Source organism: Xiphophorus hellerii, chromosome 11 (assembly GCF_003331165.1).
Source record: "Xiphophorus hellerii strain 12219 chromosome 11, Xiphophorus_hellerii-4.1, whole genome shotgun sequence".
Classification (NCBI taxonomy): domain Eukaryota; kingdom Metazoa; phylum Chordata; class Actinopteri; order Cyprinodontiformes; family Poeciliidae; genus Xiphophorus; species Xiphophorus hellerii.
Genome location: NC_045682.1, coordinates 17226163 through 17369427, shown reverse-complemented (window position 1 = coordinate 17369427; position 143265 = coordinate 17226163). Strand labels below are relative to the sequence as shown.

General features: G+C 39.4%; 9 protein-coding genes across 11 annotated transcripts in view; 8 read left to right on the top strand and 1 right to left on the bottom strand.

The window, feature by feature from the left end:
- flrt1a (fibronectin leucine rich transmembrane protein 1a) overlaps positions 1–32716 on the top strand; it is a 59191-nt gene extending 26475 nt beyond the window's left edge. The window contains exons 2-3 of the mRNA XM_032577263.1: positions 14142–14433; positions 28448–32716. Coding sequence (XP_032433154.1) covers positions 28534–30591 — 2058 coding nt within the window. The 5' untranslated portion in view covers positions 14142–14433; positions 28448–28533 and the 3' untranslated portion in view covers positions 30592–32716. The remainder of the gene's footprint in view (positions 1–14141; positions 14434–28447) is intronic.
- A 15807-nt stretch (positions 32717–48523) lies between these two features.
- On the top strand, positions 48524–54166 carry zfpl1 (zinc finger protein-like 1). Of its 2 annotated transcripts, none has more exons than XM_032577104.1 (8): positions 48524–48703; positions 50414–50573; positions 50667–50778; positions 50892–51085; positions 51355–51430; positions 52193–52378; positions 52450–52570; positions 52674–54166. In XM_032577104.1, exons 2-8 carry the CDS (start codon positions 50472–50474, stop codon positions 52858–52860), a joined length of 978 nt encoding a protein of 325 aa, XP_032432995.1. In that variant the 5' UTR covers positions 48524–48703; positions 50414–50471; the 3' UTR covers positions 52861–54166. The 2 variants fall into 2 exon arrangements, with proteins under 2 accessions (XP_032432995.1, XP_032432996.1); XM_032577105.1 differs by having other exon boundaries at positions 48525–48703; positions 50461–50573.
- Positions 54167–56603: 2437 nt separating this feature from the next.
- LOC116728826 (cell wall protein RBR3-like) lies at positions 56604–62964 on the top strand. Its single transcript, XM_032577143.1, has 5 exons — positions 56604–57886; positions 58182–58365; positions 59974–60760; positions 60909–61193; positions 61288–62964. The coding sequence occupies exons 2-5, from the start codon at positions 58241–58243 to the stop codon at positions 62962–62964; spliced, it is 2874 nt and encodes a 957-aa protein (XP_032433034.1). The 5' UTR covers positions 56604–57886; positions 58182–58240.
- A 965-nt stretch (positions 62965–63929) lies between these two features.
- LOC116728981 (uncharacterized) lies at positions 63930–67534 on the top strand. The gene is made up of 5 exons (XM_032577350.1): positions 63930–64044; positions 64389–64550; positions 65032–65098; positions 65204–65308; positions 65982–67534. Exons 1-5 carry the CDS (start codon positions 63968–63970, stop codon positions 66825–66827), a joined length of 1257 nt encoding a protein of 418 aa, XP_032433241.1. The 5' UTR covers positions 63930–63967; the 3' UTR covers positions 66828–67534.
- Positions 67535–68203: 669 nt separating this feature from the next.
- rom1a (retinal outer segment membrane protein 1a) lies at positions 68204–72423 on the top strand. The gene is made up of 5 exons (XM_032575649.1): positions 68204–68295; positions 68523–68765; positions 70647–71077; positions 71167–71413; positions 71619–72423. Exons 2-5 carry the CDS (start codon positions 68616–68618, stop codon positions 71829–71831), a joined length of 1041 nt encoding a protein of 346 aa, XP_032431540.1. The 5' UTR covers positions 68204–68295; positions 68523–68615; the 3' UTR covers positions 71832–72423.
- A 1377-nt stretch (positions 72424–73800) lies between these two features.
- Positions 73801–84135, top strand: frmd8 (FERM domain containing 8). The gene is made up of 11 exons (XM_032576131.1): positions 73801–74063; positions 75717–75807; positions 75962–76129; positions 76232–76333; positions 78210–78268; positions 78401–78567; positions 79252–79467; positions 79541–79664; positions 79779–79928; positions 80831–81050; positions 81122–84135. The coding sequence occupies exons 2-11, from the start codon at positions 75717–75719 to the stop codon at positions 81229–81231; spliced, it is 1407 nt and encodes a 468-aa protein (XP_032432022.1). The 5' UTR covers positions 73801–74063; the 3' UTR covers positions 81232–84135.
- Positions 84136–85045: 910 nt separating this feature from the next.
- Positions 85046–93777, top strand: vps51 (VPS51 subunit of GARP complex). The gene is made up of 11 exons (XM_032576130.1): positions 85046–85216; positions 85482–85611; positions 86338–86484; positions 86578–86797; positions 87670–88570; positions 89155–89370; positions 89490–89573; positions 89664–89798; positions 89878–89999; positions 91157–91244; positions 93005–93777. The coding sequence occupies exons 1-11, from the start codon at positions 85046–85048 to the stop codon at positions 93263–93265; spliced, it is 2475 nt and encodes an 824-aa protein (XP_032432021.1). The 3' UTR covers positions 93266–93777.
- A 213-nt stretch (positions 93778–93990) lies between these two features.
- On the top strand, positions 93991–104608 carry tm7sf2 (transmembrane 7 superfamily member 2). 2 transcript variants are annotated; one of them, XM_032575527.1, is made up of 11 exons: positions 93991–94096; positions 94798–94877; positions 96180–96376; positions 97064–97118; positions 97406–97600; positions 98603–98706; positions 99839–99958; positions 100646–100814; positions 100892–100972; positions 101200–101322; positions 104261–104608. In XM_032575527.1, the coding sequence occupies exons 2-11, from the start codon at positions 94808–94810 to the stop codon at positions 104419–104421; spliced, it is 1275 nt and encodes a 424-aa protein (XP_032431418.1). In that variant the 5' UTR covers positions 93991–94096; positions 94798–94807; the 3' UTR covers positions 104422–104608. The 2 variants fall into 2 exon arrangements, with proteins under 2 accessions (XP_032431418.1, XP_032431417.1); XM_032575526.1 differs by having other exon boundaries at positions 93998–94096; positions 94659–94877.
- A 12732-nt stretch (positions 104609–117340) lies between these two features.
- Positions 117341–131755, bottom strand: cnih2 (cornichon family AMPA receptor auxiliary protein 2). Its single transcript, XM_032576661.1, has 6 exons — positions 130188–131755; positions 127439–127507; positions 123594–123641; positions 121787–121899; positions 121571–121714; positions 117341–120850 (listed from the first exon to the last, which is right to left on the bottom strand). The coding sequence occupies exons 1-6, from the start codon at positions 130266–130268 to the stop codon at positions 120823–120825; spliced, it is 483 nt and encodes a 160-aa protein (XP_032432552.1). The 5' UTR covers positions 130269–131755; the 3' UTR covers positions 117341–120822.
- Between the last annotated feature and the right edge of the window lie 11510 nt (positions 131756–143265).

The window sequence follows — 143265 nt, the reverse complement described above, 5'->3', positions numbered from 1 at the left end:
ATGAGACTTTTAAAACTGCGCAAGTTTTATAAATATTGGCTGAAGAGGGATGCAAGCAAACGCACGCCACACTTTTTAGATTTCTGTTCTTAAAAACGACTTTGTCTTCTTTTTTCCACATGAAATCCTAATAACATACAATATTGTTTTCTACCGATAAAAATGTGGGGGAAAAAAAATCAACAAATTTCTTACACTTTTTAGGCGCGTTGTATGAGAGTGTTAGCGATGATCTGTTTCTATGTAGCGTGTGCTAACATGTCCAACGCCTTCCGATGATGAACAGTCGCTCAAACCTGCCTGGGCGAACCGCGTCCCGCTCGTGTCGTTTATGGATGCCGGAGCACATAAAACAATATGCTAATGAACCTGCAAATGTCATTTCAGTTTGTTAAGATGCTGCCTCTGGGAATGCTATTTGTGTAAACCAATCAGTGTGAAAAGTTATTCTTTAAATATTACTCAACAAATTACATTGCTTTATGCTGCTATAAACTAAATTGTTATTTCTTGCTGCTCATTCCAGCAGCTGCACCTGGTAGACACAATGTGGAAAATACCAAGAGAAAAACAGCGGCATGAACCTTTGGATGCACACATTCATCAGACTCGGAGCAGCATTATCATCACTTTTGTTGACTCACTGTTTTAATTGCTTTCTAATTCCTCTCTGGAGTACTTATGTTTTTCTTGTATTTTTTTTCCCCTATCACGACAAACTTCATTGTATTTTATTATGAGTTTATGGAAAAGAGAAACGCAAAAGTAACATATTTCTGTAGTGGAAGTAAAATTGTTGGCGGTTTTCAAATTAACCACCAACAATATTTAATATTTTGCTCCCATCCATTTTCTGTTCACCCTTTTGTCCCTAATGGGGTCGGGAGGGGTGCTAGTGCCTATCTCCAGCTAACGTTCCGGGCGAGAGGCGGGGTACACCCTGGACAGGTCGCCAGTCTGCCGCAGGGCAACACAGAGACAAACATGACAAACAACCATGCACACACACACTCACACCTAGGGAGAATTTAGAGAGACCAATTAACCTGACAGTCATGTTTTTGGACTGTGGGAGGAAGCCGGAGTACCCAGAGAGAACCCACGCATGCACAGGGAGAACATGCAAACTCCATGCAGAAAGACCCCGGCCGGGAATCGAACTGCAACCCAACAGTGCTACCAACTGCGCCACTGTGCAGCCCTATTTTGCTCCCTTAACTCTCTTTTGACACTCCCGAATAAAATCTTCCACAACAAGCCATCTAATCACTGCAAAGATTACACATGTTTGTAATTCCATCTTAAACATATGTTGTGAGAAAGAAGTGAAAAGCTGGACGAATTTAGTCAAAGTGAGTGTTTTAAAATCATCAAAGTGAAAAGGTTAAAGGGCGTGAATGCTTGTTTTGAAGCCCTTTGAGCTTTAATATATAAGTAGGGACGTGCATCTGCATCGACCTGCAGGCTCAGGATTGATGGTGTTCACTGATGCGCCGCTGGCCGTCGGGCACTTTGAAAATCCACATGAAGCAGCTGTAGAAATGATGACAGAATAATTCAGACCTGATCTGATTCAACATGTGATTCAGCGTGATGTGCTACTGGAACAACTCGTAGACGTTGCTAATTAGAATTGTTTTATTTTAAGAGACAAAATGTCAAAATAAAAGATGTATAGACATAAACTGTACTTATAATGATTTTTTTTTTTCCTGCTGTCTCTCTCCACTTGGACTGCTGACTAGGTGTCTGAAATTTGAGTGGTTTGAAAACCTTCAGCAAGCCCAGCACTGCAGTATTTACAGAACAAAATATACAGTGTGTCCTAAAAAAACCGCAAATATTTCTGCTTCTTCTACAAGTACTACAACTTCTACAGCTAAAAATAACACGTAAATATTACAATAGCTTCTGTTTTCTCCATGCAACATCCATTTTGTAGCCATGTGCTCTTTCATAGCAGTTAATTCTTTTTTGTAGTTATTCAATTCAATGTATCACGTAGCTACTCAAATTTTATGTATAATTCAATTTAAGTGTATTTGTTTTTCACCCTCTTTCCTGCTATTTTCTTTCTCATCCCAATTTTGGCCAGTTATGAAATATGATTGATTCTAATTCCTCATCAAACTAAAAATAACTCTTAAAACCTCCTTCTGGTAGATAGTATTTATTTCAGTCACATTTCTCTGCAGTACACTAATAACATACCAAAGCTTGGCGTCATCTTTAACCAGCTAATGTCATTTAAATCCAACATTAAACAGGTTTCTATGAGTTCTGTCTTTCACCTGCGCAGCACTGATAAAATTAGACATAAGCTAGTTCTTTGATTTGTTAGACTGGATTATTTTGATTCTTTACAACCAGGAAAGTTAAAAAAAAAAAATCTATACAAGTGTTTTGATAAACAAGCAAAACACTTGGAAACAACTTTTTACTACGGTCTTTTTTTTAAAAAAACAGAATGGATTTTATAGATTAACCTTTAGATTGAAGTTACCAGGTCATTCTGAATATATATATACAAATAATATCTTAGTTCTAGGGTTGTGAAGATTTGCAAGAAATCACAACTTCAGGGGGGAAGAGTAAAACAAAGTCTTTTTTACAACATTTTCAACGATTGATCATTATAATACGATTAGTCGTTCTTTGCAAACTGTCTTTTTTATGCATGTTTCATTTTGCTGCAGTGTAAGTAAAGAGGAAAAATAAAAAAACTACAACAGGCTGACACTTTGCACCAACCGAGCAGCAGCGTAGAGCAACCCTCTGCATGAGACCTCAGCTATCATTCCTGTTCGTACGTCTGTCAATAGCGACAGTTCGAACCACAGGAATAGTAAGACCAAACATGCACATGGTTTTGAAACCCTGACTTAGAAAAACCAAGGAATGCCTTGAACAACTTATTCATACGGGGTAAGGAACCTGACGGCGTAGTGCTGTCGCATGTTGCTGTGTTTGATCACGAGGAGTTTTGAGTGGGCAGAAAAAAAAAATGCAATTGTTCAGCGTTACGTGGAGCTCGGGGGAGTTTGGTGGCTGAAATGGCAGTATGTTCATGACTTAAAGGTTGGTGGTCAAGAGTATTAGACAGGAGTGACCGTGTCGGCTTCATTCATAGGCAACGGCCCCATCGTCCCCTATGGTCACTGGCAACATTAGTTGCTGTTCTGTTAGTGAAGTGGCTGCTCTCATTAAAATCATTGGAGCCGGGCTGCAACGATGAACCCACATTATCTTCTAATAAACACCTTGCATGTACCGATCTCTTACTCTGGAGCAAACTGTATTTAGAATTCAAAGTATTTTCTTAAGGTAATCATTAACTACATTAGGAACAGTGAGGATGCCACACTGTGTGTACAAGACTCTATAAAACAGTCTTAATTTTCAATTGTGCTAAAATGTTGCTCTCTAAGACAGAGACCTGAACGAACCGCTGACATGCCTCAGTAGATGAGTTTCCTTTCTGTAAATTTTGTACTCCTCACTGATACCGAAAACGCAGAAATTTGAATCGTCTTCTCTCGCACTGACGTGCTGCTTGCATGACATTTTAAAACTTGTTTGTTCACTTGCCTGCAAACTAATCTGAAAATACTGATCATGTTTTTCAGCCGGGCTGAAACTGATGGCGGAGAAATCTCCAACGTTTATAGGATTGTGACAAAGAGACGTGGCAAGGTAGCATCATGCTAGCTAGCATGGCGTAATCGTCTTGTGTAAATACACATTCACGGATAATTGTGGCAGTGTGAACATAGGCATAGTGACAAGAGTCGTGAAGACAATGTGCTGAGTTATCTAAAATCTTCACTGTTTCACATAGGATTTTAATTGGATTCATAGAGACACTCTGCTTCAGCTTGAACTACTTTAGCAAGCCATACATCCTGCGACTCTAAAGTCTGGACAAGATATTTAGAAATGATTGGAACATAGAAATGATGTTGATAAAAAACAGTTAAATGTCCTACTGCTATTACCTACCAAAGGCTTCTAGGACCGGGCCATGGCAGAACGTCTGGCTGAAATAAATACTGACAATAAAATGACATTCATAAAGTGTCGCTACACTTTAAAGAATCTCTGGGAAAATGTCAAAGTTAATCCACGTATTTGGGGAAACTGCTTCTAATCAGCTGCCGAACAGCCAATCATGCTGGCTCGGCTCATTACTGTCAAAGGCAGAGAGCATGAAAAACATGCATGGCAGATTTAGTGACCCGGCTCCAGCCCTTCGGGATTCGTGCAGGTTTCTTACGGTAAGGGAAACAATTCATTGCTGTGAAATTCATCCGTGGGTAACTTTTAATTAACGTCCAAGCGTGCGGACATTTAAACCGGCAGCCTCCGTCTGCTAACCTCTCCCGAGTGCCTACTCTCTCTGCGCCTTCCTTTCCTCTGCCTCCAGTTTCCTTCGTGCTCTTAAAAGTGGGATCGGTCTGTTTACTCATCCACTTGCGCCTACCAGACTCCATTTTCACAGCTTCTGTTTTCCTCTCCACTCTATATTCCCTCCATGTTTACATTAGGCTCCACCAGCAAGGCCTCGTTGCTGCCAGCCTTACTGTATGTGTCTTGGTGAAAGCTGTAGCCTGTGTTTTATCATTTTATTCCAGCTGTACATTTTTACTCCATTTCTGCTAGATCCTCCTCCTTGCTTCGACAAATACAAGACTGACACTGAGAGAAAAGAGAGGGCAGTGGTGCTATTAGAAGGGCTCAAAATGGAGTCGACATGAGCAAACTGGACGGTCATTGTGGGCTTTTAATGTGGGGGGAAAAAAAGTCTGCTTAATGGGGAGGAAAAAAAGGAGTTTGATGGATTGATTCAGAGTGAAATTAAAGAGGACAAGAAGGAGAATCATATAGAGTAAATTGAGCATTACACACCGCATCACAGTGTCTCCTAATTAAGCGTGTAAAAGCTTTCTTATTAGGTCTGAGACTGGCCTTAGTTAACAAGGAAAGCCAGAATGCGCTCTCAGATGTCAGTGAGAGAGGACAAGCAGGAAAGGCGCGTAACGACTGGCAAAGAGTGGGGACAACTTCAAGGTCCGAGCCGAGTGTTTGCGCGAGATGATCTGCCACGGCGCGTTTTGTCTCATCTTTGTCGCCCCCGGCGGCGCGGCTCTCCACCACCTGCCCGTCAGTGAATACGCATAATGTGCGGCTGCGTTGAGAGTCTGATCACATCGCGGCGTATCTGTTTGCATGAGAGCAGTGTGTGTGAGGGCGTCGGATCACTTCAGCTTCAAGTCCTGCACCTTGGTTGTCCACGCATAGTGAGCCACTGTTAGGTGGAAGCTATTTGTAAATTCGTCTAAGTTTTGTAGTTTTGTCCATGTGGATGGTACGGAAATACAGATCTGAACAACTGGAGTATAAAACTGTACCTCTAGGTCAGGGGTCAGAGGTGTCGAACTCATTTTCATTTTGGGCCATATCAAAAGTCTGATTGTCCTTAACGGGCCGGTTGTGCCAGAATGTATTGATAAAATGCATTCAATTGCTAAAAATATCAATAAATGTTTGTTCCAGCATTCAGTAAGTGTTTCTTAAATTTAAATAATATTGAACATCTTTTCACACTGATCAGTCCATCTAGGATTTTGCGATTGTTTTTTTGCAATCAAAGTCATAGATTTTGTGGTGCTAATTTCAGAATATTTGTAAGGAATTTTTATGCTAATTTTTGTGCTAATGTACCATGTTAAACGTGACTTTTTACAAATTGCCGTATCAATCACGGACTATAACTTGGCATCGAGGAAGGCCGAGGCAGCAGTCACTTAAACTCAATGTTTCTGGCCAATTTTGAGACCAATTTGCTGTAAAAATCTGGAAAAAAAAAAAAAAAAAAAGTGAGAATCTGTAGATTTAGTGTGAACTTTGAGTGAGTTTTGCAGATTTGTTGAAAAACTGGGCCACAAGAAAAGCTACTGCAGGCCACGTTTGGTCCTCAGGCCCTGAGTTTGACACGTGCTGTAGATCTTTAACACATTTTGTCACGTTGTAATCACAAGCTTTAATATATTTTATATATTTCAATTAGGGGTGTCCCGGTGGAACTTTTTTACTTCTGATTAAATATAGATATTGCAGCTTTGACTGTTTGGCCAACACCAAATAAGATAATTATTATCTTATTAACCCGATAAGATAATAATGTAATACTTTTATTACTGATTGTTATAAAAGGCTTGATCAAGAGACATTACTCACACTGGACTATATTTCAGGGTATCAAGTTAGCATCACATTTTGAGATTTTCTAATGTAAAAAACATTTTGAAAAGTTTCCTTTTGCTTCACGGTTATGTGCATTCTTATGTTGGGCTGTCACAAAAAATCCCTATAAATTATAACAAAATAAAACAACAAACATTTCCAAGCACTCTGTGGATAACTTTAGCTCCTATATGACAGGATGAAAGTTTCCAGAGCGTGATATGAGCTCCTGCATTAATTGGGTTCTTTACTATTCTGAAAACATTCATTAACTTCTCATCCATGCTTTCAACAGCGAGTCGAACGTTGAATTATATGCTTAATTTTTGTCCCACAATTATTGCGCAGAATCGTGTGTTGCTCTAATTTAAAGCATCAGTGTCTCTTAATACGGCAGGAAATAAGGGTTTTTATGTCAAGGTACATCAGCTTAATGATGTTCAGCGAACAGAGCCAGTGCATACATGTTACTGTTTGTCTTTATGGCAAGCAGTAAAAAAATTATCAGAGGTTTAAATATTTTTGTCTCCAGTGGATTAAACCATGTTCTTTGACCAGAAAGCCTCGTCCTATTGATCTAAAGGTCATGTTTTACCTTGACGTCAAATATTTGAATGTTTAGTGTGAGAGCGAGCAAAGCTAGCTGTTTTTACCTGCACCTAGCATCTATATGCTAAGCTAAACATGCACCGCTGGCTGTGCTCTAATTGTTTGTAAGAAAAAGATGAGTTGCCGGATTCATCCTGCGCTCACTTGTCTCCCAGAATGTTTTTTCCATGTCCACAACCGAGAAAAAGTTGGATTTTTTGTAGCTGAAAATCTGGAAAGGCCAGTTTGAGAGGGAATCTATCACCACTTCGACACCTTTTTTGGAAACTTTGTACTACCTTGTTGTTGTAGTTAAAATAAATGTGCCAGTAATTAACAGCAGAGGTGTATTGGGACAAATATTGTGACTTAGAAAAAACAAAACTGAGTTTGTGTTTTTATTAAGGTGCTTTTGTTCTGACCAGCATTTCTGCAAGTTACAGTAGCAGTTTACATCGCTTATGGTAATATTTATGTTTATATTTAAGACGTTGGATGGAGTAGCTTGTCAACATGTCTGGCTGACAACCACAGCCAGGCATGCAGTGATTGTCTGAAACGCAGTGAAAGTGAAGGGAAGCAGCATGTTTTACCACTGGAAGTTCAAGTGCACCAAGTAAAAGTAACTCAGTCGTACTCCAAGAACACGATCCACGTCTGTTGTTTGGCTCTAAAAAATTCGATTCAAGCTAACGTGCTGGGTGGACTTGAAACACAATTGTTGGATTACAGTATGTCAATCAATCAATCAATTAATCAATCAAATTTTATTTGTATAGCACATTTCAGCAGCAAGGCATCTCAAAGTGCTTTACATCATATCAAACACAGAAACACAATGTAACTGAATCAACATATATCCACTTTCTCATTTATTTGGCTCAGACATTCAGAAAAAATAAATTGTTTGACAAAGGATATAACTTAGTTTTCCTCAGAAAACTCACCATCCTTTTTTTCCCGTGCCAGTAACTAGCAGAACATTCATTTAAACTTTTATGAGAGCATTTTCCTAAAGAGACCAATTAATTTCCTTGTTTAAAAGAGTTAGCACTTTAGCTCTGCTGTTGCAAACACCATGCCACCCATACATGGTAGTGATGACTCCATTTCAGGAAACCTCTGCCTTTTTGGGTTAAAAAGAAGTTGTGTTTGAGAATTACTTACTGAAAGAGCGACTGTGTTTGAGTTTTCTTTCACACTTTTGAGATTATTGCGTTAAGCCACAAGAAGTCCTTCATGTAGCCATCAGATTATACAACTTCAAACTCGGAGTGCCTTTAAGTCTATATATTTGTTTATATGTTGACATATTTCCATATGCATGTTATTTTAAATTTAGATCATATTTACATTACTTATAATGTCACACTTACACATAGATTATTTTTGTGATCAATTTTACATCGCTTATGATTATATTTACGTTTATATTTAAGACACTGGATGGAGTAGCTTGTCAATAAATAAGCAATTTCACCTTTGGGATAAATCAAGTATATTCTATTCTACTCTATTCACTGACTTTAAAATGTGGTGAATTCATTTCATTAATTTCTGTAGCCAAAATCAAAATGCAGTAATGATTACAATTATGAAATTCAGTATTTTTAAATCAACATTCCCTTCAAATTGGACTGGCCCTTTTCACTCCCAGCTTGAAAACATGTGAAATACTGTAGTTGTACGTTTAAGCTGATTTCAGCTGTTGTGTTGCAGCTATTTCAGGTCGCTCAGCCACATCGGAGTTGCGGCAGTCCAGATGGGAGACAAAGAGTATTTGTGGACCTGAGTCAGCAGATTTCACGCGCAGCAGATCTGCAACAGCAGCAGAAGCAGCTGGTTGTCTGAGATCAACCTGAGCGCGGCTCCTGGAAGGGAGAAAGCGCGCCCGCGTCGCCGTGATTGACGGCTCTTGTTAAGGGGGCAGGATTTCTGAGGGGAGAGCAGCGGTTCGGTCTTGTCAAGGTCAATCGGGGAGGTGTTTGGCGGGCGTCCAATTGGAGATATCAACTCGAAAATTGACGATACGCAACCCCACCTGTGTGTCAGAGCTGGGTATCTAGAGGTCAGTTGAATTTCATCGCAATGATGGGAGGAATTATGGGACGTGGGGACGAGGCCAGATTGTCTGGACACCTCAGACGTCCTTGGAGGGGAAGATGTCAACTGTTTTCGTTAATCATGATGTTGCTTACTTCAAATCTCTCGCTGTGACGGGTTTAAATAATTTTCTTATTCAATCAGAGAGACCTGCGGAGAGAAATTAAGCGAATAAACTGAACCTCGCCGCTTGTTCTGATTGGAGGTCTCCGCTGCGCCTGTCTGCTCCTGGGAATTGCGGCAGATTCCCATGTTGCCGTGGTAATCAAGCAGTTGTCCGTACAGATCACGCCCGGCACAAGATTAATATGAGCTCCTCACAAATAAAGCTTTCCCCCTGTGTGCGAGCTTGACTCACCTTGGTGTGCCGCTGCGCCACACTGGCACTGAAAACTGTTTAATCACAGCTCATCCATATAACCGATGATGTACTGGCCTTAAATCATCGGCGAAACGCGCTCTGCCCAGAAAGCAGGGATCAGGAAGCTCCGGGTTCAGCGACAGCATTTATTTATTTTATTTATTTTTTTCATTTCTAACACTGAACGCAGGTTTTTCATTTGCACCTAACATCTGTGTGAAGTATTCATCTGCTTCAAAGGTTGTCCGACCGAGCGGCGCGGCGCGGCTCCCTGGGTGGGCGTGACACAGTTGCAGAGACATGAAACAAACATGTGGTTTAGATGGGACATCGGGAAGGCCTGCATGTTGGAGTCAGCAGCGGGACATGAGACAGTAACACACATTTTTCAGAAGTAAGAAGCTGCAGTGCTTCTCAGACTGTCCGATATTAAGGAATTTCATAGTAATTTTATAGGACAGGCCAACATAAAGCAGTGGCTTAATTGTGACCTGTACGTTTTTGTCACCCAAAAAAAGCTGAAAAGTGCGGTGTACATTTTTTACCCACCTTTGCCCTGAACGTTCTCTTGATTTTCAGAATCCACGTAATCGTTTTTAGGTTGGAGAATCTGTTGCTTTTTGTCATTCACTAACAAAATTTGGTGTTTTTGAAAGATTAGCAAGAAGAAAGCGATTGTGAAAGAATACAACAAAACAAACAAACAAAAAAAGCTGCTCTGGTCAGATGAGAACAAACATGATCTTTTTGTTTGAGAAAGTAACAGTGCACACCTTTCCAAGTCAAAACAGGGTCTTTTTTTTTTTTTTTTAGATATTTGCAGGGAAGCCAGACAGATTTTAGAGGAACATGGATGAATGAATGGAGATAAACACAGAGCAATGATGGTATTTGTTAGAGGGTGGAAAATCGGGATAGAGGTTCCCCTTCCAGCGGGATCACGACCCCAAACATACAACCAGAGCTAAAATGGAACGGTTCATATCAAAGCATATTTATGTGCTGCAGCGGCCCAGTCAAAGTCCATACCTAAATCAAACTGAGAATGTGTTGTAAGACTTAAAAAACGTTGGAGCTTGATGTGCAAAGCACGTAGAGACAGACCCCCAAAGGTTTCCATTTCACCTGCAGCTAACGGTGAATCTGCACAGAAATACGTGAGACACTTCCTCCTCTGCTCCCCCCAAAAATGCCACTTATCTCCTGACTCACATTTAAATGTAGAAATACTTTAAGATTCATCCTGACCTCTCAGGTCTGAAGGGATTCTGATTTCCCCTGCAGCTGTCAACAAGGAAAGACATATTTTTATATGCTGGCTAAAGTCCTTTAATAAGTCTGAGCTTTTTTTTTTCCTAGGTTGTGTTTTTTCAGGCATTTCTGGTATTAATGCACCAACACCTGATGTGATTTGTACTCTACTCCTCTCTGCTCTAATAGTATTGTTTATCAATGCTCAGATAGTAGCTGTTGGGCTGGAAACCTGCAAAAACAACCTCTAAATGACTTCATTCAGCTCTTGTTCTTCTTTTTTTGTCATCGTGTTGTAAAATATTTTTATTTTCAGGTATAAATTAAGATGGGGTAGTGCTTTGCGCAGAAAATTGATTCCGACTGTCTTCAAAAGACAAATTAACAGGCTCGGAACAAAGCCGAGTTTTGCAAGAACAGCACTTAAAACACTTGGTCTAGCCATCCTGCCATAAGGACTCATTATTTATTTACACGAGGAGATGTGATGGAGCTGCACAACAGAGATTCACAGTTTTAAAACACATAAGATGACTTTCACATCTCATATTAGCACAGTTCACTTGACTGGCGTCACTAAAACAATTAGCTGACACTCAGTGGAGCTGCGAGTTTTCTGAGCTCATGAACTACATGTGGATGGCATGTTGTCACTTGCTAAAGCAGGAGGTTCTTAAAGAGATAGAGGCCAATTTTCAAGGCGTCAGATTTATATATATATTTCTTTAAGTTATTTTTGATTTATAGAGCATTTTCAAACTAGCTGAAGGTAACATAGTTATTTGATTGTGCTATAAAATGGCTTGGAAAATACACAATGCTTCCCCCACCCCTCTGCCTTTAAGCCTTCCTGTTATCTGCTTTGCCTCTCACACTCTCCAAACAGCCCAAAGGAACATCACACATTTTTTTTTGGCATGATGTAGAGAATAGTTTCTTTAAAATAGCTTCTTATATCTGTTTGCTTAATCCAACTTGATTTTAAATAAATAAATACGGAAGCAGCTGCGTTTGGGTTTGCTGTCCTCTGCAGTAGCATCTGCACTGAAGAGTTGTCATCACAACCTGGTAGAGCTCGGCATGGGGCATTTACTGATCAGAAAATGGTCCGGTTTTTGAGTTTCCGCTCAGCCGTCCAATGAGGATAGGAATTGGTAAAATTGGTAACTTTTTGTTCTTTAGTGGTTATTGTCAGATTCTGCGTCATTCAGCTGTCTGTACAGTAAATCATTTCTAACGGTCGTGGAGTGTTATCAAACTGATCAAAAGCAACCAGTCTGCTGTATTCCTCAGTAATGTCTCCCTTAACTGCACTCCATCAGGGTTTCCTGTTGAAGAACATTTGTCAAAACCTCAACACGTTCGCTTTGTAACAGGCAAACTCAGGTGTAAAAGACATCAAATCAATTGTTTGATGGAGAATTTATGAGGAAGAAAGAGAAGGCATTACTTCGGAGTTTTTTTTAGCTTAAATCATATGATCTGATGAGACAAGTGGAGTTCCTCATTGTGACTGACAGGAAGACGGCATGCTGTCTCGTGGCTTAACAACGTCAGTTTGGAGACTGACAGTCAGAGACGGGGCGGCAGCGGCGTTCAGGTGTGCTGTGTTATGTTTCACAGCGTTTTCTAGGGAAAAAAGGGTAATTTTGTAATTTATAAACTTCAGGTGCTGCATGTCCATTTTTAATCAGCTTTGTTGGAGGGTGTGTGAAAACCAGCCTCGATGATGCTAAACCTGAAAGGACAGTTCAGTAGTTTTAACGTGAGGTTCTGTTAAAAGGCCGTCCTGTTAACTCATCACTTATACTGGATGACTCTTGGTGTCTTGGCTTAGTTTGAATCCAGATTAGTTAATCCCGGAGGACAACGTTAACAGCTGGTTGGAGTGGTCTTCATAGTAGTTTATGCGAATGCTATTTTAGCTTTTTAAAAAAAAAATCTCTGATTTTTTTCATACCAATTCCGACTGTAAGCGATTTTTTTTCTCACTTCTTTTTTTTCCAAAAAAAGAAGCTACAAAAATGTTTTCAAACCGTGGCTTTTAAATCAATCCCTTCTGTGAGTTGTCGGAGCTTCAGGGACAGGCTATGATTTTTTTTAGTGTTTAATTACGATAATGTGGTCATCGTAATATGACAGATTAAAGGACATCTTAAAACTACAATAATGAGTTGTTTTAATGAGAAAAAGCTTCTGTAGTTATCAAGATAGGATTGTATTTGAAACGTAATCAATTACAAATTTATTGATGGAACCTGACTTAATGTCGTGTTTTGATTGTTGATTCTATGTTGCCTTGTGTTTCTGTGTTTGATACGATGTAAAGCACTTTGAAATGCCTTGCTGCTGAAATGTGCTATACAAATAAAATTTGATTGATTGATTGATTGATTGACAAGACCAGCTCAGTCCATGGTTCTTTCTTCAAAATACTCATTTTGCGCAATCATTTCAAAAGTCCTGCTACTGATGATAATTTGATGCTGATGTGTTAAAAGACGACATATTTCCGTATTTGTACAATCAACATTAAACTATAACCTTTACAAGATGCTCAAGATTCCTAATTTAAATTATTTTTTGTATTTTTTGTGGAGTTCTCAAAAATACTACCTCATTTTCCTAATATTCTGACTTTATTCTGATATCATTTCGACTTGATTGTTGTATGACTATATCCTTGTAATATTATAACTTTATTCTCATAATAATAATTTAAAAAATCAACTTAGCCTGGGCCTATTTGACCTGAATTCAAAGTCCAAATGAAGAAAAGCTGTAAAACACGCTTGTCAAACAAGATGGCCGCCCTGGGTGTGCTGGCATCATTCGGAAAAATCCCAGGGATTACATTGGTAAAAAAAAAATCAAGACTTTGAAAAAATAAATTCTCCAAATTTATTTGATGAAGCAAAAAAGTCGATTTATCACGCAGTCCTACTTTGAAATGCCGTAATGTTTGCACTGAACATGGATTATGTTTGGTAATTACACTGGATGTTGATGCAGGAGGCGATACGCCACCAATCACCTTCCAGTGTGAAACATACTGAGAACATGTTTCTCAGCTTTGTAAATGATGAAAATTTAAAGCTGAAAAATCAGCATTTACTTTGTGTCCTGCTTTACTTTTATATCAGATTAAATCCTTTAGTGTAAACCACTGTGATGTTTTTGAGATTGAAGACTGTAAAAGGCCGGTTTGGTTCGATCCCCTCTTAGATTAGTAGTTTGAACGTTCTTAACTGCTTCTAACCTTTTAACAAAACTTCACTTCAAAAACTCTGAACAATCCCTCTAAGAATCACTCAATTTGAGTGATTTGAGAATCAAACAATTTGAGTTCAAGCCTCTTTCCTGTTAAACTGAAGTCCCATTAATTACAAATGCACATCTGATTTAATTATAATAATCATTTCCAACCAAGACTGGATGAAAGAGTAATGAAAATAGACGTACGGTAATGACATGAGTCGTAATCCGGTTACAGTTTCATCAGAAATGTGCCATGGTGACACTTGACTGACGCCGATATTCACAAGCGATCCTTTATGATGTTTCCGTCTCTCTCTCTCTTGCTCTTTCCCCGCAGGGAGCCGATCCGGAATCAGAAGCGACAACCAATCTACATCAGAGTCCCGAAAGCTGAAAACGCAGAAGAAAGAGCAGCTCCTATAAAACAGAGAGAGAGAAAACGAGCGAGAGAGAGAGAGAGAGAGCACTCCTACACGCCGCCATCCGCCTCGGCTTCCTGGAGTTCACGGACTGTGTAAGCAGGAGCCTGGGAGGGCGGCGGCGTTCGGAGACTTTGAAGGAGTTGTGTTGGGAAGAATAGTGCAGATGGTGTGGCATCATCTCCTTCCCTGTCAACCCCACTTCAGAAAGTGAGTATGAGGATTGTTCTGTTTATTATTGGTTTCTAAGAAACAGAAATGTGCAAAATTAAAGAAGAGGAAAAACCAGAATCATTTGTTTTAATACAGATGTGACATAATGGGACGTAGTAATTTACATGGCTCGTGGCCCAGCTCAGACTTTTGATACCAGTACAGCTGAAGCAGGTTTCCAAAGTAAGCGTAACAGTTTGACAGGTAAATTGGGCTTTTTACATATCTACAATACATCATATCTGCATATAGGACAAGATATCATCAGTACAATATTTTTCATAAATAGGAGAATAATCCTTTCTTCATTCAGACTTAATATCAGTCATATTGTATAAAATGTGTTAGTCTGATTTTTTTCGATCTCTAAATCAATCTTTTTGCACCATTATTTTGGTGCTTTTCTTAAAAAAATCTGGTTTTGGTCTTTTCTTTGCATGTCCACTTAGTACTCAGTTACTTTTTGCACCAACCTGTGAAAGTGCAGGATGGATGGTGCAAGGAAATGTTCGAATCCCTCTGTCGTTTTTTAAACTAACAGCGCCCAACTGTAAGGGAAGATAATCCTTCCACGATTCAACCTACTGATCATCTCACAGCCAATCAAAGTGTTTGAAACCTGCCTGATTGATTGGTGCGTCATTAATACTCGTTTTTAGTTATGAGTTTTCCAATGTTTTTTGGCTGTTTTCATATAATGGAAGCAAAAATAATTTAACATTTCTTTCTTTGTCAAATGTTTAAACTTTGGATTACAGTTCTTAAATGGAAGGATAATTTCTTTCTGGGAATCTAATCTGGCTCACTGTAAGTTTATTAGGTTCTAACCTAATTAGGTTACTTATTTTTACTTTTTACATTAGGTTACTTACTAGGATATATTAGGTTAGATTTGTAAAGCATCTGCACTGTTCAGATAAATTTAAATCACTTTAAAAAATGCTGACTTAAAGTTTTCCATCATCCTCACGGCCGTATAATTTGATTGAAAAGCTGTAAATAATCCTTGACATGGACCAGAACAGAACTCAACCCGAACCAGAGCACCACCTTGCACTGTCAATCTTTCCCGATTTGTGGCGGCAATTAAAATCCAACCTAAATGAAGCCATTAAAAACAAACACTTACCAACTGTTAAATAGTGAGCCGTAAAGCCCGATTATCCCCCTCGTTTTTTTTTTTTTGTGGGCAGGGGGCCAAAGAAAGCGATCAGTAAAGGTTTCTCTAAAAGCTAGCACCCTTTAGAAGAACAGAACGACTTAATGTTTTTTATTCTTTTCAGACCGGCTTTGCTAGGACACCTCAGTTCTTTGATTTTAATGTACTATTAAAGTCTGAATTTAAGTCTGAACTTAACTGCTTCGTTTGAGTCATCCTAAATCAGGGATGATCTCATCCTTGGTTACCAAGTTTTTCTAAATATGACACGGTGACAGTGAGACTGATTATATTGTAGGAGTTTTGATCAGAAAATCGGAGTGAAGAAACTCTCCACTCAGTGTCTTAAGACCGGATCTCTCCCACATCCGATGCCTCATACATGAGAACCCCACTCATCCTTGGAAGTGTGCATCACATTGGATCTTGAAGTTTGGATCTATTTCTACTACGAAAAAAAAACAAACTCATATGACTTCATGATGTTCCAATTTTTTGCAAAAGTGTTTATACCCCTTCGAGGTTTTCACAGTCAACATTCAACAACCATAATATTAAAGCTGCAGTAGATAGCTTTTATAAAAATGTAATTTTTTTTTACATATTTGTTGAAAAAGTGACCATCTTGTGACAGTATGATATGAGACGGATAATCTGCAGAAAAAATCTAGCTCCTCTGCCTTCTCCCAGAGCTGCCAGTGCTAACTAAAATCAACCAGTCAGAGACAGGAGGCGGGTCTTAGCGCTGTCAATCACCCTCCATGTACCTCTGCTACTTCCCCCTTCGCCCTCTTGGTCTCTGCTACGCTGCAGCTAGCAGAGACAGGCTAGGTAGGATGGCCATCAATGATTTTCCTGTAATGGTAAGATGTTTCTCCACCGTTGGCACGTTTAGCAGCGAGTACATTGAGTTGATTGGCAGCGCTATGGCCCGCCTCCTGGATCTGATTGGTTGTTTTTGGTCAGGAGTGGTGCATATCTTCAGACAGCAGTAGTAGCTCAGGCAGGAGGTGAAGGAGACCTTTTCACAGATTATCTGTTTCTTAGCATATCATGACATGGTGATAAAAAATTGATTTAAAAAAAAAAGGATTTTTAAAGGATTTTATTTAGGGGCATCAGAGAGAAGGGAATAATTACTAATTCACATTTCACTTTTTCTAACTTTTCTTCCATCTAACAATTTTTCACTATGTTGGGTTGGTGAAATCCCAATAAAATACATTAAGCTTGATGATGGTGACATGACAAAATGTTTCTTAAGCCGCTTTCCAACCCAGCAATTTACTGTGTTTTAAAGACAACTGGAAAGCAATTCAACCAGAAATTACTTCATGTAAGTGATTTTCTGTGTTGCATTGCTGTTGTAATTTCCTTTGAGAAATACATTATTAGCCAAAGTGGATTTTAACTGGATGGCATTTTGCCAGCATTTATTACTTCTGTCAGTCCCAGGAATTGCTGCTTTGCGTTTTCACTTTCAACAAGAAGCTCAACAAAAGCTGCTCAAAGGCAAAGAGACAAACACACAGAGGGAAGTGACTGCAAAGCAAAAAAAAAAATAAATAAAAAAGATGAAAACATTTTGAAACGCAGATGCAGAGTAGAAAAAATTATGTTCATGTCAGCTGATGGGATAGGCAAAAAAGTAAAATAAAATAAACTCTCACATGATTCTGAAGTTCGGTGATGAAGCGAAAGAAAACTGAGTCTTAGTCAGCTGCTTTATTGTTCCCACAAGTCCCATACGCATGTGGATGACATATGCAAACGGGAGAGCAAGGACAAGAATAAATGTCTCCGAAGTGAAACTCGGAGCTTCCTTTTTTTTAAACCCCCTGCAGACTAAGAGTCTGTCCCCAGACGTCCCGGCTGCGTGTGATGTTCACAGGGTGTTGGTTTGTGGAACGCTGAGAGCTTAACATTTGAACTGGAATTCGGAGAGAGCAAAGCTAATCCACGTCTCAGAGACGCCACGGCATCAATTGAACCGGGAAGCAACATGAACACGTCATCCTAACGGCACATGAAAGAGATTGACCTCATGTTGGGACAAAAGAAGGACATAAATCATCGAGTTATTAAAAAGTAACATTAACAGGAAGCGTTGCACTGAAATACATCCAGTCGTGGAGCTGCGTTCGAGGGCCACACACTGCTGGTGTGGGCTGTAATCACTGAAACTAATTGTGGACTGACTTTGATGTGCGTCATATGCCACCAATGTGTGTGTGCGTTTTTTTTTTTCCTTTATCTTCATCATATGGTGTAGATCACACTTTCTGTTTTCACTTTAATTTCACATCCTGACAAACGTTCAGTTACTGTACAATAAAGTACGTACACCTCAGCTACACGGAGGATTTTCATTCCATTGAATTCATCTCCACATCACCAGATTGTTCTTCATGTGTTCCCTACTTCTGCCCATCTAGCGAGATAAAAACACTTTTATATACCTTGAATTACTTTTTTTTCCTTTTTCTTTTCTGGATAATTATAATCTAAAGGCCAATGCAGTGCAGCGATGGCTTTGGTTTTCCTAAAACAAAAAGAAAAATATATTTCTAATGGGAATAGGTCAAATGGATACTTAGCAGTGAGAACCGTCTTACTGGGGTGTTTGGGTTCAGGCTTTTTTATGTGTGTCTTTCTGCTTTAGATCATGTCCTTGCTGTTCATTTATGTTTGGTATCTTTTTACATTCAGTTCATGTGTTTGTTATTGTAAGGAGAGTCTTTAGTTTGTTATGGTGTTCTGTTTCTTAGTGTTACTCAGTCGATTCCCTTGGTTTGAAGTTTCTTCCGGTTGTAGTTTAGCTTCCTTTGAGTTGATTTCTGTCCCTCCCTGTTTCCCTGCTCTCCTTCTGCCTCACCTGTTCCATATTTCACCTGATTACCTCATCTGGCTTCTTTGTCGCTTTCCACCCTGCCTCCTTTCATCATCTCATTGTTTAATGTTGGATTCTTCCATTTACTAGCCTTGCTTCATGACTTTCTCTCTGTGGTTTCAGTGTATGTCACAGGTGTCAAACTCCAGTCCTCGAGGGCCGCTGTCCTGCAGTTTTTAGATGTGCCACAGGTACAAAACACTGGAATGAAATGGCTTAATTACTTCCTCCTTGTGTAGATCAGTTCTCCAGAGCCTTAATGACCTAATTATTCTATTCAGGTGTGGTGCAGCAGAGGCACATCTAAATGTTGTAGGACGCCGGCCCTTGAGGACTGGAGTTTGACACCCCTGGTGTAAGTTTTCATTATATTTATAATGCATTCCATTCAACCAGAGTTTTACTCTGCATTTGGGTTCCGGGGTGTCAAACTCCAGTCCTCGAGGGCCGCAGTCCTGCAACTTTTAGATGTGCCTCTGCTGCACCACCTGAATAGAATAATTAGGTCATTAGCAAGGCTCTGGATAACTGATCTACACAAGGAGGAGGCAATTAAGCCATTTCATTCCAGCGTTTTGTACCTGTGGCACATCTAAAAACTGTAGGTCTGCGGCCCTCGAGGCCTGGAGTTTGAGACCTCTGGGTTAGTTCAAACTTTCAACAAAGAACCCTGTTGTTCCTGTTTAATAATATTTGAGAGATGTGAAACGTGGCAGAACCCTCATGAGAAAAGCCTTAGTTGACTAAGTGAGACTTTTAGCTGTTTCCATTCACTTCTTCTGTTTTCCTGCAACCACTGTTACAAGTTTCCTTGACACAGCTGTTGACAGAAAAATGATAATTGGTACCTGTGTGCATCGGAGTAACAACACTGACCAAAACTAGGACAAAACATTAAAATGTCTACCTAAACACTGTCAGAATTTTTTATTTTTGTACGTCTCATATGATATTTATATGTTACTGTAATAGCTGAGGGTGTTATTTGTGCTTACATCTCTCTTCTTTACACATGACGGAAGTCCACAACTTAACACTAAAGGTTTAGAAAAATGCTTTTCATTTCTTTTTCACCCTGAAGGAAGGGCCTCGTTGTGTGACCGGCCCTCCCACAACCTCGCATTTATATCGCTACTCGTCAGGGTTGAATTCAAATCTAACCAATTAAGCTAACCAACCTCCCTCTCAGTGTCAGTGTCTCTCGCAAATAAAAGAAGAAAAAAAATCCAATCAGAGTTGTTGCTGAAGCGTGACAACCACAGGCTGACTCTTTGACTTAAAGGAGGGAGGAGATAAATTTTCCTTTTTATAGGCGCCATTTAAAACCAGAAAGTACATTTTCATAAAATCCAGAAGCTAGCTCTTCCTGAGATTAAATCGTGTTCTCTATGTAATGTTGGGACAACATTAAAACCAGAGCTGGTTAATCTAGAAGCCTTGATTAAAGCCTTGAGTGTGACCACAGTCGCAGTTCGACATCCTCTGAGCTTTATTTACCGTCTGCTCCGCCAGGCTCATTCTGGCCGCTGGTGTCCCACTGTATCAAGCTCCAAAGTGGCAGATGTCTGACTTGCTTATTTCTACCTGTGGTTGGACCAAATTTCACTTGCGGTGGCAAGAAACCGGATCTCTACTGCAGCCAAAAGCAGGGAAATAAATGCAGAGAGCCCTCCACACTTATTACTCCTCCTGGTAATGATGTGCAAAAAGCCTTAAAATGCAATTATTTTTTTGTTAGAACAGCATGATTTCATGCTAAGACTTTTTCTGCATTTGTCCAACAGTGTGAGATTTTGTTTGTCTTTTATTTTTTTTTTGTTGCATCTAGCTGGGGAACAGAGAAGCCCAACGCCGCTACTGTTCAGAGAAAATTTACTAAAACAACTTACTGTTGTTCTGTCATTAGTTCTGTTTCAAGTCGTTTGCTCTGAATTTAGATATCTAGATTCAAGCAAGTAGCTGTTTTCTTTATAGCCATTATTTAAATGATAAAGAAGAAAACCTGCATTTCTTGAATTTATCCTTGTCTTTCCCATTTTGAAGAGTGAATCAGGACATCATGGTTCCTTAAATAAAAGCTCCTCGACTCTTGAAGGAACCTCAATTTTTTACATTCAAAGATGTGTCAGGAAAATGTTTTTTATCAGAATTATTAGCTTGTTATTAGCTAGTTGTGGTATACTCTGGTGATTTAGATAACAAAAAAAAAAATCTATATTATCTTTGGGGATTATTTTCTCATGCTATGTATTTACTAATCAGAATTTTTATAAATATATTTATTTTGTGTGTTTGACAGATAAAGAGGGACAGTGAGCGGTAATAAAAAATTTATTTATTTGAAGTATTTTTTTTTCAAATTTTTGAGGGTTTTTTTTTTTTTACATTCAAACGACATACAATATCAGGAAGACATCCTAAATAAAATATAACAATGTGATGTACTTTTATTTGTTTATTTTGTTCTAGATTTTTGAAGATTACCCCATATTTTAGTCTTACAACTATTGCATTTTGTTTTTGGAAAGGCAGCAGCAGTCATAATAGAAACAATAATTCTGCCCCACGCCATGTCTGCTCACTTTGATCGTGGGGCAAAAACCGTGACATCTGCCTCCTAGAAAGTAAAAGCATCGCTTTGCACTTTGTGCCTCACAGTGTAAAAAATATCACACTTCTGCCTGAACATTAAATTTCTGTATTTCTTCTGATCAATTGTGGAGCAGCTAATGATATGGACGTTTGAAAAGGTTGCTTGGCTGCTTTAGACGACCCGTCCTGCAGGAATAGTATGAGAAAAGGTCAGGAAGAATGTGCAGAGCTCAAACATACTTATTTTGAAAACATTTCAAAAGAGCAACAAGATGAAGCACTTGAAAAGCTTTCATTTCTCAGCAATATTCTCTTCCATATAATGACAGGCGACTCAATATCTTATAAACACAAACACAGTAAACTAAGAAACTGAGGCATTTTCCTAAAAATACAATTTTTGTTATCCGAGATCATCCAACAGTTTTAAATTTCTGATACTTATAAAAGTTTTAAGCTGCATGGATCAGTTTCAGTCAGTTTAAGTCTTTGAAAACTCAAATTATCACTTGATCATTTAATTATGTTCCATAGAAAAATCAGTAAAAAGGTGAATCTGGGGATCTGAACTGCAAATATTCAAGGTCCATTTTGTTGTTTGTTTGTTGCGTTTTCAACCCACCAAAGGATCTTATCAGGAGCACTTTGGCATCACCTAGTGGTCAGAATTATTTTGAATACAGACTGATTAATCTAATTTGCGTTATGAATATCTACATTTATATTTATTGTATTCTACTATGTACCAAATTGTTGGAGACAAATTTTCTCACAATAATTCACCAACGGTTTATTCTCACACCAACCCTGCTGTTCATTAAATGACACAGTAATAGCACTTGTGAAAAATAAGTGACTTTTTTCATGTATGTCTAGCCACATATGGAGGAAAATGTTCGTATTTCAATTAAGGTTTTGCTGGGAAATTCAATGTATTTGGGTGAAGTGCAAAGCACCATAAATTCAAATTATGACGCATGATATTGAGAGGAAGAAATGAAATTGCTTGTTTATGTCACCATGACCCCAAAGTGTTTGTTGCATTGCAGAAAAAAAAACTTTCCAAATGGGACTTTTATTGATGAACCTGAGGTCAGATCCAGTTCAGCTAAGATAACCAACTCCCTTGTAACACCCTCAAGAAACCCACTGGATTACACTATCGATCAAGGCTAGCATTCAGCGCGTCGCAAACACTCAATCTCCCCCGGCAAAAAAAAAAGTCCCTCCGACTCATGATAGATCTGGTCCCAGCTTTGGTCACAGCGCCGGAGCATATTGCCGCAAGCAGGATGCCACCCTCATGTTAATGCTGAAAGGATTTAGCTGCAACCCATCTATCCTGAAGCGGGAACGGTGAGCTAAAGGAGTTTAGAGGGGAAGAGGCAGAGAGAGCGAGGAGTTGGACTGGTGGCACAGCAGAACTTATTATGGTGCTGTAGAAATGAAACACGACAAGGCGCTGTAAAGCTATATATCAAGTAGCTTTAGGGTCCTGTGAACTGAGTAGCCACCAACAAACACACAGCCCTCTAAAAAGGTGAATCTCCCAAGTGTGAATGTTGTTGGGCTCTCGGAAGACGACTGTGGGGTTTCTCTCGCCTCGCGGAGAATAACGGCAAATCCTTCCTATAGTAAATATGGAAAGGGAAATGTGTAATTACGGCCTTCACATTGTAAGGCAATTAGACGTAAACATCCAGAGTGTGTCAGAGTGCTGCCGATGTTACGAACAGGCAGCTGCGTAATGAAAGCACAGGACTATTTTTAGTCTCATTTCTTGGCTCAGGATCCAACCTTTCATGAACAGTTTCTGTGCTGTTTGATCAAGTTAATTTGTATGGAGTTGATGCTCATATACATATTTTTTTACTATTGCGTTGATTTCGTATTTGTGTTTGAAGCAAGTGCAACGATTTAGCAATGTGAAGTCACAAGTCTGTTCGGTGACGTACATGAATGGAATAAAGAAAAGAAGAAAATCTGTCTCTTCCTGTTATTTACTATACATTTGAATAAGACGGTGAGGCCATTTTAAATGTACTGGCCCATTTAAATGCAAAGTAACTGTTGACAAACATGTTAGACCTGTTACCATATTACATTATTCAAAACTCTTTCAATCTCTTGCAGAAGTAGCTGTATGTTTTCAAATTTTGCCACATTATATCCACATACTTCATTGTTTTGTATTTGTTTTTTATGTGACAGACCACCACAAACTAGCACAGGAAACTAGAAAAGGAAGGAAATCAAAGTTTTCAATGTTATTTTTTTTTTTTTTTACAAATAAACATCCTAAAAGTAGGGTGTGAATTTGTATTCTGACACCCCTAAATAAAATCCCGTGCACACACCGGCACAAAGCAGTGCATAATTGTGACGCACAAGGAGCATAATGTTTTTCACAAGTTTCTTTGAAAATATATGAAAATATAAAATTCTCAGAAGTACTGCCTGATTTGGTAATCAGTCCCATTTGAGAGAAGGCTTCATGTAAACGTCCTACAGCTGCTTCCGGGGTATTTCTCTACTAGCTTTACTGTATGTAGAGACTAACGTTTGAGTTTTAGTTTGACATGGTATCTATAGCTCAGTCGGTTTGGAGGGAGAGCGTCTCTGAAGAGTAATTTTCAGGTCTTGTCAGATTTTCCATTATATTTACAGTAGGTCAGAACGTTTTACTGGATCATTCAAACATAAACATCCGTTTTCTAAACCAATCGTAGATCTGACTGTGTGTTTGGGGTCGTCCTGCTGGAAAGCGACCAAAGTTTTAAGCTTTATTTAGCTCCATCTATCTTAACACTATCTTTTTTTTTTTTTTTTTTAAAGAAAGCTACTTCACAAGATGTTTCACTGTGTAGATGCCGGTGTGTTCAGGGCGATTTTCAGTGTCAGTTTTCTGTCGCATGGAAACTTCCATTTTGGTGTGATCCGATCAGATTCTCTCTCTTCAGCTCCTTCAGAGTTACCCCCACGTCTCTTTTCTGACTCTCTAATAAATGTTCTCCTTGTCAAAGTGTTTACCTTTGACTTGCTGATTGTGCGATACTGTTGTTTATCAAACCTCTTCACTGAATGGCTTTTTACTAGTTGGAGAACTACTTCAGGCTCTGGATTACATGTAGCTGAATCAGAGTTTAAAAGAGGCTGAACACAAACGCATATCGCACTTCTTTTGCATTTTTAACTTGTAAAATCATTTCTAAAACTGTGTTGTGATACTTTGTGCTGATCTGTCACAGGGGTCTGCAACTGCAGTCCTCCAGTACTACTGCTCTGCAATTGCCTCGTTTGCATGTCACCCAGTTTGGCAAAGGCCTGGCCAGTAACCATTCATTTGATTCAGGTGTGTTGGAGCAGAGATGCATTCAATAGTTGCAGGACCCAGTGGCACATTACAGGCATCTGCTGTATCTCATAAAATCCAGATAAAATACTTTACATATGGGGTTGTAATGTAAAGTGAAGCTTAAAGGCGATGAATAGTTTTTCAAGACATTAGCTGCAGTTTCCATTCACAGCATTGAAAGTCTGAAAATAAATTCACAGAAACACGGCAATTTGGGAAAAATCTAAAATTTTCTGATCAAATGTTTTGCCACTACCATGTGGAGGTTTTAGGGTTGTATGGAAATTCGTGTATTTTGCAAAACTGCAACGGAAACACTTTTTCTGTGATCAACAACCGGATGTTACTACTGGCAGAAAAGACAAAGAAGACGACAGGAAGTGGGAGGAGGATGGCACAGCATGTTTTTTAATGACTTATTGCATCGATAAACTTCTCCACGATTTTAATTGTGTTTCTTATTTAATAGAAATAGAGATTTTTTTTTACATCAGTGGATAATAGACAAAATGCAGCTACTGTAAGGAGCAATGACGTTCCTACAATTTGTTTGTTTACTTTCAAGATTTAGTTTAGAATCTACAGAATTAAGTGAAAATACTCTTTTGGATTTTTTTTATTTTCCTTTCATAATCCTTGTTCCATATTATAATCGCTGAAAGATAACAGGCCCATTTGACAAAGATAAACAATCCTATATTATTACAACAAATACAATCCTACAACTTCTGTGATTAAGCAAAATTACCATTTTCCTCTTTCTTTTTCTTTGTGATCGCTTCTTTCATCCCAGTCGTCACTCTGCCCATCATGTTTTGCATCATCCATTTCCCATGTCAAGCCCCTAAATCTAAAATCTAGTGCACGACCATGTCATGGAAGATAAGCTGTTGACCACAATTATCTGTTTGTTTTTTTTCTTTTCCCATAAGTGAAGTGGATTTTATGATACGTCAGGCTTTTCTCTAGCCATCTAAAACCTAGTTTTCCAGATTTCCCCAGTTCTATGCCACTATTAGAGTCTTAGTGAGGAGAGGGGATTCAGTGGTCCAGCTAAAAGCTGCTTTCGGTCACTCTCTCTCTCTGTCCCTGTCTGTTTTTTATGCAAATTGATCCAGTTCCAGTATTGGATCGGGTGTAGTCGGGTGTACAGTACTCGGCCTGAGGCGACTGGCTGTCTAGCTCACACATTACCCCACATCCCGACTTTACTCCCCACGCTCCACATGTGGGTTAATGCTTTCAATTTGATCGTCCGTGGACAGACAAACAAAAAGGTCTCTTTAGGTATTCACAAACACAAAGAGCTGCAATTTTTTTTTGGCATTCTTTTGAGCCTGAACAAAAATGAGCAAGCACAAGACCCCGAAAGAAAGAAAAGCTCAAAATGTGCGGCTGTTATTCCATGTAGCACCTGCTTAATCCAGAGAATCACAGCTCAATATGCTCTTTTAATCCCTCTGGCTCTCTGTGCCTCTTCAATCTCACACCACGTCTATCTTGTTTTTAAAGGGCTGACCCAAATACTCTAGTGTTCAAGAGACTTGCAGACGAACCTCTTGGGATTCAAAAGTCATCCATTCTTTAGCACTACCCCGACTGCCGCTCCCACACACACACACACACCCCCACACACGCACACACACCCACACACACACACACACCCACCCCCGCAAACAAATACCCCCATGAACATTTACAGCAGAAAACAGCGTACATCCGCCTTTCTGCTCGTAAACCGAGTCAATATCAAACTGCGCAAAGTAACAATCTCTGCTTTTTAAATTTTTTATTTCACTCTTCAGGTTCCACTTTAAAGAGCACCGACTCCACTCTGCTGCGTCGAGGGGACTGGAGTGGAAGTAGGCATGAAAAGGGATTAGTGGGTTGCGAGTCAATTTGAATATTTTGTGGAGTTGGGGGGGGGGAAGAGGAAGCAGCGCAGATGTGAACAAAGTACAGAAAACAGACACCAAAAACAATGTCCTAAAATGTAGTGGCAGCTGTCATTTTAGAGGAAAAACAAATTCATCGTTAATAAGTGATTGAAAGAGGAGATTTTGAAAATGCTCTCTTCCATACTATGATAGCTATTTTTCAATTTCTGATGCATAAAATTAGTTTTAACATTGCAGGGGGCACAGGGAGATTCTATTCAACTGATTTTATTTGAAACAGTAAAGCAACATATAACAGTCCTACCTCTGAAAATGTATTATTGCAGTCATAATAGTGTTACCTCTAATGGCAATCTGTTGTTACTTTAATACATATTTACATTTAGTAGTAGTTTTCAAATGTTTCCAGTTTTTGCCAAACTGATATAAGCTGGTCCAGTAGCTTCCTTACAAGCTTCGGTCCGATTCTATACAGACATGTTGCTTCTTAACTTACCAGCAGTTCTGAATCAGTGTTTCCTTAAAGGAGTTTTTATGATGATGCGTTTTTAGTTTTTTCTCTTTGATGTTGATGAGAGCTTCACAGATATGTGACCTTTACCAATTTTTCTATTTTAATTCAAGATTTTGCACATGAAATGTAGTTTTATGAATGCAGTTATTCTGGTGACTAAAAGCGGTTTTACATTCAAAGTTTTTAACATAGTAGAAAACCAGATTTAAAGCGTTCTGTGATTAATTCTAAATTATTTTAATTAGAAAGAAATAAAACAAATTACCTTTGCAATTTCTTCAGTTTTAAGTAAAAAAAAAACATATGGGAGTCTGAGATCCTCTTTATACATCAACATACCCCCATAGTAACAGCCCCAATCTCCACAAAGATTAAATGTTATCCTGCACAAACATTCAGATTTACAAATGACATGCAGTACTTATTTTTCCTTTAAATGATCCCTGATCTGCTTCGGTGCCACAACTCTCGGAGTGTTTGCTTATGTTTATTTACTGAAACGCCGATTCACGACGCGTAAAATTTTAAGGTGACTCTGCCAGCCTTTGCAGAGGCACGTTCAGCGCGATGTTTGCTGATGTGCATTTACCAAATTTGACTCCCGGCAGAGTTTGTCATTCATTTGGTTAATTATCGCTCTGTTTGACTTACACTCCTGGGAATCCTGTAATCTCTATAAGAGGCGACTCACTCTGGCAGATCACCTCGGATTTGTGGGAAAATCAATATTCGTGCTGGGCCGTGCTGAGCTGCCGTGTGGGCCTGAACGACACAAACCGAAGATGCTGGCTATTGAACACCGCGATGGGCTCAAGTTGTCACCGATAGTGTTGCAATTTACCTGTTTCTGAATCCCTGCAATCAATTCTGCGCTTTACTGTTGCGACATTTGCTCATTTAATCAGCAACAACAGCAAATCAGGGCACCAATCACGGCCTCAGTGCAGCTTATGTAAATTCCCCCTGCACAACCTGTTAATGAGGTACCAATACCTCCTGATTTGGCTGCAAATAATATCTTTGTATAACTGTCTTATTAAATTTGCCTCATGACCATCTCTGTGTAGCTTACAGTCATACTTAATAACTATAGAGCTTCTTAAGCTCATGTTAATCATTTATGCTTATTTTAAAACGTATTATTTGTGCATTTTCTTAAGGCAGGCTTTGATTTTAAGGTTGAGAATTTATCTTTCATAGCTACTCTATATGTACGTTTGGCACAATATTTGACGGTGCATATGTTTTTTAGCTTTGAATTGAAGGCAGAATGTGTTGAGAGACTGAGAATCCATGCAGGTCCACCCATGTGTGCACAACCCCCTGATGGTACGATTATTAACTGGTGAAAAGAAAAACTCAGTCTTGTTTCTTGGTGCGACATGCTTCGGCTCAGAAACGGCAACAGGAATATGTTCCTGTGTTGTAATCTTGGTATTTTTTTCTATTAAAGGGGTTGGCAACACCACAATAAAATATGCTGTTAAGTATAAATGAGCTCATTAAGCTTGATTGAAATCATCTCCGTTTTCATGTACAACAATCTTCTAATTTGCGCCTGGATCAATGTTAACTCCTGTCTTTTTTTCTCTTTCTCTCTCAGGGTGGAGGTCGCAGGATTCCTGCTCAGTGCAGCTTATTAGGAAGCAACACCATACTTGGGGAGAGACAAAAAAAAAGACAGTCTTCATGTTCCTAATAATGGCAGCTGTTTGCATGGCCAAACTGGGTGCCCAGCTCTTTGTGCTGTTCCTTTGCCTGACTATACATGCCGGCATGCTTCGGTTTGCTGCTGCTTCTATACAAGGATACTTTGGGGACATAGACATGACGTGCCCATCTGTATGCAGGTGCGATGAGGACTTTATCTATTGTAATGATCGTGGCCTGAGCTCCATCCCATCACTGCCTCCTTCTGCATCTGTCCTCTACCTTCAGAACAATCACATAAACAACCCAGGCCTCCCCACCTCCTTGGAGCGTCATCTGTCTGTACGCGTTGTATACCTCTATGATAATGAGCTGGATGAATTTCCCATGCACCTTCCTCCGTCTGTGCGAGAGCTGCATTTGCAGGACAACAATATACGCACCATCCCTCGCACCACGCTGGCTCGAATGCCCTTGTTAGAAAAACTCCACTTGGACGACAACTCCATCTCCACTGTGTCCATTGAAGATCAGGCCTTCGCCGACAACCCGCGGTTACGCTTGCTTTTTCTTTCACGCAACCATCTGTCTAGTATTCCCTCAGGACTGCCAGCTTCTTTGGAGGAACTGCGTCTGGATGACAACCGGATCTCTACTATCCCAACTCATGCTTTCCGAGGCCTCAATTCGTTAAGGTGTCTTGTTTTGGATGGGAACCTTTTGGCAAACCAACGCATTGCAGATGACACATTCTCCCGTCTCTCTAACTTGACAGAACTGTCCCTCGTGCGCAATTCCCTTCAAACCCCACCTGTCAATCTGCCCAGTGCTCATCTACAGCGACTGTCTCTACAAGACAATGCCCTGACTCACATGCCACGTGGTTCCTTGGACGGCATGCACAGGTTGCAGAGATTGGACTTATCAGGAAATAACCTAACTACGTTACCAAGGGGGCTGTTCAAAGACCTTGACAGTCTTGGCCAGCTGCTGGTGCGTGGGAATCCGTGGCACTGTGGCTGCAACCTTCGATGGCTTTATGACTGGTTGCGTGCCCGCGGCAACACCATCACCGTCAGGGGTCTCACTTGCCATGGGCCGGACAGGGTGCGAGATCTGGCTTTGATTGACCTGGGCAGTGAAATGGAGGAATGTGAAGTAGTGAGACTGACGGGGACTAAAGACAAAGGGGCTGTTGGTGGGGTTGAGAGCTCCACTACCAATGCACCTCCACAGGGTTCCCTCTTTACTCTGCGCTCAAAGAGGCCTGGCTTCGGGTTTCCCGACTCTGGCTTAGACTACACTCTTAGCAGCAGTGGTGTGGGGAAGAGCTTGGCGCTAAATGTAAAACCTCTATCTCACAACAGTATTCGTGTTACCTGGAGTGCAGCTCAGCCAAGCTCCTCTTTTAGGTTAAGCTGGCTCCGACAAGGTACTGGGAATGCCATGGAATCGATCACAGAGACGCTTGTGCGGGGTGATCGCCAAGAGTATCTGCTAACTTCCCTTCAGCCACGCTCTAGCTATATCATTTGCATGGTGCCACTGGCGGTCAGTTCAGAAAGCAAAGCCACAGTTTCTGGAGATGCTGACTCTGAAGAAGCCTTAGTTTGTGCAAAAGCAGAAACGTCAGACCCTAGCACATCGGAAGAGGAAGAGGATGAGGATTCACATCACATTACATCACTGCCTCTAGCAGGGATTATTGGCGGAGCTACCGCCACTGTATCTTTGGCTCTAATTTTTGGCATCTTCTGTTGGTACGGGCATAGAACTGGGCATTTATGTTCCCGTGACCACTACACTCGCAGTAGCTCGAGAAAAAGCAAAACCTATGATGATTACATTGAATCTGGCACGAAGAAGGATAACACGATCCTGGAGATTCGCGGCCCAGGTTTCCAGATGACACCAATGCCAGCTTGTCCGCCGATGCAACCGAAACCCCTTCGAGAGGATTACATCATTCACACCATATTCCCCTCCAATGGCACCGGCTTATACAAAGGGTCCAACCATGTTTCTAATGCTGGGCATAGCACCAACCGTGGCTATAGAGAAGGAGGAATCCCAGATATAGACTACTGCTACACATGATGTATTGTACCAGATGCTGTTCATAGTGTAATTGGTAAAACTGTATAGATGCACAATTTCCCTTGGCATGGACACTTCTGAAGCACCCCTCTGTGCCTTCTTCTTCTTCTGGTCTCCCATTCCAAATGACCTACTGTTCATTACTGAGAAGACTGAATACAATTAACTGAACTGTGTGGGAACAATTCACTGCAGGAAGCAGCAGCCAGTGCCCCAGGTGTAAATGCACAGCTGAGTGTTTCTTCACCATCTTAGTAATGGCCTGTGTATGATTCTCTCTCTCTCTCTCTCTCTTTTTTTTGTTTTTTTGCTCTTTCTCTGTGACATGGAAGAATGTATCTTTAGTGGAAAGGTCAAACCTGGCGTAGGCGAAGGTGGAGTTTCTTTTTCACACATGGCAGCTGCAGCGGTCAGCTCAAAATGGATTCATTAATGATGAAAAACAGACATTTTTGGTACTTTTTTTTTCCTTTTCCTTCTCACCAGTCACACACAGTATGTAGTCTTATTGACTCATTGTTCCAAATGCCTCAACTATATTGATGTGCCCTATCAGCTACCCAAGCAAAGGGCTTTGTAAAGCTGTGAATTGTTCTATTTTAAACAACCCAATAACCACTTGTCTTAAAGTAGGCTTGCTATTTCCTTATTCAGTAGATGGCAGGGTTACGACGGTACGAGGGCTGATCGGCTTTGGTTTTACCTCTTCAGATCATTCACCTGAGATCAGTAAGGTAGTGCTGCAGCACGTGTGTGTAGATTATTTACCATTATCATTACCAACCAGGCTGTGTTTGGATAATGCTTTGCTGTTTCTTTTTCAGTGGTTTGTTCCATGATGAAACTCTACACAGATATCTTTATTTATATTGTCCTTTATGATATGATTTGTCTCTGCTTAAACCGCTTTTTTTTTTGGTAATTTGTACCTCATGTTTGTCACAATTAATGAATTTCAGCTGTTTTCAGAATTCTGTTTTTTACTTTAAACATTGACATGAATTATCGATCGAGTCTGTTTGTACTGTTATGTCATTTTATTTAATTTTTTTAATCAAACCACCCAAAGTTTAGCATGTAAACCCTCAGATCCCCTTAGGCAACGACCTCAGCTGCTCTTTTCCAACGTGTGCTTCACCCCGTGACCTCAGTTGCAGACTTTTTGGGTTTGTAAACCGTTTCCTCCCCACCACCGTTCTGACTGAGCGGACAAGCTAATAAAGCGGAGCCTCCTGCTGGAGGAAGAACTCTTGTGAGTGACCTAGAAGACGAGGCCAAGAACTGTGAGTGGATTTGAGGAGACTCCAACCGCAACACTGTTGACCTACACTGTGGGGCGGCGGCCGAGTTGTGTGGGCGGGTGGACAGGTGGGGAATGAGGGGAGACTCATCAGTGATGGCGGTTCACTGATGTTTGTTTTAGCGACCGGAGAAAGGCCTCCGCTCATTCCACCTCTTTTATTACTGAGCAGCACTAAAAATGTAAATGTGTTAGCACTTAGCAGGGAGGAGGAATAAAAGTAACAGGGGTAAAGACACAAACCTGTGTGTATTGAGAAGGATACAGAATTGATGGCTGCTGCACAGAGGGGTTCAGAGCTGCATAAATCTGTTTGTCATACCTGGATGCGACCCTCCCCGGGTTTATTATCGTCTATCAGTTGTTTATCACTGTGTTGCTTCCAAAGGGGAAACCGTTTGTGCTTCCTTTGACTATTCCGTCCGGCAGTTTCGTACTGGTGTCAGACAATACGTCAGTGGAATGTAAAATTCACCTTGCACCCAAAATTACTGGCTTGGCTAATTTTGTTTTGGGGAATGTTGATATAGTGTAATTGTGACTTCTTTTCTTTTTTTTTTCTTCTAATTTTTTTTAGGTTTTTTTTTCCAAGTGGGTCTGTTAAAGATGCATACTTCCTCTTCATTTGTATAAATAAAATCTTGGCCACAGCCACATGAATATATATTTTTTTTCTGGTGAAAAGTATAGAAAATAATAGTGCCATAATTTTGCGTTTAAAAAAAAAAAGAAGAAGAAAAAAAGATGTAAACCTGAGATGTGTGTGGAATTTGCTTTATGAATTCATCTTCAGAGGGGATTAATAAAAGTTTTATAATCTTGTTATCACTGCAACCAGTCATTTCTCTTCACCCCTGTGGAGATAATCTTTTAGCAGCTCAGGAGGCATCGGCGCAGCAAAGACTTATATTTGAATGAACTGTCTTCACGCATAAACTTGACCCACATATTGTTTCAGTTTGAAGGAGGCCTCATGTAAAACGCACCACAGCCCGCAGCCAGACGAAACTGGCTGAGAATCTGAGACGGAGCATGCGAGCCTCTTAACAGGCCGCTGCCTAGACGTGACCTCATGGCCTTGCTCAAACCTGACGTTAACATGTGTAGACAGCACTCAGTACAGATGTGTGAATGTACCCGAGAGGCAGTAAGGAAGCACTGAGGAAGCGTCGCATACAGCTGGACTCTTTTACCGTGTCTCCATGGCGATGACAAAGGAACACCAAAATAGATTCCTAATTCACACATGATTAAAGTGTTATTTTGTAAAAAAAAAAAAAAAAATCTTTCTAACCACATGTTTCAGCCATTTCACGTGAACCATCTGGCCACTTTATAAAGGTACGTCTTGGTCGGGATCCATTTTGCATTCAGAGATTCTTTATTATTCACAGTGTAGATTTCATAAGGTGTTTGAAATCCGTGTCACACAGTGTCTGCAGCTTTGTCCGTTGCACTAGCATAATGTGCGCCCTAAAGCTGCTCAATTGGATTGACACGGTGACTGGAGGCCGCTGGAGTACAGTGAACTCACTGTCATTGTCTCATTGCCTAAATTTATTGATTGGCTGTCGTGTGATTGGATCATTTGGGGGTTTTTTGAAAAATTGACAATGTGCTGCTACTGCAATAAAAAGCAAAGTAATGTTAATGCATTCTATAGTTTCATTCCGAATGACCCTGCAAGGATAAACAACGGATGGAAGATGAATGCCTGGTTCTTTTTTCCTCTTTAATACAACTTCGGGTTCTGCCTGTCACACAGCTGATTGCCACAGAAATGCAATGTGCCGCTATTTCATTTATTTATAACCACGCTAGTGTAGTCCGCTGTTAAATTGCAATTTCTACTGGCAGCTCAAGCCCTTGGGCTGCCAATAGACATTGTTAAGACAATAAAGTTCTGCACAGAGCAGCAAATGTTAGAAGATTACTGATAGCGGAGGTTAGAGAGAGAAGTGAACGTGGCAGACTGACTCTAGTAGCATGACGCTACATTAGCAGGAACAACAACATCTTAATTACTTAGCTTGGTATCAGTTTTTAAGATAAAGAACAAAAAATTATTTATTGTATGAAAAGAAGGTTTCAATAGTTTCAACCTGACCCAAATCTTTATCCTCAGGTGAAATAAAACTGGATATAATCTTCACGAACTACAGCGCCGTAAAGACTCAAACCTGAGATAAAACTGGAAAATGTAACACCGGTGCTCGACTGACATCCCCACACGGACGAGACAAACGCCTTCTGGAGAAGACTGAACGAGTTGCACCTCATCACAGGTACAAATGTCTGGAGCGCTCAAGGTGAGGTGTTCGAGTTTAAAACGCTGTCCAAGGTGGCAGTGGTAGCATCATGCTAAGGGTGTGTTTTTCTGCCAGTGGTGGTGGTGCTTTGCACATAGTGAGTGAAGTGATGAAGAAAAATTACTACCTTTAATTTCTTTGAACTCACCATGAAATCATAAGGTAAAAGGTCAAAACGTGACGCATCAACAGGGACAGATTTACGGGAATGTGGGCCCCTGGGCTGGAGCCAGTTTTGGTGCTAAGTCTCAGTGCAGTAACAGGTAGTCCTATATAACAGTGAGTATCAATTGATGTGAGGTAGATTTAAGACATCCCCTGGCCAACAGCTCCATGTTGTTTCCAAATAAAATTTAATTTTCCAATGGTGGAATATTGTTTGTATTCATAAAAATCCCAAACTACTAATACAGCTCATCTGGTTTCGTAATGAGTTTTAGGTAAAAGTACAATGTGTGCAAAACAGCACTCACTAAAAAAAAGAAAAGTTTATTGTTCTTTGTCTAAGAAATTAAGTCCATTTTCATCTTGAGCACCTCTGAATGACATTAATTTAAATATCGCTAGGGGAGTATATTTAAGTTTCAGCCACAATGTGCAGTACAGACCAAATGTTTGTTACAGAAAACCTACATCCAGTTTATACTTGTATCCTCACTCCCTGCAAGAGGAAAAGATAAAACAAATGTCGGACATTCGACTAACATCCTGTGAAAGTGAAATATCTGATGAAGGTGACTCAGAGGAACTCTGCTGTGAACCATTTCCAAAGCTCAGAAAAAACATGGGAACTTGGAGATAGCCCATAAATCATCGTCGGGAGAAAATTTGCTTATTTTGAAAATACAAACTGATTATACACCTCCTGTTGTAGCTCTGATTTTAAAAACATCGTTTATTGTAAAAGCCTTTATTGGCACAAGAGAATAAGAAAAACAATGTATATGTGTGCGTCTTTCCTGCTGATCTTCGACTTTCCACTTCTCTTTCTTCTCCTCGAACACCTTTTGTGTTCACGCAGATGAAAAATAAGCTGGAAGACGAGACAAATTGGATGTGAGGCAGTCATTTCTTGTCTCATTACTGAGCAATTTCTCCTGCAAATCTCATTGTGCTGCCACAATTACAGACTATACAGCACTGAATGAGTCAAAACACCAAATAGGACAGAGGACAAACTGGGGACATGTATAAGAGTTTCTGCACGGACACACAGACTTGATGAGTCTTTGACGAATAGAAAAGCAGATGGGTTTCCTGGCTTTTAACTCTCAAGGGGGTTTATGTGGTTTTTTTTCTTCTTTTTTTCAAAAGTTAACAGTGAATAAGCCGGCAGTCGGATCATCTTGGTTGGGAGTCTTTCCACACTGAATGGATTTTGGAAGTAATGCTTGATCTGAGCCTTCGGGATTTGGAGTAAGAACTCCTTCGGCTGCACTGAAATCCCAGTTTCTGCCAGCGCAGAGACACACTCCATCTATGACTTTCTGGAAAGTGACCAGCAAGAATGAGAACTCAGTGAAAAAAGAAAATTGATAGAGTCCGGTATAAAGATCACGAACAACCTGTCTTTGTCTTGTTGATGCGCTGTCCTTGAAAGTCTTCGAAGAACCTAAAGATACGATAAGGAGGAGAAATCAAACGAAGCTGGAAAATTCCCTCTGCGCTGCAGTGGAGATAAAAACACAAGAGATGAAAAGAAAATAACAAAATCTGAATATCACGCTTCATTAATTGGAAATGAATTATACTCCTTGACTGCCGCTTCGTTACAAACACGGACCAGGCAGCAGCAGCCTTGGTGTCAACAAAGACAGCTGCAGATTGGGAGTCGGGCGCAATCCCTGTGGGATGCAGCTGAGCTGGTGGGAGCCCACTGGTGGGACAGAGGAATGCAGTGGACCTCAGTGTTAGATATCACAGTATGTAGCACTGAATTTGTTTCAACTTCAGCTGAGATGTGAGACTACATTGAATAAGTACTCAAACCCCTTGAATGCTTCAACATTTTGTTGTTTCAGCTGTTTGTTATAAACTATGTGTCAAACCTAAGACTCCTTTTATAGATCAAACCATTTTACATACACAAAAATATATCCACACCCACCTGGTGCTGGATTTTCTTTCCATGTCACAGTTATGTGCTTCTTTGCTTTTTTTCCCCTCCTATTTTTCTTTGAGAAACAGGTCAAGCTCACTCAGATTAAACGGAGAAGGAGTTTTAAAGTCGATATTTTCAGTTTGGATTTGAGTCTGACACATCTAGACCGTTGAAAATGTAACTCCTGCTACATGTTTATGCTCCTTCTCCTGCTGGAGGGTGAACCTCGCTGATCTCAGAGTGTAACACACTCTAAGAAAAGACTCATTAAGTTCTTTCACTTAAAGCTATAAGAACAAAGTTATTTCCATCCAGGCCATTTCATACTCTGCCAAAATGTGGATGCACAACTGTAGTTGGTGTACTAAACATGTTCACTTTGAAAGAAAACCACACACACAGAAACGAGGGGCTATGCTCAGATGATGTGCCAAGAACCAAACTTAAACCAGGGCTACAGGAACAGAATCGTGTCATTTTGTTTTTTACAGTCGTGGGAGAGAGAGCAGGCGTCTCTGTTGCTGATGAGTGAATATGGCCCTTAACTGGTTTTCTCCCAGTATTGCCCTATATTAAGCTGCATTCAAGTTACATTTCACAATATGTTGCATTTTGATCAGACCAGAGCGCCATCTTTCAATTGGTGCATCCCCACCAAGCAAGCTTTGGAGCTTGGTGCGTCCTTTGCATGACTTTCTGTATCCTTCACCTTCATAATTATGCCTTATTCTGGATTTATCTATCATAATAAAATAAAATAAAATAAATAAATAAATTAAATTCATTCATGCTTGTGGATTATAACGAGTAAAGGTCCGATGAGTGTAAACACATTTGGAAAATACATCAATTATCCAGCTTGAAATGAAGATATTCTTCCTCCCAGCCTCTGACTTTACATCTGTTAAATGATACCCTGGTATTCATAGGGCAGGATGATTTGCCCTGTGACATTTTATTACTGTACAATGATCCATACAGTAACCGTATACCAGTCTAATCCTGTTATTCTCAAGGTCTAACAGACTCTCTGTGGCAGGTTCCCAGAAACGCACTCTGCAGGTGGACCGCATTGTCTCCCCGACGCGCTCCAAACCTTGCGTTTTGTGTTCTTGCCTAATTAGTTTAATGCAGGAGGCTAAATGAAGACTTAATACACGCGTGTGGGACGGAAAGATTACATCCAAAGCCTAAATTTACTTACAGTACTATCGAAAGCAAATTTACTGCCGAGCAGATTTGCTGTAGGTAGCCAAACATCTGTTTGAAGAGGGCTATTTATTCTGAAGTGGTGGTAATCATTGTGATGTGGCTCACATTACTGAGGTGCTGCTCCAGACTGGTATAAAATTACATTTTGCGAATCAATTTAGCTCCAGCTCTTTTTTTCTCAATTAAATCAGGGGAATATCGCCAATGCATTTGTTTGAAAGGGAATAAAAAACATTTGTTCTGCGGAGGTTGCTGAATAAAACTAATACCATTAAGAAAAAGCTTATATGCAGAACTTGTGCAACTTAAACACTTTGGGTTCTGTGAGTTAAGAACAGTAGCTTTGTTTCTACAGTAATCACACTATATGCAAAAGTTAATTCTGGATATTTTCTTATTTTAATATGCAAGATATTTCATCAGCATCATCGTGACATTTCCAGAAGTTACAGGAAAGGGATTATAATATAACAAACTTAAACCCACATGACTAAAATCAAAATCTTTTGTTCCCTTTCTGGTTTTTTTCTTTCTTTTTATAAATGACAGCCTCAGGTCAACTTTGCCCTCTGTGTTACACAGATGACAAAACAAATGTTTTACAGAGAGGATGTTTTTGTTGCTGCACTGTGTGAATAAATGTGGAAGCTGTGGAACGAAAAAGTTAATAATACTGCTTCATAAAAAAAAAAAAAAAAGATGGTCTTTGTTCCAAAACACTGTAATCATTTTCTAAAGAATCTGCACCGAAAAGTTCAACACTGATCAAGTTCAGCATTTATAAATGACTTTTGTTCCTGTTAGTTTGTTCCCTGACGAAACTCAACGTGTGTAATATTTTTACACAGCTAAAAGTTTAAACTTTTATTACAAAAAAATGATAAAAAACATTTCTCATCACATTTCTTTTCTTAGATACTTCAGCAAAGTTTATGCAGTTTAAAGTCAGTTATCTTTTGTAAGTCAAAATTTGCTATTTGTAGAAATTCATAATATTAATAAATCTAGTGCTGCATTTAACAAGTGGTTTGTAGTCTATGTACGTCTACTTTTTATCAGCATCATTTATCAGATTGCTACAATCGACAGTAGCCACACAGGTACACCCACTAGAAGGAAACAAACTCACCCAGTACAACACTTTCATTCTATTGGCTGAGAGGTTGCTAGGCGACGGTGCTTTCTTTTGTTCCAGAAGCAAACAGAAAATGTTTCGTAAGTGAGCAGAGAGTCCGAGCAGAGACTATGTCTGAGTGCGAGGAGAAGTTTTGAGAAGAAAGACATGAAGTCCTGCTTTCAACAGGAAAACGTAAGCAAAAGTCTTAAAAGTTTGGAGAACAAAAGACACGAAATCCTGTTTTCAGACTGAAAATGTGTGCTCTTGGATTATGGCAGGAAAATTCCCCCATAACTACATGAGACACAAAACTAGCAGAAGTAGTAAAATTATTAATCACAAATTACAAAAAGAAATTAAAAATACCTGTGAGATTTACCAAAAATATATTTACTTGTAAATAATTATTGACAAAAGCAACTTTATAAGGTAAAAAGTTTGCTTAAAACACTGAAATAGAATGTGTCCAAGTGAGTTTTAGCATTGAATGTGTAGGTCCTTAAATAACTCATTGTCTCTTCTTCTGGATAGGGTTTCTTGATATTCATAGCCAGATTTATAGTGTTTCACAGAGGTGATGCTAAAAACAGATGTAGGATCCATATTTTGCTGTCCTGAAATGATATAGACTAGAGCTTGGGTCTGCAACTCTGGAGCCACATGCTGCTCTCCATCACTTTCACTGTAAAAAAAAAAAAAAAAAAGAACCTTACGAATAAATGTTTATATTTCAATACAATGGAATTATTATTTTTTATTTTAGAGTTTTCAAAACAAAATTAGAATAATACATACCTGTGTGTGTTATTGCTGGCCTGACTATGAAAGGCCCATTTAAGCCTTGTTCTGCCACTCTCACATGCATATATTCTTCTCACACATACAAACATTTTTTTTCTCACCCGAACAATTTTTTCCCCCTCATATAAAGATGCATCCCTTTAAAAATAAAACCCTCTCCCATTGCATATGTGCATATTTGTTACACAACTATAAATCATCTCACTCACTAACAGCAATCTTCACATCTTAAAATATGTAAAACACCTTGGAATAAATTCATTTTAATTGTAGTGGCATAATATCACCCAAAAGATGCTGCCTTTAGTTTAACTATATTAAGTAGGAGGAATAACAATCCAATATTGTAAAATAAGTTTTAATTAAATTACCCGTTCCACAATTAGGGAGTCCACTGCTGCTGTTAATATTATGCACAACTCCCTTTTGCAAAAGATAACATTTTTTAATCTTAAAAGTCCCCTCACTCATAAAAATCTCCAAAGGGAGAGATTTCTGTTTTGCTCTAATGGGAAAATAGAAAGTGTGGTTTTGCTCTCCAAATAAGATTCATAGATGTGTGTGTGTGTTTTTTTGGTTAAAATCTCAAAATAATTTTAACACGCACAGAAAATATTTGTGTGCGTGTGATAAAAAAAAAGTGGTTTCCTAATGCAGTTTACACACTCACAGCAAAAATAGTATAATATGTATAGCTCTAATTTAGTTGGTTTAGAAGTAGTATTTCATGGAAGGATAACATTTTGCAGGTTTAGACAGACAGAAAAAATGGTTTCTGTAATTGGAAAGATTCCAGATTAGACTTTGATGAGCTAAAATGAAATGATAGCTTGCAATATATTACCAATACAGGCGTTGCTGTATTATTTAGAAGCACTATTTTGTTCTATTTTACCCATTAACCATCTCAATTTAACAGTCAAACTTTGCAAACACAAGTCCAACAATGGAAAGTGATGATTCTTGTAAGCAGAGGGATTTTCCTAGCAGAAGCTAACAGGCTCTGGAGATAAATGCACAATTTTAACTTTTCAAAAAATGTTTTTCAACATCAACTTCTGTCTGTAAAAAACACATTTTAGCCAATACAATCCAACAATATGTGATGTATATGGCCAACAGGGGCATCTATTAAAAATCAAATTAGGCTTGAAGGAGGTAATACCCTGTTGTCAGTTACCTGGAGTTCACTCTTCTTTGCTTCGAGAAGTACTATTTTACGTTCTAAGCAACTAAAATACTTAATTGACTTGTGAAATTCTACATATGTTTGTAGCTCCACAAAGTAAGTCATAATGCCACAGCATCACTAATGGTTCATCTCCCTCTGCTCATACATTTAATTTATTTTCATTGACCTTTCCTTCGTTGACTTTCTGTCAGCAGACTTGGGGTCAGGCTGCATTCAGGGTTGATTCAGGTTCTGTGCGTTCTGAGTTGTGTTAGATTGGGTCTAAAACTCATTTGCATTCTGAACCTTGTATTATACTAAAGTGAGCAAGCACTCTTTCCTGCCTCCAAAAATGCTCATAGTGATAAACAGAAACACAAGCTTGACATGGCTGAAAGGGTTAGTCAACCAGCAGTAAAACCATGGATGTTATCAGGTCAGAGTCACAGGTTGGCAGAGAATGATTCAGTATCAAAACAGCAACAGCATGAAACATCTCTGACTAAGTCTGTGGCAGTAAAAGCAGGACAGGCGAACCCTACGTCTGCCTTTATGGACACAAAAAAGAAGAGAAACAAGTGTTAGCATGTTCGCGATGAGCATGTTAGCATGCTAGCTTGAGGTTTAGCTCATTTAGCTTCACAAAACGGTAGCACAGCTGAACTCTTGTATTGACCACCGGTGAAAGTGCTCTGACTGGCAGTTAGCTTTCCGTTGTGGCAAGGATTTGTTTGCTTTTCCTCAAACCCACAGCAATATCACATTCCATACACAGGTATGGAAATTATTGTTGACAATAATGCTCTTAAATTCAACTTTTATCATCTTTAACATCTCTTTTGTTCGAGTTTGGAAACAAACTTTTGTGTACAAGTTTGCATGTTTTATTGCATTTCTTTTACAATGCAATTCTTTTTACAGTATTGAGAACAAATAGCCATATGTTTTTTTTATTAAACGGTTTTATGTTTGGTTTTGTTATTGTTTGTTTCCTAACCAGGACACACGTTATAAAAAGGTGTTTTTGAAAATATGAATGAGTTTTATTTCCCCACCAGCCACAGAGATTAATTTCATAATCTCTATGACACAATGATAGTCAGAGATTCCCCAAAGATAACCTGCATTGCAACAAAGTGTCTCTTATCTTCTATTTATGCTCTTATCTATTAGCACCTGGAGTGGGACCCCCCAGCCTGTGACACACCACTCAAGGTCTCCACAGTTTCTTTATCCATCACGAGGGCCCGGATCTCCTACTGTGCAGTGTCAACGTAATTTACTGTCTTATAAAGCAGGACCCTCTGAGACTTTAATGGTGATTACGGACTATCCTGAGAACCAATAACAGCCGAGAGCTGGGATGGGGAGGGTCTGCACACCTACACTCCCTGTCATCCAGGGCACTTAGTCTTTGATTGCTTGCCTGTTGTCCTTTCAGGTGACCCTTCACAAACATGAGCCAAACATGAGGATTGTTTGGCTGATTGTTCTAAACCCACCTCACGCTCAATGTTAAACATCCCTCTGCTGTTAACATACCTGCTTTTAAATGTAAACACTGATTACCTGTCTCCCTAACAAACAAGCTGCGCTCTGTCACAGCATCTTCCATATATGGGCAAGAGGAAGAGTGCGCAGCACCATACTTCCGGGACAAGATGCCCCGGCTACATCTGAATAACTGAACAGTTGTCATTGTTAAATCTCTTAGGATTATTTATTCTTTTGGAAGCGTGTGTTATTGTGTTTAGAACAACGTTGTTCGCAAACTATGTTTTTCCAAGTCAAGCTTCAAACTGACATTAACATTTCCATAAAGGATGCATGATATATAGGCCACCTAAAGTATAGGGTGTAAATTTAATAATTACCTTTCAAACTAATTCAACAAGTTAAGATTTAACATATTTATCTTTTTTCGGAATGTTAAACTCAACTTAAAAAACAAAACTGTTATTAACTGTTCTGAATCCAAAAACAGTGAATTAGATACATTTACCTATATTTTTAAAGCAAGAGCACTTCCTTCAGAAATTCTGTGACCTACTTCTTAAAGATCTGTTCTTTTTCTCCTTTCCTTGATTAGAAAGATTTGCAAGGTTATTAGGAAACCTTGATCTAAATCAGCATTTAAAACCTTTTGTCTGGTCTAATCAGTACTCAGGACATAAACAGTAATCAGGAAATTAGCAAAGAGTGAGGCTCAGTTTGGGAGAATAAATGAACTGAAGGGTCTTCGTAATGATGCTTATTTGGCAAGACACAAAAAAGTCAGAGGCTATTTCAGCTTGTTTTATTTTATTTTTTTTAAACAATAAGCCAAAGTCATGTTAGATGCAGAAAGACGAACTGTTGGGGTTGGGGTGCAGCTGCTATGCAGAAGCCATAGTCCTCAGCTGTAGCATCTGCTATAGAAAGAACCCATAGACAAGTCATTCTTTTTCTCATTGAAGAAGAAGAGCCACTGCAACCAGCTGCAGTCCCACATTTCCACTCTTTAGTGGTCTTAGAGGGTCTTAGGAATACAGTCTAAGACCACAATGTCAATACTCACCCCTTCAGAGCTGGGTTTTTCAGTCCAGTATTTGGGGTTGGAGATAATGGAATGGACTCCCTGGATTGTTGACCTCAGTCCAACTGAACACTTGATGGACAAGCCAGAATGACCAACACAACCAGACTTACCAGCTTCCAACAAATGCTGGTTGAGGAATGAGATGCCATCCTACAGCAGCTGGTGACGGTGACTATAGGGAGGTTCCAACTTGTTGTGGTTGTGAGTAGTTCTTCCACAGACTACCTTGTCTGTTAAGTTAATCATCATTATATGTTGTTTTTATTTCAAACTTAATTTAATTTAATGTTGTTAATTGCAGCATAATTTGTTTGACAGAAGGGGATGATTTGGGGTGCAACTGCTGCAGAACCTCCAAGTGATTTTTTCTTATAAAAGTGCAGTGAAGGGAATAAATAATCTGTCCAGTGGTGCAAAATTTATTGTCAACAGTAAAGAAATGATCAACACAAATTTCCTCACTTTTTATGCTTACGTTTATTTTTGATTAACCCTAACTCTAACCCTTACACTTCTTGTAGAAGGTCCCCAAATGAGCAGCCGTCTTGTCCAACTGGTCTCCTTTCAAATGTGTTAGGTTAACATGAGAAAGACAATCATCTCCTTGTTTCCAATTTGTGTCTATTTTGGAGAGTAATCTGCTTCATCTCACTGTTACAGTTAGAAACAAAGGGGATTTATTTGTGCAACCACATGTACTGCTTCTCTGACTGCCATAGTCTGCAGTGTAATCGTGATTTTTTTTTTCCCCCAGCAAACTCTGTGGCGAGGATAATCCAGGATCTCCAGACCTCTCAGTCGTTGATAAGATTACAAGGTCTCAGATGAAATGGAGACATGAGCAAAGGTTTGAAGGCCAGGGAGGAGCCAGTCAGGACCGAGGTAATGTCACTGCCGTTTCAATGTTTATTGGGAGCGGCACACACAGATCCCCTTCAAGCATCACACACACACCCCTGCACGCCCCCGCAGGCACACACACACAAGCATTTCCCTGTATTGATCTGTCCAGAAAAAGAGTTGAGGTCAGCAGGCATATGTCTAAATTTCTTTCTCTCTGTCGCTCACACTCCATTTGTCTCTGTCTGATTCAATACTCTCCTTCCCCCCATCAGGGGGCCGTGTCTCAGGCGTACATCTGCGACTCCCTTTCCCTGACCCTCTCTCACACTCCGGAGTTTCTTTGTCTCCGTCTCTTTGCCCTTCACTTGACATCCATAAATCAATCAGACCAATTTCATCCAGAACAAAGCCTGATGGATTTGCTTCGAAGCCACCGTCCTGATAAAGTAACGGCATCCAGAGTGTAATTACCCTTTGAATTAGATGATGTGGCTATGTGACCATGGATTTGATTTAGCTTAATTTTCAGCTATCTCTCTCATACACACAACCACACACCCGCCCACACCCACACAAATAATATGCAATCCTGCGATAATGCTGTTAAAAAACCTGAGATGTGGAGCTTTTTTTTTTTTTTTTTTTAGCTTTTTCCATTAGTTAACTATTTATTTGTTGACTGGAAAGAGTTAAATACTTATTTTCATGTCACCCTTTGGTTTGAGGATAGCTGTTAGAAGTTGACAAAGTTGAGGACCTGATTGCATCTCTCGGTGCATTCACACCAACCCTGTTTAGTCCACTTTGGTCGAACTCTAGTTTGTTTGGAGATGTGTGAATGTGGAATCAAACTCTGATGTAGACCAAAAAAAGAAACTCTGGTCTGCCTAAAAGACCTGGGTGTCTGTTCGGTTGAAATGAATTCTGGTGCGGGTTTGAATGCATGTGTGAATGAAAGCAAGACCACCCCCAAAAGTAGGAGGCAGACTATATCACGGGGCATTCTGGGTAAATACAACCAAAACAATTGCGCAAGTCTAGCTTTAGAAATGGCTCATGGTCTTTTACCAAAGACAACTGCGAAAGTTTTGTTTTCATAGTGTGAGGAGGGAAGTTGCATTCATGTCTTCTTTAGAGGTTTTCATGCCGTTCTCTTCAGTGGTTCTTGACGCAGCGCCACCACAGGCGAGGAGGTGAACAGGTTTTTCAAAGAGTTTGTTTCATTTGACGCAGTGCAGTGTGAAAGCGAACAGCACCAACTGAAAATGTAACAAATATTGCAACTTTGGTCCTCGTTTGAACCAAATCTACCAGACTATCAGATGTGACAACATTCATCGAACAAGAATCCGGAAACCTCATACTGACTGTTTTTTTTTTTTTATTACACTTGGAGTGATAGGAACACTTGAATTCATTAATTTGGATGAATAGTGCTTGGTATTTTTATGCATATTTAATTGTTTCTGGGTTTTATTTTCTGTTGGATGACAACTAATTATTTTGGAGTGAATGCAAGAGTACTTGAGGGCCTTTCTGATGAGAACAAGAGCCACATCCAATCTTTGTTAAAAGGCCGTGTGAGCACAATTGACAAAAGAACGTGGATCGCTGAAAGGATTTGTTTTATGCTGGTATTGATTGTTTGTCTCATATAACAAATTGTAATGCGGGAAATGTGTTTCTATAACTCAAAATGAAAATACTTATTTTCTCAGGGCACATTTTTATTCTGTTTTGATGAGTTCACCAATGAAATTGCTCTGTTTGTTTATTTTTGGATGACTTGCTAACAGCTTTACTGATACATCGCAGCTCATTTTACCATAAAATCCCCCTTTTTTTTCTCTTAATGTACAGTAATCCAAGCGCGACATGTCAAAGTAACACATGTGAGCATGTAGAGGCTGTGCTCTGACTGCAGCATCAGGGAGGAGAATAATTAAACGAGCCATGCCTGAATCTTAACACTCTCCCTCACAGATAGAGCTGATAGCTGATCAATACCTGCCAGACTCAATCAGTCAATAACGTCCTGCAGCCTAACGCGGCTCGGCGCTCCGTCACCGTGTTCAGGCCGAGCTGCAGCACCCCGGGGGCTGATACGTCCTCCAGCGTCTCTGTCATTTGTCTTTAGATTTGCCTTCATCTGAAAGCCACGTTCCCCCTTCGTTGCCCCCACTGTCAGTGATTTATGCTCTTCCCCGCTTGTCACTGCGGGACACTACAGGTCCATGCTCCTTGGCACAAACTCATTTAGTCTCGCTCTCTGTTTTTCTCACAGAGGGCTGAGAGGGTTGACACAGGTATCCGTGTTGCTGAAACATGTTCCATCTAATGAGCTGGTGGAAGTTGTTCCCATTTGTGAGGGGAACAAATGACTCCCCCGTTCAGCCGTCTTTTGTGAAACAGTGAATTTGTTTTTCTTTGACTTTTTGCTGTGTCATGTTTTAAGCCAAATTTGACATAACACTGAATGATAAATATGCAGCACTGCTCTGTCTCCCTGCTTTGCTCTTGGTTTGTTCCTTTAATTTTTCATTTTCTCATTTTGCCCTCAATGTCTCCCTCTACAGGCAATTTAGGGGGGCAGTGAAGTGTGAAGGAAACAATTTGTTCTCATATTCAGCCACGGTCATTGACACACGCAAGCTTGCATGCAGACTTTTTGAAATTTCAGCTTTTTAAAGGAGCCGGATAAAAGCTGTTCACCTGCAGAGCTGATGAACTGATGAACCACAGGTTTTAGATGATACAGGTTGTTCGGTGGATCCTTTGTGAAAATCCTTCATGTAATTACTGATAGTTCTTATTAATTTAGTGGATTAATTGATTCAGTTTTCAAAACGAACTTGTTTCATTACTTATTCTATCAAAATGAAACTATGTTTGCTTCCTAAAGATTAATTCATACCTCCATCACGACATGTCTGTGCATATTTTATGACTGATAACATGCACTGGTATCTATTGTGTAACGTTTTGTAAAAAGTGTACATGCACGACTAATTTTTTCACAATTTGTCGTGTTATTGTCACAAACCACCAAGTATTTTTTATTCTTTTTTAAGTGCCAGACGAGCACCGAGTAGTTCTGAATTAAAGAAAAACAATACACTGCGTTAAAACTATCTTTCAACTAAAAATCTAAGAAAATTTACATTTGTATTCCAACATTCTGCTTTGACTTACGGCCATTTTTCTGGTGAGCATGACTCAGTTGTCATGTCAAGAGATTAGATGAAGAATTGAGCAGTACTCCATAGGAATGTGTGGATATTGATTGAACAAGTGGACTATTTACTAGTTAGGTGAATGAAAGGCATTGCATTTCACTGGAATTTATTTAGCGTTATTAGACTGAAAGAGAGCAAATACATTTAAATGGAGCTTTGCTATACATTTTTTTAAGGTATGTATAATTTTCTTTCCCTCTCACTGCATTAATTTGTGTGTTTCTACTTTGTCTTCCCAAAACAACTCAGTGTTTTACAACTTTTCAGACACCTTTTGATTCAGGTGCTTGATTGCCATGTTTTTATATTGGTTATTTTAAATGTATATTTTATTGTTTTTACTGTATGTTGTGTTTTATCTGTTCCTCTTTGTTTCTGTTGACTTCTAACTTTATTGTTTATTATTGTTTAAAAGAGTGTTATTTCATTTCTCTGTTGTGTTAAATTTAAAGCAATGCTTTTATTTGTTTAAGGTACAATGCATGTCATTTTCCCAGCTCATATTCCTGATATTTGAAACTTGAAATGTTGTTAAAAGGTCCATCAGATAAAATAGTGATATAGATTAGACTCCAGTCATTTTTTTTCTGTAAACCATTAATAAATAAAAGCACATTTTTAGAATTTCTTTTTTTAGACTTTTGAGAAAAACTCTGCAAAATTTTGCAAGCTTATGCACACAGACCCATAGCAAACCATTATTGATTATCTGTTTAAAAGATAACATTTTTATGGGTGGCTAAGAGATGAAAGGTTAACATTTTTATCTTCAGTGTAACAGCTGACATGTAATTGGCTTACGTCAACATTTAAAAAAAAAAAAAAACAACTTTCAAAACAGAGAAAACATTTTTTGAAAAAGAAACAACTACAAAAAGACTTAAGATCAAAAACCAAACTATTTTTTGATACCTCAGTTATTATTTACTTCGACATAAAAATCTGGGACTAAATATTGTCTTTCTTTCTAACCAGCAAAATCCCATAGTTTCCATTATTTTACCTGCCAACCTGAAGTATTAAATACCAATCAATAGAAGTAGCTAGGCTACAAGAAAATGTGATTGGTTGGATTTATATTGCTGTGCAGGTAAACCATCTAAATTACCACAGAAATAAATATAAACTTGACAAATTGTTATATATGGGAGTGTGACTTTAATCACGAACTTTACTATTTCTAAGAAACATTAAATGACTCTCTCCGCTCGGTAGGGGGCAGCATGTGTTGGTGAGGCCACCAATGAAAACCCACGAGCAGGAAGTAGAAGTCCGGAAGAGACGTGGCACATAAACACATAGAGGAAGCAGACAGCTCAGGTTTATGATGACATCCACTGTAGCAACTTTCATTGGGAATTTAGGGAGACACCTTAAATGACAGCTTTGTAGCAGCACTTGAAACAAACGACTCTTCTTTAATGTCAGCGTGACAGCTAACAAGGTGAGTTTTTACTTTGTTACTTCGTTAGCTCCTGCAGCTAGCTGGATTAGCTCGCTGAGCTAGCAGCTAACCAATGTGAGAGTCGTAAATGTGGGAGTGAAGCTGCCGGAAGATGTTTTTGTTTTTGCTGAAAAGATGTGGTACTAATATGTAAATATGCTTTTTAAACGGTTAGTTTATTTAAAAAGTCTTAAAGAGTTTGTTATAGCGGGTGGTGAGGTTGAACTTTGGTCAACATGTAGCATTACTGCGTGGTGTTTGTAACTATTGGTAACATGGGCTGGAAGTAAGATGTGTTTTGGGTGCTCTTATTAATATTCTTTTTTTTTAACATCCAACATCTTCAGCTTGTCACGTTTAAAGCATGATTAGGGCGTATATAAACAAGAAAACGACACATTAGGGATTACAATCAGCTGCAAAAATATTAAATTGTAGTTTATTAAATGTAGGTTTTTCTTCACCTGAGAAACCTTTGAACTTTGGGTAATAAACATTAAAACTGTCCCATTTTCTAAATGGTACATCCATCCTTCCACTTTCTTACAGTTTGTGGTTTTGCAGGCTCCGTTTTAAAAGCCTTTCCACTGACTTGTCTGAATTAAATAAGAATTTTCATTAGAACATTAATGTTACTTTAAATAGGATTGAAAACTCTAGAAATTTAATTTTGGGAAGGTTTGACATAAAAAACAGTTATGTTGGATCATTACATCTCTTTCACTGTGATGTAGGTGTCATAAAAAATACAATTTCCACTTGTAAGCAAGAAACTCTTGCTGGTCAGGTTTTCACAGCTGCATTGTTTCAGAGGAATAGTTCACATTCACTAATGGGGCTTTGTTAACGTTACCATAAATCTACATCTATCTATTTTATTGCTGTGGCATATTCTACCTCATTATTCGCAATATCTGTTTGCACCCCTAACAATTTCTTTACAGCAATTGAATTGTAACTGAAGCACAATTAGCTTTAATAAAGGCCAGTTTCTCCTTGAAACTCTTCAAAATGGGGAAGACGAGACACAGCTCCTATTTAGGTAGATGTTTCGATCTTTATAATTTATTTTATTATGGTTATGAATGGGGCTCCTACATAGAGCTATGTGCTATGGACAGGAAAACATTATTTCAATAAATATATCTGTATTGAACTAAGACATGGTTTCAATTTAAAAATGTAGTTTTTAAAATCTGCTGCATTTTAATACTAACTTATAGAAAACAATAACTAAGTTTTTTGTTTTTTTTTTACAGAATTAAAGACAATTTATTTAAGAACTGCAGGATTTCTTTGATTAAAAATTCATTCCACATATTGTTGTAATCTCTTCTCAGATTAAACTTGCTGCAATAAGCAGCCTATCATATGATAAATTAATTCAGGCTCGATAATTTTCATTCTGATGATATTTTTTGAAGGGCAATTTTATGAAACTTGCCTTTATAACTTTTATTGACTTTTCTCCATAAATTATTGGACTTGTTTTATTGCCTGGCTCTATTCCTAATGATTCTGAAAATGTGTAGAAAACCTATTTATATTCCATATAGGCCTGAATAAGCATACAAAAGAAAAATAAAGTATTGGGGAAATCTTTTTTTTAAATTCCAGAATCAATTCCCTATTCCATGTTTGATCCGCTCGGATATTTCTGAGCTGTTATTGACAAAAATCCATTTTTTTTTTTTCTTTTTGGTTGTCCAGCAACAAAGCAGTAGCGGATCCGCATTGTTTATTTTTCCCCAACGCAGCGCATGCGGCTATGGGTCTGTGCAAGTGTCCGAAGAGGAAGGTGACCAACCTGTTCTGCTTCGAGCATCGTGTGAACGTGTGTGAACATTGCCTTGTTTCCAACCACAACAAGGTAAATGTTGGGGGGTGAAGAGCGTCTCGTCTCAGTCTAGTTATGTTTGTTTATTTAACGTTTGCATTGACAACCTGTTCTGCTGCTCCTCAGTGCATCGTCCAGTCTTATCTGCAGTGGCTTCAGGACAGCGATTACAACCCAAACTGTGCTCTGTGCAATAATCTGCTGACCACACACGACACAGTCAGACTGATCTGCTATGGTGAGATGAGCTCTTTTTGTGCCGTTGGATCTTTATAAACCCAGAACAGCAGAAGCGGGTGAGTTTGGCGAGAGGAAAATATCAACCCCGCTTGTCTTTTTGTCGACCCGTAGATGTTTTCCACTGGGCGTGTCTGAATAACTTGGCGTCTCGGCTGCCGCTCCACACGGCCCCAGCGGGGTACCAGTGCCCCTCCTGTCAGGGCCCAGTGTTCCCACCCTCTAATCTGGCCAGCCCAGTGGCTGATGTGCTGAGAGAGCAGCTCTCATCTGTGAACTGGGCTCGAGCTGGTTTAGGGTTGCCATTGGTAACGACCTGTTGATGTTTCTTTCCTTCTTGTTTTCTGTGTTTTCTCTTTCTTTCTTGTTTTCTTCCTGTGCTGTTTTCTTCTTTTTCATTCTTCTTTGTTGTTTTCTTTTGTTTTCATGTGTTCTCATTTTTTTTGCTTTTTTCTTTCTTGTTTTCTTTCCTTTTCTTTTTTTCTTTGTCTCATTTTTTGCTTTCTTTCTTTCCTTCTGTCTCTCTTTCTTCCTCTCTCTGCATTATGTGTGATAATAAAACTCTGTCCCCTGGCAGATTGAAGAGCCCGTTGGGGTTCTTGAAGAAACAACAGCCGATGTTTCTGACTACACAGACTGGTCAACATTTGATGGTGAGTCAATTGTTCGGACACACAAAGCATCAGAAAATCATTCCTTCCCCTTGAACTTCATCACATAGTTGTCACAATGAGGCTTCAAAAAATCTTTAGAGTGAGTTTGCCTCCCATCAGTGTAAATACTCTAAACATTCATCCAGCGCTACGGTGGAATGACTTAGGGATGGCCCAGTCAAAGACCAGACCTAACTCTATTTAACAATCTTCAGGAGTTGGAAATTTATGTTCACAGATGCTCTCTATCCTAATGTAGTGTCCAGATGTTCAAAACTGGCAGATAAATAACCCAGTAGACTTTATAGCGTTATATTCACAGGTCGAGGTGCTATAGACCAGTGTTTCCCTACCCTGGTCCTCAAGCCACACTGCCCTGCATGTTTTAGGTATTTCCTTGCTTCAGTCCAGCTGATTTCAATTAATGACTGATTAACAGGCGTTTGTTGAACTACAATCAGTTGAATCAGGCACATTAAAGCAGGGAAACCTCTAAAACATGTAGGACAGTGTGCCTTGAGGACCAGGGTTGGGAAACACTGCTGTAGACTCAGGGGAACTCAATGGAAATTCACTATATTCTTCTCCAATTTAAGATTTTTTTAAATTGTGTATCACACCTTACTTTGTGTTGGTTTGTTACATAAAATAAAAATAAAAAAACATTTCAGTTTGTAGTTGTAATCTGACAAAATTTGAATACTTTTGCAAAGTTCTGCCTTTGTGATTTATGAGTCAAATTGTATTTTTTTTTTCTCACAGGACAAGAAAAAAGTGGCGTTTATTCCAGTCACTCCTATAACACTAGCCTCAGCCCGCCTGCTGCCTCACCTCCGACACAAGAAAATGTTGGCGGACTTCATAAAAATGGGGATCCAAATATGCCGGAGCATTCTGTGGTCAACTTTCCTGCTGCTTCCACCAGTGACACTATCACAATACACACAGGTAGATCCCCAGAAAGCCTTTTGGTTCCAGCTTCTGTGACTTACTAACACATGCATGTTGTCGTTCGTCAGCGTCCTCGCCGAGAAAGGTCTACGACACGCGGGACGTTCACGGCTCTGTCACGCAGATCGACTTTGACGACGACAAGTACCGGCGGCGACCGGCGCTCAGCTGGTTCGCACGAATTTTAAAGTCAGTCCTTCGAAACTCCGTTGTGGCGCTGTGAGACTAGAGAATACAACGAATGAGGGTTTTGTTTGCTCCAGTTTTGTCTTATTTCATGCATTCTTTCCAGAAATCGTACCGGTGGAAAGAAGACAGCTCTGTCCTGGAAGCAGCGTGTCTTCATGCTCCTTTTGGTGGGAGTCCTGGGATTCTTCACGCTGATCATCATCATGGCGAAACTCGGACGCGCCTCGGCCGGCTCAGACCCAAACCTAGATCCTCTTCTTAACCCCAACATCCGTGTGGGGAAAAACTGAGGAGCAGCAGCGATTTGTTGTTTGGCCTGAAAAGAAACTGATGCACAAACTGCCCACCAGAGGGAGCTCTTTACCCAACTCCTAAGAGGACGTTCCTCAGACTGTAAAGAAGCAGTTCTCCCACCGTTCGGCCGGTTCTGTTGATCCAGGTGAGACGCAGAACTTATAAAGGCGACCCTGGGGCTAGACGCAGTTACATAATTTATCCAAATGTTGTTGTTGTTTTTGGTGACGAGGGGCAATACTTTATTCAGCTAACATTTCCCTGTGATCTGTGTAAGTTCATTTCTGTTTAGATTTTATGTGGAAGCATTGCTAATGTTGAAGAAACTTCAACTGTCTGCATTACAAACTGGTTGACTCTGTCGCCATGGGACCCGGAGTCAAACTTACCCGACACATCCTACGTTCCTACGACTATAATGATCTGCATTTCCTCTGCAAATTGAGTGCTTTGCTTTCAGATTTGACATTCACACTGTATGTATATTTTCCTGGTTGTTGTTTTTTTTTTTTTTTTTTTTTTGAGTGTCCATTAAATTGGAATCCCCCTAAAATGACACGTTTTACTGCTGAATCTTTTGATTTTCTTCTGGCTCTGCTTTTAGAAGTCCATTACTGCATCTATCACCTTCGTTACGCGCTGGTGTGGAAATATGTCCGGCACATTGTCGTGCCATTGTGACTACAGATTATGCAAAGTTCCTGCCTGTAAGCAGCATATTGATGCCAACACAGGAGGGGAAGCGCGGAAGTCGATAAGATTCCACATAATGGTCGTTCTGTTCTGCTCTCATCTATTAATGCTGCTGCCAAAATTACATTTAGAGATGTTTTTTTTTTTTTTCATTAAAGCTGCAGGGATTGTAGCATGACGGAACACGTTTAAAGATTGTTTTAAAATGTTTATTTTTCTACTTTCCGTGGTAAGCAGGAGGAAACAATGATTTATTACTAAATATTCTGCCTTTCAAAAGCTTTAATGTGTTGTTACAGACCCACACTTTAACAAATGATAGAGTAACGCAAACATGAGTCAGTAGCTTAGAGAACCACTTTTTTGCTTCTTTGCAGCTGTAAGTCTTTTGTTGTATTTCTTTAATTTCTGTTGGCTTCTCTCATAATTTCACAATACACTGAAGTTGGTGGTTTCGACATGTCTAAATGTGATTTTAAAAAGTTAAATGGGTATGAAAACATTTGGCAGCTGCATTAAATCTGTAGATTTTTGGTGTTTATACCCCTCGATTGTTCTTCATTTCCCTTGATTAAGTAAAAAAAAAAAGAAAGTGGACAAATACTAAAATTTTAGGTTTTTGTCATAGAAAATGAGACTATAAAATAGTTTTACAGAAATTATGTGCCATTTATTCTGTATAATTTACCTGGAAAACAAAAAACATAACTAGGTTGCGTAACATAAAACAAACAGAAAAAATAGTTTTAATTGCATGAAATGCTTCTTTATGGCTTCTAACTGAGAAATATTCCCATTTCGCTCTAAATTCTGTACAAAATTCTTAAAACGCTCAGAACTGTCCTTTCACATACTGAAATCAAAAATATCATTTAGAGAAATTTTGGTTAACTGTACTGTATTTTACATTTAAAAGTAATACATGAAAAATTAGACACCGTTACAAATTACTTTTCACATTTTGTTCACAAATGTTTTCATGTACGTCTGTGGAAATTTAGCAGTACCAAGTTTTAATTTATTTAATATGGCAATTCCCTTTCTTAATCATTAATAAGGTGTATTATTTAAGTTTCTTAAACAAACCCAATTCCCTTGGTCCACATTTATATGTGCAACTTCTTGCGTCTCACCTCAGCCACCAAACTAATCGCTTTGCAGATGTTTGTGTTCATAAATACCTTCCAACACACATTGTGTTTGCACATGACTGTTATCTGACTCTCCCAACTTTCCATCGTGTTGGTGACGCATCACAGGTTCGCTGCATTGATTGTTAGAGGATTTGAGTCACAGCTGAATTGATGCAGAGAAAGCTACTGGCTATTTCATACATACAGCGCCTTGAAAACGTACTCACACCCCTAGAATTTCTTTTGCGCATTTTGTCCGTTTCATTGGGTTCTTATGCTAAAGTAGCATATATCATGAAAGGAAAATATTCATGGTTTTATATGTAAACATCACCCTGAACGTACCAACCTCATCACGAGACATGGTGGTGGCAGCGACATGCTGTGGGGATGCTTGTCTACAGGGAAGATGGACTGAGCTGAATTCAAGAAAATCTGTTAAAGAAAAAACTGGAGAAGGCAGCAGAGGTTCATCTGTAAACAAACACCCAGAGCATCAATAAAATGTTTAGACGTTAGATAAAATTAAAAAGACATTGACGTCCAGGTGTAACTTTACAAAATATGCAAAGGTCTAAAACAGAATGATAAGTTTTAGTAAAACACTGTATATAAATTGGAATTAAAACAAAGGTCTTGACTCGGCCTTTGTTATCGTCAAAATACATTTTTATTTTTGTTTACATCTATATAAACTGAAAAAAAGAGAATATTTGATACAAATTATACTGGTAACAAGTAACTGAATTAAGTTAATGTTTTAAGTTTGTTAAATTTGACAATTTATTTAGGTTGGTTCAAATGTCCTCTATTTTTATTCTATTTATATCTATATGTATAGATAAACATAAGTAGCAAACTGGATTTATTCAAACGTGTGAAGTGCAGCGCCCTTTGTCACATTATTGGAGTTCAATGCGGCTCTCGGTAACTGAGTTATTAGCTTGTCCATTGCATTGACATAATAGGGACATACTTATCAATAATTTGACTTTGTTGTCAACATGCCGTTGTTATTTGCACGTCTGTTACAGAGTGTATTTATTTATATGATAGCTTCAACACAAATTAATACAAGGATGAACTTAGACTAATCCTTGAGCATTAAAGCAAAGAAGAAATATATTCTAATATATTATAAGTATAGAAAATAGAAACTTCAAGAGTAACAGTGTAAAAATAGCATATTTAATTATGTTTTGTAAAAAGAAATCTGACTTTACATCAGTTATAATACAAAACTCTTTAAAAGGTACTACATTAATTTTTTTTTTCTGCTTTCTTACTTACCATCTCTTCCTGTTTGCTGTAACAAACAGTATTTGATATGTACAGACAACGGAGGGAACATTTTGTGTCATAAAATTAGGGCAAACTCAATAACGAAACAGTTTAACGCTGTTTATTTCTTCTGTTGCTATACGGCGTGAACAAAGGTACACACACGAGGACATAGATAGAGAATTAGGGTAATATGTGTCACATTCAAGAATTTATTAGAAAATTGTCTATAAAACACACTTTGCTTCCTCAAATAATTTTTAAAAAATATTTCTCAGCAGAACTGTTTTAATCCAGGCACACTGGAAGATTTAGCAGAAGGAAACACTGTTTGAGGTCAATACTCAGCATCTTAAATTGATTTAAGTTTAGACTTTGAATAGACCAATCTAAAACCATCTTTTTTTTTAACCACTGAAAGTTGATCTGTATGGCATGCTTCAATTTATTGTTCTGCTGTCTTTGACCTTTAGGTTAGCAACCGCTAGCGGCTAGCTCAGGGGTGGGCAATCCTGGTCCTCGAGGGCCGGTGTCCTGCAACTCTTGGAGGTCTCTCTGGTCCAACACACTTGAATCCAACAGCTGAATCACCTCCTAAGTGCAGTCAGGTTCTCCAGAGTTCTGCTAATGACCTCATTATTTGACTCAGGTGTGTGGAAGTAGAGATACATCTAAAAGTTGCAGGAGGCCGGCCCTCGAGGCCTGGAGTTGCCCACCCCTGGGCAAGCTGAAGCCTCTTCTTCAAGATTTTACCCGTTACAACTCCTGGTTCCATCAATACGTCTCGATGTTCATGTCAGGAAATGACAAGGCAGATCCAGATCATCACACTACCCTCACCATGTTTGATTATTAGTATGTTTGTTTTGCTTTATTTTTTTATTCTGTGTAACAAGATCTACATCTTCCCAGATGTTCTCTTCTGTCGTGTAAGTTGACAGAATATTTTTCCCAAAAACTTGGGGATCATCACAATGTTTTTTTGGTAATGTGAGACAGATTTTTTTGATCATGGCCTTAAAACTTGATCATCGATTCCACTGCTCGCCTAAAGCTTTCCTTTTGTTGAATCATGAATGTTGACCTTAAACGAGAAAAATGAGACCTGCAGAGTTTTAGATGTTGTTCCAGGGTCTTGTGTGACCTCCTGGATGAACCGTCAGATCCGCTCTTGGAGACAACTGTGAAGGTGGGTCACTGTTCCACACTTTGTCCATTTGTGGAGACTTTATTGAAGTGTAAAAACTACAGAAATTGCTAACCCTTAACAGAATAATAGATGTCAACAGCATTTCTAATCTGTTCTTTATTTTCTTCTTAGATTGGTGCATCTAAGAAGAGATTTTTTTTTTTTTTTTTGTTGTTGCCTACTTTATGTTGGCAGGTTTTATGTAAAAGATTTCTTGATTCTACAAGTGTGGCTGGTGAAATTAAACCCAGCTTTCCAAAAAACAATATTGCTTGCAGATATTTCTTCATTTAGTTGAATGATGTAATAACTGAACTGCAAACCAGCAGGTGGAAATGGCTTTTCCCTCTGGACCTGGTTCATTTGTCCTGTTTCTTTCTTGTGAACTAAAACGGCTTTTCTATTTATCATATCACCATCGTCTCATCTTAAAATTTGATTGATGACGTGTCAATAAACCTAAACACATCTGTATGAATAGCTTATGGTCATAATTTATATTGCTGTTTATATGTTGTACTCATTCATACTTTCTTTTATTGATTCCTGCAAAAGCAGTCACACGCTGTACTGTTTTTAGTGGAGTCCAGCTCAGATCAAAGCCCTTCTGTCATTGGTTGGCACAGAGATATATATTGATATGTCAGGATGGGTTTTGCTTGTGCTTGTGCAGTTAAGAGGGGGCATCACAGAGGGAACATAAGTGTAAACACCCCTGCTCTCAACGTAAGTACAGATACTGATTGTACAGTAACTTATCTTTTAGACTGTTTATCAATTTAAACATTTATTGCAGTATTCTGTTGTATTTTTAAAAAATATATATAACATTTCATCATTGCTTTCTTACAAAGCAAGTATTGGTTATGCTTCATGTCATGGTGTTTCATTGTATATCAAGCTTACATTAATTATTACATTCATATAAAATATTAAATGCACAATTTCATTATAATTCTTTGAGTTAAAAAAAAACACATGAAAACAGTATAATTTAAACTGATTGAATGTTTTATTTCAGTCCTCAGCTGCTGCCTCGCTGGATGAGGAAATATTTTAGACCAATGCAAGGGGTCTCAAATGTCTGACCATCAAGAAAAAGAACTGAAGCACAGAAAGGCTAAACAAGTGATGCAGCATCGCCACCACCAAGTCCATCACCACCATCACTACCATCACCGGTCCGATGACAACACCAGTCAAGAGTAAGTCTGTGGCTACTTCTCCCTGCTTCAGACTGCTCTCAGCGCCTTGCAAAAATCTTCATATCACTTGAACTTTTTGGTAAAACTTTATTTGAAGGGGTGCTCATGACACTGTCATAAATGTGGCATGACGCCTTTTATGAACAGGAATGAGTCCCTACGAATGTTTATGACTGTTGTCATGAAGTGTCATTCGATAAATTATGTCACTTTTAATGCAAAGTTGCTTTGAAAGTAGAATTAAAGGTCTGTTAAACGTACAAACTTAACATTATTTGGTAAATAATGACACTTTAGAACAAGGTTTTCATTTATTTTTAATGCTACTTTTAAAGCAACATTGCATTAAAAGTGACATTATTTACCAAATGACACTTCATGACAACAGTCATTAACATTCATAGGGACCTTATTCATGTTCATAAAAATTTCACATTTATGATAGTAGACAGTCAGTCTTATGAACACCCCGTCAAATAAAGTGTTACCAACTTTTTCATGTTTGTCACATTACAACTATAAACTTTATTGCATTTTATGTCACATTTAGAGATATAGTAGTAGTGCATAGTGAAAAAAAGAAGAAATTTTTTTTATATATACTAACAAATTACGGCATGCATCTGGATTGAGCCCCTTTTAAACTGACACCCATCAAGACAATCCAAGAAGAATAAAAGTTCCTTCAGAAGTCACCTAAATTGCAAAAATAGTTCATTTATGTGTAGTTCAACCTCACTATATGCAGCTGTTCTCTGACAAGTTCATAAGGAACAAGGAATTCAGCAAGGTGGTCAATTGTTTGTGTCAATTTCAAAACAAGTTAGGTCCAAAAACAGTATGTCCAAAATGAAACAGAGATGGGAGCATCTCATGCTGCAAGGATGCTTCTTTTGAGGAAGAACAGGAAACCAATCAGAGCTGATGGTGGTAAGATGAATTTAACTGAGAACTGTCCAAAAACCAGTGGTGTGAGAATGCTTTTCTTCATCAGGCATAGGGAAACTGGTCAGAATAGACAGTGGATAGAGCTAATTAAACAAAATTTGTTAGAGACTGCAAAAGAAATGAGACTGGCACAGATTCTAGTAGGTCAAGGATCCGTACAGGCAGATCTACATTAGAGAGGTTTAGATTATGTTATTCAAACTAGAATCAAAAGTTGAGATTTAAATTAAATTGAGACTTTGTGGCAAGACTTAAAAACTGCTGTTAAGAGATACTTTCCATCAAATCTAACTGAGTTTGTGGGATTTTGCAAAGAGGAATCGACAAAATTTGCAGACTCCAACTGTGCAGCGGTGGTATAGAAATACCACAAAAGATTTCCTACTGCAGCTCCAGTTAAAGGTGGTTCTACAAAGTATTGACATAGAAACACATTTTTTTCTGATTACCAGGAGTAAAAACTTTCGAAAACCATGTTTTTCCTTCCACTTTGCAATTATGTGTTATGACATGAAATATGCCCAAAAAACACCTTCATGAGATATGAATGCTAAAGTGTAATTCGTTTTTTTCTCATTTTATGTTAGAAATTTAGAGGCAAAGTTAATCTCTTATTACTGTGATTCAGATATTCTAACTATAAAATGTTTTTTTCAACAGCACCCCGTCAACAGTGGACAGCGGCGATCATCCTCCACACAACCAAAATCACGGGGAACATGAGAAGAGTCATTCTTCACACCCTCACCATGGTCATCATAGGCAAAAGCATCGTAATTTTTCTGTTTCAGAAACCTCCTTTGACTCCTCATCTTCATCGTCTTCCTCATCAACATCCTCTTCCTCTTCATCCTCTTCCTCATCATCACCTTCCTCCTTCTCCTCTTCTTCGTTTTCCTCCTCTTCAACAACATCTTCTTCCACCTCTAGTCTTTCTACTGGAAACACCAGTGACTCTTCAGATACATACACTCACAGGAAGCCTCAGCATTCCCAGTCTTTCACTGACATTTCTACAAAACATCGGTACTTTGAAGAAGAAGAAGAAGAAGAAGATGATGACACTGCCCCTTTAATAATTAAAAGAGGAAGTCAGCACAGGATATCTGTCAAGCAGAAAAAAGGCATTGAGAAATCTTCCCGCAACTGTCCTACTAGAGCAGGATTCAAAAATCAGCAAACAAGTACAAGAGGTTTAGGAAATGATGGAAGCTTCCGCAAGGCAAAATCAATGGAGGATCTCAAAGCACCCAAAAATAAAGGAGGAAATGGAAGCAATGAAGGAGATGAGCTGGAGAGGAGCAAAAGTGAAGCTAAGAAGAATTTAATGAAAGAAAAAATGCAGTTTTCTGCCTTCCTTAACGAGATTACACGGCAAGTGCTCAGCCCAATGAGACTTACCTCTCTTGGGGTCACAGATGCTCAAAGACCCTGGAGCCCAGGACAGGTCTCCACCAGATCCAGGGAGACAGACAGTAGCACTGACAAACCCAGACAGCAGAGAAGTCGTGCTGCAAGTGCAGACTCAATTAGCTCAAGCAGACACTCCCGTACTAGCAAGCATTCTAAGTCTTCTCGTCTGTCTCACTCTAAAGCTTCCCATCATCCCGGTGTCTGCTCTGACAGTCCATCTGGTCATCCAAAGCACAGACGTAGAAGCTGTCGCTCAAGATCTCCAGCTCGTGAGCATCAATCTCGATTGCCTTCTCGAAAGCACTACCACCGCCATCGTTCCAATCACCATAACAATGAAGATTGCAACAGTCCAGGTCATCACCAACATGAAAGATATGGCCATACTACTAGTCATCACCATCACCATAGACACCACAATGCACCACATTGCCATCAGTCTGGAGACAAAAATCATGAAGATAATTGTAGCCCAACTCATCATCATGAAGATCATCATAGTTCAAATCATCGCTATCACAGCCATTCAAGCTCACGGCCTACCACTCCTCATCTGCATAGACAGTCACAGTTCAACCAGTGACATTGGAGATCCTCACAGTCCAACACGTCCACATCACCATAGTGAGCACAAGGATAGGCCTCATCCCTATGAAACCCACCAGCACTACCATGTGGACTCCCATAAAGAAGCTAATCGGCATCATCATGGAGACCACCACAATCCAGGCCATCATCACCATGGAAGGCACCAAAGTCCTGGGCATCGTCATCATCATCATGGGGACCACCATGGTACAGGTCACCATCATCATGGCAACCACAATAGCCCAGGTCACCATCATCATGGCGACCATCATCATGGCGACCATCGCCATGACGACCACCACAATCCAGGTCACCATCACCATGACGACCACCACAATCCAGGTCACCATCACCATGACGACCACCACAATCCAGGTCACCATCACCATGGCGACCACCACAGTGCAGGTCACCATCATCATGGAAATCTCCATAGTGCAGGCCATCATCATCATGGAGGTCACCACAGTCCAGGCCATCATCAAGATGCAGAACGCCACCACCATGGAGATGACCACAATCCAGGCCACCATCATCATGAAGATCACCACAATCCAGGCCACCATCATCATGAAGATCACCACAGTCCAGGCCACCATCATCATGAAGATCACCACAGTCCAGGCCACCATCATCATGAAGATCACCACAGTCCAGGCCACCATCATCATGAAGATCACCACAGTCCAGGCCACCATCATCATGAAGATCACCACAATCCAGGCCATCATCAAGATGCAGAACGCCATCACCATGGAGATGACCACAATCCAGGCCACCATCATCATGAAGATCACCACAATCCAGGCCACCGTCATCATGAAGATCACCACAATCCAGGCCACCATCATCATGAAGATCACCACAGTCCAGGCCACCATCATCATGAAGATCACCACAGTCCAGGCCATCATCAAGATGCAGAACGCCATCACCATGGAGATGACCACAATCCAGGCCACCATCATCATGAAGAACACCACAGTCCAGGCCATCATCAAGATGCAGAACGCCATCACCATGGAGATGACCACAATCCAGGCCACCATCATCATGAAGAACACCACAGTCCAGGCCACCATCATCATGAAGATCACCACAGTCCTGGCCACCATCATGACACAGAGCACCACAGTCCAGCCCACCGTGACCATGATGTTGACCACTACAATCTGGATCACCATCATCATGGTGACCACCACAGTCCAGGCCGTCATCCTCATGTTAACCATCGTAATCTGGGTCACCTTCATCATGGTGGCCATCACAGTCCAAGCCATCATCATCACCAAGATTACCACAGTCCAAGCCATCATCATCATCATCAAGACGACAGTCCAGGACATCACCATGACACAGGCCTCCACAATTCAGACCACCATCATCATGGAGCTCACCATAGTCCAGACCATCATCATCACCCTAAACACCCTCACAGTCCTGACCACAGCCACACTCCAGGTCATCATTCTCATCATAAAATCCACCACAGTCCAGACCACCATCATAGAGACTACCCAAGTTCAGGCCAGCATCATGCAGACCACCATGGTCCAGTCCACCATGAACATGAAGACCATCACAGTCCAAGCCATCATCACAGGGTTCATCACAGTGAAGGCCAGAATCATGGGGACCAGCATAATCTAGACCATCGTAATTATGGAGACCAGAACACTCCAGGTCATAATCATGGACATGACCACAGTCCAGGGCATCATCATAAAGTACACCACAATCCAGACCATCCAGATTTTGGGGATCAGGACACTCCATGCTATCTTCAGGCAGATGACCACAATCAAAGCCATCATCATGGAGACCACCACAGCCCAAGCCATGCTCATGAAGTGCAACACGTAGGTGACAATCATGAAGATCCCCACCATTCTCACCATCATTATGAAAGTCACAGCAGTCCAGGCCATGAACAGACAGTCCACCACAGTCCAGGCAGTGTTCATGAAGCTCATTATAGTCCAGCTAGCCATCATGAAGATGACTGTCACAGTCCAAGTCCTCACCATAAAAGCTACCATACCCCAGGTCATCAACATAGAGACCATCACAATCCAGATGTTCAACGTCATCATGTTGAAACAAATCTTCATCATGACCATCACCTTGAATCTCCGGCAGATCTGAGCCTTAACAGTGATCTTGAACACAACACTCCTGATGATCATCATCCTAATTTAAAGGAGTATTCTGCTATTAGTTCACCTTCACACAGAAAGCCAGAATGTCTGGTCAGCACTGATTCCCCCAGCGACACAAATAATCCCTCTGGTTTGGATGAAGAACGGACAAGTTTCTCCAGGCCATTCCATGTTAAAGTATGGTCTTACTTTTCAAGTTTAAACTTCTGCATGCAATCTATCTTTAGAGTTTGTTCACTTTTAGGGAAGAGTCACAAAAAAATAATCATAAGTTATGTAACAATATTTGTCTCATTTGTTTTCCTATTGATTCTGGCAAGTGCATGCACGTCATGGTGGAAAATAGATTATTTGCGGCAGAACAATAGATTAGACACTAAGCACAAAAGTAATGGAAATCAATTCAGCATCCAAACTAATGGTTTTTATTCTTATGTCCTTTTTAAACCTCTTTAGCGTTTAAACTTTAGCAGTACAGCAGTGCTTCCATTTGAATGTTTTTTTTTTATCTCACCAACATATTTCTTTCTTTTCCCATACAGGAAAAAACGCATGACTTTGGCAGGATCATGTAAGTTCAATGTTTTCCTTTAGGGCAATGGTCTCAACCTGCATTCCTCAAGGGACAGAGTCCAGCAACTTTTAGACGTGTTTCTTGTCTTGCAGACTTGAATTAATTGGCAAAACTTCCTCACTAGCATGCAGTCAAGCTATACTGAGCTATGCTAATTAGCTAATATTGGAGCCAGGTGTGATGAAGCAGAGAGACCTGAAAGTTTCAGGACAGTGGCCGTTAACGAATGGAGTTTGAGATCGCTGCTTCAGGGTTTTGCTAACTGAAAAAGTTATAGATAAAGTGATGGTAGTAACTTATTTAAGTTTTTTTTTTTTTTTTTTTACTTTTTGTTTGTCTAGGATACTGCAAAACCAAAATGAAGGTCTGCAGCAAAGTTTACTGAAGACAGCAGTGAGGATGGAGTGTTTGGGAGAAGAGTTCATCAGTAGCCAGAAGATCCTGGAAACTGAACTTCAGAGGACTCGCATGGAGCTCAGCAACCTCATGGGCAGGTTTAACAGGTGCCTCCAGAATAAAAACATGTTCATCAGAGGAGAATGGTTCGAGATGACAGAAAGCCAAAAGCAGACTAAATAACCAGTAATCCATCCAAAGCTATGCAGAATACTGTGAAGCAGATGGGCTATAGCAATGGAAAACCATGCTATAGCCTGTTTCCTGTTGTTTCCTGTTCTGTCTCCCACAAAACACGAAACAAGGATGCAATTTACAAAAGCACATTGTAAATTGTACAATAGAATAGAGTCATGGACTGACGGCAAGTCCATATCGATATAATGTTATTTTCCCAAAATGGATTCAAATCTCTAAGGACTGTTTTAGACACCTTTTTTTGAATGACTGATACAGATAATTGCCACAATTGTAAAACACATTACTGACTGGAAAGGTTTAACTGATAAAGTGGTGACTGTACTTGCATGGTAACATGTTGCACATACAGTATATGTTCTTTACTCTGCTTCTGTCTCTTTCCTTAAGGCTCCATGATGATTGTTCCTCCACACAACAGACCAATAGTCTTCTAGAGTTAAAGCTTCACTCAGTGGTGAGGCAGCAACTCTCCCTCAGTTAACATATTCCTAAATGTTTTGGGGGCGCTGTACTGTGAGCTAGTTATCTTACTTACTGAAGATCTGTGTTTCCCCACCAGCTTCAGAATATGGAAGGAGAGCGAGAAAGGTTGAATCTCCGCATCTCAGAATTGACCGAGCAACTGAGTGACGCTCAGTATGCCAGCACCATGGAAGAAATAAACGTGAGAGGCTTACCTTTATCATTACATTTAAGGCAGACATACATTTACTAAAATTGGGCAGAATACAATAAAATATTAATGTATTATGATTGATTTCAGTCTTTATATTTTCTTAAGTCATAACGGCACATTGCGAAGTATCCAAAACAATACAAAGTAATGCATATTTGTGGAGTGGAAGGAAACAGTACCTTACTTATAGACACTTGTAATAACCAATCAACAGATGAATGTTAGCCATGCCCTTATCCTCACCTCTAGACTTTGATGTGCAATTTTGACAGATTAGATTATTTCAGGGTGAAACTGCAGGAACAGGAACCGTGAAATAATTATATGGACATTATATATATATATATTTGCATTTTAATGATATTTGTTTTTTCCATATTTAACATATAAGCTATCCATCAAATTAATTAATTCATTCAAACCTTTATTTATTTCATGGTATAGAGTGGTATGGTATTTAATTACTTATTTAACAATGTATATATTTGTTTAATTTTGTCTTTTTTAACCCTCAATAGGTAAACACCATATAATATTCTCAATCACAGCAAAACACTGGAGATTGTGATTATTAAGTAACAATTTGTGAGAAGGTCAAAGTAGTGTAATTACTTTAGCAAGGCACTATAACTGATTAAGTTTCAACCTCTGTTCACTTTAGGCAACAGCTGGGCCGCGTGAAGTCAACCCACGCTCTCTTTCTGGTGATGCACTCCCGCAGATGACTCCTCCAATCGCTCCCCCACCGGCTCAGTTCATGGACAGCCATAACTATGGGAAAGAAGCAAACTCTGCACCGGAGCAGGCTTTGGGGTCGGTTCCAGAGGAGGAGGAATCTGACTGGTCCGAGGTGGGAGAGGAGACCCCACGCCTCTTACTGACGGGATCAAACAGAGGCCAGGCATGGAGGCCAGAAGAAGCAGACATGGACAAAGACAGCGAGTCAGGAAGTGAGGACCTAGTGAGAAGACACTCTCCGCGCCCTCTGCAGATACCACATCTTCAGTTCACCATTCACAACGAGTTTGTCCCATCGTCCCACACCAACACTTTACCTTCCGGCTTCAAGAATCTGTCTGAGGGCATGCGTAAGGAGGAGAGTTACAGGATCACCACAAGTCCAAATGTTAAGTCTACCATCCTTATCCGGTCTGCGAGCCTAGAAGAAATACCTCTGACACGCCACGACGAAGAGCTCAGAGGAACGGAGGCCGCGCAGAGCCTTCACCATTCAGCTGACGAAGCCGTCGAGGATCTCGATAATCAGATCATTCATCACTGGCGAATGAGCGGTGATAGGGACACGGTCATCAGGAGGCTGATAAAGAGCAGAGCGCCCGAGGAAGACGGCATCCTAGCCAACCTGCAGTCAGCGGAACAGCTGCTCAATCACTTCATATGCGACCCGACGTCGGGTGAAGGAAGAGAGCCGGCCAGGTTTGAGATGCACGGTTGGACCGGGGGGATTCCAGAGGAGGTTCTGAAAGGGGAGCGAACTCAGCTCTGACTGTTCACTGTAAAAAAACAAAACAAAACAAAAACGCTGCTGAAGATTGAGTTTCGAATGCTTGCTAATGTATTTATGTTTTATAATAAACTGTAAATTAGTAGGCACCTTGCCAGTTAACTTCTAATTGTATCTAATTTTCTTTTCATTGTGTTTCATGACAAGCAGTCCACTCCCTTTGTCACTAACACGCTGCTGAACTGATCACAATCCCAGCTATAAAGCAGATTCTTTTCCCTCTTCTTTCATAAACATACCAATGATATTTATGACGGTGTAGCGACAAAGATTTTTACCCAGCATCTAGAGTTGTCTTTTAAATAATGTAGTGATTAATGGATTTGACATGGCTAACAGTTACTGGAGTGAGATAAAACGGTGTAAACACTGAACCACCGCGGTGCAGCTTGAATTCAACCACCGGCTAATTTGTTGCAGAATATTTTGTCGGGAAATGAAAATGTTTAGGGATGGCTTTCTAAATTTTTGTGTTCTCTATGCCGTACGAAATTGTAGACACCATCTTGTTTGCATGTACATGTATATGTATGCTTGTATGTATGCATAGTATTTTGTCTTTATATGACCTCATTATACATTCTTGAACTGTAAACTGTGACAATACTAGATTAGCTTGTCAAAACACCCGATCACAACTCATATAGGTACGTCCATATTCCATTTAATAAAGCAAATAAGTTAGACTCCGTATGTACTTCATGCATTTGTTTTATTTCTTTATGGTTTGGGTAACAACAAAAAGTTGTTTCTGTTTCCAAAACGTTTTCATTTTTTCTATATTTACATTTAACATCAGAGTAATAGGTATTCTGTATAGGGAATGTTATGAGCCTCTTAATTCTGTGCTGAGAGTTATATTTGTCTCTCTTAACTCCTCATTAGCATTAGAAGATAATCATTTCTAATACTCTGCTACTTCACATTCCCCTGGTTAAGGCAGCAGAAACATTTCATCTTTGTAAAAGTTGTCAAGTACTATACAAGTAATTTATTGTCCCTCAAACTTTCAATGCAGTAGTTGAAAATACTGAAAGGGAAAGAAAAGTCATATAAATTGGTCAGTGCAAAATTAATCTATATATTTGACATTTCTGATCTATTTCTAGTAGCCTCATATTTATTTAGATTTATAGAATAAAGATATTTCAAAATCTGTCCCTAAGCTTGAGTGTTTTCACGGACAATGACTTCAGTGACAATATCTTCCTGTCAGATTCGATAAGGCTCGTCATTCTCGTCCCACTGTGTGAGTAACGTGTGCTGAGCAGACACTGGCCTGGATCCACAGACCAGTTTAATAGGATAGGTAGGCATTAGCAGTAAGACGCTCCCACCATCCAGGTTTGCCAAATCCAGTGTGCCAAATCCACTGCGTGGCACACAGGAAGGCGTCCGGCAGTCAGCGGAGAACTGGACTTTTTCACAACGTTTTGTGGAGACCAATAAGGTGAACTTTGGGGCATACACATTTGTTTATTTGAGGTGACACCACTGGAGATGTCGGAATAAAAAATAGTTTTTAATCTCCCAGGATCTGGAGAGGGGTTTTCTAAAATTTTCAGCATCTTTTGTGCAGCTCAGTTGTCCTCTTTCAGTCTTATTGAAATTCAGCAGTCATCTTCACCCTGAGACTTTTGGGGTCTCTTGACTCTAAACTCTCCTCTTGCCTCGCAGACAAAGCACAGCATCGTCTCTCGTTGGCTCGTCGCTCTCCTTCCCCTTCTCCCCCGGTGAGACTCGGGTCCCCCCGAACCTCGCGCTGCAACCATGGTGGTCATGAAGATGAAGTTCCCCTTTCAAAAACGGGTGAAGCTGGCACAGGGACTGTGGCTCCTGTCCTGGTGTGCCACGGTTGCCGGGGCCACGACCTTTACCCTGGGGTGCCTCCTGAAAACGGAGCTGCGCAGGAGAGCAGAGGTATTTGCTGTGATGTCTGTGAAATTCTGGGTATCTTTTTATTATGTAATGTTTAGCATTATTACTAGCTGAAATCATAACATTTAATTTATAGCTTTTTTGAAAGAGTTATTGATATGAAATACAGAACTATTATGCAGCTTATGTTTGTCCATATTAGAAATTTAATCTATGAAATCACAGCTATAACTTCTGGTATGATGCAAAAATAACAAGTGTTTTGGACATTTTATTTTTTTGTTGCAAGTTTTAGGATACTATTGCTGATGCAAAGTATCAAAACATTTTCAAACATCAGCATGGACTTTGGGAATATATTTGTAATTTGACAAATTGGTCAATATAACACAAAACATCATTAACTCTGAATCAGCAAAGGTTTACAGACCTTTGACCCACTTTGGATCCTGATTAATCATTTCTTAAATCAGGCTCTCGGTCAAACTAATCCCTTATTCTGAAGGCTGTCACCTTTTCCTTAAATAAATCTGTGCTTTTATTTGATCTTATTTAAAAAAAAAATCTTGAATCAACTAGAACATGTACTTTTACATAGTACTTTGCACTGAATTGCAAAGTAAAGAAAGAAAATGTCGACTATGTTACAAGAACTATTGGTCGTTTGGATGTTCTGGTAAGTTTTGTGGTCTGATGGGACAAAGATTGAGCTGTTTGGCCACGATGGCATAAAGAATGTTTGGAAAAATCAAGGTGAGACTCTAAAACATAAGAAGACTACACAATGCAGTCGAATTTGGTGGTGGTAGTATCAAGCTGTTGATAGTGGGTCAAAATCTTGTGTTTTAATCGGTTTCAGCAGGAAATAAAGTATCTTATCACCTTTAATATAAAACAGATAGATGTAGTTTACATTTTTTTAATACAGATGTACATTTTAAACTGAGTTATTATTCTTCCACTCATGTTTAGTAACTACAGTTATTGTGAGCAAGCACATTTAAGTCCATGTTGTCTTTGGAGACCTCCTCAAAGCTCACAAGGCTGCGCTGAAACCAAAAATGGATTTTTATTTCACATCTTCAAAAATTTTTCTAGAAAACACAAAAGAAAGCTTTTGTAAGCTTTAGGGAGTTTAAATATTCTTCACTCATTTAAGAGCAGAAATCCCTACTGCTTTTCGTAGCACCACCCAGTGGTAAACTGATGTTTCTCTAGGAAAGCCCTTCTGGTGCAGAGCACATGAGTGAGTTTAAGGTCACAATACAATAGTTATGATCTCACTTCAATGTTTTAAAAAAGCTTTAAAAAAAGAGAGAAAAATTATGTGTACAGATAATTAAAAAAAAAGAACAGTGGAAATAGTTTGCATTGTTTCAATTGAATATGACTTCAGTAAATCAGAAATGAACTGCCTCAATCGAACAGTTCAGTGTTTGAAATTTCATCAAATGGATCTGAGTAATTTTGGCATGAAAAGTTTGGCCATTTGTGATTTGTGAATGCTTCGATCATTGATGAGAAGGTCTGCCACTGGAAAGAAAAACTCTTATCTTTTTCTTGTCAACATTATACCAGGGGAAAGCAAGGCGAGGCAACTTTATGTATACAGCATCTTTTGACCAGAAATAACTCAAAGTACTTATATAAAAAGGTTAAAAACAACACGTAATAAGAAAAACATATCAAACAGATTAAACTGGTGCCAAAATAAAATAAAGTTTAAAAATGAGACAATAAAGTTGTAGGCACTGGGTACATATTGTAATGCATCATCACTTTGTGGATACATGGAACCGGTAGCATATTTTCACATAGTTTTTTATTAATAAGTGCACATAAATTTATGACATAGAGTTCACAATCAAAGAAACCTAACTTATTGAATTCACATTTTCAGCATTTTGCATGTCCAACTTTCAGGTAATGGCTAACACAGATATACATATCGTGCCCAACACCCTCATGATTGTTGGTCTGGCGTCTTTGGGCATCAACTACTTTGCCTCAAAGATCTGTCAGGACGCCTTGGACGCCGGTCGATTCCCTCGCTGGAAGAACTTCCTGAAGCCCTACTTCGCTGTCTCATGCTTCTTCACTGTCCTCATGCTGCTGGCCATCATCATGAGCTATGCCATGAAGGGCAGCTTGGAGTCTTCCCTGAAAGCCGGCCTGAGGAACGGCATCCGCTTCTACAAGGACACGGACACCCCGGGCCGTTGCTTCCAGAAGCAAAACATCGACCGCTTGCAGATGGAGTTCCAGTGCTGCGGAAACAATGACTTCAGGGACTGGTTTGAGATCCAGTGGATCAGCAACCGCTACCTTGACTTCAGCTCCACGGAAGTGAAAAAGTAAGTAGATGCGACCAAAAGAGCTCACCATGAAGACGTATCCATAGAGAACTCTTTCTGAGACAGTAGTGTCTTACGTCTTTCCGTAGCCGCATCAAGAGCAACGTAGACGGACGCTACCTGGTGGATGGAGTCCCGTTCAGCTGCTGCAACCCCAGCTCTCCGCGACCGTGCATCCAGTATCGCCTGACCAACAACTCAGCTCACTACAACTACGACTACCAAACCGAGGAGCTCAACATCTACCTTAGAGGCTGCAGAGAGGCACTGGTCAACTACTACATGGGTTTGATGAACACCATTGGAGCTGGAGTGTTGTCCATCTTCCTCCTACAGGTAAACTTGGAAAAATTTTAAGTTGACTCCTGCTAATTTCAAACTAGTGTCTGGTGTTTCCATGAGTTTTTTTAAAAATTTGCCATTGACCTTTGGCTTTCTGTGCATTGGTAAATAAGAAACAAAGTCCCTTATTGCAGCAGGTTGTGTTGATATTTACATTGCCAGCCTCTCATTCCTTCTTCCGTTTCTTTCCCTGCCTAAGGGCTCCGTACTGGTGAGCTTGCGCTTCCTGCAGACCGCCATGGAAGCAGTGGCAGGGAAGGAGAACACGGAGATCGAGACCGAAGGGTACTTGCTGGAGAAGGGAGTGAAGGAAACCGTCATGGAGTACCTGGATCCTGTGCTCACGTTCCTGCTGCTCAAAAACAAGGTGCAAGAAGGGACAGCCGGAGAGACGACCACTGCGCCCGCCTAAACCGCACACCCTGTATAGACATGTAAATAATTTTTACAGAGATCATTATTTATTTCAACATAAAAAAGGGGCAATTCGAACAAACAAATTTCTATGAATCTCACAAAATTAGAAAGTGTTTTTTTTTTTTTATTGTCAGTTGGACGATGCCAGATATGGTTATTCAGAATGGTCTTCAAATTAAAATTCCACCCAGGGACCTTGAGTACAAATTTAAAAAGCACAAAAGTTACAGTAAAAATATAAAACCTCAAAGAATTTTCTAGGAATATACATTGTCCAAATAAAGTACCACTTTTTAAAATTCCTTTCTATTTTTTTCCTGTTGCAAGCTGTACATGACTGGCAACCCGTCATTGTTGTACTGTATTTGTTTGTTGCTTTTGAAAGTGATCTACCATTTGCATTCTTACAGCCGAAAGCAATAAAGCAGTATTTGATGAGGCAGTGTACACAGAGGATTTTTGTGGACTTATGAAAACAGAGATGTAAAGCTGACCGTAGAGAGACATGAGGCGCAATGCTCCGCTGCGTAACAGGACTATGACATAATTTAACAGATGACTTATTAAAATTTGAAGTTGCTAAATGCCTTATGGCGTGGCGTCCCTTTTCCTTTTTTTTCTAACGTAAATAAAGCACATGCGAATATTGTAATACATTTCTCTTCATAGCGAGTCCTCCGGCCTGCATCTCTGCCCTTGCTTCTCCTCTCTCGTGAAGGAATTGGATTAAGAAGATTGATTAAGCGGTGTCAGTAATTCAGTTAAAGCCATCGAGTGTGTCCCCTGTCCTGACACCTTTGTTAAAGCTGATAAACCCATTTACAACTGTAATCCCCATCCTGCTGAACTCTGCATTTACTCACCTGTGTCAGGTGGATGGAACAAGCAAAGGGAACTGTGCATGTATTCAAATGCTAAAAATGTAAACAATTCTGCGGGATACAATTTGACAAACATTCTAAAAGTCTGGATGTTCTGTTCTTTGAACATGGATCTTATTTTCTGAAGTTTGTTTTTCAGTCTGTGGAAATGTTTTTAAGTTCTACAACTACCACTAAAACAACTGTGGCTGCTACACCCACTACTATTAGTAATAAAATACAAATAATATTCCATCCATCCATTTTCTAACACCCTTGTCCCTAGTGGGGTCAGGAGGGGTGCTGGTGCCTATCGCCAGCTAACGTTTCGGACGAGAGGCGGAGTAGACAAATAATATTAATTAGTATTATTATTGACTGCATAATGGTGGGGTTGTCAGCACCTTTGTCTTGCTTAAAGAAGGTCCTGGTTTTGAATCCAGAGTATACATGCTCTCCCTGACATATGTGGGTTTGCTCAGAGTATGACACGTACCGGGTCACTGTTTTCTCAGAATATAACAAACTACATCCATGTTAGGTTATTTAGATGGTGCATGCATGATTATTTGTCCTGTGTGTCTCTGCTTTGTCCTGTGATGGACAAAGCAGAGACAAAGCAGCATTAAGCTGTCCAGGATGCCTCTTAGCCATTATCCTCTGGAAGTTAATAATATAATAATAATAATAATAATAATAATAATAATAATAATATTATTATTATTATAATATTATAATAATATAATAATAATAATAATAATAATAATAATAATAATAAATAATAATTTTATTTATTTTGTCTCTATTGTGTTTGCATGGTTTTATTTTGCTTGTAATCTCTCATTTGTGGACGGATCAACAAAGACTTGCTTGGATAAAAAAAATAAAAAATCTCCTTGATGGGATTACAGTGACGATGACGTACAAAATTACGTAAGGTGACGACTGCGCGCTCTCTAACTTTCAACTTGTTTTCGGGATTAAATCTTTTTGGCCTCGCTATAAACATATCGCTCATTTAGACAAAGGGGAAAGTATAAACCACCATAGAGGTAGATATTTGCTATCAGTCACTTCAATAAAGTATTTGTATTTAAAAGTTTCTCCGTCCTGCTGAGGTTAAGAGCTTTTGGCATCAACCACAACGCGCTATGATGAGGAACCGGTCAAAACGATCGAATCGTTCAGCTACCACACACTCCCTGCCCGGAAAGCTAATTTCGGGCGCTTGGCTAACCCTTCCTCGCTAGAGAAACAGTGCAGGAACGAACTGTTTGTTGACTCATGTATTTAGCAGTTTTTGTTACAATAGCAGGATTCTGTCCCAGGAAAACACAGCGAGTGAAGGTGAATTTACCATAATACAGGTAGGTGAGCGGAACATCTATTTATTTCTACAGACTGCAGGGAAGAACATTGAAAGTTAGCTGATGGGCCAGAGATAAGTGTTCAAATTGGCAAAGTAGCTCCTGAATAACATAACATAACATAACATAACATGCTAAAGTAAAAGCAGGACCCGTCACTCCGGGGTGGTGATGTTTAAATCGTTAACGTAGCCACTTGTTTCGTCTCTGAGCTAGCATTAGCTAACGGTAATTTGATTTGGTGATGATGGATTTTTCCCTCGAGACCTTTATCTGTTATTGCTGTTATTCCTGTTAGACATGGGTTGGGAATCAACTAATGTCCTTGAGGCTTTCAGACGGCTTCCCTTTTCTTCCTGTAAAAAGGCATTAGACGTTTAAGAAACTTGCCAAACACAAATTTGCTTGAGTTAAAAAAAAAAACTAAACAAAAACAAAGCAAACAGAAAGAAAGAAAAACAGAAGAAGAATGGAAAGTTTGGGCCAACAGTCGCTCAGTACGTTGAATTATTCCCAGTAAGGATCCCTTAAGGCGACACACTGACTGCCAGTAAGGGCAGTTGCTTTATTTTAGCATACGTGTTAAATAATATGGTCATATAATATACGCTATTATCTACATTTTAAAGGTGCTGCTAAGGTTTGTGTTTATTAAAACACAGATTGGAGAGGAGAAATCTGTATTTACACCCACAAGTCAATTCAAGAATAGACCAAACAAAACGTCCTTTCCCAATCTACACTCTCCAGCTCCTAAAGGAGGAAGATGTAAATAATACTTTTCAACAGGTTCTCCTACCTGAGCTGTGAACGTTCCCAGCTCCTCCAGAGTCACAATGTGCCTCATGGCTGCTTCTCTTATTAATTCTCTTTTTCTTTCTGCAGTTTAAGTTTAGGTTGCCAGCAATGTTTTGGTAGGTTTGCAGTTTTGTTGTATTCTTTATGATTATATCATACCATTATTTTCCTTCCACCTCACATATACTGTATATATGTATAACTTTTTGTTGATATATCACAGGAGTCTGCAACCTGTGGCTCTTAAAAACCAATTAAGACATGTTTTTGATCATAATCCCAATAAGAAAAAGTGTTTTAGGAATTCTTTCATATGTTTTATGCAATATTTGCATAGTTTATTTACAACGGAAAGTCACCAATGGTGCAAAATTTTTAGAGATCATTTCAAGTTCTTTTTTTTTTTTTTCCATTTCTTCTTCTTTCTTTTTACGGGTTCACTCGAGATCAGGTAACCTCTTTTAGTCTAAATACTAAAATAGAAATTTTAATTTAACTTTCTTGGCTTTCAAATGAACAATTCCTTCTTTTCCCTTTGCGGCTGTAGGCAAATATCATTCTGTAGTGGCAATGGCAAAAGTGGCTCTTTGAATTGAAAAGGTTGCTGACCCCTGGCCTATCACAAAAATAAAGCAACCATGAAAATTGTGGTTGGACACACTCTGGACCGCCAGCAATGCATTCACAAGTAAAATAAGATAGTTTAGAAATGCACAAGGAAAGTCACAATTTATGTTAAGGACATGTGGAACAACAGAGCGGTTTGTTCTTTGTTTCCATGGACTCTTCCACATGCTTGCACATGCTGCAGTGTAAATGTTCTAACTGCTCTAAGTTTTGGCGTTTGTGCTTCAGATGGAGGGTGACAACTGCAGTTTTCCTCCGGATTTGTCTGATGATCATTCGCAAAGAGGAAGTGTGGCTTCTTCCGCAACGCTTTCCCGTGGTATGGTGCAATCGAATCAAAAATGGAGGAATGAATGAACTCCCTCCTCGTTTTATTTTGTTTTTGTTTTGCCTCAAAGTCTATTTAGATTATTAAAAATAGAAAAGCCGGCATTGTGCTGTTGTAAACAACTTTTTGCGTGTGTGTCCCACAGCTCAGGACGTGCTCGTGTATTTGTTTGGCGAGAGTGCGGTCCATTTATCCGTGGAAGGGCTCGGCAGCGTCTCCGTGCAGGAGCTGGGCCGTAGCGTTCGTGAAGCCCTGCAGATCCCAGAGTCCGCACCGGATGCTTTCGCCTTTTGGCTCTGCTCTCCATTGCTTGGTAAGAACCCTTTTTTTAATTGATTTGGGCATCCTTTCATCTTTTAATAAGTTCAAAATACAGCTAACTGGATTGCCTTTTCTTTTATGCCTTATTCCGCAGAGCTGCAGCTGAAGGTGAGGCATCAGCCGTACAAGCTGTGCAGGCAGTGGCAGGATCTGCTGTATCGATTCACTGACGCGTCAGAAGACGACATTTCACAAGGTGGGAACTTGAACGGGGTTAGCACAAAGGGTCTTCTTTGGAATATACTAATGGCCTGGGGCTGTTTAACACTGAGATCGCCTGGCATTTTTTCCATTTTTTGCTAATTAATGTGTTAATGTGTAAGGATAAAATAGCTGAGCATCAGCTTTCATGGCTCTTTGACTGCATGAGAGGATTGACTGTATGCTGTGGACTAGAGCTGGAAAAATTTATTTGTGAAGAATCAATTATTGAAACAGTCGTCAACTAATTTAGTATTGGATTAATCGTTAACTGGAGTATGCAGCCAAAAAAAAAGCCATTTGCTAAAAGAAGAACACACTCAGAGCAGTAATTGAGTAAGTGTTCAAAAAATGTATATCAATTTTGCATTTAAGATTAAAATATAAAAAAAACCTTTGTCTGTACACATGTTCTACCCAGAACTCCTTAAGTATCTTCTTTTGCTACCCATTTATTAATCATTTAATCCAAAACATAGTCAGCATATTAGCTCTCAATTATATTGATGGTAAGTCGAGCAGAAAGGGCTGAGCTGTTCAAATGTTGTTAGAAATATTTGTTTCGCTGCAGATGCATTGTTTGCTACAAATCATCAAGCGTACAATAAAGGAATGTTTTGTTATTGAATTTCAGGCAATAAAATTTTAATTTGTCTATTTGTATTTTTAATGTATTTCTAGTATTTTGTAAAAAAGGCTTTAGTGGTTCAATAAATCAATCTGTAGACTGCCAATTTTTTATCCAATTAATCATCAGAATAATCAATAACTAAAATAATTATTAGTTGCAAGCCTTCTGTGGACAAAGTAAAACATGGCTGTAGTGGCTACAAATAGGTGTAATAAAGAAAACATAAAGTTGTTTCAAGATGTAGTGTTTTTGCAGCTGAGGGCCAGTTTATGTAAAAACCTTCCCATCAAGATTAAAACAAAAACTATGAGAACAGATCAAATGTTTGTGAGGAGCTCAAACCTGTTTCCTGAAGTTGTGTGCATGACTGTGTGCCAGTTCTGCTCTGCAGCTGTTTCCTTTCTTCTCTCAACTTACTCATAAATTGTTGTTTAGTTGTATTTACAGAGGGTAAGTGGGACGTCCTCTATGATTGTACAAAATTCCAGAAAATGAGGCAGTGACACGATGAGTGAAAAAAAACTTTATATAAAGTCCAACTATATATATAAAGTTGGACTTTGTGCAATCTTCAAAACAAGTTTTAACCTTTTAATATATGTTGGTTTATATTGTGCTTCTTCACATTAAAGTTTAACTGTAATAGAATTTAGAGACTTGTTTTGTCTTGCAAACCTGTGCAAATAATTATTTTTCCCACAGTAACAATCCTTGTGGAATTAAAGTAGTTCTTACAAAGGTGCATAATGGAGAAATTTTTAGAGTTTTATGCTCAATGTTTTACACCAGAGAACCGGTATCTCTCGCACACAGACCACACATCACAGCAGACTTTTGTTGAAGTGCTACTCGTTTCTAAACGGCTGTGAGGTGTGAGCCGGTGACTCAGTTTGCTGTTTGTTTTTTCTTTTTCGTGGTTATTAGCAATCAAAGTGGAAAAGCTCACATGTGTTAACTCCCAAGTCCCAGAAAAAGGGAACGGCTAAAAACACCACCAAAGATATCAAGGGGAGTATTTAATTGCTTTGAAAGCTTTTTTTTTTTTTTCCTGTCTGTGTAGGAAGTTCTGCCCACACTCGAGGGTTGTCAGCCTGGACTGAGTGGGTTGAGTTGTCTGTAGCCTCAGTGCTCCACTCTGAATTGAGAGACTCTTGTTAAGTGTCAAATTAAATGACCTAAAAACCAGTAAACACTGCCGCATGCTTATTTCCTGCTTTTCTTTTCTTTTTTTTCTCCTCAGATGAACCATATCTACAGTACAGGCGCAACGTGTTTTATCCAAAATCTAAAGAGCTGCAGGTAGCGTCCGCACTGCGAAGCATTCATTGTGATTCTTTATGACCGATTCACGGGAACTGTTATTCATTGCACGAATCTCTTTAGCTCACCGTTGCATTAGAAAACACTAATTGTGTCTCTACTCCTCCACAGATTAAAGATGAGGCGGTGTTGAGACTTCTCTACGAGGAGGCCAGGAGCAACATCCTCTCTGGCCGATACCCCTGCGACCCGGAGCACTGGGCGGGGCTTGGCGCCTTGTCCCTCGCTCTTGAAGAGGGGCCTGGTCTCGACAGCCAGCAGATCACGACTAAAATCAGGTAAGTGAGTGAGTTGATCTGTTGGTTTATGTTGAAGGACCGATGTTCAGAAGCTGCTGCTGTGTGGAATCTGATCAGATGAATGTGCCACAGAATCATTTCTAAAAGGTGAATCTGTCAAACATGCAGTTTGTCTCTTATTCTGGTCGTCATGTCAAGGGAAGCTTTACCAACTTTACCACAATTTAAGTGGGGACGCACCGATCAGGGTTTTACTGGCCAATGCCAGTTTTCTTTCAGGTCTGATTCCAATTTTCCTTTCAAAACATCACCAAAAACCTACTAATGTTTGTATATTGCTCAGACATTGTTTTATTTTATTTACCATCAATATCTGAAATTTATCATTACAATGATGAATCAAAAAACAATTTTCGTAAGGGGGGAGAACTTGCAACACCATTTACCAGCACATTATGTTATTTGTTGTGTTGTGCTTCAGTTTTATGCTTTTCATCCATAATGGAGCCGTCACCTATTAAGACAACCCTGTACCAAGAGTATTTGCTGTAAAATAATTTTAATGTATCTTTGACACTGCGAGAGCAAATAATCACTTTTTTCACAGTAAACAAAACATTAAAAAAATGAGACCCAGGAATGTGTTTGTTCTTGTTGGATTCAACAGTGAATTATCACACAGGGATAGAATTTAATTTCACCTTTGCCCTCTGTTGCGCGCAGGGAAAAGAAGCTGCCTTCCTTCGTGCCGGCTCACGTTGCCATGGGGAGCGGAGGGTTTTTCTCCACTCTGCGGGGGAAATCGAGCCGCCAGGCAGAGCTGGAGCAGAAGCTCTCAGAGGAGTACGGAAAGATCAGCAAATCCACTGGAAGCTCCCTAGAGCCTCAGCAGCTCCTGCACCAGTACCTCAGCATGTGTCACACTCTGCCTTATTACGGGTAGGAACCGCTGTATTGGCCACTTTTTGTTTGGTTGTTTGTTTTCATGCTTTGACACCAAATCTACCATCAGGTGCGCCTTTTTCTGCGGGGAGATTGACAAACCAGTTCAAGGCATCCTCCAACGGGGAAAACGTAAAGCTGTCAGTGTTGGGATCTGCCTGGACGGAGTTTATGTGATGGATGTGAAGGAGAAGGTGAATTTCTTTGCCTTTTTCTTTCTTGGGGGGAATATTTCTAACTTTGTGCACAGTTGGATAGTTATTAGCTGTTTACCTCTTCTCATGAAAAGTCGTCATGTCTCGTTGCAGCATGTGCTGCTCGGGCTGCGTTTCAGCGAGCTTTCGTGGGACCACAGTCGCCCCGAGGAGGAGGGGGACTCGCACATCTTGTGGCTGGAGTTTGACGGGGAGGAAGACGGCACTCCCGTCAACAAACTGCTGAAGATTTACTCAAAACAAGTAAGAAAACGGGGAATTATGGTAAAATAATCAACTGATATTTGCTAAAATATTCACATCCCTTGAACTCCTCTAGATTTTGTCTCTTTACAAACGTCAATGTTTCTTATTGTGATTTTATGTTTTAATCATTGAAGAAGTTGACTTACTTAACTTGATTTTAAAAGCAACTATGTTAGATTACAAGTTACTTTATTAAGTTGACAACAGCCCCTCACCGCCTCAACACAAAAATACCAATCAGAGCGAATCAACTGTGTTTAAAAGCAGCATTTCTTCACTTCCTTTCATTACTTCCTGTTCAACCAATTTCTTCTCTCCACCGCTTACTGGTTTAGCACCAAATTCTAGCTTCAGAAAGTAAAAATATATGTTTTTTTTCTGAATAAAATGACAAAAAATAGTAGCTAATCTGATTACTAGACTGGAAATAGTAACCCGTTAGATTACTCGTAACTGAAAAAAAGAGGTAAGTAACCTGACACCGCTGGTGATAATCAGAAAATAATGCATAAATAGAAGCCTACATGGTCTCAAGTGTAGTATGCATTTCTATTCAGACCCCTTTACTACGATGCACTAAGTAAACATTTTAAGTGTTATGAATACTTTTGAAAGGGTGCATTTTCAGTTTTTCCTGCAGAGGGTGATGAGTGCAATGGTCTTACCTCATCAAAAGCTGTGATGGAAAAAAAAACCTGTTTGAGCACCAGATGGCGAAGGGGCATTACATAACATCAGAGGCAGTAAATCATAATCACACTTGTGTCCAATCCGTCGATGCCAGTATGCCCGCTATGCGCCTCTGCTTCCCCGTTTCAGATAAAATGGAGATTAAATCTGGTGTTTATTGTGCAGAGAAGAAAAGGTGACAAAAAAATAATTTTCTTTTTCTTTTCTAGGCCGAGTTAATGAGCGGCTTTATCGAGTTCTGCGTGGAGCTGATGTCTACGTCAGAGGGGGGCGCCGCCGTCAACGAGCCGGGCGTTCCTCAGGAGCCCACCGGACAGGAAGCCGGCACCAGGAACGGCCGCGGAGGGCGCCGCGGGATGCTGCAAAGGCAAAGCAGCGTCGTGTGCAGCAGGGTCCACTCCCTCAACACCATCAGCTACGTGGATAACGGTGAGTCCTCGAAATGAACATGAAATAAAAGCAAGAGGAGCATTTCTAGCTTCCATTGTTTTGTGTTTTAGGCAAAGAAATCAAACGCTTAAAGCCAAAAAGAGCCGCGTCCTTCTTCGCTCGACAAGCCACGGCGCCCACCTACTCCGCGGTGAACACTGAGAGCCTGGAGCAGGGTTAAACCTCTCTGCCTCCGTCTCCTCGACGACCAAACCTGAACGTTTTTACACCGAGATGTAAAAGTGAAAAATAAGACTTTTTTTTTTCCCCCTTTTTTTATTCAGCTAGTCTCTGAGCAAACCAAGGACCAAGTAAGAGGTATCTATGTGTGGGTGTATTTATCGTTTTAAAGTGGTCTACAGTATGAGAGTACATTAATGTGAAAACTAAGATCTTTCTAAAATCCGAACCTTCAAAGATTGAATTGAACTCGCCGGGCGGCAGACGGCCTTACACTCCCATCAAACGCTCTTCGGCAGAGATGAACCTCTGAGAAATCCGCTAAGCGTAAACTATTTCTGAGCTCTTCTGCAGAGTACCGTTCTTCAAACATGCCACACCTCAAAGGAGCATAAACCACCACAGTACCTCTTTTTTATTTTCAGCTTCCTATTAAGATTAGTGCAGCTTCCCCTCCGTCAGCATGACCAACACTTTTAGGAGGGAGTAGCTTAAGGGTGCGAAGGCATTATTCTGCTTTTTTTTTTCTTTCAAACTACCGGTGCCTTGTTCTCATGATCGACGGTGAAGCCAAGTAGGAGAAGCGCTGGTAGAAACATAAAGGGTTCACTGTTATGGCAGCACATTTGCTGTGCTGTGGAAGTTTCTTGTGAGTACATTTTCTATTTCATTTCATTTGAGGATTTTTATGTTCATCCTTTTTTTTGTGAAAGCAACACATGGAAAAACTGAGAGTTAAAGATTAAAGTGAGGATCAGAGAATTGAATTATAAATTCATAATAAACCTAAAGATACCAGTGTTATTCTGTTATGGTGCCTTACAAAAGCATTTATACCAAATTGAGATTTTTGCATCAAAATGCAAACACAAACTTCATTGTATTTTTAACATGTTGTGAACAGACCAGCACAAAGTAGCGCGTAATTGTCAAACAAAACCACCTTTTGATTCAGTTGCGAGTCTTTTGCTGTGTTTTTGTGCCAGATTTGCATATCTACTGTAGAAGAAGAAATTTTTGCTGAGACTTCCTTGCAAAATGTCTTAAGCTCAGCCAGCCTGGACAAAAACTACAGGTTCCTAATTCAGCATGATGCTGCCATCTCTGTGTAACACCTAAGGAACATTGTGTGCGGTATTAGATTCACTTCACAATTATGCACTACTTTTCTGTCACATAAAAGCTCATTAAAATACACTGCTGTTTGTTAAATGTAAAAAAAGGGTCAATGCTTTTGCAAGGAACTTTCCAGTTGGAGGTAAGATTTCAAGTTAATCTTTTAAATTTCCACACTAGGTTAGGTTCATTATTCCATGTTATTTTTTCAATCAGTCCTTACAAGCAAAAAAAAAAAAAAAAAGACTACATTATCACTGTGCCTCTCCTGAAATGCAAACTATTTCTAAATTTACCCTGTTTAAACTAACTAAAGGTAAAGTTTGGTTATTGTTGAAGAAGAGAGAAAGCAATATCAGTGTGTAGTAGAACATTTTCAGCTTTTAAAAAAAGATGGATTTCCACTTGTCTTCTCAAGGTGTCATCGTGGTGCTGGTGAAATGAGGTGGTAAAATTCAAAAACAGCATCTTATGGCAAATCTGACAGTACTGTGTGAATTTTATTCTCCACGTCAAACCAAACCTACCTGACTTACTTCATCCCAGTAGATGACAGATTTCACTCCTCGATGTATCTTTGAATTTCAGACCGATGCAGCTGCCTCGGGTCTGTACTGTGCGTTTCAAATTTTACAGTGAAAGAAGTCTGATATATCTAACACTGCCTTCCTTCCACCTGAACGTATGCTTTCATTTGATAAGTGACGGCCTCACGTGTTCTTCCTCCTCTCATCATGCAAACTCTAGATGTTCAAACTCTAGAATGTTCTTTTTGGGGGGTTTTTAGCTTCGGATTGTATCTCAGCGACCGTCTGTAACCCCTAGCAGTCCCGTCACATCGTTGCTAGCACACACTATGCATGACTCATTGTAGAAGTGTCATTCCGACAGCCTCCGCCTAAAGTGACGTTGCACTAATGCTAACATAATCTTTATACAAATGTTTCCATCAACTGACTTTTGAACTTTTCTGATTGAATATATCTACTTCCATCTTCATATGTTTGTGTTTGTATACAGTAATGAAGAATTAGGTCTAATCAAATGCTGTCTCTTTAAGCAGTCGCTCTGAAGAAGCAGAAGTGCCTTTTTTTTTTAACCATGTTGATATCAGAACTCCTGTTTTCATGCTTTGAAATCGGGAATTAAAATGGTTTGTATGTATTTTACCTTTCCTACTGATGTTGTGTTGTAGGCAGTCAGTTCTGTCTTTTTTTAAATATAAAATAAAGCAAGATGTATTAAAAAAAACAAAAGTGTGCTTACTACACACTTAAAAACTGTACTGTATACTGAAGCCATATTCATTTTAACCAGCATGATGCACTGTTACAGCTTTATTCTTAAAACCATCTGTGGTTTTGTTTTACAGCTGAACTAAAACAGGCTCACCATTTCTATCACTACACATTTGCTGATTGTTGAAATAAAATGTTCAGTTGTAAAATACTTGTTTAGTATGTATGAAATAATATAAAATATTGTGGTTCCTTTTCACGTACTCTTGTAGATATTCTGTGAAATGCACCTTTGTTTATTCTGATTCCAATACCTACTATAAAGACATAAAATGATACAACAGGAGAGAGGAGCTTTTCTTCTGTTTGTTGTGTGTGACAAAGAAGACGTTATCCATCCATACGCTTAGTCGAAAATGTTTCTAGTTTTAAAAATAAATATGTCAGACTTCCAAGTGAGAAAGTTTCAGATTTTTCACCAGCTCCAGTGTCAAAATCCAACATGGCTCCTAGCCAATGATAGGACAGTAATAAACAGCGCATTCACTCTTTTTTTTGTGTGTGTTTATCTGATTAAATCATTTATACTCCCAGAAAAGAGAAGTTTAATCTTAGAATTCTAAATGAAAGATTATTTTACCACACCAGTAACATTGTCAAGCACAAGGCCAGAGCCTGTTTTTACACAATCAGCAGACTTAAAAGGAAGGTCAGAGCAGAGATATCAGAACGAAGGGAATTGAGGGAACAATTAGGACTAAATAAATTTAGTTCATTCAAATTTAAAATAGTGTATATCACTCATTGACATATAAACGGAATAGAATCTCATATTTATGCAAGATAGATAACAGTGGTAAAAGCTGGTGGCACTCCTCATAGCAAGAGAAATCCCGGGGAGTCGGAAGGGAAGGTGGTCCAGACCCCCCCAATCTTGGAAAAGTCTAAAATTGTCCCCCCAAATAAATCATAAAAGAAACCTTTGTATTTAAACAACACCAATATGAAAAGACAATAAAAACAAAGAACGAAATAAATCTGCCATACATCTAAGAAAAAAATATTGAACTTTTAGGTCCTCCATTGTTAGAACAATGATTCAACCCAAGAAAAAAAAAGGAAAAGAAAGAAGGTAAATGGCCCTTTAAATCGTTGTGGCGCTGGCATGCGCAGTAGCACATCCGAGTCAGGGTCGATTACGTACGCTTTGTGAGAACGTAAGTTTGGATTGGTTACAAATGCGGAAACAACAACGACTCCATACAGCTGCGTTTTCTCTCAAAGAAAATATGACAGATTTGGAATATTTTGAATAACAAGTTTTCGTTATTCAGGACATTCTCCGAAGCTGAAACATATTTAATCATTTTAAACGGGGAGTTAAGAGTTTTCAGTCCGTGTTTCAGAGCTGTCAGGTGTTTGTTTCGCTTCGTCCGTTTTGGCAGCTGGTCGGAGTTCAGTATGGACGCCGACGGTTCGGTGTCGGACGAGTCCGGGAGGAGGCGGAGGGTGCACGGCATGCTGAAGCTGTACTACGGGCTAAACGAGGAGGGCAAGGCCCCGGAGCTGCAGTCCCTGGATCCCTGCGACATCAACGGGCCGCATTTTGACCCGGAACTGTACCTCAACAAGGTGCTTCTACTATCACGCCGCAGTCGTATAAACATAAGTCGCTAAAGCCACACATATTTTCCAGCACTTTATATTTACATGTAAATACGTAGGATGACTTTGAGGTCTTGCTCTGGAAACACAAGACACTTGGTGGATGTTAATTTGTTTAAGTTACTAAATTAGCATAAATGGTGGATCTCCCTCGCCACCAATGAATACAAATGAATTATTTTATGTGCTATATTAAAGGATGTTTATGACCATTATGTTTCTTAAACTACAGCTGAGAAGAGAGTGCTCCCTTTCTGAGCTGATGGACCATGAGACCTGCATGGTGAAGCAGATCCGCTCTCTGGACAGTGACATGCAGACCCTGGTCTATGAAAACTATAACAAGTTCATATCTGCTACAGGTAAAGTAGATGATACAAATGTATCTGTAGCCCCTGAACTACTTCATGTTTTGTCACGTTACATTCACAAACTTCAATGTGTACAATAGGCCAACATAAAGCAGTGTAGCATTGTAAAGCGGAAGGATAATACAAGATTTCAACAATAGATCAAGTTTCAAGCCATGTTCTCAGTTTGCTTTAGGTCTGTACTTTGACTGGGCCATTATAACACACAGACTCATCTAAACTTTCTATTATAGATATTTATTAAGCATTTTTTAGTTTTCTTTTCACAAAAGAAAACTAAAACTTTAACTTTTACGGCTCTAAACAAGTTTTATTTAGCTGCACTGAGGCTCAGCGTTAATTGCATTTTGTTCAGACAGTAACTCGTATTCATTACACATACACTGAAATATTTCAATCATTTATTTCTTGTAATTTGATTATTGCGCACATATAATGGAAATATTTAATTGTATGTATAATGAATCTATTTTGAGTTTTTCTTTCTGATATGAGTGACAAAAAATGCTTAACTTTTTCCACAATGTTCACATTTTTTGAGATGTATTTGTAGCACACTTTAAAACAAATGCTAGACTACTTTGTATGAATCTAGTACATACATTTCAACAGATCACATTGAAGTTTTCAGTTGTAATGTGACATAATTTGTAAAGATTTAAGGAGACTGAAGACCTTTGCAAAGCATGTAGGTGAGATATTTCCTCTTTTTGTTAGACACCATCAGAAAAATGAAGAACGATTTCAAAAAGATGGAGGACGAAATGGATTGCCTGTCTGCGAACATGGCTGCTATCACTGACTTCAGCGCTTCCATCAGCAGCACGCTTCAGGACCAGCACGCACAGATAACCAAACTATCTGGTATGATCCACATTAAAAAAAAAAAAAATTTAAACTTTTGTTTACCTTTAGGAGGATTTTGTTAGTTATTTGTCCTGTTATGTTTCCTACCAGGGGTTCACACGCTACTGAGGAAACTTCAGTTTCTGTTTGAGTTGCCTGCTAGACTGAATAAGTGTCTGGAGCTGCAGGCCTACGCTCAGGCAGTGAGCTCCCACCGGCGTGCTCGCTGCGTGTTGCAGCAGTACAGCCACCTGCCTTCCTTCAAGGGGATTCAGGACGACTGCAACGCCATCATGGAGAAGCTGGCTCAGGAGCTTCGGCAGAAGTTCAGGTGGAAATCTGTTAAGATCATGGATGTCCGATGAAGGAAAGATGACACAATCATTAATTACAGGCTCCTTAAAAAGTCTTAAATTCTTGTGTCTAAAATTAAAGCTTTAAAACATGTTAAATTGATCAAATAAGATATGCGTTGGCCTTAAATGCGTTAATCACAGGTCTCATTTTTTGTTGTGCCAGGACTATTTAATATAGTTTGTTGGCTTGTGGGGCTTTTCATTCAGGAAAAAGTCTGAGTTGTACGCAAACATTTTTATTGGGCGAGGCTACCGCATACTGGCTGCAAAATCATCATGTATCATGTATCATGAGTACTTGCAAATTTAAAGGCAATTGGCTTGCCACTGGCTGACCGCTGCTGCCAAGTGCCAACCCATAGGAGGATAGGTGCCAAAAAACTTAAGCTTAGGACTATGGGGGTTAAGACTGTAGAGAGCCGTATGCAACGAGAGAAGCACAAAGTTCACCGTTCTTGTTGTTTGTAATGCAGCAAGTTCCTCCAAACATCCCCTATATTAAAATTTTTTTTCTGTATTAAATTTTATTCTAGTTTCCAATAAATTAAATTTGACTTCCTGAAACCTGTAGATACCATGAATTAGTAAATATGTCCACAGACATGTTTCTTTCACTCTTGATGTGGTAAGCCAGTTGAATAACTGGGACTGAGAACAAAAGCCTTTTTTTAAGATTAAAAAAATCGATGCATTTTCTTCAACTTTACAATTATGTCACATGACATCCATACCCTTAAGATGCGTTGATGTTATGGCAAAACTTGTAAAAGTAGGCATGTGAATATGTTTGCAAGGCACCATGTATTGACTCTGTTCAACAGTATGTTTTGTGTGTGTGTGTTTATAGAGATGGTGGGACGAGCGCCAAAGACCTGTCGGAGTGTGTGGAGCTAATGCTGCAGCTGGATGAGCCAGCAGAGGAGCTCTGTGATAAATTCCTGAGCCATGCACGCTCTCGACTGGAGCTGGACCTTCAGGGGTTGGAAGCAGAGATCAAACCGTACCCGCCACCTCCAGCTCCGAAAGAGGCTGCAACACGCAGGTCATCGTCTTCTACAGCCGCAGGATCTCCGAGCGATAATTCCCCTAAGACGCTCTCTCTGCCTTCTCCCACCCCAAACACCGACATTCTCGAATTCATAGACAGAGGCTGCAATGAATTTGTCAGCAGCTTATGTCTGGTTATTACTTCCTATCAAGAACTGTTCATCAACCATGCTCAGACAGGCGAGCTGGCTTCGAAGAATATTCCTCAGATGGCAAACGGCAAGCTGCAGGCCTTCGTGGATGACCTGGCGGCTCGGTATTTCTCGCTTGTCGAGAGGAGGATACAAGAAGAGAAAGGCGTCGGCGATAATTCCCTCCTGGTCCGCGCTCTAGACCGCTTCCACCGCAGACTGCAGGCCGTGGCCAAACTGCTGCCTGGCTCCGCCGTTCCAAACCGGGGGACGGAAATCGTGATAAGAGCGGCAACGGAGCGCGTGAAGCAGTATCTCTCTGCTCTGCAGAGCTTCTACATGGACAGCCTGACAGATGTGAGACAGGCCCTAGCAACGCCTCGACTTTCCGTGGCTGGAGCCGGAGCGCATCTAGGAGGGCCTGCAGCTGGCCGGGATGCTCCCAGCAGTCTTCCAGAGCTTCTCTCATCTCTGTCAGCTTCTATTCTCAACCAAATCAAGTCGGTGTTGGCGTCAGTCCATCTCTTCACCTCCAAGGACATTACTTTCTCCAACAAGCCTTACTTCAAGGTAAATCTGCTTTGTTAAAAGCATTTTTTATTAACTTTATTGATTTTCAATCAGTTGGTTCCTTCCTCAGAAAGTCACGCAAAATCATTAGATTCATGTTACTGTATAATTGAGAGTTTTTTGCTAATTTTCCACAAAATTGGTCAAAAAACATTGAGTTTAAGTGATGCAAACTCTCATCACCCATGTCAGGTTACAATCTATGATCAATGTGGCGAGTAACAAAAAGTCACATTTACCGACACAAGTATCACAAAATTTCTTGTTGATATTTGTAAATTAGCTTTACGAAATCATTTTGATAGCAAAAAATCAAAAACAAAGGCAAAATATAGGAGGGACAGATCAGTGTGAAAAGATATTTAATATTATTTAATTTTAAGAAGCAATTCCAACACAGCTGTTTATTAATGTCTTAACAGTTTGGGTAGAAGTTTTATCAATACATTCTGGCACAACTGGCCATTTGAGTACATTCATGATATGGACATTGCCCAAAATGAAAATGAGTTTGACACTACTGTTCTAAACAAAGTTAAAAAGTGAGTTTTTAATGAAAGCTTTTCTCTGTATCGTCGCCATAGGGGGAGTTCTGTAGCCAGGGAGTCCGTGAGAACCTGGTGGTGAACTTCATCAGGTTTGTGTGCCAGTCTTCTCGACAGTTTTGTGAAAGCGCCGGAGACAAAGGAGGATCCACGCCCCCGGCTCTCCTGCTGCTGCTGTCTCGCCTCTGCTTGGACTTTGAGACGTCCACCATCTCCTACATACTCACGCTCACAGATGAACAGTTTCTCGTCCAGGTATTGGAGAAATGTAAAATATTTGGGAAAAAACTGCATAGATGTGTGTGGTTGTTGCATGACAAACTGTAAACAAGTTTTTAAAATGACTCTGGTAAAAGACTGGCCATCTTTTTCAGCACCAAAATCCCATAACACCAGTCACAGCATTATGTGGAGAAGCAAGAGAAGCGGCACAAAAGCTCCTCAACCATTATGTCAAGGTATTTCACCATTAGAAATAAAAATACAGAGTCAAGAGTAAAAATACACACCGTATCCAAGACGACACCTTGTTTTCTTTCTCTATCCAGGTTCAGGGGCTGATCATCTCCCAGATGTTAAGAAAGAGTGTTGAAACTCGAGACTGGGTCAACACCATCGAGCCTAGAAACGTCCGAGCTGTGATGAAGAGAGTAGTGGAGGACACCACCTCCATCGACGTGCAGGTATCGCTTCGAACGACAGACTGAGTCAAAGTGCCGCTGTTCCTACCGGAACATCATCCATGAATGTCCTGCACCGCAGGTGGGTCTGTTGTATGAAGAAGGTGTGAGGAAGGCCCACAGCAGTGACTCGAGCAAAAGGACCTTTTCCGTCTACAGCAGCTCCAGGCAGCAACCCCGTTATGCAGCCAGCTACACACCGAGGTGAAGCAACTTTGTTTATAACACTCTGTTGCACTGGTTAGCAGTTTGTGTTTGTAACTCCTGATATACAGATCAGAGGTGAGTTGTGTTTCTATTACAAACATGCACAAAACTTTGTCGATATTCTGCTGATGTAAAAAAACAAACAAACAAACTGTTTCACAATTGCTGCGTTTCCATTAAATAATGAGCTGGTTAATGTGATAAGTCATTAAAAATCATGGCAGCGACAGATATAGACACTTACATGAGACTTCAGTGTCTTATTCTGGCGTTGGAGCGACTTGCCCCTTATATCTCAGAGCGTCTGCGAATGTATTTGGTGTTTTGGGGAAATTGTAGTCAGCGATTTTACAGAAGAGCTATGAATGAAATACTTCCGAATGACAAACTCAACTCTTGATGAACTTCATTCTTTGGCAATGTTAGTTGTTTCAGCACTGACTCTTTGTGGCACCAAATGAGGCCATCTGCTTTGTGGCAGTTTGTACTGACAGTGTGTCAATTCGTACATGTTTTGAAATGCTTTGTAACTTACTCATATTCTACTGTAAAGAGGTGGCTGTTTTACTCAAACATTACTTTAGTCTGATCAGGGACCATATTTCATGAGCCAACCAGTCCCTTTGAGAATCAGACCAAAATAAACAGAAACATAGAAACATTATACAATGTTTTTTGACAGTTTTATCCAAGTTAAATAAATTCTGCAAGGTTTTGGCATTTAAATGATCATTTATCTCCTTGATTCATAAAAATGCTGTGAACAAATTTGTTTAAATGGGGAAAAAATGGAAGTGGGAATGAGTCGGTACAAAATCGGTGAAGAGGTTACTTGAACCAATCCCAGTCAGAAACAGACTGTCATTTAAAACTGCATTTAAATTGGATTTTGTCATATTAAGATATTTGTTGGCAGCGATTATGAGGTATTCAGAGTTATGGTTATATATGTTAAGAGACGAAGAAAAAGCATCTGAAATATGATCACTGTTGTCTACAGAGTTAACGTTAATCATAGTTGCAGTGTTCCTAAAAATTCTTTAAAGTGAAAACTATTGAATTTGCTTTTCTCTAAATAAGTGGATCGTTATTGTTTAGTGATAATGTCTAGAATAGGAACAATAACTGACTGGTTACCTGTTGTTTACCTGCAGCGCTCCCATGGATACCAATCTGCTGAGCAACATCCACAAGCTGTTTTCTGAAAGGATCGACATCTTTAGCTCAGTGGAGTTCAACAAGGTCAGTGCTGATCTTCATTTAGTTAAATAAATATTATTTAACGGCCTTAGAAGCGGCACATGAGAATCTCCTCCACACTAAAGGAGCAGAACGTGATCCGGGACCTGCAGGCTGTCTGCCTTTGGGAACGTGTGAATTGGAGCATGCTCAATGATGCTGCTGGTTACATTTTCAAGTAGACTTCTTCGACTCTGGAGGCGCGGACGTGGGCGCACATTAACATGCTAATGATACCCCTCGATTTCCTCCTTCACATCATTTTCTAGCCACTCAGGAAAGAAAACAACAGAATGTTTAAGGCTGTTCTGCCAATGTAGATTCTTGTTGCATTTATCTAAAGCAACACAAAAAACTTTATTCAGATTTATGTGCTGTTTTCTCTCTGAGTCTGTGTAGAAGTCTCCCTTCTTTGTGTTTCTCGTTTCCAAGCTCTTGATGTAATGAACTGGGCGTCCAACCGCTGGCCGATGTCTTCAGTTTCCTCATAAGCACGCAGGAATTGTCCAGTGTGTGGAGATCTGCTTCTTACAGAGCATGACTTTGCATTCAGAGATGCTGTTCTTTGCTCTGGGGAAGTTTGAATATTCCTTCATGTTGATTTGTTAACTCACAGTAATGGTTTCTGTCAGACGTTTACAGCCACTCAACATTGGCATGTCATTTATGTTAATTTTGATCTTTAATTGATCTCATTTGAGGGGGGATTGATTATTAAAGCTTCAATGCATTTTTACAAACAAGTACCAGGCAAATTTACATTTACTGTGGATTTTCTCTGACTTGAATAGTGACAAAATTATACAAACTGGATCAAATTAACATAACCACCCCCACCAATATTTGAATAAATGGCTTTTAGCAAGTTACAGGAACAAAAACACATTCTTCTTGTAGCCATCAAGTAATGGCAGTTTGCATAAAATGGCTGGCTGCCTAGAACAAATAATTCATGAATTTCAACAAGGCTGACTTTGGAGCCATTCCAAAAGCTTTATATTAGTCAGCTTTACCTATTCCAAAACCAACTTTGAGATGTATTTGAGGGTTCATTTACACCAGCCCTGTTCAGTTCGCTTTGATCCAACTCTAGTTTGTTTGCGTAGAAAGTCTGGTTCATTTAGGAAGTGTGAATGCGTAATCGAACCCTGATGTGGACCAAAAAGTGAAATTTGGTCCTCCTAAAAACCCAGGTGAAGACTGGTTGAAGTGAACTCTGGTGCGGGTTGAATGCATACGTGAACGCCAAGCGGACCAGAGACCGCTTCAAAGGCAGGACGCGAACTAAAGTGCAGGGCATTGTGGGTAAATACAACCAAAACAAACGCATGAGTCTAGTGCTAGCTGGAAAAATAGTTGGGTTTTTTTGGTTTGTTTGTTTTTTAACAACTTACAAAAGAAAAATCCTACAACTGACGCCACTTTATTTTTGTTTACACTTTGTGAAGAAGGTTCAGAGGTTTTCATGTTTCCTTCAGTAGTTCTCGGTGCAGCGCCACCACAGGCGAGGGGAGGAACAAGGTTTGGATCGTTTTGACACAATGGAGTGTGAAAAAGTACCACACCAGCTGAAAATGTAACAAATGTTGCAACTTTGGTCCCCAATCCAACAAGTATAAAAACATGCAGGACGGTGGCTTTAGCAAGCTTCAAACGTTGTGGTGGCTGTGAGTTTGTTTTGACCTACGCTCTACTGTTCTTCATTCCTTAGGCCTTATCCCGTCACCCGTCTGCTGGCCAAATTAACGTGTCCTCTCTCCCAGGTCTCTGTGATGACGGGAATCATCAAAATCAGCCTGAAGACGTTCCTGGAGTGTGTCCGCCTGCGCACTTTTGGGCGCTACGGCCTGCAGCAGATCCAAGTCGACTGCCACTACCTGCAGATGTACCTGTGGCGCTTCGTATCGGACGAGAACCTTGTTCACTTCCTGTTGGATGAGATAGTGGGAAGCGCCGCCCACCGCTGCCTGGACCCCTCACCGATGGAGCAGAGTGTTATTGAAGTGATCTGTGAGAGAGGTTGAGTTGTACCTCTGTTACGTTGTTCGGGGATCGTTTAGCCACTATTGGCATTAGTTCGGTGAATACTGTAAACATATTGTAGGAAAATAATTATCCGAATCTCTTGTTGATTACTACTACCACAGTTCTTGGCTGGTATATTTCCAAGATTTACCAATCATGATGTTGTCTGTTGAGTTTACTTACAGTTTCTACTGGTAATCATTTACTATAAAATAATAATTAAACAAAAAACTTGGATTCAGTGTGAAAACAGGGGATCTCTAGCACTCCGACCTTGAAGATAATATGACTGTGAATAGAAAACACTGACGACTAAAGAGCAAAGCTGTGTCCAGTGAAAGCTGCTCCATTGATAAATCTCTTCAGGCTATTTGCGGACTTTTTTGTTTTCATTCATTAACTGTAAACTGCAGTACATCTGTGTTTCATGTCTGTTTTCTGTACATGTCTGAATAGTGAATACACTAACTTGAATGTGTGTCCAGAATAAACATGTATGGGTTTAAAAGAACATGTTCTTATTCATTCTTAAAATATGAAACTTTAGGTATTGCTTTCCTAAAGCATCGATGCGACTCGAGAGTTATTTCACAACAGACTAGCCTCTGAGGAGTTTTCCAGCTTCAGCTATCGCCATCTGGTTAGCTGGCTCTGATTGGTTAAGGCATCTTGTCTTCACCCTCTTCTGATGACAACGGACAAATCTGATTGGCTGAGAGGGAGCTCCATGCCGACAGGTCGCACTTTGGGCGAATCCACGTGCAGGTTGCAGAATGGACGGACAGGACAGCCTCTGAGGCTCCGCAGACTCCCTCCTATACCCAACACTGGTAAGAGCTTTTCATTTACTGTTGAATAACAGATTCTCACTTTGACGTTCAGGTAATGGTAACTGCGGCGTTTCTAGATGGTGTTTACCTCCCATTTCTGTGTAGAAAGGTTAGTCTGTGTGTCACTGATTGCACTTTGACCCAAGTTTGGTCCCCGTCATTTTTGACAGATATTACATTAACACAACCCGCTTATTAAACATACCCTAGAGCAAATAATGTCAGGATTATAACTGTATAAAACTTTTTCACTTATCCTTGGAGATTTTATTTTCTGCTCTTCGCAGTTCTGTTATTTTCTAAGGCAACATTTTGATTCTCATTTATTGAGTTTGCTTTTTCTTTAAATGTAAATATTTAATTTAATAACGGAACTAGTCTGAAATGCAAGACTTCACAATATTTTAGAAAGTTTAAGTTTTTTTTAAGCATGTGTGGTGTATCATATCAGCTGTAACATCTAGATAGCAATTTTATAACTGCGTTGTTGTACACTCCCAGTTAGACGTTTATCAAGGATCGTTGTCCTTAATTTTGAACCATTTTCCTGTTGATTTTAAAGGGAAGTTGAAGAATTTTGAGTTTTATTATGTCATCCACTAATGCTGCACCACCTGGAGCAAAACAGACCAGCATCATGATGCTGCCACCGCCACAACAGTTTTCATGACGTCCACTGTCTGTGTCAATATCCTAAACAGGAGGAGAAAAATGGGACCCAAAAAAGCCCTGAAACACAGACTGTCAAACGACACAGAAAGAGAGTTTGGAGGAACTCTGGGTAAGCTAGAGCCGTGCCGCAAAGTTTAATACATTTGAATCTGTGGTGGAAGACTCATGTAAAAATAATAAATGAAGACACTTTAGGACCGACTGTGTTTTCCTAATATATTTTCACATATGGAGGAGTGGCAGAAACTTTTCTCAGACTGATGTCAGAGACTGACAGATTGTTACAAGAAGCGTCTTGTTATTTCAGCCTAACTGTAACACAAGCTATCAGAGGATGCTTTAGGTGTCCTAACACTTTTCTCAGTTTTTTTTGTTGATGTGTTTTATTTAATACGTAAAGTAAGATACATCTTTGGTTTTAATGTTATATAAAATCTTTTTTTATTTCAGCCAAAGTGGAACTGTTAGAGGACGAGATGTCCTAACGTTTGCCTCCGCTAGGAAACATTTGATCGTTGATGTGTGTAAAATAAAGTTAATTTCTGGTGTCTTGGTCCAATTAATCCATTTTCTTTTTTAGAGATAAGCAAGATTAGACATTATTATTAATAAGCAAACACATATTATATATGAAAGGAAGTCACAAACTTGTGCACTTCAATATAAATGCAACATAAGCAGTATTATTTATTAATGTATTATAAAGTGATTCACTGATGAACATGTACAATAATTTGTGAAAAATGATTTTTCAAGACGTTGTTAAACTAGTTGTTTTCTTACAGAAATTTATTTCTTTTTAGTTTCTAGTGCAAATATCTTAGTACACTTGAAATAAGACAAAACTAACTTACAAATAACTGTTCAGCAAGGCAAAGGAGCTTATTTTATATATATATTTTTAAAAATCCCTAATATTGATTTTAAAAAGTACTGGCTTCACTGGCAGATTTTTTTTTTGACTCAAGACATTTTTCCCTAAATGACAAAATCTGCCAGATTTTTTTAAAATAGCAATATTAAGGAATTATTGGCATTAAATAAGCTCCTAAGTATCACACTGAAGAGTTATTTCTAAGTTAGTTTTGTCTTATTTTAAGTGTACTACGACGTTTGCTCTAGAAACGAGGCAAAAATACTTGGTAGGATTTTGTGTTTATGCAGTTCAATAATGTGTTTATAGAACGGAGCTCATCTGATACTGACAGGCTTATATCCACAGTAATTTGCGACCATGCAGTTTGATTTGCTAATCCTGACATTATTTTAAATGTCTTTATTGTCTGGTATTTTTTGTCCCACTCATTTCATGCAGGGACCTTCAATATCTTCAGTATTTTTGCTGTCATCAGTCAAAGTTCTTGAACTGTCTTACCATCCCATCGTCTCATTTCCTCCTGTGTTCCCTCAGGTGCCGTGTGCATTCCCGTTTTCCTCCCACTGACCGTTCTCTTCCTGATCTGTGTGAGCCAATCGCCGGAGGCCAGCGTCCTCCAGTGGCCCCCCTGCCTCCCCTCCGTCGACCAGCTGTGGGACCCGCTGGCTCCCATTCTGCTGTTGGGATGGATCGGACTGCATGTCCTCCTCTACTTGCTGCCGTTAGGAAAGGTATGAAATGTCTACAAAATGGCCACTTGGTTTTGGTCTGTCACATAAAATCTCAGTTAAATCCAAGGAAATCTGTGGTTTTAATATGATAAAAGAAGGTTCAAGTGTTATGAATATTACAAATATAGTACATGATTAATCAATGACAAACCATTAAACTGTTTATATTTTTATATTAGTTAGCTCTGTGAGGTGGCTGGGTTGAATATCCTTGTCATCATTTGTTTCTTTTAGTTGTGCATCTTTTGTTTTGGCCATTAATAGCACTCTACAGAATGCAAGATCTTGTCTAAACTTACAATGTAAAATACATAATTAATTAATCTGCAAGTGTAGAACAGCAGAAACACATAAACAGTAGTGATGGTATTATCTTTGGCCACTGCTTATTACATCTTTAAATAAATATAAAATGTAAAACAGAGAAAGAGTTCATTGAGTTTCTCGTTATGTTATTTGTTTTGATTTATACGATTACCTTTCTTCAAACTGCATGTTGTGATTATTGTTTTGACACATCCATCAGGTCTTTGAAACATTACTACATTGTTCTCAAGTATAATATTGATAACCTTTTGGTCAGGCTGACCTCGTGATGCTGCAGCACATCTACTACTGGGTATTTTGTTATCAAGTGTTTCTGCTTGATTTGGTGACGTTTCTCACCAGTGCTCTTTCTGTATGCAGGTTTCTGATGGATTAGCGCTGAGGGACGGAAGCCGCCTCAAGTATCCCATAAATGGTATTAATCAGCTTCATTGTTGATCAACAGTTTTTTTTTAAATAAATCTCTTTGTCCAAATAAATAAATAAAGTGTGATGTTTTATTGTTCTGCATCACCAGCTGTTATATTTCCTATCTCCTAGTATGACACTTTACTCATGTTTGCCTGTTTGAGCTGAAGTTTACTTTAGATAAACATTTCCTCTATCTGCCAACTTTTAGCTGTTTTTTTTAAAATGCAGTCCTCCATCTGTTTGCTCTCCCTGGGGCTATAACATTTAGCTTTGTTTGTTTTCCTCCCTGAGGTTTCCATGGCCTGTGCATCAGCGCCGTGTTGCTGTCGGTGTTGCTGGGGCTCGGCGCTCCTCTTGGATATCTGTTTGAGCTGCTGGTGCCGCTGGCGGTGTCTGCCATCGCCGTGTCGTTCCTGTCCTCCGTCTACCTCTACGTCCGCTCTTTCTGGGCTCCCTCCCATGCTCTGGCCCTGGGGGGAGACACAGGTGAGAGACTGAGCTTCACCAGCAAAAAGCAACACGAAAGCGCTGTGTAAACACGGCCGGTGGCTACGCACTGCGCATTCGAATGCCCGTTTGTTGGATTGCGGGAGGGTTTTTGGTTTTCCTGTGGGTAAATATCTAAGAGCCCTGCTGCTCGGCAGGAGTTTGCAGGCATCAGCATCAGCTGCATTCTGCCTTTTTAAGTCGGGTGACCCCGCTGCGCCAGCTACACGCTGTTCTTATGTCTCCTCAGGCAATAAGCAACCACAAAGGCAGAAAACAGCAGAAATGTTATTCAGTTTCTGAGAGGATACATTCTGCTAATAAACAGAAAAACACATATGACTGTATCAGCTCTGTTTCTGATGTTAGAGTTGCATGTGGGGCTGAAATGATTCTCGACTAATTTTGTGAACAGTTGATCGTTGACCAAATATGCGGACTCAAACAAGGTCAATTGCTGAAAGAACAACATACTCGCATCAGCAATTAAGCCAAAAACTTAATATATTTAGCATGTAAGAAAAACCTTCTTTGTGTGTAAATACGTTTTATCCAACTCATGGCCCAGTTTTAGCTTCACTTGGTTGAAATTTAGCATTAAAAAAAATTCCTATTCGCTGCCCATTTATTAATTGGTTTATCCAAAAGTGAATCAACATCAGTCCTACACTGTACTGACGTCAAGTGGAAAGGCTGAACTTTTACACGCTAAATGAATGCTACGTTGTAAAATTTTAGGCAATAAAGTGTTTTTCTTATTTGCTTATTGGTAATTAATGTTTAAAGTTATCAAATATATAAATGATGCATAAAATTCTTAAAGAGAACATGTAGATAAATGGTTATATTGGTACACAATATGAAAAATTATTTCCTATTTCATTTGTTCTATTTATTTATACAGGAATAAGGTAACTTGAACAGTATCTTAACACCTGAGCTGAAGAAATCTAAGCATCTTCAAAGAGTCGTCGTTTGTACTTGTTGTCTATCTTGTTGTAGGGAATCCCCTTTATGACTTCTTCATTGGGCGGGAGCTGAACCCTCGGATCGGAAACTTTGACCTCAAGTATTTCTGTGAACTCAGACCAGGTCTGATTGGTTGGGTAAGTTCAATATTCAATGTGACAAATCATGTTCTGGTTTACTTTTACATTTTTGATCACGTTTTCCAAAAGTTAGGAAAAAGCGCAACATAAAATGTCACATATTTTTTGTTTTCCTGATGGTGATGTATCCAAATGTGATGCAAAACGGTGTCATAAGACCTAAACTCCCCTTTTAAAAAAAACAAAACAAACAAAAAACAAACTGACCACCGGGTGGCACTGTTGCTCTCCTCTGATCGATTTGCAGCCTCAGTTTGTCGCAACCCAGATCAAAGTTCTGTTGCCTCCCTGATGACCCAGCACAGTACCAGATTTATTGGACATTTTTATCTCGCATCTGTGTCACCAGAGAAAATAATTTAAAAAAAAAAAACATAGAGAGAGATTTATTAGTTTGAAATGAAACGTTTTTATCACTCCACCAGATCCTTTCAGAATAGAAATAATTTTTTTTTTAGAAGATTTAAGTACAAAAGGAAAGTGGTGTCCCTCTTTAGTCACGGTGCAAACAGTTAAACCTTTGCACATGTGAATGTTTTAAAGCAGCGTGCGTAGGAGAGCAGAAGAAAAACCTTCCACCAACTGGCTCCAGACAATGTGTGGGATTTTATTTTATTTTTGTCTTTTATACATCTTTGGAAATGTCAAAACTATTTACTTTTTAGTGTTCAGAATTTTTACAATTGATGATAATATTCCAAATTAAAACAACTAAACAAACTCACATGATCGTGTACTGACAAATGACAGTAATTTTACAGTTCGAAGCTACAGAAGATTCATAAGGTTCAGAGTAACAAACGGTAAGATGCAGAATTACAACAAAGTCACGATTCACTTACGTTTATCATTTGGTTCACAATGTATCAGCGTGAGACTGGAACATTGTGATCATGGATTTAGCTTCGTGTCAGGAGGAGAAGCTACACCATTAGCTTTGATTGCTAATGCTTTGCAATAGAAATCAACCCCCTTGAGCTTTTTTTTATTTTTTATTTTTAACATTACCACCAACTTTACAAACTTTACCTGATGCGGTGTACTTAAAATAAACACTACTTCAAAAAACAAGTCATCTCTGACTGAGTGAGTGATTACTATATACTAGCTATTATCTCTGTCCCTTCAGGGGGTCATTAACCTCGGGATGCTGATGAAGGAGGCGGAGCTTCGCGGTTCTCCTTCCCTCTCCATGATCCTCGTCAACTGCTTCCAGCTGCTTTATGTGGCAGACGCTTTATGGAACGAAGTGAGCTTTGTTACTTGTATTGTACAAAGATATTTGATATGTCACATGTGTCAAACTCAAGGCCTGCGGGCCAAATGTGGTCATTTAGAGCCGTCTGGACTTCAAATTACATGAAGAAGTCCTTCCAGTTTTTCAACAAATCGGAAAAATGTACACAAAATTCACACAAAATCTACAAATTCCCACATTTTTTTCTCAAAATTGGCCAAAAACATTGAGTTTAAGTGACTGCAGCCTCAGCCTTCTTTGATGTCAAATTACAGTCAGTGATCAATACGGCGATTAATAAGAAGTCACATTTAATATCATACATTAGCACAAACATCATAAAAGTTTCTTACAAATATTTCTAAATTAGCACCACAAAATCGGTGATTTTGGTTGTTAAAAAACCCACAAAAAAAATCTCAAAATCCTGGATGGACTGATCAGTGTGAAGAGACGTTCAATGTTATTTTAAGAAACACTGAAGGCTGAAACAAGCAGCTATTTATTCATATTTTCACAGTTGAATTGGTTTCATCATTACATCCTGGCACAACTGGCCTTTTAAGAACAGTCAGATTTTTGATGTGGCCCAAAATGAAAATGGGTTTGAAACTCCTGTGTGGAGGCTGATTCAACATTTTATTTTGCATTGTTAATATGGTTTTTTTTTCTTTTTCGCCGTTTATTCATTCTCACCAGGAGGCCGTTCTGACAACAATGGACATTGTGCATGATGGCTTCGGGTTCATGCTGGTGTTTGGCGACCTGGCCTGGGTTCCCTTCACCTACGGCCTGCAGGCTTCCTTCCTGGTTGTTCACCCACAGAGTCTGTCTTTGCTCACGGCGGCGGCCATAGTTGCCCTCAACGGTGAACATTGTTTTCATTGGGTTGTGTTTCATGGCACATTTGATGATTTTTAAACACGCGTTTCCGTTTGTCGTCAGGTGCTGGGTATTACATTTTCAGAAAATCCAACTCGCAGAAGAACCAGTTCAGGCGAGACCCGACTCACCCCAGCGTTTCAGGTCTTCCGTCATTTCCATTCTTTTTTTCTTTTATTTTTTTTATCGTTCGGCAAAAGCTGTGGAAATTTATCGAGGGAATCCATTTTGTCACGTCATTTGATTTCATTTGTAATAAAGTAACTCCGCTCATGCATGTCCTCCTCTTGTCAGGACAGGAGAGGAAGAAGCTGAGGTGTGAATTTTTGTGTTTTTTTTGCCTAATCTGCATTCTGCACAACTCCTTACAGGACTGGAGACCATCGCCACAGCAACAGGGAAACGGCTGCTGGTGTCAGGCTGGTGGGGCTTCGTTCGTCATCCCAATTACCTCGGCGACCTCCTTATGGCGCTGGCGTGGTCCCTGCCATGTGGTAAGATCGCTTCAGACTCCCCGCTGCCTTGTTGACCAACCTCACACAGCCTCAGAGGCTCTTTTGTGTGACTTCAATTGTCAAATTGAATCTAAAATAGAAAATGTATACAAAATTGACCAATAATTCTTTAGTTTCTTCATGTATATTTGTTAAAAAAGATCAAATGAAGTACGAAATATGCAATAATAATAGGTGAAACAGGCTCAAGATTCTCTGTCACTTGTCTTTCAAGGGCAGATGAGGAAAAAAAGTCATTGATTAAGACAGTTTTTGGTCCTTCTCTTCTCATTATGAGATATTTGTATTATTATTATTAAATTAGTAATCGTTTTTTTACTATTATTGTTTAAATCCCAGTTCGTAGTGTGTGTTAATGACCAGCTGGGTGGAGTTTTAGACCAGTGGAAAAAAAGTTTTTTGTGATGGCCGGACGAGGCCAGTAAAAAGTTTAAGGGGTCACAGCTATAAAACAAATATTCTACAATGTAATATAACATAAAATAACATAACATGACTCTGAATTTCAATTTCTTTTACATAAAAATTTATCTCTGGAGGCGCAAAGAGGTGGTGAACATTTTTCAAGAGGGGGCCATGGTCCTCCCTTGCCCCCCATTAGAGGACGCCACTGTTTAAGTTGTTAATTATATCCAACAAATCAGGTTGTGTGAATCTGTGATATTTGATAAAGTGAATTGAGCAAAGAAGCAGCCCTTCCTGCTTGCACATTTACTATTTAGTTCCAATTATCTACTTATATTTAACTATTTGGCTTGATTTTTTACAAACTTCATCAACCACATAAGAAATATCCTGCACAAACAGAAGATGGTGCGTTTGTGGGCTTTCTGTTTTCCTTGGCTCGTTAGATCTGTGCCACTTGGCAGGGATGTTGTTCCACTTTTTCCAATCAAAGTCTCCCTGTCACCAGTGGCTTCGGAGAGAGGTTTCCTGCTGACAGCCATGTGATAGGATCCTGACTCGTGTCAAGACCCGCTTCAGATACTTTAGCTTTTTTCCGTCATTGTGGTTGTTGGTTGATGGTTTCGCTTTGGTTCCTTTTAAATGCATTTTGGGGAATTTTCTTTTTTCAATAAAGAAAGAAAATAGGCCAAATAGAATTATGGATTATTCAATAAATCCCTATAATCTGCGATGTAAATATCTACAACGTTTTTCCGTGAGCCACCACTTCACCAGGTAAACTGACAGGGTGACTCTTTGGTTTCAGCTGTTTAATGAATCAGAACCTGCTGCTGACGAAACCTTTTACAGTGAGATGTTAGCATCGATGAGTAATAATCAGCCTTACAGTGATTTTTTTTTGTATTTTATTTTAAAGTAGTTCCATATAGTACACAGCCTGCATAGTAAACCATAGCAGCACAGATTTCTGTCTGAAAGCCTGATGGTTGCTACAGATATCTTTACAGATAATATTGAGCAGAGAGGATTGGGCTTTTTCTCACACGAGCCCTTTCATGTTTTTGACTTTTTTTCCTCATGGAGGTCGTCATGATCCCTTTTGTAGGACAGCAGTGCATACCTAAAACTTGTTTTAATCTCTTTTGATGTTGAATGGCATGACCTTAAAGTACCGATTGCCCATGCGCCCCACGTAGCTGGACATCAAAGCTTCCCAGCACCTTCTTCACTGCTTTGAGGTCATCTTTAATATTCTTACATCTGATGTTTTGTATTCAGTCCCTTTCTTATCTTCACATCCATGTGAAAACCCTACAAAACACAGCAAGGGTGAAAGAAGCCATAGCTGTTTCTGGCACTGTTTACAGTATAGTCTGCTAGATCGTTTACACATTGATTAGCAGTTTTTTTTTAATCATAATAGCATAATCTCACACAGAAAAGTAAATATTATCTTAAAATAAATATATATTTTTTAAATAAATTCCACCCTTCGCAATCCTGTTTATTCTAACTGAAGTATTTTTGCATAGAAATGTCTAATCAGTAATCCAGAACTTCCTTATTGTGGAGATATACCTATTGGATGACACAGAAGCTTTTTCCTCTTTGCCGCTCCACAAAAACTGTGTGATTTGCTCAGATAAAACCAACTTTTGAGGTATTATGCAACTAACACGACATGTAGTTCTGGAAGAGAAAAGGCCCTGAAACCCACAGTTAAGTACGGTAGCAGACTTATTATGCTGTGGGCCTGTTTCCCTTCCAAACTCTCTCAAAATCAGGTTACAGTTCATGGCAACGTGAAGAGATTTCAAACACACATATCTCTATCCCTCGGATGTTTTAAGGCCTTATTCTGCCTTTCTTAACCTCTTACGATATTTTCTGTATTTTTGACCAAACAGTGAGATTTTGACACAATGACACGGCAGACTGCATCACTTTTCCTTGAGCTATCCCCGAATAGCAGCTGTCAGACCTTTGTTGCGGTTGATGTTTCTCTCTACCTCTCATTGAAATTCAGCTTAAAGTGACTCACTGCTGTCGCAGCCTTTGCAACCGAGACGTATTTTGCAGTTTCTGTCTTAATTGCTGGTGCAAAATCCCAAACTGAGAAATTCTTCACTTCTAAAAAAAAATAAAATAAATGGCAGCATGTTCCTGACAAAAACTGAGGAAACAATGACAGACAGACAAAGACTCTAAGTACAGGCTTACAAAGTGACCGTCAAGATGAATCAACACTGAACTGTATGGGGATAATCAAACAGCTATTGAGCGCCAGGCTTTTATGTAACACAGACGGAAAAGAAAGTGCGCTGCTATTTGCGGAGGGGGGCTGCACTCTTGATTACAGCTTGTTAAATGTGGTTCACGTCACAAACGCTGGTGAAGCGAAGGTGTGTGTTTCTCCTCTCCCATCCAACACTGATTAATCCCTCGGGTGACATTTTTAGGCTGCTTTTTAGGTCATTTATGCTTGTCGCTCTTCTGTTTTCCCCTTCAGGCTTCTCTCATCTCTTGCCATATTTCTACGTGGTTTACTTCACCGTCCTGCTGGTTCACCGGGAGGCCCGGGACGAGAGGCAGTGCAGGGCCAAGTACGGACTCGCGTGGGACGCCTACTGTCGCCGAGTTCCCTACAGGATCTTCCCGTACATTTACTGAAAAAGGACAACATGCTGGATTTTTTTTAAATGCTGGTGCACAACCTCAGTTTACATAGAACCAGAATGTCAAATTTAATTCACACAGACCAGAAGTGGAACCTGCTGGTTGAGATCAATGTTTACATCGGACCTGGTTTAGATGGTAGAGAACTGTATCAAATTAAATTCTGATTTTATAAACCTAAGACCATAAACATTTCCTCTTTTTTAATGTATGTGAAAATAATTTCCTCCGAGATAAGACAAAAAACAAACTCTGAAGTGTTTTTTATTGAAATGAAGTCACAACCTTTACATTACAGTGTCCATTTGGTGAAGCTCAATATAAATACATTCAACAAATTAGGTTTCTTATTTGTTGCAACTTTTTAAATTGAGTTAGCATTTAACATTTGTTTTCTAAAAACATTTTAAAAGGAATTTACAGACTTCCGCTTCCGGCATGCCTGAGTAGAGACGCTTGCAGACGACGCACTGACCGAAATATCTTTTAATTTACCTGTTATTAAAATTTAATTCCACCTACATTTCCAGAAGACGCTACTACAATGACCTCGTCACAAAAGTCTACAAGAAGAGAACAGAAGATGAGGGAAAATGATGATGCGAAGACGACACAGAAACAGCTAACACTTGATGCTAGCTTAACTCAGAATGAAACAGGGACCGACTTGCTAATGCTAACAGAGCTCCGCAAATTTCGAGAAGAATCTGGAACGGCGCAACGAGACATTTTAGAATCCCAATCCCGGATGGAGGCATCGATTGCAGAAATAAAAAAGAGAATCGATTCACTGGAAGAGAGACTGAACACAGCGGAAGAGAGAGTGAGTAACGCAGAAGATCGTGGCCTACAGCAGGAAAGGGTGCTAGCTTACTTACTCAAAAAAGACGCCAAAGTAGCTGCAAAATTGGATGATATAGAGAATAGGATGCGCAGGAACAATATAAGAGTGTATGGGATAAAGGAAGATTCAGAAGGAAAAGAGATGATCCCGTTTATTAAAGATTTTTTAAAATCTGCGCTGAAGCTGCCTGAAGGCACGGACATTTGCATTGAAAGAGCCCACAGAGCTACAGTTCCGAAGCCGAAGCCGACATCTCCACCGAGATCCATAATAGTTCGCTTCCTGGATTCCAATGTTAAGCAGCTGGTACTACAGTGTGCCTGGAAGCAGCGGGAGGTGGAGTTTCGGGGAAACAAAATTTTCTTTGACCAAGATTACTCCACCGAGGTACAGAGAAAAAGAAAACAAGTGCGTGAAGTCATTAAAAAGCTGAAGGAACGCAACATAAAGGCACAGTCACCATACCCGGCTCAACTTAGACTGTTTTTGGATAAGGGTGTCAAGACCTTCTCCTCTCTTTTGGAGGCCCAATCCACTCTGAAGGAACTCGGGATCCCGGTGGAGGTGGATGAGCGGGACGTCCTGGAGAGAGATTTGCTAAACAACAATTGGCAGACCCAGGGGAGACGTGGAAGGGCCGATCCAGGTCTGGATAACATGGACATCAGGGCCATACTAAACTCGGTGGATCAGCACAAGCAGGGTTGAGACGGTACTGTTTTACCTGATTCTATCCTGATTTAGCCGACATTTTATTCAAAGGTGGATCTTGTTAAAAGTATAAATAAGGACATGCAGGTAAAATACTACATTAATACTTATGGACTATCGGTTGGCGTATTCGCAGTGAGTGTTTTACTTTTTTCCCTTTTTTTTCTTTTTTTTATTGGGCATTTAGTGCAGTAGAATAGGAGACTATGTGGTCTACTGCTTACACACAAGGTGTACTCCGCCCAGGGAGGCCATTATCCCTGTCCATTTTACATCAGGAGTGTGCTGCCTGTGTTTTCCAAAAGCGCAGCACATGGAATACTTGGAAGTTCTGTGAAGATGAAGATCTGACTACTTGTTCATTCTGTTCATTGTTTTTCGGCGAGCTGATTTTGAATGTTAGAGATATTTGCATAGGGATCAATATATTACTGGAGGGATGTAACTTTTTTTTTGTTTTCATATAAATATGACGACTTTGAAAATTGTTACTTACAATATTAATGGAGTAAATCACGTTATAAAAAGGAAAAAAATTCTAATGCAATTAAAAAGGTTGAATTGTACAATTGGGCTTTTACAAGAAACTCATTTAAATGAGATAGAACATGCTAAATTAAAGAGAGACTGGGTGGGACAGATATTTAGCGCATCCTATGGAAACTACAAAAAAAGAGGAGTAGCAATACTGTTTCATAATTCTTTATGCTTTGTAGCAGAAAACGTACTCAAAGATAAAGAAGGCCGCTGGATAATGGTTGTTGGTTCAGTTGGAGGAACCACTCTTACAATTATGAATATTTACGCCCCAAATGAGGATAATCCAGGTTTTTTTAAAGAGCTAGCCCAAATTTTAGCGGGTCATTCAAAAGGAACGATTATTTTAGGTGGAGACTTTAATTGTGTCTTGAATCATTACATGGACAAATTTCCATTAGAACAAAAATATCAATTATCAAAAACAAAAGCGTTGAAGAGCCTATTGGAGGAGTTGGGGCTGGTTGATATATGGCGTGCAAAACATCCAAAGATCAGAGATTATACTCACTTCTCAAAAGTTCATAGAAGCCATTCCAGAATAGACTTCTTTTGCGTTCCCAAACAAGCAACTCACAGAGTGGTGGACTGTCATATTGAACCTCAAACTATCTCAGATCATGGACCTGTGATAATGTCTTTAAATGTCGACCTGGAGAAACCTTTTAAGTTATGGAGATTGAATGTATCACTTTTAAATAATCCGGAGACAATCCGATATATAAAAGACGAATTAAAGTTTTTTTTAGATATTAATGATAAGGACGAGATTTCACCATCTACTCTATGGGACACAGCCAAAGCATACTTGAGGGGTAAAATTATTTCATTCTCTTCAAAAGTTAAAAAGGAACGTGAGAAAAAACAAGAAAACTTACAAGAACAGATTAAGAAACTTGAGATTAAACATAAAAGAACAAATGAAGATAATGTATTACAGGAACTTAGAAAATGTAGACAAGATTTGAATGAGTTACTAACTTATAAAGCAGAGGGCGCTTTACGTTTCACAAACCAAAAATACTATGAGCAGGGAAATAAAGCAAGTAGACTATTAGCATTTCAACTAAGAAAATCGCAGGCAAGTCGAACCGTTCAAAAAATTACGTGCCCAGTATCCAAAAAACTAGTATCTCATCCCAAAGAAATCGCAAACGCATTTTCAAAATACTATAGACAACTATATAATTCGGAGACTAATCCTAACAAATTAAATAAAATTAGGCAATTTTTGCAACGAATTAATCTTAATAAACTTGACGAGGAGGAGGCTAAATCATTAGTGGGGACAATTACCGAAGAAGAGATAAAATCTGTTATAGGAAAGCTTAAAAATAATAAATCACCTGGAGCGGACGGATTTCCAGGAGAATTCTATAAATGCTTTCAGGCTGAGCTTATCCCACTCTTATACAGAGTGTTTAATTATGCTCTAGGTTCCAAAGATCCACCTAAAACATGGGCAGAAGCAATTATCTCGGTCATATACAAAGAAGGTAAAGACCCCACACAATGCGCCTCGTACAGACCAATAAGTCTGCTGTGTAATGACGTTAAGATTTTAAGTGCCATCTTGGCCAAAAGACTACAAAAGATTATTAATAAACTTATCAATCCTGATCAGACAGGCTTTATTCCCAATAGACTCGGAATAAATAATATCAGACGTACCCTAAATATAATTTCAATTGGTCAACAAAGCCCTCACACATCCATGCTTCTCGGCCTAGACGCCGAGAAGGCATTCGATCGGGTGGATTGGTTGTTCCTGAAGCAGGTTCTATTGAAGATGGGCTTTAATGAAAACTTTATCAGTTGGTTTGGGGTGCTGTACTCCAGTCCAACCTCTAGAGTACGCGCTAATGGTTATATGTCAGAAAGTTTCCCCTTAAAAAGAGGAACTCGTCAGGGTTGCTGCCTTTCACCGATCCTGTTTGCTATCAGCATAGAACCACTAGCAGAATTAATAAGAACAGACTCATCAGTTCTAGGCATACCAGATAAAATCAGGACTCACAAACTATCACTGTATGCTGATGACGTCATTCTGTATATAAGAGACCCAATAACTTCTATACCAAATATTTTAAAATGTTTGAAGGACTTTGGTGTGGTCTCAGGATACAAAGTTAATGAATCAAAGTCAGAGGCCATGATGCTAAGAGGCTCCTGGCCCGCAGAACTATCCAAATCAGTGAATTTCAACTGGTCACCTGACGGATTTCGATATTTGGGAATCAATATTACCACGGATGTTTCCAAATTATATAAGGCAAATTTTGGGAAGCTATTGGACCAAATTCAAAAAGACTTAGATAGATGGGATATTTTACCGCTTTCCTTTTTTGGAAGGATTGAATCAATCAGAATGAATATTCTCCCTAGATTGTTGTATTTGTTTATGGCCCTTCCTATTTGGATTCCAACGACAAAATTAAATAAAATGCAAAAAATGATTTCTACATTTATTTGGCAGAAGAGAAAGGCCAGAATAAAACTTACTCAATTGACCAGTGGTAAACCTTATGGAGGTCTTAATGTACCAAACTTAAAATTATATTACTGGGCAGCACAACTACATGCAAGTGTAGGCTGGCTAACACAGAATAAAGAAACAACATGGCTGACATTGGAACAGAGCGCAAGCCCTAAACTTTCTTTACAGGCCCTTGTATTCTGCTCGACTGAAATCTGGCACAAGTACAAAATTACAAATTTATGGATGAAAAGCACTCAAAGGACTTTAAACATGATTAGAAAAAATATGAAAGCTCCTCAATCTATATCCAGAGCTACAAAAATTTTGGATATAATAGACTTTAAACCAGGGCGACAAGATCCAGGATTTCGAACCTGGCAAAGCAAGAACTTAATTTTTATTGATGACTTGTTTGAAGGGGAGATTCTGAAATCTTTTAGCCAGATTAAGGAGAAGTATGGATTGAGCACATCTGATTTTTATAGATATTTACAGTTGCGAAGTTACCTGATGTCCCACACCGAATGGTCCCTTCTTAAGTCACGACCTACTGATTTAGAATTATTCTTTATAAAGATCACCAAAGAAAAAAAATCTAATAATACTGTGTCGAATTTATACAAATGCTTACAATCATGTCTGTCGACGGGATCTCCTGGGATAAAAGAAAGATGGGAACTAGAAATGAATGTTGTGATTGAAGATGAAGAGTGGGAGCAAGTGTGTGCAACTGGACATAAACTGACTAACAGTCCAACATGGAAAGAATTTTATTGGAAAATAATCGTTAGATATTTCAAAACTCCATATATTATTTCCAAATTTGATCAAGCTAAATCAAATTTGTGCTGGAGACAGTGCGGACTAGTTGGAGATCACACTCATGTCTTTTGGGATTGCCCAAAGATTAAGAAATTTTGGGAGGGAATTAGAGAGGAAATTTCAAATATTTTGCACACTTATATTGATTGGAACCCCCGGATCTTTGTTCTGGGAATTCCCCCAAATAATTTAAGTAAAGAAGAACAGTACTTGTTTGGAATCCTTGTTCTCGTAGCCAAAAAAATGATAACAGTATGTTGGTATAAACTTTTACCCCCTACTGTAAATCAATGGAAAGAGAAACTAGTGAACGTTTATACGATGGAGAAAATAACAGCAAAATTAAACTTGTCCACTGACTTATTTAAGAAAAGATGGAACCCTTTGAAGACATATTTCCAATTAATATTGTAGTAAGTAAGATAAATGTAAACACACAGGCACATATTTTATATGTAGATTTAACACATATCTCCGTTATAATAAAGACAAAAGTCACTCGAGAAAGATTTTTCTTTTATTTCACCCCCCATGTAAAAAATCCTTGATCTTCAGCTCGCCGACTTGTTTGGTTGTTGTTGTTCAACTGTTTGTCTGGTTGTATTGGAAATTGTTGTTTCTGACTTATTGTATTAATCATTGATTTTGAATATTGATCTGATAAAATAAAGTCTTTGTTAAAAAAAAAAAGGAATTTACATAGAAACCTTTCTATGTTATGCTATTTTACAAGTATTTTATTGGGGTTTTAGGTGATAGGGCAACAAAAAGTAATGTTATTGTGAAGTGGATGATTTCTAAATCTTTTTAAAAGTAAAAAAAAAAAAAGAAATGTATGGTGTGCATTTAACATTCTCATACCGCCAAATAAAAATTAGTGCCTTTAAAGTTACCTATGATTAGCAAACAAACGCTACCTGAATGTAAGTCTGTTGAGAAATCAAAACCTGGCGTCTCTAATCATCAAGGAGGAAAGTCTTTTTCATTTGCAGTTCATCTAAAGGCGTTTCTTTAGATGACACGTGGGTGGGGGGCGTGTAGATATTGGAGGCAGGCGCATTTGTCCCCCCTGATAATTTCACTGCAACTGCGAAAAATATTTAATTTTGAAATCTTCCGCTCGCGTGCTTTTATTTTGAAGGCGCACCACAACGCCTCCTCCCCCCTCTGAACGGAGAATTGCAGTGCCAGAATAGTGATGCTGTGGAAGAAATTTCAAGAGACTAAGGAAGCTCTGGTGAGGTCTTCAATTAGTTTATTGAGTATTAACCGGTTTTAATTGACCAATAAATTTGATCAGAATCTGGTGGCTAGCTTGTGCGTACTGCCAGAGTATTTATCTTGCTAATTGTGAGGCAAATGATAAAGTGAGTGTTCATTGTGGAAGCCATTTTGCTTGATGAAAGACTGAAGCCATTTTGTTCAAAAGGAAATGGAAGAAGATGTTTTTGGGGCAGTTTGTCACCTTGAGATGATAAATCAATTAATCGCATGATGCTGATCTTTCAGATTGTGTTCTTGCATTATTATTTTGCCATTACCATTATATTACTTAAAAATTGTCTCAAAACAGCAATATTATCGTTTATCGCAATAACTTCTGGAACAATTTATCGGCCATCAAAATTCGCTATTGTGACAGATATGATAGTTAATTTATTACCAGGGGTGGCATCGTTACTTTGAAAAAGTAACTTGATTATGGAATGAAAAATTCATCCATCAGCTAGAAAATGTGCATCTCTTGTCCCTCCATTGTTTACGTTTGTGTCGCTGGTGTTACACATGGTAACTCCCCAAGGAAAAAGAAGAAAGCAACAATATGTGTTTACTAAAAAAAAAAAATACAAATATAGTAACACACAGTAACTTGGATAGTAACTTTAATCTGATTATTGGATTGTACATAGTAACGCGTGAGATTACGCATTACAAGGGGTCAGATTAGAGTAACAACATTGTTTGACATTTCTCCTCAAGCTATTTATTGATCTGTCAGGTTTCCGATATGTGTCCCCCCCTCCAACGATAAACTACGGCCTTGGTGCGAGTTGCTTTGACTTGGTTTGTCGCATAAAAACTATGAAATAGGAAGTCGTGAAGCCGATGAAACTGCAGCGGGTAGCCGTCACAGTATCTTCATTTAAACTCTTCCAGGCAACCTGCTGCAGTTAAAACGCTGCTCGTTTCTAAGCAGCTGCCTCCTTTAAAGGAAAAAAAAAACCAAAATCCACGATTTGTTGCCACGATCTCTGGTCTGACTCGTGCCGCACGTTGTCTGCTGTCGTTGATTATGACTCTTTTTTTGTTCTTTTTGTCTCCAAACAAATTAAAAACCGGTTTCTGACAATAGTGTTATATACAAATATGTGCCTCCTTTCCATTATGATTCACCTCGCATTTATTCTGCAGGTGATGCCTCTCCCCACATGCAATCAGAGATGTGCACTCAGACGACGGAGCGCTTTTCATTTGTCACCTTTTTCTGCCCTTTTGCAGCGCCGCAGGCCTCTGGCTTCACCCACACGCTATTTTCTGTTGTTTTTCATATGCAACGTGCTAATTAGGTGCTTGTACAATGATAGGAATGCGTCATAGGATGCAGGATTTCCTACACGTGTTCACGCTTGTACTTGCACGCGTTTGTACACTTCTCTCTTCTTCTTTTGTCGCTTGTATTTCAGGATTAAACTATAATTGTACCGTAGAGATTTATACTGATGCTTTTTGTTGAACGTCAGACTGAAAGCAGAAATTAAATAAGCAGGAGGGAAAAACCTTCATACCTAAAAGCGTCATTTGTAAAATACGTGATGTAATTAAATTTTTGGGGAAGCAGGCCCTGTCTGACTGAAACATCGCAAGCAGTTGGACAGAATTTTTTATGTCTCGAGTTAAACCATTAGCTGGAAGTAAAATATGCGGTTAGTTGAGATGAATGTGATGGATATTAATATAAATGAGGCGAGAGCTGACAGTCAGAGTGAGTCACAGTCGCCTCTCCGTCTGGACAGACGATCCACGGTCCACATAAAAACATAAGTGTGAACAGGTTTGACACATTCTTGGACCCAAACGCTTTGCTAACACAACACTTCCACTTCTACAACCGTCTGAAGATTTGCAAGGAAAACGGAAAGAATAGAAAAGCAGATTATAATAGTGGATAAGTACAGAATTTCTACACTCGCTAAAGAATTCATCCCCAATTGTACTTTTCCACGTTTTGCCACATTACCGTCACACACTTCAGTTTATTTTATTTATTTATTTATTTACGGGATTTATTACCAACATAAAGCAGAGGGTAAGTCTGAAGCTGATCTTATTAACTCTGAAACCTGCGTTTTTTCCTGCACAATGATGTTATTGAGTGTTAAAGGTGATGTGTTTATGCTGGATGTACGTATATTCAGTGTGTAAAATAGTTATAATATACTTTTTGCAGCATTAATACTCTTGGCCGCTGCCTTCCTTTCCACTTCCGCTTAATTCTCATCTTCCTCCTCTGTTCCATCTTCACGTTCTCCAATTACAGTGGATTACTCCGGTAGAATGTTCATCTGGACCAATCAGTGAACAGAACGAGAAGTTGTGAATGACCATTTTCTGCTCCATTTTAGAATTGTAGTTGTAGGAGATGGTGAACGAAGCCATTCAGTCGACCACACTTCCACACATTGACTTTACGTTACCAGCTGCTTTGTTCAGCCTGGCAGCTTATTTCTTCACAGCAGAGAGATGGTTGTTTACATTTCAGCCTATCATGGTGAGATTCACAGCGTCGAACTGCCTCTTTACGTAGCTGACAGCTAAACAGTAACGATTGCCTAAAATTTTAAATTCCAATAGAGTCTAAAGGCTCCAAAACTGAACAATTAATTAGATTTTAAGAATTATTGATTCAATTATGTTTGTGTGACACAGTTCTTACCTTAGACATGTATGGTAAGGAATTCCCATTGGGTGGAATTTCTTGATTATTCAATAATGTTGAGCTTACGGATAAGATATAATTAAATTCTGCTTGGCAATTTTGATCTGATAGCATATATATCAATCGCATAAAGTCCCAGTTATATTAAAGCCCCTGAAAACATTTCACAAGGTACGAATACGTTTGAAAATAATCTGTTTTAATATTTGGCAGGAATGTTTGGCTGCAGACAAACTACGACGAGCCCTTCAGCATATCCCCTTTTTCTTTTTAATTAAACACACCGAATTACAGAAATTGGATTTCTTTTCATGGTCTCCTTGTCAGTTAATGTGCTGGTAATCTTCCACTAAAATATGACACTCTCTCCGCATATTTAAACATAAATTTCACATGTAAGGCGCTTTGCGGTTTTCCTAACCCATACAGTCACAATAACATGCAGCCTAGAGTGTCTTGCATAATAATGAATGAGCACAATAATTGCCAGCATGTGTGTGTTTGTCTGCGCGCACGCACGCACCGGCCGATTGTGTATGCCAATCCTGACGTTTCAGGCCCATCAGTTGTGGCCAGTTTCCATGGTTACATCTCTCGGGGAGCGCACAGACGTGGGAGAGAGGGGAAAGGAGTTGAGACAATTATTGTGGTGGAGGGTGCTGTGAAAGGAAGAGCCCAGGATGATGGGAGTGCAGGAGTGTGAACCGTGGGCTGAGACAGAGTAGAAAAAAAAACAATGCGTGTGTGGGTGTGTGTGTGTGTGTGTGTGCGTGCGCTCCTGTCTACGGCCGCTATGACACACGGCGGGCTTCAGGTTGTCATGGCTGCTTACCTGAGTCCGAGATATTTATGTCCCGGTAAAAGGTTTTTGAGCAGAAAAGCGGCGCCGCGGGGCATCTGCACCACTTTGACTTGAATATTTTTGCTTTGAGTGAGACCCTCGATGTGAGTCAACAGGAATTTCTAGTACAATTTGGTTTCCATGGTGACAGCGGGGAGCGATATGTCCTCTTCAAACAGAGGAAAAAACACCAGCTTGAAGCCCTGTTGTTTTCTGTCTGAATCATTATTTAGACTATTGATATACCGCAGGACCTGACAGACACCAGAACAAGCCCCTGGCTTGTTTTTGACAAACACCATTTGTACATATGACCTGTAGGTGTTTTTCAGGATCATAAATTTTAGCAGGTCAGATTTTTATAAGAACTTTTCTAGACGAGAGCTAGTGATGCTCCCAGAATGTACTTTAATATGTTCTCACCATTTCAATTCAATTGTAGTTTATTTTGCAATATGTAAACAATGAACTGAAAATATCTTATGAAAAAATAAGTAAAGTTTGGTTTAGATATCTAAAAGAGAAAAGTTTGCGCTTTATTAACCGCATTCCTTTTCTACAGGTCATTAGGAATATTAATGAAATAATATCGAACAGAAACACAAAATCTTTTTCTAATTATTCACTCTTTCAAAAGACCTTTCAGTTGTAATTTTCTTCCTCCTGCAGAAAACATGCTTTCAACATTTCCACGTAACTGAATGTCTGACCTATTACAGCAGAAGGACATTTATTTTGTTGAAAATTGGTTACCAGCATCAGTCATCAGCAATCACTGATGATTGTCATTGAAAATACAGTCATCAGTCTGTATTTGATGACTGGTCAAATACAGACTGATTAGTTATCTAAAACACAAATACTAGAGCACGCAGAAATACTTCTCTGTGCAAGCCTTGCAAAATGGTGAATATTGATAGAAAATGTCCTTATCACTTTTTAAGTTAAAAACCTTTCAGCTGCTACATTTGTAACTTCCTGTTGCAGCCTAAAGCTAGCTAGTGCTGCCAATGCCAGCCTAAAGCTAGCTAGTGCTGCCAATGTCAGTCTAAAGGTAGCTATTGCTGCCAATGTCAGTCTAAAGCTAGCTAGTGCTGCCAATGTCAGTCTAAAGGTAGCTATTGCTGCCAATGTCAGTCTAAAGCTAGCTAGTGCTGCCAATGTCAGTCTAAAGGTAGCTATTGCTGCCAATGTCAGCCTAATGCTAGCTATTGCTGCCAATGCCAGTCTAAAGCTAGCTAGTGCTGCCAATGCCAGCCTAATGCTAGCTAGTGCTGCCAATGCCAGTCTAATGCTAGCTAGTGCTGCCAATGTCAGCCTAAAGCTAGCTAGTGCTGCCAATGTCAGCTTCTACATAAACAGGAGCAAAATTCTCAACCTGGTTTCAGCTCAGCTCCTTTTATTTTTGCCTTCCTCTGTAATATTTTTGCTAGCCTCTCCTACTGTTGTAAAAACAGGAAGTACCCCCTCTTTTTGTTCCAGGGTTTCATGTAGATAGACACAATAAAAACAGTTTTCCCATTCACCAGGTTCTAAAATTAAAAAAAATACCAAAAACATATAATGTTAAAGTGAAAATTGATTTCTCCAAAAATAATGACGATTGAGTGAAAATATTTAACATGAAATAAATATTCACCCCACCAGTCCTGCCCATCTGGACAGTTCAGTTTTGCTCCACTTACTTGATAAGCTGTTCAAGCTCCTTCAGGCTGCGTGGGGATCGACTGTGAGCAGCACTTTTCACATCCAACCACAAACTCTATCAGACTAGTATCTAGGCTTGAAATATGCAGATTTACACGTGGGCTGTAAATAAAATTTCTTCCATTTTATGTGATGGATTTAACTGAACTCCAGGGGATGCTCAATGCCTTAGATATTATTTTGTATCCATCTCCTGATTTATATTTTTCAGTAACGTTTTCTGTGATTTGCTTTGAGTGTTATTCAAATTATTGTGAGGATACTAGCACCAGTTATCACCAATTAACTGTTGAATTAGGTCAGTCACTTTAAAGGGAGTGAATATTTATGCAGTCACCTGAAGAAATCAGTTCTCACTTTGACACTAAATGGGTTCTTTTTGTAATTTGTAAAAAAAAAATTGTTTATCATAATTGATGTGTAAGATCAAAAATGGGTCAAACATCCAAATGTGTTTTAGATACAGTTCTATTGGCTAAGTTTAGCATCGTTAGTCTTTGGGTGTTTTTACTTATGGTTACTAAATATTACACAAGGATATATGATAATACTTTGTGTGTTTTGTACATTTTCTTTCTTATTTCCTGATGGCTAAAACCTTTTACCATAACTCTATGTGATGTTCTCCTGTGACGCTTGCGTAAAGCCACTCTAATGTATCTAGTTCTCATGTTAGTATTCTGGAGACATTAGCAGGAAGCTCTAACCTGCTTTCGGCTTCCTCTGAAGTGGAAGCTCTTGCCGTCTCAGTGGGGGCCTGCTCTCAGTTATTCTTGTACTCTTCAAGATGCGCCTAAATGTCTCTGCAGCCACTTCTAACTGCAGCTGTTAGCTTAGGCAGCTTTCAGCGAGGCGTTCTGTCCTCTACCATCGTCTAATTTACCACTCTGTTTCCTCACGAATTCCCGCCTCTGCAAGCTTGGGAAGTTTATTTTTATTTTTTTTTCTCCTCGAGCGTACCAACCAGTGGCTTTGGCGGAGCAGCCTTCCTCACCCAGCTGACCTTAAGCACCAAAAAAGAAACTTGGAAGCAAGTTTTGGCATAACTGTTTTATTGGGATATGGCATGTAAATAGATGCACATCATATTGTAACCGAATAGATATAAAGTGATTCACCAAATTGACTGTAGCATAATAATGAGGAATGTATAAAAGACGGATACGATATAGAATTCATTAAATTCAGTTTTCTAAAATGCTTTATTTAGAGCGACTACGTGATAACGTTCCAGCAGCAGGCGTTATTTCTTCCTCTGTCAGCGAGTTCCTGTGCTTCAGTAGTGATTGTCCAGACTCCACACATTCACACAGTTGGCGGAACGATGAGGTCTCGGTGTCCTGTGATTATCTGCGAACGTCTCTTGGCACGACATATTGCTCGTCTTCCAAAACACTGGCAGCCTATGAAAGTTGCTTCAGTGATTGAAAGTGAAATCACACAACCTATTTGAGATTTTCTCCTAGGGAAATAGACGGCGTGTCTCCACAAAGCGTCTTGAAGAAGTGTTGCTTCGTTTCTGCAGTCAGTATTACATCTTACTACGACGACGTTCAGCTTTATGGCATTCTATTGGGGGGGGAAATTAAAACAAATAAGTAAATTCACAGTGTCCTAGTCAAGATTTCTTTGTCCCTGCCACTGGTTTGATGAAGCATATTCCAGTTCAATGCCACATTCAAGTAGCTAAAGGTTGTACGTTTTAGTTCTTTGGAATTTAGATGATTATGTCTTTAATCGATTTGGGAAAGCTAAAGAACTTGTGAAGATGTTCCCTGAAACTTGTAAGACTGTCATCCACAATGAGATGAGTTTCATTTATCGACATGGGCTGAGAGGAAGAAGAATGCATTGCTCCACAAAACAACAAAAAAAGGTCAAATTACGACGTGCAAATGCACTCAGGGACAAAGATCTTAAAATTGGAGAAATGTCCTGTGGTGTGATGAAAATGAAATATTTTGCCATAATCAATTAGTGCTATTGATTTCTCCTTTTGTTTGCTGCTGTTGTACAGAAATCCACCCCCATTGTGGGACAGCAGAGGATTTTTCTATCATATTCTAGTGAACATTGTTACATTTGTTGTGTGTCTGTATTTCTGCTGGAGGAGGGACTGGTGCACTTTGCAAAAAGGAAGTTTATGTTTGGGCACAAATGGGTCTTCCAAATGAATAGCGACCAAAAGCATTCAGCAAAATTAGTTATAAAGTCGCTTAAGGATGAGAAAGTCGACGTTTCAGTGGCCATCAGAAAGTCCTGATCTAGAAACATTGTTGGCAGAACAGAAAAGATTTGTGTGAGCAAGACGACCGGCAGCAAGCTGTTGTAGAAAATGTTTGACCCAATTCATAACATTTAAAAACTTATTTCCCCAAAACTGATGATGTACATGAAATTTTCTGAATTGTAAGGTTTAAAAGAAACTGTAGAAAAATTGCTTCCATGACTTTTGGACTCATGGTAATTAGTGCAAGTGTATTCAGTTTTTCACACTTTTCCAACGTGGGTCTAGCTGACGGTGTAAACACAAAACTTTCTGAAAAAGTTGTTTTTCTCATTTTTTTGCTTTGAATTTATCGTATTGCCATTGTATTTGAGCTTATTATGAGCTCCCTGGCACACAGTGCAGGTCATGTGACATGCAGGAAGATACAGTCTCTCTGTCATGGTAAGGAAACAGACTAGTATGGAAAACTCGGGGTCACAAAAATCTCACACATTTCGAGAAATTGGTTATGTGTTTTAGCTGACGTAAAATCCCTGACAGCCCACAACGAACAGGCATCAGATGTTTAGTTTGTGAGAAACTTGCACATATCAATTAAAAAATATCTAAAACGGCAATTTGTGAAGCTTAGGTTTTAAAAGGTTTGACTAAATGAGAAACGTCTTTCATAGGCTGCTGTCACAAATTGGTCACGACAGCTCAGCTCAAACATTTGGCCCAATCACACGCCATTGCCGTGGAAACCGTTTTGCTGCTTCGCTTCTCACACCAGTCCGCTCTACGACTGAAACGGCATCATGGTGACTTCGCTGCGTTTTTACACTTCCTCGATAACTAAAACGTTGCCATCGAGTCATTGATGTCTCATCCTGACACTCGAGCCTCACTCACCGGCATTATAAACACTGACTAACACACCTCTGATATGTCTCATGGATCGTACGACATTGCTATTTTGCGTGTTTTTAATTGCTCTTTATACATGAGATCTCTACTCTACCTCGGATCAGAGAAAAGTTTCAAAAACCGCTCGCTAAAAACGACTATAGCATAGATGCAGATGAGTGAGAGTAAACCTAACTGGAAACAGGAATAAGGCGCTCTCTGCGCACTAAAAGTACAACAGATTTTTTTCTACCTTTCCTTTGTTCATTAAAAAAAACAACAAAAAAAAAAACAGGTGCCAGATGTGTTAAAGGCACAGTTCTGATTTTCGGGAAGTGAAGTTATTCTCGTACGTTTTCCCTTCTAGACAAACGTGTTACTGCAGAAACGAGTTTGGAAACGAGATAACTTCACAGATCTTAGCGTGGGAAAGAAAAAAAATCAGAAGTATCCCTTTAAATGCACAAAACGTGATTCATCCTGAAATTTGGCACAAGGTTGTTTTTTTGTTTTTTTTTACTATAAACGTTTGGCATTATTACTCTTTTCAAAAGCATGAACCTATGAAGCAATAAATATGTGTCTTTACAGCTACAGACAAAACCCTTAAAGTCAAATTTCTGATGAGCAAACCCAGTGACACGGGAAAATGTGGACATGCGCATGAAAGCTGAATCCAGTCCGTGCCAACGCATGTTTGCTTACAGATTTGCACAAACACAGCTTCTTGTTAGCGACTCCCTGACGCCCTTCTGTGAAACTGGGTTTGATTTGTACCTGGATGTCATTTACCTTGTCGTGCTCAACTTTGTTTTTGACAGAGCTTGACGAACCTTGCCGGTATTCTGGGTTTCTTCCGTCAGAGCTTTAGCCGTTTGTCACAGCGAAATGCGACTGCGACACGGTTAAAGCGATCGCTCGACGTAACCAGCGCTTCAAATATCACGACTAATATCAAAACAATCCTGTACGCTTTGAAAGTCGAAGGTTACAGACGTGTTTGTTTCTTTTCCGGCCCCTAAGTGTTTGGAGATTCACAGTGAGTTGAGCGACCGGATCAGTAAGAGCAGCGTGGGGGAAATCCAGCCCTTCAGAAATATCGGTGAATTGTGTATCGGGGGTCGAAGGCATCTCAAACATCCGGCATCCTCTTTTTTCTTTTTTTTTTGTTTCTTTTCAGTCTTTCAGAGCTGCTTGTTTTTTCTCTTTTCTTTAGGCTTTCTGAGAGCGGTATCTGGGATGAAAGGCTTAAACAAGATCCTAAGTAACACCGTTATACACTCACATTCAGTCAGATCAGTCTTAGGCCAAAAGAGTCAGAAAATATGAAAAGAAGAAGATTTTGCCTCCATCGGTTTTGGATATCTTACAGCTCCCTCCAGTTAGATCTTCACAGCACTTGTTAGAAGCTCACCAAGGCGTAGACCATACTGAGGACGGAAATTGGGCAAAAGTTAACAAAATGTCTGTGTTACAGCAAGAGGTATCACTGATCTGTAACTAGTGTTAAAAAGTGATGGAAAAACACAAGTACATGCATGGAAATGTCTCAGAAATGTTCCAAACTGCAAACCTTTTGTGGGAATTTATTGGAAATATTTAGAAATTCTGGGGTAGCTTAAACAGCTATGATCAATTTAAACATCGAAACATGAATCTAAGTCTTTTGTTTTTCTCTCACAAGCAAATATCCATGTAAAGTAATACAATTAAGAATATTTCTTGAAGAACAGATTTGTGTTTACTGTCAGTCGAATTACTTTTAATTTGCTGGAAATCAAAAAACGTGACCATCATGTGACAAGTCCATCCGTTCAAAAAAATAGGTAATAGGAGAGTTTAATTAAAAAATAAATGAAAAAATATATATTTTCTATCAAAAACATTTTGAAAACAGACACCTACAATCGTCTGTCTTTTCGAAGATAATTTGTACATTTGACTACTTCAAATGAATTCTAAATAAGTAGAAAAATACAAGAACAATAACCATCAAAACCGAATAAAATACCGTCTTGGCTAAGAAAAAAAAATTGAATCCCACTTAAAATCGCTACAAGGAAGTTAAGCTAAAAGAAGTCATTGAAAAACTGAACATTTTCTGAATGTCCTCATTAACTGACCTCTGGGACGACCACATCTCTACTCACCTGTACAAGTAATAGAAGAAAGAGAGCAAGTAGAAGCCCAGCTTGCACCAGGACTCCTTCTGGCAGTAGTTGAGGATGTCGGCGTTCATCACGCTGACCGGATCGTACATCACTTCCGATCCGTCGGCTGGCCGATGAAAGAACCTGAAAAGAGCAGCGGGTTTTGGCTGGTCGGCTCAACACACAGCGAATCGGACAGCTGCTGTGGGACCCTACCTCCACAGATGGTAGAAGAGCAGCGGGATATTGAGGCCAAGTGTGACCCACTCTCCGGCACACATGAACATCAGGCAGAAGAGCCCGTGGATGGAGTACTCTGGTACCACCAGCTGGTTAGGACAGACACAGGGACTCGGTTAAACATCGCTGGGAGGCCGCAGCCTGCACTGTCTAGGAGAGTAAACTCACAGCTTCAGAGTGGAGGCGTTACCATTATTTTTCATTTTTTCCAAAGCACAAGAAGGTTTTTGCGCTGATTTAAAAGCTGCCAGCTTTCCTCCACCAAATCACTAGTTTAGTCCCGTTGAAAGCGCGTATGAAACAGTTTTTTTTTTTTTGTTTATGCAGTAAGCAGCATCCTGAACCACCAGACTCCTGCTCAACAGTCTGTCTAAATGCGGAATTGCTGTAATTATTTCCTACTTTTTTGCACTTATATGTCCTTTCTATTATTTGTTTAATGGTTTTTCACACAAGTCTTGCGTCGGATTTGAATCAAGGTATGGACTTGGACTAGACCATTCTATCAGATTGATCTGAACCATTCCATTCTAGCTCTGGCTGTTTTGGGGGCGTTGTCGTCCTTGTACTGAAGTCTGCGGATCCAGAGCTGCCAGTGGCTCTTTGCACCTTTCACAATGGCTCTCAGTGACTTTGTTAAAAATGACAAAAAACAAGCTAAAGTTTTTAAACATGGGTGTAATAACAAAAGTCAGTTTTAGCTGTTTTGAAACACTTTTGTGGAATAATTGCATTGAATTTCCACATATTCTTAAGATCAATTTTTTTCTTGTCACTATGTTGGAGACCCCACCAGTATCTACTACAGATATTTTATTTTCTAATATTTTGACTGTAACTAAATTTGCAAACACTTTTTCTTGTTTCGGAACTGACATTCATTAATATTGTTTTTATATTATGACGGACATTTGAATTTATTCAAGTTATATCATATTTACTTATGGATGTTATTTTATTTTTTTTTACAAATGTGGTGAAAATGTGTCTTGGAAAGTCGGAAAGAGAAAGCCAGTTTTTTTTCCCTCGTGACTAAATGGCTAAATAAATTACTGCTGTTTATGTTTTGACTCTGAGACTTTTCAGTTGGCACTCCAAATCTATCCGCTTTTGTTCTGCCATTTTTTAAAATGTCAACATCCCATGAAAGAAAGTGGATTCTTTTCTTTTTCAAGACCTACAAAGAAAACCCAATTAAAACAGTACTTTAGAAATAACAAACTTCTTATAGTAGACTTTTTATTTATTTATTTAAGCTGCAATTTTTCAAGAGTTCATGTAATATTTGTGGCTCTAAACAGGTTTTCTGAAGCTTCATGCATGATGCTGCCACCACCGCGTCTCACAGGAACATCAGAGGGTTTTTTTTCCACCACACATAATACAGCTTCACTTCTTTCATTTTTGTTTATTTTACAGCTTAGAAATATACATTAGAGTTGACGGTGCGAGTCCCATAACAACTCAAACACTTAGAATCTTACGCTGTTCCTACATCCTGAACGTCCTATTCATGCATTTTCAAAGAAGCTTAAAGAGCAACAGGAGCTTTCAGAGACTCTTGAGTTTTTTTTCACTAAAAGCTTTGAAACAAGATAAGGAAAAAAAGAAACTCCACAGATGAAAACCTTGATGGCATCTCCATCACCGCCTGTCTGCAGGACAGGAATATGTGTGTGTGTGCGCAAAAGAGACAAATGGTCATGGTTGTCTGAAGCCCCTCTGCCTTAGTCATCCGCTCCCCTCCACCCCGTCCAAAAGGTGAGGAACATCTGTTACTCACTCTGCGGAGCAGGTTGCAGATCCGCTCGATGTTTAAGATCCTTTCTCTCTAAAAAGGTGGACAAAGAGAGAACACCGCCTGTCAATAGTCTGCAAGTTACAAGATGTTCCTGCAGAATGAAAACAGTCACATAATGAAATGTGGGGACTAGAACAAATGAGCTGGAAATGATGTTAATGTTGGTAATTATTAACTAAAACACCAACAATCACTTGATTTTATTATTTTAGTTTTCAAATAGCTAAGATTGATTACACTCATAAACCCGTCTACATTTAATGGACTGCGATGCTTTGGCTGGGCGAGCTAACAACCCTCCTGCGAGTGACATCACGACGCCCAGTTAGGAGCTCCGATATGAAGGCATCAATAAACCGTCAGACATCGATAAACCGTCAGACACTATCTATATGTCACTCATTGGATTGTTCACTAATAAGCCAGCGTGGGGGAAATTATGTGTTTAATAGAGCAGCGAAGCTAAAATATCATTACTCCAGTCATTAGCAGATGGTTCATCCATTTTATTTATTTATTCATTTTTTCGGTGAAGCAAAATTACATCAAATAAGAAACATTGGTTAATCAGCAAGTCTAATTCCCTTTCATTTATGAGTCTGAGCTCCTTTTTTTTAAAGCTTCTGTCTCGGGTCGAGGCCCCTTGATGTCTGCTCCCTTTAGTCGATTTTTTTTTTTTGAAAATGTGGACATAAATGGAGAATCCCCTGCTGACCTGAGAGTAAATTCTGCCCTGAATCTCCAGCCAGCTATCAACTCTTCAGCTTCAGCGCAGTTAGCTCGGTCTGTCTGACTCCCTCCGTCTTTTTCAAGCTCCGTGCCCCACATCCGTCAGCAGCGCAGTGATGCGGTCCAACATGTGAACGCGATGTACCGAATGTTATCTGGTTTCAGTGTTGGAGTCGCAAATCGTTGCGCTACTCCTTCTTTATAGCCTGTAGCTTCCCCGAGGTGCCCTTATTTGTGTCGGGGTCGTGCAGGCTCAGTGGGACCGATTGCAAATGAACCAAACGGGAGACATTTATCAGAAATTACACGAAACAAATAAAAGAGAGCGAAAACGATGATGAGATTACAAAATGTAATTTGTATCTGCTGTTTTTAATAATGAAACTCTTTGACATGCTTTCATTTAAATCAAATTGATACAAATAATGATTCTGCAGCCATATTTAAAAAGACGCGCATCCTGGTCCACCGCTGAGGGTGTAGCAAGATTTCGTGGGTTGAGATTAAAAAGCCGTGATTTTTCTCGATTGTCGTGTCTGTTTCTCAAAGTAACAGCGCGTTTTCTGTAACATAAAGTCGGATCTTATGAGTTCCCAGTTGGAAATGCAAAAATAATTCTAAAACATAATGAAGATGGGAGTCCTTGTATCCAGGACGACAGAGAAATATCAAACCGAAGGCTGAACGATTAAACTATTTATTGGCCAATCAAACCGTTTCTTTCTTGTTAAACTACTCTTTAAATCCACAAAATGGAAGAGAAAGGTTTGCTAGTGGCTTGTATTGCTAATAGTAGCACCAAAAAATGTGCAAATTTAGGAGTTTTTCTGATACTTAAAACGCGGTCGAGTTAGGTTTTGTCACTCGAGGTCTGATTTCTGGGGCAACCACGATTTGTCTGTATTGGAGTCTCTTATTTTGAAGTAAGAAAGGAAGTAGTAATTTAGTTGTTGAACTATGAGTTGTTTAATAAGGAATGTGTTTGCTGTGCTAGATGAGACTAGTGTGAGCTGAATGCTTACTAAACGTAAAAAGGGGATTTTAGCTGAGGTATAAGAACAATTGAAAGGATTGACTGTGCTTACAAGATTCCAACTGAATATTAGCGACAAACACAAATCCAAACTAGAAACATGTTTCAACACTGCCATGTTGTCTGTATGTAATTCCTCTCTCACATATTTACTGACTGTCGTTTTTGTACACAACCCTGGCCGAGTTTCTCTTGGCTTAAATCCAAAACCATGGCCGTGTAATTTCACCATCTGTTTCCATCCAGTTCCTCTTCTGTTTGTCCAGTTGATTTGTATTTTTGGGAGAAGCTGCACATCAGCTTTTAGATGTCTGACATGTTCGAGTTGCTATCTTACAGTGTGTGTGTGTGTGTGTGTGTGTTGGGGGACAACACCACCCAGTCATGCAGCCTTGACGCAACGAGCTTTCAGCGTTGAAAAATGGCTTCCACTTTTTTCAGAGACTGTTATGGATTTTACAGGTGGTGCAGCTTTTGTGTCCACTTCCTGTGGCTGGCGTGCCTCCACACACCCACGGCCTGGTTTCACAGCTTCCTCTCCCGCTCCTCGTCGCTCCCTCACTTTCAGATGAAGGTTCACATGACTGCTAGAACATTAGCTATCCTGTGAAAAAGACGCTCACAGCTGCTCCTCAGCTGAAGTGAATGATGGCACTTCCTTCTGACTCATGTTGGCGCTGTTAGCTTAAGTAAAGAGAGGAATTACTGATGCAGTGTTATGTGTTCACACACACTGAGATTTTCTGTAGCTTGTGGGACAGTAAAATATATTTATATTATTGTATGCTATTATATTTTATGTGATAGTCTAGCAGCACTAAATTTTCAAGATTAATGAAAGATTCCTTTCAAATGCAAATTTGAAAAGTGTCGAGGATTTGTATTCGACACAGCTGAGTCAAAACTTCTACTCCACCAGCTTTTCACCAGTAGAAACATTTTTACTTGTGATTCTTTATGAAATTACTCAACCTCTGTCAGATTAGAGGACCAAACGGCTGCCACTTGTTTAGTATGAGAGTAAATTGAGTCAAATGCCAATTTTATTTATCGTCCATTGTTTATCATTTATTGTGATAATGATTTTGATTTATCGTTAGCATGTTAAATTCCAATTAATTACCTTTAAAGAACCCTAAGCCCATCCATATTGTTGGGATTGTTACTTGTACTATTTTTGTCCACTGGTTGCTCAATGAGAGCTTCAATAATAACAGGATTAAATGCAGTTACTGTGTGTAGTTTGGCGGCACAAATCACTTCTTTATGTGATTTAAGAAGCGTATTATAAATGGGAATGTTTTTCAAGAGCAGCATTTGTGTTTGTGGAACGATGATTGTTGTTTCCTAAAGTCACAGAAATCCAGTTACTGAAGTTGTTATTGTTATAATGATAACAATAACTTTATCATATCACAAAATATTGCGATAAAACTTTAAATCCATATCATCCATCCCTACTTTCCTGGAACTAATGTGTGTGTCTTTTATTACATAAAATCCAAAGAAAATATATTGGATTTTTGCTAAAAGGTCGAGGAACGAGAAGAAAACTGCTAGAAACTGGGACAACAATTGGCTTTTTAAAAAAAATTACTTATAAATTTTGTTCTTGCAAGGCAGAGTGGAAACGGTTCACTCTGACAGCGTCACAGTTCATCATTGTCTAAACAGGGGCTTCATTTGAATGGATCTCTTTAACTGATTAGACCAAGGAGCCGACGTCTTTGAAGAGCGTTGATTGCTTTAATCTGCATACAAATGACTTCTCAAAGAAACACCGTCTGCTTTGCCACGGCGGCAATCGCTTGGAAGCCGGGATTAACGGTAAACTCAAAAGTACAAATATTTATTGCTAAGAAAATTAATGCATCGCCCTAAACGGAGCTCAATTAAATACCCAGAGGGATCCCCAGACCATTCTCCGCCATTAAATGGTGGCTAATTGCTCTGTTTACATGTGTGTAATGATTATGAAGAAAAAATCAGAAAGCAGAAATTGCTCTTTAAGCACATGAAGGTTTGATGTTTTTTAGATTTAGGGAAACAACAGGGCTCTTCTTACCGCTCTGGTGGGATTGCTCTGATCAATGGGGTTTTTGAAGTCTGTGCGGAGTTCATCAAATGCAATGATCTGAAGAAAGAAGAAAAGAGAAAGGGGAACAAAAGTAGGAGAATGGTATGAGAAAATGTTCTTTCGACTTTTTAGACACACTCACAACAATTGGCTGCAGGCCGATGCTATCGACGAGCAGCGGCTCTCCGTATATACCGCCCAGCTGCGGCCGCATTGTGAGAGGCACACATGGTGATTTAGGGATGGATGCGCACATATGCAATTAGTGGAAGCATTGATCTGGCTTGTCTTGTGAACAGCAGCGTCCAGAAAAACGCTACCCTATTAATCAACCAATTCATCAATAATTAAAAGCATCCATGTATCTTGCAAAGTTTTTGAGGGGAAAAATGCAAGAATTTTCCGTTTGGTACATTTTTCTGCTTATTTAATGCAAGTAAAAATCAGAAAGTAATTATTAGTAGAAAAAAAACAACAACCCGATACGCTGATTGGCAGGTGAGCTTTGGAAATGACTGCGCCTGCTCCTTGAAATGCAAGAGAAGAATGAACGTCTGGATTGAGGAACCACTTGTATGTATAATAGAAAACGTCCCGGTATTTTCCCCTATCTGAGTCCATATGGCGCCCCCTCAGCTTTCACACTTCGCTCCCTTGTAAACAGATGCAGTTTCCATGGAGACATGGTGAGTCCCCTCACTAGGCACCATGGTTACTCTTGAAAGAGAAGGGGCGGGGGGAGCTGATTGGTTTGGTTGTGTGAGCAATACATAGTTTTGGGTGCTGCACCCGTGGGTGGAAGCAGACACACGAGGGGGGGGGGGAGTCGGAACATATTCCTGGTTTGACAGGCGTGTTTAAATCACCACAGAGCCAGACGCACGCCTCACATGCAGACACAGTGGGTGAGACACAGTCTCACCCACTTAGTCAACTGGTACATTAGTCATTTTAAGCCCTATAGTCCTAATGAGGCGTTTCATATTTCGCATTGTGCCTGCCTCCGTGCAGCAAATGTAAAAATAGGTGAGACATCGAAGCGGAGATGTTTGCAGAGCGCGTAACCGCCAAACAAAGAGCTCAGGTCTCCTGAGGTGTCTGAACAAATTCCACCCAAAACAGGGAGTCAGATGAAGCCCAATCTGGCGGGTCAGAGTCAGTGTGGCTTTCAAGCAGCCTGAGCACTTTGTTTGAGAAAGTGTTTGTTGTCTGGAGCTCTCCAATGGCTGATGACTGATTGCATAATTAGAAATCGTGCATCCAGGGACAGGTGCATGATTCTCCACCAATGACAAAGAGATCGATGGACAAATGCATACGGTCGTATCTAAATCATACATGCATCATCCGATTGGCTCCAAACTGGATATGTATGACCTTTGTTTACCTCTAGAGAGCCCGATAGCATTGAAATGTAATTTGACTCCGCTGCGCCCAAGCAGCCCATGAAATACAGAACATTGCATTTATCCTGGCCATGTTAACATAATAATTAGGTTATTGGAACTAAGTAGTTACTAGGAACTAACTAGTTCGGTGTTAACTAACTAGGTTGTTCGGTGCCCTGGGAGAACAACGTTCAGCATCTCCTACGCCCCACTCTTGCTTTTTCAACCAACCAGGACACATTATTTCAAATTTCCACTTTCCGAAGCAGGCATAAAGGAAATTTGATTCAATCTTTGAAAAACATAGAAGTGCAACACAGCACAGGTTACACAGTGTTGAAAGTGAAAGGAGCTCTATATAGAATCTATTTGATATTGATAAGTATCAGTTATCAGACATAACAGAAGTATCAATATTGGAAAACAGTCCAAATTTTCATATGTTAGCATTTCTATGGAATCGTCTCTCGCCGCCCACATCGCTAATTTCAAAAACGGCTACTGTGTTCATCATTATGTTACCGTACATATTTATTCCTTTCAAACGGAATAAAAATCCAACTGAAACATTTGTGCTAAACAGAAATTGACACATTCATGTAAGATGTTACTCATAAAAGTGCACAGTTAGAAACTCTGTCAATCTAAAAGCGAAAACACATTTTTACTACATTCACTACTGTTAAAATATTCACAAAAACGGCACAAAGTAATAATCCAAATTTCAGGTAAAGTAAAACCAATGATGCACAATGTTATTAATTATTTTATAATCTGGCTGTTAATTGATTTTTTTAATTATTATTTTTTACCTTTTTTTATGTATATATATATTTTTAGAGATGTTAAAAAAAATCTGTGAAATTACACTGGTTGGTCAAGAAGAGGCATAGAGTGTCACAAAGTTGATTTAAGTTCCTCACAAACCCGCACACATACACAAAAACATCTTTTTAATAATGTGTACAGTAATAATGAGTTAAATTAACTGTGTGTTCATTGGTTGTCATAATTAGTGACCCCCTGCTTGTAGGTGTGGGCTGCAGCCTGACGTTTAGTGATGCCACTGGTTCCAATCAAAAGATTACATTTTAGGACTTTTATGGCACATTTACTTTTTTACTTTTACTCTAAATAGCCTGAGCCAATAAGTGTGCTTGTGCAGAAGAAAAGAGAAAGAAAAAAAACCTAGAGGTGTTGTACAACTGCGTGTAGGTGGACGTGTTTGTCTGCCTGTGTGGGATGATATAAGAGTGGACGTCCACAGGCCCCTGCATGTGCCCGTTTCGCTGTCGGTGTGTGTGTGTGTGTGTGGGCAGTGGTTTTGGTGTGTGTATGGTGACACTCACCTGCCATATGACAAAGAAGATGAGCCCGGCGCACAGAACCAGGGTGAGCATGTAGCAGAAGGCCGCGAAGGTGAACGCCATGGCTTCCCCAGCCAGCCTGACGACCGGAGGGAGGGAGGGAGGGTAGAGGAAAAAAACAAAAAAAAAACTTCCTGCCTGCTTTCTTTCTGTATCGTTTTCAGGCTACCGGTGTCCCTCCCTCCTGAGTGGGTGCTTATTGTCTGTTTCCACTTCAGGTGCGAACAGAGCAATCACTGAAAGTGACGATCAATAGTGAGCTCAAGCTGCTTCCAGCGTTTGTCTCCCCTTTTGTGCGGCTGATGGCAAGACGTCCAGCCGGGGTTCGGGGAGCTCTGAGGAAATCTGTTTCACTGTTGTTGCCCCCAACGCACACACACCCGGTGCTCCTCTTTTTTTTTTCAGTCTCTGACAGGCAAATAGTCAGTCTCCTCTGCCGAGGAGTTTCTCCTGAGACAAAACCTACACATATGTCTCTGAAGGTAAAAGTGTCTGATGGACACACCGACAGCAGAAGCACAGGATTGTTGTCGATATTAAGAGCAGTAAAAAAAAAAAAAACGAATAAGAAAAAACAGGATCACTGTCCAGGGTGGTTATGGCTTATGGTAGTCAAGTTTATTATGGCTTACTGTTCAGACTAAAAAACCCTTATTGGCATGTTATTTCAGGTCATGTTTAATGGTTTTATAAACATCCAGCTTATTGTGCTGGTTTTCTATCAGTAGGCTGTTGAGCATTTATAACTCCCTTCTAAAGTTGAAGGTATTGCTTCGCTGGCTTATTGTGACAAATGCATGTTACGTCAGTGATTTACCAAAAGAGGACTCAAACGACACGCACAAGTTTGGAATTGACACGAAATTTTGAAAGGTTCAACAAATACACGACCAAAAAGCAAGGATGGATACCTTAACTGACCTTAACATCGAGTAGGGCGTACCTGTCTGCGGGAGCAGCCGTGTCTGCCTCTGAACAGTCCACTCTGCCCTTGTTTCTGTCAGTTTGGGTCGGCACCATGTCAGTGTTGTCTGCCCTGTATCTGCGTCTCAGATGCATTCCTCAGAGTTCTCCGACCTCAAAAGAGAGAGAGCCTTCACACTCAGGTTCTTCTCCAGGAAAATGTTTAACTTCTGGCCAGAAACAATTAAAAAAAGAAAGGAAAAAAAAAAGAGTGTAGGGGAAAAGATTTAACCAGAACCCTGTAGGGAATCTACATGTTCACAGTACGCAGTTGTGCTGGTTTTGAAAACACTCCTGTTGATAAGCAAGACATCTCCGCAGCTCTCAGAAGTCATGACTCATTGATACCAGCCTCTCATCTCCCTGCTTGTGCCGCCTGTCTACCCGAAGCCCCTCTGTTGCAGACCCCCTTTTTCCAGAGATGTGTATTTCCTTAGTCTGCCGTCTCTGGCTGCCTCTTTCCACTATTTCTTAGACTGCAAGAGAAAAATTTCAACCACGGTCGGTGTTATAAAAGTCAACCAATAGCGTCGCTCCGTCTCCCTCCCGCTCTCCTGCTTTCTCTCTCTTCCCTCTCTCCTCTTTTCTGTCAGTGTCCCTCTCTCTTGCATTTTTATATTTCTATAATCCCCCGATCCCCAGAGACTGATGAGGGGGCAGGGCAAGCTGGAGATGTCTGCCTCCCTCTCCCTCCTCACCAGAGCTTTCAATCATCCATCATTTGGGGAAATGTAAGTCTGGCTCTGAGAGGGTGTTGCTTTCTGTTACCTGTCATTTCCTGCCTCCGCACCATTAGCATGCAGTAAATTGCTGTATTTTACTTTGCCACGGTCTCACCCCCCGCCCCCCTCCAGTCATTCTCAGCCTCACAATGAAATGATTTCAAAATCCGCTAGTGCCGTGATGCAAAGACGTGCCACATACTTTTTTTTTTTAAATTGAAAAGCATCAAATAATTTTGTTTTCTAGATCTGAGCGTGGACATCTCCTTTCAAAAATGTCAAAGATATGGAAAGAGAAATGTTCACAATATCCAATGGTTCAGTCTTATTTTCTGCATCAGAACCATGTAAGATGGTGGTTATAGTTGTTGTGTTTCTGCTAATTTTAGCTGGAAATCTACCAGATATTTGAAGAAAGTTCTCTGGTCAGATGAGACAAACCTGACATTTTTGTTCAAATCTGAAGCGCAGTGTGTAGCACATTGTTACTATGGTGAAACATGTTGGTAGCCTTTCATTAGCAGGATGGATGGAAGATGGATGGAGGTAAACAGAAGAGAACGATGTGGGAAGAAAACCTGTTGCATGATATGACAGACTCTAAACATACAGCGAATCGAAAGGTTTCAGTCAAAGTATATTAAATGTCATCCCAAACCTAAACACAACTTAGTATCTGTGATAAGAATTAAAAATGTCTGTTCACACCTGCTATCCATCCAATCTGACCAAGACTTGGCAGGGAACTATGGGCAAAACTATTTCCAGACGTGATAGTGGCTGAAAATGCAATGAGAAGTTGTTGCAACAAGTTTTGACTTAAAAAGCTAAACACATGTGGAAATCTTCATCCTGAGCCGCATGACGGTCAGACATTGTTATCACATCTAAACTTGCATTTAATCGTCTGAACAGATTAATGCAGCACTTTCAAGTATCAGTAAGTTGTTCCCAAGGATGAACCAGACGTGTTCAGCTCCACGATTCTCTTCCTGATATCTTGGCTGATTTCCCTGCAGTGTGTTGGAGGATTTTGTGGCAGAACATCCACACTTGCCTAGCTATCCACTTAAATTAGTTGCTATTAATTGTAACAATTACCTGCTCTTAAGTAAGTAAATGTCTTTTTAGCCACCACTGAAGCTAGCCCAGTTCCTAACCACCATCACTGTTATGTGATTTCAGAAGTGAAAACTGAAAACTAAAGCCTTGTTTACTTTTAAAGAACTGACAAGCTAACAGCAGGTATATTATTTTAGATTAGTTTTACCTGGCAACCTTTATTTCAATGTATTTAGCATAAAATTATGGCTAACTGACCGCTAGGCTAGCTCATTCAACTAACATTCAGAAACAGTGAGTTATTTGAGCTGGTCCTTCACATGTAAACAAATATTTCCAGCTAGCTACAATCCTTCTTTTCACCTTTTTGTTAAGTTTGGTGTAATTTACCTTTACCTTAAGTTGTGTCTTGTTCACCAATTCTACCTAGCAAACAAGCTATTAAAGTTTATTTCAAGTAATTTTTTTTTATTTCTTTCAGTTACTTGGTATACTGCTGCTATGTGATTTTTAAAATTTACATTCAGAGTAAATAATAATCGTTCCATGATATCTGAGTTCTTACAAAAAATAGCTAAATTACATCAGCAGATGCCATTAGCAGCTCTATTGAAATTCAAAACTGAAAAAGTATTCACGTGTACAGAAAACAAGTGTTTAGTTAGCTGAGAGTGGGGCGAGTCAGGAGTATTTTTGAAATACATTTAATATATGAAGCGTAATTTAAAAAAAATCACATTTTCTAGCAGCTGGAAACTAGAACTGCTGCTAATGAAGCATTTATGCTGTTTTGTAACAGTATGGAAGCACGTCATGTTGCTTATGAAAATAAATTTGAAGTTAAGTTTATGTGTTAAAGTGCATGTGTTAAATTTGAAGTTAACACATGCAAACATATTTGATGTTCTGCATGTGTTTAAGCTCAGTTCATAGGAAACCTGGTCCAAACAACAGAGATGTGAGAGAGCAACTGAGAAATAAAAACTGAGAAAGTGATTCAGAATGAATTGCTGCCAGTTAACAGGTAAACTCACAGTTTAATATGTGAAATGTCTTGGCAATATGTAACAAAAAATGCAAAAGCAATGAGAAAAACAGTAGTTGATGTTTGTGACACAAAGAAATTGATGGTAGGGAATTGGATTTACATTTAATAAAGTAAACGGTAAAAACTTGATAGTATAGAATAATAAATCCAGGTTGCAGCGCTCGAACTTGGTCAGATTACATCTCTACTGAACCAGTGAAAACTAGAGCGAAGAAGACAATCGCAGGTCCATTATGGTTTGGTGTGAGGATGTGATCAGAGACGGCAGCAGCAGAGATGGCAGCCATGGCATCTCGCTGGAAGAGCACAAGCTGACATTTGAACCTGGGACACTTTTCCCATTTCAACACAAAGGAGATTAGCTGATGATGAAATCGTTTTTCAAGATAATAATCCATCTTATCACAGAACAGAGTGTTTGATCTTGTACCATGATTTCTTATTTTATGTCATAATTTTATCTCATAATCAAAACCGTTAATCCCTACTGTTTTTTTTTTTTTTTTACTTATCTGGTGTTTTAGACAATAGATCTTCAGCTGGCATGGCTTATTATTTTATTTATTGTGCAACAAAATAGATAAAAACTCTCACAAAAATTCATTATTTTTCCCTCAGGTTAATAGAGCATATTGAACATGAACCAGTGTGTTTCGAGACTCTAAGGTTATTACTCTATTGATTATTTTTGTGTGCCTCTGGGGTCTCCAACACTCAAGAGACTCATTTTAAAAATACATATCCAGATTACAGTGTGTGTGTGTGTGGGTGTGTGTGTGTAATGATAGGGAAATCATTAGAATAGCAGAATAACACTTTCTGATTGTTGGGGAATTATGTATGTTGAGGATTTACTAGCTTCCACTCTGGTATTATTATTTAGTCTCTGTATTCTCAGTGATTAAGGTTTAGCCTGTAGTCTGTTCAACAAGTTTCCAGATGTAATGTTTGTTGTGCCGTTTACATTCGTAGTTGTGTTTCTCTTGGAGCTATTTGAGTTGTCGAGCAAGCAAACTCAAATTGAACGTCTGATGTGTCGTAATGATTCTCTCTGCCGTCAGTATTCAGTAAATAATGTAACGGTGAACAGCAGTTAAGTTCCACTGGTGTTGAAAGCTGACAAATTAGCCTCTGTCAGGGTTTTGGCTCCATCTAGAGTCAGAACCCCACAACTCATCAAAAATGATGTGTTTTCTGGGCCTGGATCCATGGGAACCAGTCCAACATGGTCAGTCTTCTGGCCTTCAGAGTGAAGATCTTAATCCCAGGTTTCAATGCACCTACATTAACTGGTCGACAGCCTGGTGGCGTTTCTTTATTTGTAGGTGTAACTATAACAAAGTTGTTTAAATGCTAATCAAGGCTTTGCTGGCGTACTACGAGATTATTATATTTTTTTCAAATGGCTGTATGTAAATCTGACTTTTGCTTTCATTTCCTCTTTTCATCATAGAAAATCAGTTCTTTCTGATGTCTCTTTAGTTTCAAAGTTGAACACAGCCATTTTCAACCCAATACTTTTAGACCTATAACAGATAGACCTCTATTAAAACCACCTTTAAATTCCTGCAAACAGTTTAAAATCTACTTAATTAAGAAAAGACTCATTCTCAGACTTATTGTTGTCTCATTACCGACTTTAGGCTTCCCACTAGTGGCCGTAAGAAGACATCGCAGCTCCCTCTAAATTTATGTCTATGAAAATATCTAACATTCTTACCTAAAAACCAATTTTGTTATCCTGGCATAGTTTCTTACAATTCCTATTCTGACTTTATAAACAGAACCCTCAATTAGGATTTTGATGGCTAAACTCACAGATTACATATAGTTTTTAACATACCAATAAAAATATGAAAAGTGTATGTTGCATTTATATTCTCATCTTCTTCTGCCGTCCCATCAACTCGGAGCAATTTTGGTCTTATCAGACCAGTGCACCTTCTTCCACATCTTCTACATTCCCTTGCATTACTTGGGATAAACTGCAAATTGGACTGGTAACACTTTATTTGACGGGTTGTGCATAAGAGTGACATGACAGAGTCATAAACATGACATAACACCTGCTATGAACATGAAGGAGTCTTTATGAATGTCTGAGTGTTATCATGAAGTGTAATTTGGTAAATCATGACACGTTTAATGCAAAGTTTCTCTAACGGTTGCATTAAAAGTCCATTAAAAGTGCCAACTCTGCATTAAAGTGTTATTTACAAAATAATGCAAAGTTGGCACTTTTAATGCAACTTTTAGAGCAACTTTGCATAAAAAGTGTCATTATTTACCGAATGACACTTCATGACGACAGTTATAGACATTCATAAAGACTCCTTCATGTTCCTGACAGATGTTTTGTCATGTTTATAACACTGTCATGTCACTCTTATGCACAACCCGTCAAATAAAGTGTTACTGTTGGACTTCGTTTGGTTTTCGTCCTGACATACTTTAGATTTGTGGAGTGAAATGTTGAACTAATGTCAGATTCTCCCACATGATTTGTGTGTTTCTTCAGTTTTAGAACTATCAATTTTTAATGAGACAGGGGACAAAAAAGTAATTATGTCTCTCAAGTGTTCTTGTGTGCTTCGTAATATCCAGTTTGTCGCTGCAATATAAAGTGTCAACTGTAAAAAATAAAGCAGATTAACGGCTGTAATCATCTAGCTCTTTCATGAAAATCTTTTCATCAGTCCACCTGTTGAGATTGAAAATTGGCCACAAGATGGCAACATATTAGAGGCAGAGGCAGCAACAGATGGTCAGGTAGGCTGTTCTAACAAATGACCCACTAAAATAAATGTTCGAAATGTCTGTTTAATTGGAGCTAGCGAATGCTTTGAGGCATCTGCACCGCAGCATGGGTTGCATGAGATTTAGAGGCATCCTCACAGGCGATTAGCAGAAAACTGCTCTACAAGTGCTACTACCGTCTGCACCTACATGCAGACACATTCACCACAATGGTTGGGAAAATGAAAAACATGCGGCAGTGGAGGTTTGTAGAAGTGGAGCGTCTCAATAGCACTGCAAGAGTCTGGAAGCTGCAAGAGAAGGGAAACAGAAAGAGTTTAATTTCTCCTAAATATCAACCCTCCATTGAGTTTGACTACAAACTAGAGATGCACTGACTTGGTTTTATTATCTGTATTGGTCTCAGTATTGAAAGCTATTCTAGATCAGATATGGGTGACTATGTATCAGATCTATTCAGTCTAATTCTATACTTTGTGCTCTGAGCGACATGCTTTATTATTTATTTTACATTGGCTGTTGTTCTCCTAACTGTTAAAGTTAATAATATTGGTGTATTTAAGTGTTCTACTCTGGTGCAGAGTTATTAAACTATTTTGTTATTCAGTACATTTATGTCTGTGGTTTTTTTTTAAATAAATATTTTAAGTCAATTCAGCGCCGTCTTTCTGTTTCAGTTCGGTATCGGTCGATACTAAACCTCAGATATCTGTATCGGTATTGGAAGTGAAAAACGTGGATCGGTTCATCCCACAATGTCTTTTGTTAAATATGCAGTATGCAATGTGTTTGTGTTCCACTAACTGGCATTAAAATAATAGCTAGTGGGTAATAAAGTATATATTTCAACAGAATTACGCAAAATGCAAACCTGAGGCAAACATTGGCGACAACAGACATCAGACGCAGATCCGTTTCTCTTCCCGTTTGTGTTTATTCCATCGGTTTGGTTTCTATCCACATTTCCAATTTACAAAATGAGTAAATGCTATTCTCCACTTGTACCCGCTAAAACATTTCTGAGATTTGCCACAATAGTGGCAGGCTACATCAGCTTACCTGAAAAAACTTCTCTCTTCCACATTACCAAGTAACGGTCCCTGTGGCGCTGCCTGTGTTGATGGAAATGATCTAGTCCGTCCCGTAGGTGCACAGATGGTAAAAACGGCCTCAGTATCTTCTGCCTGCCTGTTGATCATTTTCATGAAAAGCTGATGGGTGAAGAAAACACATTTGGGATTTGAAAATGTCCTTAATGGAACACATTAACCAGACCAAATGGTTTTTACTGTAACTTTACGCCACATAATCTCCAATAATTAGATCAGTCCATTTAACTCCGCTCCGTCCTCTTCATAAATCCCTTCCATGTCTCTTTAAGGTCAACGCAGTAGCTTCACATGGGCTCATGTTCGGATGCAAATGCACAGAATACAAGGAAATGTGCAAATAAAGAGAAAGAAAATACAAGAAAACAAAAGCAGAGCTCTTATCAGCAACTTTAACTCTATGGGAGGTTTTCAGAAGAATTGCTGCTTGGAAGCTAGTTTTTGAAAAATAAAAATTGCCCTGACTGATTAATGATTTGCCACAAAGTAGCAAACAGACACAAAAACTCACCGTGATGAGTTAACGTGCTCTCGTTCTCAGGTGAGCGTCTCCTCACTTCTGGGTTTTTCTTCTTTGCTGATTCAAGAGCGGGTCGGGTCGTACAGAGTGAGAACCAAATAAGCTGTAAATTACTTCACCTGGCGATGTTATCATGTAGCTTGATCAGCAGCTGAGTACAACAACTTTGCCCTCTTTGAAGAATCCTGAATAATTTGAGTTGCAACAACATTTAATTTCCCTTTGGGATCAAGAAAGTATTTCTGAATTCAATCACTTACCATGATTTGTCAGAAATTGTAGCTTCAGCCACTGAAACGTTTTATGTGCCACCAGTTAGCTTAAGTGACATTAGTCAGACGGGAAATGAGGCAGGAAGACGTGTTGGGAATGAATATATCAGATCAGGAATTGAACCCCAGACGGCTGCTTTACCTCTCAGCACGATGCGCTGCCCCAAATTTGGCATCTTATCTGTTATTATTAGAGTCTTATATTCCCGAGACAGCAAAGAGATCGAGGCTGTTATCAATAAGTTATTGGAGCATCTGTTCGAATGATGCTGCCAGGGGAGAAGCTTTTGTTTAACAGGATGCTGTAAAACTTCACAAGCCTGCCCCTATCACTACAACTGCATAATCGGCGACTTTCATGTAAAAGCTGAGGGCTAACCAGCTGCTGCAATGCTTCATAACGCCAAAAATCCTCAATCAATCTCACCTGACGTTCCTGTATTACTTCATCTTATTACAGGTGGTGTTATGGGCACAACTCCATCAAGTCTTGTTTAAAAGCTTGATGACAAAAGCCTTTTGTTTTTTTAGCCCTGAACAGCTGAGAGCCTCTTGCAGCGCAAACAGCCTCTAATGAGAACTAATATAAAGTTATAGAGGAATCAAAAATAGCTCAGCATCACAATAGTCATGAGCACGTCTTTGAAAACCATGGATACGCCGTAGTAGCAACAGTTTCCATAGCAACAAATACAAACCTTTCTTAGTTGCCCGTAAGATCTCCAACCAGAAATTTTCACAATGTTCCTGCTGCTGCGGAACGTCGTTTTCATCGGCTATAAGAGCTTTAAAATGTTTGTCAGCCTTATTATAATCTGAGTTAAATATTTGCTCCAGCTTCCAAATATTCACTGATTCTTTCCTTCATAATCTTAAAAAAAAAAAAGTTGACTGTTTTTTTTAGTTTTTTTATTATTCCATTGAGACTACCTGTCATCTTTTTTTTTTTCTTTCTTTGGTCTGCCCTGTGACACGGTCTGCACCACTGGTGAAGCTTTCAGACAGCGTGACGCGTGAACTGTTGGCAGGTGGAGGAAAACACTTATGTAAACGTGCAACAAAAGTTCACTAAATATCAAATATCGAAAGTAACAATTGGCAACTGATCCTCGTAAAAAGAAGAAATTCTGATTAGTAGCAATCTGGAAAAAGTAGGTAATATGTCTTTATTTACATTTGATGAAAAATAGCATGCTTATTGATACTCTTCTCTATATTCAATGGGGGGAAAAAAAGTCTTTATTGGAATTGCACAAATCAAACCCTTCTAATTGATGACCAGCTTTTTGCCTGTCTTCCACTGATATCTTTATAATTTATCCTTATTCTCTCTCATATTCAAGTCAGAACTTTGACTGGACCACTCCTATATGTACACAATTCCCTCAATCAGAAGGAACATGCTGGTCCAATTAAAATCACTCTAAACCTAAATTTAATTTTAGGTTTAACTCAGCGGTTGATGAGAAAAACCTCTGAACCAATAGACATGAGACAGAACTCCACTTCACCAGGATTTAATCCTGTAATTTGTTCATAAAGTACTGGAATAAAAATAAACAATCAAATTTGACTCTAATTATAATGCTATTCATGACATTATTGACATTTTGAAAACCACTTTCGAAACCTGCATCTGTGCAGACTGTGGGATGTGTCTCTCTCGCCAAAAACTCTAGTGTCTGTGGACGAGAGGTGCAAACTGTGCAGAAAATCTCAGCTTTGCAAAAACTCGGTGGGCGCATGGTGGGCCTACGTGTTTGGTCACACAATTCAAACATCTCTAATAAGTGGAGCAGCTAGACAATCTTCACAATCTTCCAGCAACATGCACTTTTAAAGCAAATCAGTCCAATCAATCTAATCTGCCACAATGCTGCAATATATATATTTATCAAAATCATGCGAGTGTGTGATTCTTCATTCTAAATAATTTAAAAGACTGTTATGCTTTTAAGTCTTATCTAAGCGTGCGTCATTGCTAAATGTGAGTCACTTCTCTCTGGGCTGAAACGCCGCCGTTCCTTACGACTCCTCCTCAACATACAGAAAGAAATGCATTTCATCTAAGCCGCGTTTCCAACCAGCCCAATTACATCCCGCTCAAGCTGCAGCCGTGAGCTTCATTGTGTGTGTCGTTGGGTGCTCTGCTAAAGCGACTGAGCGCCCTTTGCTTCATAATATTTTAAGTGGCCCATTTAAACATCATCTGGCGACCAGGTGGTAAAAATATCTGCAGGAACTCGCAGAGACGGAGTCGCTTTGAACAGCTGGAGTTCGACGGCCTCGAGCTGCGACTGCTTGCAGGATTTATTGGGTCTGCAATAAATCTTCTTGGGTTTGATTTTAAATAATCTCCAGCTACATGGTTGATTTCTCGGGTGTACAGCAAACAAAGTTTTATGAAAACTGCCCTACAGTAGATGAGGTTTGATTGGTTAGAGAGACAAAATAGATATGCTCTTACATGAACTGCTGAAATTTGAAGGAACGGTAACTGTGTTAACTTCAGTTATTCTACGTCATGATTTAACTTCCTGAATTTGGTTCTCTGTCTCTTTAAAACCTCCTGCTCTCTCTGGCAAGCCGTCTTCAGAAAGTCGACGCAACACCGCTCCTCTATTACATTTTTAATGAGGTTTTGACAAGACGTAGCTCATATAGTGAGCTCAGCTGATGCACAACTCAACCAGGTGTTTGCTAATCGCTGCCGGCTAGTCTGAAGGAGCCGAGTGTGGGAATCGAGGGGCGCAAGCTCGGAAACTATTTCGATTGAAACTAATTTGTTTTAATGCTTTGAAATGTTACTACTTATCATTTATAGCTTTTGAAGAAGAATATGCAGTAAATTCCCTGTCAACGTTTAACCAAGCTACACCTCATTTCTCAAGGAGTCTGCCTCCGACGGCGCTTCACCTGATACAACCTTTCAGGATGCATGCTGTGAAAGCTTTACTAACTCTGCTGAGTGCTAGAGTGGGTCTGAGGAACTAAACTACAGTGATGGACTGTGACATTTAGTTAAGTCGCCTGAAGAGATTTTAAACAAGCTGGAGAATATAGTGGGACGTCGTTTCACTGCCTTCCTGCAAAGAGGCAGTAAAAAGCATTTGCATCGGTTTACTCCGAGCAACACCTTCTGTTCACCGAAGCTAAAGGCACATACATCACCGTCTGCTCCCCCCTACAAGCAGAAGGACCCAGCTTCACTGCAGCAATATAGTTTTTCAATAAATTGACATTTTTGCTGAGATGAGAAGAGATTGTTTTTTTGTTTTGTTTTGTTTTCTCTACACCGCTCTAAGAGCATTCAGATGCAGACGAGTGTTTGCAGTCACCTGCTCCTCTAAACGGTGTGTGACGTGTTGAAGAGACACATCACCACAGGTGATGGCACAAACCTTTCCTCCAGCATCAGCATGTGGTTTGAAACTGTCTCGTCTACGCAGGAGCACTTCTCTCTGCCTCTCCTCTCCTCCGGCACTCCCTGTCCTCAAGCTCGCAGTCTAATCCCTTTTATTTCCCCTCCAAGGTTTGACACAATCATCCCTTCAAGCCTGCCCCTCTTAATCATAACAGGCAATCATGCACCTATAAAACTAAATGAACGCCGTCTAAATGACGGCAATATCGCTCGCATCGCTGGCACTGCAGCTTTAAAGATGTAGATCGGGATATTTTCCGCGTGAGAACAAGTGGATGGTTACAGACGCACTCGTTCAGGGATGGTAATGATAAAACTTTGACAAAACGTGATGACCTTTTTAGGTTCATAAATAACCATTGCTGACACATTATTCTTAGGCATGTTGACATTCTGACATTGGGAATCAGTTTAAAATGTCTGTTTATTGTAATAAATGCAACAGAGATGTCACTTCTCTTGAGGTTTGTTTTTTTTAGTTTCATGGTTCCAAGTTTTACAGTATTTTAAGGAATTTGTTGATGGTAGTCTTTGTTTTAGTTTACCACCATCTTTTAATCACTTTATTTTCTGGAAATTCTATATAAAAAAAATCAACAACACTCCCTTATCTTCCTTCCTCGGGTGTAGTGTAATCGCCTTCACTGGTATTTCACTTTCTTTTAACGAGATTATAGCCCTATTTCATATATTTCCCCAATTTTCTCATGAAAAAATTTGGTTAGAATGTCACCAATCTTATATTATCTTGTTGTAGAAATCCCAGTTCAACTTAATCTTTTCTTATCAATTCATTAGGCTAAATATTTGACTTATTTCATAATTTGACTGTTTCTGTCAGCTGTCAGGTGTCCGTGATTCTCTGTTCACTTTTAAACACCAAAACACAACTTAGGATCCTACTAATGTATAACTTTCTTGCAATCATTTTATTTTTTTTCTGTGTTGCATTTGTTGATGCCCCTTGGTCAGGAATCCCTGAAGAAACATGCTTTTAATCTCAGTGGGGTTCTATCCTAGTAATATAAATAATAAATGCACTTTAACCACACATTTGTTGTTTTATCGCTCCAACTTTTAGTAAACGAACTTGTTTAATCAGTAAGGAAATAATCTCAAGTGATTATTGGATGTGTAACTTGTCTTTGCTATCATAGAAATACATTCTACGTTGAAAGGTTAA

Coding starts and splice junctions, on each gene's coding strand:
- rom1a (XM_032575649.1), top strand. CDS start 68,616: ATGGTGGTCATGAAGATGAAGTTCCCCTTTCAAAAACGGGTGAAGCTG. Junction 68,766..70,646: donor AGCTGCGCAGGAGAGCAGAG/GTATTTGCTGTG, acceptor TCCAACTTTCAG/GTAATGGCTAACACAGATAT. Junction 71,078..71,166: donor AGCTCCACGGAAGTGAAAAA/GTAAGTAGATGC, acceptor GTCTTTCCGTAG/CCGCATCAAGAGCAACGTAG.
- frmd8 (XM_032576131.1), top strand. CDS start 75,717: ATGGAGGGTGACAACTGCAGTTTTCCTCCGGATTTGTCTGATGATCAT. Junction 79,929..80,830: donor TGAAGATTTACTCAAAACAA/GTAAGAAAACGG, acceptor TTTCTTTTCTAG/GCCGAGTTAATGAGCGGCTT. Junction 81,051..81,121: donor CATCAGCTACGTGGATAACG/GTGAGTCCTCGA, acceptor TTTGTGTTTTAG/GCAAAGAAATCAAACGCTTA.
- LOC116728826 (XM_032577143.1), top strand. CDS start 58,241: ATGTCTGACCATCAAGAAAAAGAACTGAAGCACAGAAAGGCTAAACAA. Junction 58,366..59,973: donor GATGACAACACCAGTCAAGA/GTAAGTCTGTGG, acceptor TTTTTTCAACAG/CACCCCGTCAACAGTGGACA. Junction 61,194..61,287: donor CAAAAATCATGAAGATAATT/GTAGCCCAACTC, acceptor TCATCTGCATAG/ACAGTCACAGTTCAACCAGT.
- tm7sf2 (XM_032575526.1), top strand. CDS start 94,763: ATGACGTCCACTGTCTGTGTCAATATCCTAAACAGGAGGAGAAAAATG. Junction 97,119..97,405: donor CCTCAAGTATCCCATAAATG/GTATTAATCAGC, acceptor TTCCTCCCTGAG/GTTTCCATGGCCTGTGCATC. Junction 100,973..101,199: donor GACTCACCCCAGCGTTTCAG/GTCTTCCGTCAT, acceptor AACTCCTTACAG/GACTGGAGACCATCGCCACA.
- zfpl1 (XM_032577104.1), top strand. CDS start 50,472: ATGGGTCTGTGCAAGTGTCCGAAGAGGAAGGTGACCAACCTGTTCTGC. Junction 50,779..50,891: donor AGTCAGACTGATCTGCTATG/GTGAGATGAGCT, acceptor GTCGACCCGTAG/ATGTTTTCCACTGGGCGTGT. Junction 52,379..52,449: donor CACTATCACAATACACACAG/GTAGATCCCCAG, acceptor GTCGTTCGTCAG/CGTCCTCGCCGAGAAAGGTC.
- cnih2 (XM_032576661.1), bottom strand. CDS start 130,268: ATGGCGTTCACCTTCGCGGCCTTCTGCTACATGCTCACCCTGGTTCTG. Junction 121,900..123,593: donor TCTGCAACCTGCTCCGCAGA/GTGAGTAACAGA, acceptor TGTCCTAACCAG/CTGGTGGTACCAGAGTACTC. Junction 121,715..121,786: donor CTCTTCTACCATCTGTGGAG/GTAGGGTCCCAC, acceptor TGCTCTTTTCAG/GTTCTTTCATCGGCCAGCCG.
- LOC116728981 (XM_032577350.1), top strand. CDS start 63,968: ATGTTTTTTTTTTATCTCACCAACATATTTCTTTCTTTTCCCATACAG. Junction 64,045..64,388: donor CATGACTTTGGCAGGATCAT/GTAAGTTCAATG, acceptor TTGTTTGTCTAG/GATACTGCAAAACCAAAATG. Junction 65,099..65,203: donor AGTTAAAGCTTCACTCAGTG/GTGAGGCAGCAA, acceptor TTTCCCCACCAG/CTTCAGAATATGGAAGGAGA.
- vps51 (XM_032576130.1), top strand. CDS start 85,046: ATGGACGCCGACGGTTCGGTGTCGGACGAGTCCGGGAGGAGGCGGAGG. Junction 86,798..87,669: donor GAGCTTCGGCAGAAGTTCAG/GTGGAAATCTGT, acceptor GTGTGTTTATAG/AGATGGTGGGACGAGCGCCA. Junction 89,799..89,877: donor CCACCTCCATCGACGTGCAG/GTATCGCTTCGA, acceptor CCTGCACCGCAG/GTGGGTCTGTTGTATGAAGA.